The 144,179-nt window shown below is 44.0% G+C and overlaps 3 protein-coding genes across 4 annotated transcripts; 2 read left to right on the top strand and 1 right to left on the bottom strand.

The window, feature by feature from the left end:
- Positions 1 to 29,623: 29,623 nt before the first annotated feature.
- nckap1 (NCK-associated protein 1) lies at positions 29,624 to 114,411 on the bottom strand. Of its 2 annotated transcripts, none has more exons than XM_084446697.1 (31): positions 114,161 to 114,411; positions 67,256 to 67,366; positions 65,295 to 65,387; positions 64,697 to 64,753; positions 64,461 to 64,603; positions 64,215 to 64,305; positions 53,136 to 53,273; positions 52,969 to 53,017; positions 50,957 to 51,113; positions 50,753 to 50,809; positions 50,512 to 50,608; positions 50,319 to 50,425; positions 46,875 to 47,007; positions 46,627 to 46,708; positions 45,458 to 45,516; positions 45,205 to 45,350; positions 41,457 to 41,589; positions 40,800 to 40,919; positions 38,800 to 38,939; positions 38,518 to 38,649; positions 38,214 to 38,432; positions 37,691 to 37,821; positions 37,398 to 37,495; positions 35,022 to 35,115; positions 34,673 to 34,755; positions 34,449 to 34,529; positions 33,472 to 33,565; positions 33,266 to 33,382; positions 32,973 to 33,082; positions 32,337 to 32,426; positions 29,624 to 30,633 (listed from the first exon to the last, which is right to left on the bottom strand). In XM_084446697.1, the coding sequence occupies exons 1-31, from the start codon at positions 114,266 to 114,268 to the stop codon at positions 30,517 to 30,519; spliced, it is 3,387 nt and encodes a 1,128-aa protein (XP_084302823.1). In that variant the 5' UTR covers positions 114,269 to 114,411; the 3' UTR covers positions 29,624 to 30,516. The 2 variants fall into 2 exon arrangements, with proteins under 2 accessions (XP_084302823.1, XP_084302824.1); XM_084446698.1 differs by having other exon boundaries at positions 65,295 to 65,381.
- LOC311315968 (E3 SUMO-protein ligase ZBED1-like) lies at positions 106,226 to 109,430 on the top strand. Its single transcript, XM_084446699.1, has 2 exons — positions 106,226 to 106,640; positions 107,544 to 109,430. Exons 1-2 carry the CDS (start codon positions 106,407 to 106,409, stop codon positions 109,212 to 109,214), a joined length of 1,905 nt encoding a protein of 634 aa, XP_084302825.1. The 5' UTR covers positions 106,226 to 106,406; the 3' UTR covers positions 109,215 to 109,430.
- A 514-nt stretch (positions 114,412 to 114,925) lies between the features above and the next one.
- Positions 114,926 to 116,833, top strand: LOC311315769 (dual specificity protein phosphatase 19-like; the record flags this gene model as incomplete). The annotated part of the gene is made up of 4 exons (XM_084446469.1): positions 114,926 to 115,154; positions 115,666 to 115,712; positions 116,064 to 116,216; positions 116,633 to 116,833. The coding sequence occupies 4 exons, from the start codon at positions 114,926 to 114,928 to the stop codon at positions 116,831 to 116,833; spliced, it is 630 nt and encodes a 209-aa protein (XP_084302595.1).
- Between the last annotated feature and the right edge of the window lie 27,346 nt (positions 116,834 to 144,179).

The raw sequence follows: 144,179 nt of genomic DNA, 5'->3' as shown, positions 1-144,179 counted from the left end.
TCTCTTTAGAAAAGAGAGGATGTCTCTTGTCTGCAATGTCTTGAGAATTGGAATTTCAGAAAATGTATCAGTTATGGCTCTTTGATCATAAGTTCCAGTTGTTTTATTTCTTCTATTGTCAAATATAACGCCAAGAACTTTCTCAACTGGTTGAACTGTTCCCCATTTTTGTCTGAAATAAGCATGTTGTTTTGATACTGAACTCAACAATGTGAGCACCTGCAGCGTGCAGTTGTGCAATAGCAGACGCACACATTTCAAGTACATTCATCTTGTAAAATTCCAAAAGGTTTGTGTTGCCATTCTTATACATAGATAGGTCGTGCTGCTGCCGTTATTATGAACTAATGATGGTCTTCATGTTTGTCATCTTCAGGCAGGAACCAGTATCCAGCAGCACCTTGATGCGATTGACCAGAGCCAACAACCATATCTTCTAGCAGTGGGGACCAGGAGGAGCATCATCCATGCGTACTTCATCATCCTGGACAAGCGAGCCTTGCCGTGCAAGTCAACGAGTGCTCTTGGTGCCTTCGATGAGCTGTTCAAGACTCACTTCGTTTTTGGTACTGCTTACAATACATCTCTGCGCAGCATGTACACCTTTATCCAGACAACTGTGTACAACATAGACATAGGGAAGGTGAAGGAAACTCCAAGGGTTGCTGAGCTTAGAGCCAAATTCCTGCACTAATGCCTTAGAGGTAAACTGCACTGATGCCTGTTATATGTTTTGTTTGCCATGCTACTCATGGAAGTACCAACTTGCTTGTGAGGCATCTCAAGTTGGTACATGGAATGTGCCCTGGTAGAACTCTTAGACTAAAATGTGGTCAAGCAGATTGTTGTCGTGTATTTGGTACCTTTTCAGGCTTTAGGAAGCACTTGAACAAGACACATGCAGAAGACTGTCCAATTTTGTTAAACGCTAACTTGGATGCTAATGCAGATAATCCAGCTATTGATAATCAGCCAAGTAATGTTGATTTGCCTTCCAATTCTAGTTGTAGCCATGTTGTAACAATATGTAACAAGAATGTACGTGAAATGTGTGCATCTGCTATTGCACAACTGCAGGCTGCAGGTGTAGGTCAAAACACTGTAAATAGTTTTGTATCTTCAATGGAAGAAGTTGTTGAAGAGATACAGGGTCAAGTTAAAGAGGCAGCTACATTATCTTCAAACGACCCAGAAACTGTAAGAAAAATCAAACAGTCTTTTCAGAATATTAAAAATCCTTTCACATCGTTGAATTCAGTATCAAAACGAAGTGCTTATTTTAGACAAAAATGGGGAACAGTTCAACCAGTTGAGAAAGTTCTTGGCGTTAGATTTGACAATAGAAGAAATAAAACAACTGGAACTTATGATCAAAGAGTCATAACTGATAAATTTACTTACGTTCCAATTCTCGAGACATTGCAGTCAATTTTGAAGAACCCAAACACAAGTGGCATGTTTCACTCAGAGCACGATTCTAAAGATGGAGTTTACTATGATTTGGAAGATGGACTATATATGAAGAGACATCCTCTCTTTTCTAAAGAGAAAAAGTCAGTACAAATTCAGCTTTTTTACGATGACTTTGAGATAGCTAATCCATTGGGATCAAAGAAGGGTATTCACAAGTTGGGGGGTATATATTTTACTTTGAGAAATTTCCCCCCAAAGTTTAATTCAATGTTGGTAAATATACACTTATGTGCACTCTTTTATACCCAGGACCTTAAAACTTATGGATTTGATTCCATTCTTGAGCCAATAGTAAGCGATTTGAAAGTGCTTGAGACTGAGGGTATTGAAGTTCCGTTCTTCAGTGGTCATATACATGGCAGTATTGTCCAAGTAACTGGAGATAATCTCGGTATACATTGCCTGTTTGGTTTTGTGGAATCATTTAGTGCTCGTTATTGTTGCCGTTTTTGTCTCACTGAGAAAGGGGATTTTCAAACTGTGTTCTCTGAGGATGACCCAAGAGTGACTTTACGGACAAAACACATGCACTCAGACCATTGTCAAACTATGCAGTCAAACCCAACAACACCTCATGTGTACGGTGTGAAGGCTGCTTGCTTACTGAACTCTCTGCAGTATTTCAATACTACTGAAAATTTTTCGGTTGATATAATGCATGACATTTTAGAAGGAGTTGCGCAATTTGAGATAAAACTTGTGTTACAGTATATACAAGCCAACTTTGTAACTGCAAAAGAGGTGTACAGTAGAATTCATTCATTTAACTATGGGTACACAGAGAGGAGGAATCGTCCACCTGCAGTCAAATTGGATGATGGGAGAAATGATTTGGGCCTAAATGCTACTCAGACTTGGTGTCTTCTCCGTAATTTGCCATTGATATTTGGGGATCTGGTAAAGGAAGGTGATAAATATTGGCAGCTGCTTCTCTTACTACTACAGATAGTAAATATTGTGTTTTCTCCTGTTCTAACAGAGGGTATGACTATCTATCTTAAACACTTAATAGCTGAACATCATAGGCTTTTCAAGTATTTGTTTCCTGATAGAAATCTCTTACCGAAACACCACTTCATGATACATTATCCTCGTTGTATACGGAATATTGGCCCATTCTTCACTCATGGTGTATGCGCTATGAGGCTAAACACTATTTCTTTAAAAAGCAACTGAAGAGTTTTAAGAATGTCACTATGACCTTAGCCAACAAACACCAAAATTACATGGCATATAATTGGGAAACATTCAGCCAGGATAGATTAACTATAGGTCCAGGAAAGATGTCAAGGGTCAATGACCCGATTGCTGTCAAGTTGAATGTCTCAGTGCACACACATGTTTTGTCAGTTAAATGGGTGAAGTACCATGGTACAGAATATCGTCTTGATTTGGTCATATGTGGTGAATTTGTCAGTGAAATGCCAGTATTTTACAAAATTAAGGATATTGTTGTGAAAGAGGAGACTGTTTTTTTGGTTGGGTCAGCTCTTGAAACCATATGTTTTGATGATCATATGCATGCATTTAAAGTTTTTTTGAAGCAAAGTCCACCATGCAAGGTATTTCATGTGAGTGACATCATGTACCACAAACCTTTTGATCTGCTCATGTCATATGGAGCAAGGGATTCTTTTGACTACATTGTCCCCTACTGTCAGTTGATAACAGTTTAAGTAAAAGGTGGACATCCTGAGTTTCAGCCCTGGCTAAAAGCTGTAGGTCTACTATGGACAAATTCTTTCTTTTTCTTTTTTTTTTGTCTGTCCATAGAAACCAAAAATATCAAATTGGTCGGTGCGATTTGTATAGGCCTATAGGTCAAATGTTATGTTTGAATTGTTTGTTCTTAAATAAACATATTTTAAGAACATATTTTAATGTTTTAAACATTTTTCTTGAATGTATTGTGAATTCCAAGTGCTTTGATTTCCATTTACAAGGGAGATAGTAATTACATTGTAATTTACAACACCGGACAGAGTTAAAACACATGTTTACACTAATAAGAGTCACCCCAGATCAACACTAGTGACTAATTACATTAACACTGGACAGAGTTAAAAAACAATTTTTACACTAATAAGAGTCGCCCCAGATCAGCACTAGTGAGTAATTACATTAACAGTGGACAGAGTTAAAACCCATTTTTACACTAGTAAGAGTCACCTCAGATCAGCACTAGTGAGTGTCAATATAACACTCTAAAGTGTTGATTACCCCTTAGTGTTAAATGTGATCAACACTGGCCAGTGTAGTGCAGTGTTAATATTTATCACTATTTGGTGTTAAATCAACACTAGAAATTTAACACTTTGATCAGTGTACTTTTTACACTGTGTAGGGTGGGACCATATGTACTCGCTGTCAGTGTTAAATTTAACACTTAAAGTGTTGATTTAACACTTTCAAATTTACTGTGTACTGCACAATGCAGCTCTTTAGAATGTCATCGACTCCACAAACTGGTTTAAGAACAGAGCTCCCTCACACAGGTATTCCGTTGTTGTCAACAGCCAGCGTGTGTGCTGCTGATGTCAACAACCTGTGTGTGTGTGTGCGTGTATCTGTGCATGTGTGCATGTTTTTGTGTGTCTGTGCATGTGTGTGTGTATGTCTTTGTGCATGTGTGTCTGTGCATGTGTGTGTGTGTGTGCGCGTGTGTGTGTGCGCGTGTGTGTGTGCGCGTGTGTGTGTGCGTGTGTGTATGTCTATGAGGGGCCGTATAGGCCATAATTCATACTTACCTCGCACACACATATATTGGCTCTCACATACACAAAGTTGCCTCTCACACACACACAATTGACTCTCACACACACATATATTGGCTCTCACATACACAAAGTTGCCTCTCACACACACACAATTGCCTCTCACACACACACAGTTGAGTCTCACACACACATATATTGGCTCTCACATACACAAAGTTGCCTCTCACACACACATATATTGGCTCTCACATACACAAAGTTGCCTCTCACACACAAACAATTGCCTCTCACACACACACAGTTGCCTCTCACATACACAAAGTTGCCTCTCACATACACACAATTGGCTCTCACATACACAGTTGCCCCTCACACACACACACAGTTGCCTCTTACATACATATATAAAAGCTATTAAATTCTATGTAAATGCTCACACGCACAAAAACCTTTCTTTTACATAACACATAAATGTTCACACACACACATAAACCATTTTCTTATTCACTAATAATGAAATATTTCTTGTGTATGTGTGCGGATGGCAGTGATGTGTGTGAGGTGATACATTGTGTGTGCGAACAAAAATACTGTGTGTGTGAGGTGATACATTATGTGTGTGCGCAAAAATATTATGTGTGTGATCTGATACATTATGTGTGCGCGCAAAAATATTGTGTGAGCTGATACATTATGTGTGCGCGCAAAAATTTTGTGTGTGAGAGATTTCAGTTGGAAAACGGAAGGCATTTCAGTTGAACAGGAAGGCAGCGGAAATCCTGAATCCTGATTGGTTCAGGGGGAAACATCTCCCGCCCACTCTACTGCCGCACAGTCTGTTCTCATTTGAACAATGGCGCAAGGCGGAGAAATACTTAGCTAGTGAAGCCATTGTAAACAACAACGTCCATCGATATTATCAATATATGTGACAGCCGCTGGGGATTTGGTCCGGGCAGATAGATTAGCATCGATTATCATGTTTGTTTTCATCGGCTATTGCTTCCGGATTCTCCACCACCCACACCTCCTCCAAGCCCCCAGGATCAGCTTGGCGCATTGAAGCCACCATGGGCTTTCAGGCCAAGCTCGGTATTGCAAGTCACGTGACGGCATGCGGCCCAAGACCCTTATTTCCCATGGTTTGTGGATTATGATAGATAGGGCTAGAAAAGGAAAACTAAATTTTTCTCGGTATCATTCAGCATCAGAGACCAATCTAATCAATATAAACTTTTAATTCAATGGGGTTTTGTTTGTTTTTGAAGCCACCAATACCTGTATCGAGCCATTTGAAACATGTGCTGTGCACGAGCCTCGGGGACGCTGGTCGCGCGTTCAAGAGTCCTGCGAACTCGGGAAAGCACGTCACCATAGGAAGACCCGCCCTACTCTGCCTCTGATTGGATAGGAAGTCATGCAATGACGTCTGCTAGCATTTGCTATGCTTTTAGCAATGAAGCTGCTATGATCATGCTAATCATAGATATGAATGTATGTCTATGATGCAAATGATCATGACATGTGGTGACTTTAGGACATCGTTGGAAAAGATCTAGAGGGTAAGTGGGTCAAGCTTGAATAACTTAGCTAACATTATCTAATGTTACATTTCTTTATATTAACATCAACTATATTGATAGGCTAGGGAGCTATGCTAACGGTAGCTAACGGCTTAGGGTTAACGTTAGTTAATGCTAACGTTACGTTCGGAGGTCTCAGATGTATTTCAATTTTAACATAATGTTGAGCATGATCAATGTGACATTGTTCATACATTGATTACAGTCTGTAATCTTGTCTGGCATTATTTAGCTATAGTGGGCTGATGCTACTATAGCATTTGCCACATTATACATCAAATTAATCAAGCATAGTTAGTGTTATTACCTGAAGGCATTATTACCATTGCAAGTAAGCATGCCATGTATATGCCATGCCTGGAAATCAAATTAATAGTGTAATTCCTCCCCATCATAGCTCATTGTACACTGATATAATCATTCTCCTTGCCTTTGCTAATACTCATCTCTTTTATCAAACTTTGTGCTAGGAAAGAAATCTGGCTGTGATTCGTCGCTAGTGCTCATCCAGGCTGTTGTCATCTCCCGCCTGGACTCCTGCAACTCCCTACTTGCTGACATCCTGCAGCGTTGGCCATCAGACTCCTGGAGAAAGCTGCTGCTGACCTGGTGTTCAACGACCCCATGCTCTTCCACAAAACTTCCCTACTCCGTTCTCTGCACTGGCTCCCTGCGCTGTCCCATCCAGTTTAGGACTGTGGTGCAAGCCTACAGGGCAAATGAACAGCTCCCTCCGACCTCCAGGCTGGGGTCAAGCTCTGCTGCCTTGAGGTGATTGGTTCCCCAGTTGCTCCAAGCCCCCCTATGGCAGATTGTAACGGCCATGGCTCTTTTCTGTCCTGGCCTCACAGTGGTGGAATGAACTGTGCACTGATGTCAGAACAGAGCCAATAATACACACTGTTCATAGTGAGCCTAGTTATTATTGATTAACTTGTACTGTTTCCTCTCTCCTTGTCAGTCATTAAAATATGTTCAGTGTTTCACAATACTGATGTATAACATTTCATTATTTTGTCTCAGACCATTTCTGAAACAATCATCAGTGTCAGTATACATTTCCCTCCAATGGGTTTGCTTGCCCATTTTTAACCATTTAACTACCAGACTGTACAAACGAATTGCACACCTATAGTATTTTCTAGGTATAGCCTACTTCTCCACTTTCTCTTAATGTTGGTATGAAATGGCAGTCAAACTATGCAATGATGTTCAACACTATTTCCACCCAAATTCCCAACAAATGTGGCCACCACTGTTCAGGACATTCACAGGTCTTGCTCTCAGGGATCGGTAAAAGAAAGGGACATGGTTCCTCCATAATGTGCTAAGGCTCTGCTTAGATCAAAGGCTTGGTCATCAGAAAATATCACAAAGACAGTGATCACAAAACAATTAAAAACATGTCACCAGTGTATGCCTTAACCCTAGTCAAATTTCTAGTATGTGTGAACCATATACATGGCAGTAAACAGATCTTGAGTCATACAAACTGGAGGATGCTTGACCCATACAAACTACTTTAACTCAATTTCAATAAACAACTTAAAATATGGCAGACAGAAGAGCTGAGCAGACTTGGTAGATGACTGGATGATCTTACAGAGAACCAAGGGAAATTGACTGGTATTAATGCTAAGAGTAATGAGGGATGAGGTGCAGCTGGGCAGAGCGGAGACAGGTGGCAGGTGATGCAGGAGATGGGAAGGTGAGTAGGCAACAACCAAGCATGAACAGGAACTGGACCACTGGCTCCCCTTGACTGTCCAACCCATCCATCAGCGCCAGCAGAGTGGACACGATAGAGCCAGAGAGAGAAAGACAAATGCAACGCAAGGTTAGTTTAGTTCCAATCGCCCATGTGCAACATCAATCAAGTACGCAGCCAAGCTGAAGAACCGAGTTACACCAGAGGCGGAGCGAGGCGGTGGCTCCGTGACAGACAGGCCTCACCTGTGTATCTGGTCCTGTCTGCTGGAGCGTACTGGGGCCAGCCGGTCTATCTTGTGGAAGAAGATGAAGGAGGGTCTCATTAGGTTGACCTGGGGAGATACCCCATTAGTCTTTCATTAGTGACACTGCAGCTTCACTACAGTACCACTGCTCGCTAGAACTCATAAGTGCATCTCCTTTCTAAACAAGCGTCTAAGAGCTTAACCTGTTGCTAAAGACAAAGTACAAGAACAAATAAAATAGGTGTTAAAAGGAAGGGTCCAGGGCACATCTTGAACAGGTGAATTTTCAGCATGCGGCGAAAGATGGGCAGCGACTCTGCTGTACTGACATCAGTGGACAGTTCCCACCACTGTGAGGCCAGGACAGAAAAAAGCCATGGCCACACCAATCCGCCGTAGGGGGGCTTGGAGCAACTGGGGAACCAATCACCTCAAGGCAGCAGAGCTTGACCACAGCCTGGAGGTCGGAGGGAGCTGTTCATTTGCCCTGTAGGCTTGCACCACAGTCCTAAACTGGATGGGACAGCGCAGGGAGCCAGTACAGAGAACGGAGTAGGGAAGTTTTGTGGAAGAGCATGGGGCCGTTGAACACCAGGTCAGCAGCAGCTTTCTCCAGGAGTCTGATGGCCAACGCTGCAGGATGTCAGCAAGTAGGGAGTTGCAGGAGTCCAGGCGGGAGATGACAACAGCCTGGATGAGCACTAGCGACGAATCACAGCCAGATTTCTTTCCTAGCACAAAGTTTGATAAAAGAGATGAGTATTAGCAAAGGCAAGGAGAATGATTATATCAGTGTACAATGAGCTATGATGGGGAGGAATTACACTATTAATTTGATTTCCAGGCATGGCATATACATGGCATGCTTAATTGCAATGGTAATAATGCCTTCAGGTAATAACACTAACTATGCTTGATTAATTTGATGTATAATGTGGCAAATGCTATAGTAGCATCAGCCCACTATAGCTAAATAATGCCAGACAAGATTACAGACTGTAATCAATGTATGAACAATGTCACATTGATCATGCTCAACATTATGTTAAAATTGAAATACATCTGAGACCTCCGAACGTAACGTTAGCATTAACTAACGTTAACCCTAAGCCGTTAGCATTAGCTACCGTTAGCATAGCTCCCTAGCCTATCAATATAGTTGATGTTAATATAAAGAAATGTAACATTAGATAATGTTAGCTAAGTTATTCAAGCTTGACCCACTTACCCTCTAGATCTTTTCCAACGATGTCCTAAAGTCACCACATGTCATGATCATTTGCATCATAGACATACGTTCATATCTATGATTAGCATGATCATAGCAGCTTCATTGCTAAAAGCATAGCAAATGCTAGCAGACGTCATTGCATGACTTCCTATCCAATCAGAGGCAGAGTAGGGCGGGTCTTCCTATGGTGACGTGCTTTCCCGAGTTCGCAGGACTCTTGAACGATCGACCAGCGTCCCCGAGGCTCGTGCACAGCACATGTTTCAAATGGCTCGATACAGGTATTGGTGGCTTCAAAAACAAACAAAACCCCATTGAATTAAAAGTTTATATTGATTAGATTGGTCTCTGATGCTGAATGATACCGAGAAAAAAATTGTTTTCCTTTTCTAGCCCTATCTATCATAATCCACAAACCATGGGAAATAAGGGTCTTGGGCCGCATGCCGTCACGTGACTTGCAATACCGGGCTTTGGCCACTACGTCAAATGGCTTCATGCGCCGGTGAGCAACTTTCATTGAAATGAATAGGCAGCCATTTTCAATGCCGTCTCCAGTTATATTATACCTCCATGACCTCCTCGCACAAGAACACCGGCTTTGTTTACATTCACTTCAAAGTTAAACCATGGATGCTGCAACAAAGATCTGGTCAACACCGCTCGACAAACCAACAATGGAGAACGTATAGATTTGGGGTAAGCTAACGTTATGCTATATGTCCTGTTTACATTACGTTAATGCTAGCGCCTTTGTTAGCCAGCTATCGTCAGCCGGCGCTAGCGTTGGCTAACGTTAGCTAGCTCTGTTCTCTTATCCTGAACTAACGCTAGCTAGGAGGAGATGATTAACAGAGCTAGCTAACATTAACTTTAACTAGAATATTCCTTTGTTCCTATACTAGCCATCAATGCAGGAACACGCTAGTTAGCCTTTGTTAGTGCCTTTGTTAGCCAGCTGCCTTGCTTGCTAGTTCAGGATAAAGAGACAGGGCTAGTTAACGTTAGTTAGCTCTTTCCCTATGATCCATTATTAGACAGCAAGACCAGGATCATGCTAGTTAGCAGGGCTAGCCTTTGTTAGACAGCGAGCCAACTGCCTAGCAAAGGGACAGAGCTAGTGAGCTGTCCCTTTGTTTCTAAATTAGCCAGCAAGGCAGCTAATGTCCAGCTAGATCGCTCATAGAGAGAAACAGAAACATAGCTACCTATAGAAACATAGAGAGAAACAGAATGGGTATGGTAAGTTAGTCGGACACCCTTGTTTTTTGTTTTGGTTGCAGGGTCAGCAAAATTTAAGCTAATTTAAGCTAATTTAGAAACAAAGGGACAGCTCACTAGCTCCGTCCCTTTGCTATGCAGTTGGCTCGCTGGCTAACAAAGGCTAGCCCTGCTAACTAGCATGATCCTGGTCTTGCTGTCTAATAATGGATCATAGGGAAAGAGCTAACTAACGTTAACTAGCCCTGTCTCTTTATCCTGAACTAGCAAGCAAGGCAGCTGGCTAACAAAGGCACTAACAAAGGCTAACTAGCGTGTTCCTGCATTGATGGCTAGTATAGGAACAAAGGAATATAGCTAGTTAAAGTTAATGTTAGCTAGCTCTGTTGATCATCTCCTCCTAGCTAGCGTTAGTTCAGGATAAGAGAACAGAGCTAGCTAACGTTAGCCAACGCTAGCGCCGGCTGACGCTAGCTGGCTAACAAAGGCGCTAGCATTAACGTAATATAAACAGGACATATAGCATAACGTTAGCTTACCCCAAATCTATAAGTTCTCCATTGTTGGTTTGTCGAGCGGCGTTGACCAGATCTTTGTTGCAGCATCCATGGTTTAACTTGGAAGTGAATGTAAACAAAGCCGGTGTTCTTGTGCGAGGAGGTGTGGGTGGTGGAGAATCCGGAAGCAATAGCCGATGAAAACAAACATGATAATCGATGCTAATCTATCTGCCCGGACCAAATCCCCAGCGGCTGTCACATATATTGATAATATCGATGGATGTTGTTGTTTACAATGGCTTCACTAGCTAAGTATTTCTCCGCCTTGCGCCATTGTTCAAATGAGAACAGACTGCGCGGCAGTAGAGTGGGCGGGAGATGTTTCCTCCTGAACCAATCAGGATTTCAGCTGCCTTCCTGTTCAACTGAAATGCCTTCCGTTTTCCAACTGAAATCTCTCACACACAATATTTTTGCGTGCACACATAATGTATCAGCTCACACACATAATATTTTTGCGCGCACACATAATGTATCAGCTCACACACAATATTTTTGCGCGCACACATAATGTATTAGCTCACACACATAATATTTTTGCGCGCACACATAATGTATCAGCTCACACACATAATATTTTTGCGCACACACATAATGTATCACCTCACACACACAGTATTTTTGTTCGCACACATAATGTATCACCTCACACACATCACTGCCATCTGCACACATACACAATAAATATTTCATTATTAGTGAATATGAAAATGGTTTATGTGTGTGTGTGAACATTTATGTGTTATGTAAAAGAAAGGTTTTTGTGCGTGTGAGCATTTACATAGAATGTAAGAGCTTTTATATATGTATGTAAGAGGCAACTGTGTGTGTGTGTGTGTGTGTGAGGGGCAACTGTGTATGTGAGAGCCAATATATGTGTGTGTGAGAGGAAACTTTGTGTATGTGAGAGGCAACTGTGTGTGTGTGACAGGCAACTGTGTGTGTGTGAGAGGCAATTGTTTGTGTGTCAGAGGCAACTTTGTGTATGTGAGAGCCAATATATGTGTGAGAGGCAACTTTGTGTATGTGAGAGCCAATATATGTGTGTGTGAGAGTCAACTGTGTGTGTGTGAGAGGCAATTGTGTGTGTGTGAGAGGCAACTTTGTGTATGTGAGAGCCAATATATATGTGTGTGCGAGGTAAGTATGAATTATTGACTATACGGCCCCTCATATATGTCTGCTGTTTTTAACTAACAGACTTTCACTGTTCTCACAGTGAGTAAGGGCTGGCCCACACAGTATGTAAAACAATTTGTGCCTGTCTGAAAACCTCTGAAAAACATTCCAGACAGAATCAATGATTCTTTCATGTCATTTAGAACCACAATAAATAGAACTTTGCCTTTTTATAGAACACTGTTAAATGCAGTTTTGAACCCAAAAGTTCTGCCTGACCCGTCTGTGTGTGTGTGTGCGTGTGTGTGTGAGAGAGAGAGAGAGAGAGAAAGAGAGTGAGTGGAGAGGCCAATGAGACTAATAGCTTCTGATGTAGTAACTCAGCCCAGATATCAGCTCAGAGACGAAGCATTTCCACTCCTACTGCCAACAGGAACTCTCTCTCATTCTCTCTCTCTTTCTCTCTCACACACAAGTTGCCTGTGTAAATTCACTGCTCTTTGAATGTATTTATGAAACTGAATCTCATCAGGGGCACCCTTGATAAAGAGACCATGGTATCTCTCTAAGGGATGAATACAGGACAAATCCAAAAACCTGCACACACACACACACACACACACACACTCCAAGACTGTTATCTGAGGAGGCGAACAAACACTGGCTAGTCCATACCCTGACCCCTGATACACCCGCCCTGCAGACACCTAACATGCAGACAACACTCAAGTACACACACAGAGCCATGGTGTCTGCACTGAGTTATTGTGTGGTCCCCTCTATGGTCAGGATGTGGTACTGCTGGTATACATACCAGAGCTGCCCTGGTCAGTGTCCTGGATGGATCACCTCAGACTGAGAGAAGACATAACTGACAGAGAGAATGAAGAAGTTCTGTGCACCTCTGTGCTCTCTCCGTGGCGCTGGCGTTCTCGGCAGCGGTATGGCACCTGGTTCGGCCATGCTCCACACCTGTCTCCCATTCACAGTCACCACACCTGTCCTCAACGAGAAAACAGCACCAGCTCTAAAATAGAGCTGGCGCTGTTTTCTCATTGTTACAATGGGTAATGAGCTCTAGGGCGCTATAGAGACGAGAGCTGTGTTCCAAGCGCTTTTTAGCGCTATAGCGACATGAGCTCTAAGGGTGTTTGTCCACCGGCAAGCTGTATAGCTGAACAGCGCCAAGCTTACAGCAGTGTAGAGCGCACTAAAGCTAGAGTTTAGAGCTCGATAGGCTACCAATGTTTCACACATTAGTAACGAGTGTCGTATTTTTGCTGACTGTAGATTAACTAACGTTGGCCATGTTAAGATATCTAGTGCTAACCTTTGCTGTCTCTGCAGTTTGGACAAAAACTGACCGTTGTCCTTAATTGTCACAATAGCCTTTTAAAACCTGCGCTCTAGACAAAAAAGTTTCTGATTTATAAAACGCTGCGTATCACAACCCATGTTCACTTAGGCCACGGCAAAGCCAACTGCCCTTTATAAATCACAATCAACACTTTACTTGGCGCACGTGAACGCGCGTTCTGATCACACCCCAATTAACGCCTACAAGTGCCTATAAATGGTCAATGATACGCCTATACATATGCAACGACAATGGAGCCGAGTGCAAAAGGCAGAAAGAGAGAAGCTGAATCCCAATCTGAGTGCGCAAACCACCCTTGCGGCCCATCGCACTTGCGGTGTAGTATATTTTTATACTGTACTATACTGTACCATACTGTATAACATCAATACATTTGTATTACTCTCATGTAGTAATCATTTTATTAAGAATAATGAATAAACTTCACTTCAGTAGGAACTGTGTTAACTTAAGTAGTTTAACATGTACTGTAGATGACAACAGATGCCCTGTTCTGAGTAAACATTCCTTTGTCCCTGAGTCAATAAAGATAACACCTCTGAAGTCTACAGTTGTAACGTGATCTTAGGAGGACACAGGAAGAACCCAAAATTGCCCCATGTCCGAAGGGGGGCAGAGCTCAGTGACCTGTTGACCAATTACAAGACTAGTTGATCAGATCTGTGTTAATGAACATCCCTTGTATGCAAATTTGTTTGTCATGTGAAACCTGGCCTGAAGCCAGGACATAAACTCGGATACCACCTTATGAACTTTAGTATTGCCGAAGATTTGACCCTGTGTGAAAGGCTTGCTCAATAAATTGTTGATTTGACCGCATTTTTCTCCTGAAGTACTTTTTTACCCAAAAGTGTACAACTGAAATATACGACATTTCTGACGACGGGGGACGGGATGGTGATAATAGCATTTTTTGTCAAGACCTTCGAGAGACGCAGGACCGCGGCTTCTCCTGTGAACCTACCGGCCGGAGGACGACAACAGACAAAAGGACACTGCATTGTCTTTTCGAAGTAAAATTGTCTTGCCAAAAAATGTGATTGCTATTGCCATAAAGAACTTCCAATAAATAAGGAGAATAGATTAAAATTGTGTAGGCTAATTAAGACACATAGTTTGCGCTGACTTGTAAGTTCAGGTCAAGAAACTGATAAAAAGACACATAAGTTTGTGCGAGATCTGTTCAAAAGCCAACGCACATTTGATGGTGCTTGGTTTGTTATGGGCAGGTTTGAAAAGACGCATAAGTTTGCGCAAGTTTGGTCATGTGAAACCTGGCCTGAAGCAAGGACATATAAACTCGGATACCACCTTGTGAACTTTAGTATTGCCGAAGATTTGACCCCGTGTGAAAGGCTTGCTCAATAAATTGTTGATTTGACCGCATTTTTCTCCTGAAGTACTTTTTTACCCAAAAGTGTACAACTGAAATATACGACAGCGGCCTGAGCACTTAAATGACGTCAGCTGGAAGGGCCAGAGGGTGCAGGGCAAGCCCCCAGGATCAATCAATTAATCAATCAAAGCTTTATTTGTATAGCGCATTTCATACCCAGAGGCAACACAATGCGCTTTACAGAGAACAAGGGAGGTGGGCAGACATCCCACCCCTACATATTCCAGAGGGAAGCAAAAAAACAGTAATCACCCGGGGGCCAGATAAGTGAGCTTTAAAAATCCTTCCCTGACCCCTCTCAACTAGGCGATCGAGCAAGCTCCTGGAGTATGTTTGTCTACCGGCTAAGAACATTTATAGAGCAATAAATAACATTAAATTACATTTTCAGAGTAAGAGAGGCTAATAACATCATAGGAGAGACATGGCAAACAGGAGAGACATGGCAAACACTGGTGTATGTCTGTGTGTGCGTGAATGTGCCTGGGCCCAGATAGAGGCAGGGGTCAGGGGTAGGATCGGGGTAGGAAAAGGATACGGACCCGGGTTAGGGTGAGGGGAAGGGGATCTGAGCCCAGGACTGGTGTATGTCTGTGTGTGTGTGAGTGTGCCTGGGTCCAGGTAGAGGCAGGGGTCAGGGGTAGGAAGAGGATACGGACCCGGGTTAGGGTGAGGGGGTACTGGGCCCAGGCCTTATGCCGGAAGTGGACTGTTGTATGTCTGTGTGTACGTGTGTGTGTGTTAACTAATTTGCTACGACATCTGCAGCAGACACAGGGGTATCTATCGGACTCAGGGTGGTCTGCTGGTGACAGTGGGGCATCCACTGGACCTGGTTAGAAGATAGGAGCGAGAGAGAGAGGCACTAGGGAGAGGGGAGGCAGAACAGGGTTAGTAGCACACAGAGCCATATATAGAGCAATGCATTACGTCAAACTACATTTTCAGAGCAAGAAAGGCTAAGAGCATCATGAGAGAGGTGTGGCAAACACGGATGTGTGTCTGTGTGTGTGTGCGTGCCTGGGCCCAGATAGAGGCAGGGGTTGGGGTAGGGTGGGAGTAGGAAAAGGATACGGACCCGGGTTAGGGTGAGGGGGAGGGGATCTGAGCCCAGGACTGGTGTATGTCGGTGTGTGTGTGAGCGTGAGTGTGCCTGGGTCCAGGTAGAGGCAGGGTTCAGGGGTCGGGTGGGATAGGAAAAGGATACGGACCCGGGTTAGGGTGGGGGGGAGGGGATCCGAGCCCAGGACTGGTGTATGTCTGTGTGTGTGTGAGCGTGAGTGTGCCTGGGTCCAGTTAGAGGCAGGGGTCGGGGGTAGGGTGGGGGTGGGAAAAGGATACGGACCCCGGTTAGGGTGAGGGGAAAGGGAACTGGGCCCAGGTCCAGGCCTAAGCTGGATGTGGACTGGTGTGTGTCTGTGTGTACGTGTGTGTGTGTTAACTAATTTGCTACGACATCTGCAGCAGACACAGGGGTATCTATCGGACTCAGGGTGGTCTGCTGGTGACAGTGGGGCATCCACTGGACCTGGTTAGAAGATAGGAGGGAGAGAGAGAGGCACTAGGGAGAGGGGAGGCAGAACAGGATTAGTAGCACACAGAGCCATATATAGGGCAATACATTACGTCAAACTACATTTTCAGAGCAAGAAAGGCTAAGAGCATCATGGGAGAGGTGTGGCAAACACTGATGTGTGTCTGTGTGTGTGTGCGTGCCTGGGCCCAGATAGAGGCAGGGGTTGGGGTAGGGTGGGGGTAGGAAAAGGATACGGACCCGGGTTAGGGTGAGGGGATCTGAGCCCAGGACTGGTGTATGTCGGTGTGTGTGTGAGCGTGAGTGTGAGTGTGCCTGGGTCCAGGTAGAGGCAGGGGTCAGGGGTAGGGTGGGATAGGAAAAGGATACGGACTCGGGTTAGGGTGAGGGGATCCGAGCCCAGGACTGGTGTATGTCTGTGTGTGTGTGAGCGTGAGTGTAGGTGTGCCTGGGTCCAGTTAGAGGCAGGGGTCGGGGGTAGGGTGGGGGTGGGAAAAGGATACGGACCCGGGTTAGGGTGAGGGGAAAGGGAACTGGGGCCAGGTCCAGGCCTAAGCTGGATGTGGACTGGTGTGTGTCTGTGTGTACGTGTGTGTGTTAACTAAGTACTACAACATCCACAGCTAACACAGGGGTATCTATTTGTCTGCGGGCGACAGTGGGGCATCTACTGGACCAATGTATACAGAGGATTCACAGGTAGGTTTGAGGCTGCCTTTCTGTGTCTCAAGTTCCTAGCTAGTGATTGTAGGCTAGGTCGAAAAGGTACGTCTTGAGGTCTCGCTTGAAGACCTCCGTTGTTTCGGCCCTTCTTAGGCACTCCGGTAGGGTGTTCCAGAGGTTGGGGGCATAGAAACTAAAAGCTGCCTCTCCGTGTTTCTTGGTCCTGGCTTTTGGAACTGTGAAAAGTTCAGTACCTGAGGATCTGAGTGGTCTGTTGGGCATGTACTTAACAAGCATGTTTGAAATATATTCTGGTGAGTGATTGTGGAGAGATTTATAGACTAGTAATAGTATTTTAAAGTCTATTCTAGAGTTGACTGGTAACCAGTGTAGTGATTTTAAGGCTGGTGTGATGTGTGCCCTTCGTCTAGTCTTAATGAGGACTCGTGCTGCAGCATTCTGTATCATTTGTAGCTTAGAGATTGCTTTCTTTGGTAGGCCTGATAGTAGAGCATTGCAGTAGTCCAGCCTGCTTGTGATGAAAGCATGCATTAATCTTTCGGTGTCAGCCTGAGAGAGAAAGGGTTGCACCGTGGCAATGTTCCTTAGGTGGTAAAAAGATGTCTTTGTAATATTCTTGATGTGGTTTTCGAAATTAAGATCTGAGTCAAGTATGACACCTAGGTTTTTAGCCTGGCAATTGGTGTCAATTTCCAGAGTTTTTAAGTGTGCAGCTAGTTTCTCTCTTTCAGCTTTTTCTCCAATGATCAGTACTTCTGTTTTGTCCTGGTTTAGTTGGAGGAAATTATGTGACATCCATACATTTATATCTGTAATACACTTGACAAGGCAGTCAACCAAGCTGTAGTTACTGGGTGTTACGGAAATATAGAGTTGGGTATCATCTGCGTAGCTATGGTAGCTAATGTTGTGCCTTCTGATGACACTGCCAAGGGGCAGCATGTACAGGCTGAAGAGTAGAGGTCCTAGGATCGATCCTTGGGGCACCCCACAGGTCATAGGGATCTTTCCTGAGCTATAATCACCGAGGGCGATGAAGAAATCACGACCGGTTAGATAGGTCTTAAGCCAATTTAGGACTGGACCAGAGAGGCCAACCCACTTTTCCAGTCTTTCGAAGAGGATTGCATGATCTATAGTATCAAAGGCTGCACTCAGGTCCAGGAGGACGAGAACAGAAAGCTCTTTGGAGTCAGCATTAATTCTGACGTCATTTACAACTTTGACTAATGCCGTCTCTGTGCTATGGTGGGCACGAAAGCCGGACTGAAAAAGGTCAAGGGTACAACTTGTAGCTAGGAAATCATTAATCTGTTTGAAAACAATTTTTTTCCAGAATGTACTCAAAAAGGGAAGGTTGGAGATTGGTCTAAAATTGCTAAAAACTGAAGTGTCTAAGTTGTTTTTCTTCAGTACGGGTCTCACCAGAGCAGTTTTAAGTATTGGTGGGAAGACACCTGTAGATAGGGAGTCATTAACAATGGATAAAATGTCATAGGATACAGAGTCAAAAATTCTTTTGAAAAAATCGGTGGGGGGATGGGATGGGAATGGGATCCCTCAGGCATGTGGAGGTTTTGAGTTTGAATACTACTTTTCTCAGCATTTCTGTGTCAATCAGTGTAAACAGGCTCATATGTCCATTGCATGGAGGGAGAGGATCTGTGAACGGGATGCATGGCCTTTCCTGAGTGATATTCCTCCTAATATTCATAATCTTATCTCTGAAGTAAGCTGCAAATTCCTCACATTTGGAGGTAGAGAGCAGGTTATCAGGGGTTTTTACGGCAGGGTTTATTAGGCTATCAATTGTTGAGAAGAGCACTCTTGAATTATTTCGGTTGATAGATATCAATTTTGAGAAGTGGTCTTTCCTTGCATTTCTTATTGCTTTATTAAAAGCAGAGAGATGTTCTTTGAGAATATTATGGTGGACCTGTAGCTTGGTTTTTCGCCATATACGCTCAGAACTTCTGCAGGTTCTCTTTAGTTGATATGTTTCCTCATTTCGCCATGGAGCTTTATTATTGGTTGTGATCCTTTTCAGTTTAATAGGTGCTACAGAATCCAAGGCTGCCCTTACTCTGGTGTTAAAGGTGGTTGCAAAGTCTTCAATATTTCCTAAGGGCCCCACTTCTGGAGTTGATAAATTGTTTGTGGTCATTATTTCTCTAAAACTATCGGCTACTGCGGAGGTAAGATAACGTTTCTTGATAAAGTGCTCAGTACTACTTTTGACTTTAGGAACCAATGCAGTGAAGAAGATACAGAAATGGTCAGAGAGGGCGAGGTCACTAATAGAGGAAACAGTGATAGTCAGGCCCTTAGTAATAACTAGATCAAGGGTGTGGCCGCGGTTGTGGGTTGGCTCAGAGATATGTTGGGTAAAATCCATGGAGTTTAGGAGGTTGATAAAGTCCCTAGCTTTCGAGTCCGCCTCAGTGTCTACGTGTATGTTGAAATCTTCAATGATGATAATCTTATCATAATTTGTATGGATGATGGACAGGAGTTCTGAAAATTCTGTAGAGAAGGCAGAGCATTGTTTGGGAGGCCTATACACGGTTACTGCCAGAACTGGGGGCTGGCATTTTAAGACAATAGCGTGGTATTCAAAAGAGGCGAAATCATCAAAGGAGATGGTTCTGCAGCTGAGGGCATCTGTAGCTATGGTGGCTGTTCCTCCACCTTTTTTTCCCACTTCTGATAGATTGAAAAAAGCTATAGTTAGGAGGAGAGGCTTCAATGAGGGCTGCTGGTCCATTTATATTTAGCCAGGTTTCAGTTAGGAACATACAGTCTAATTTATGTTCACATATAAGATCATTAATGAGAAAAGTTTTGCTTGGTAGGGACCTGACATTTAGAATCGCCATTGAAATAGCTTCCGGAGAAAAGGGCTGGCTCGCCTGTCTAGTAGGCCTGGATAGTATATTCACTGGAACGGATATCAGGTTTTTTATATTAGATCCACCTGACTGTTTCATTATGGTAATAGGGGTGCGGTGGGAGATAATTCGCTGAATGGCATATTCAGGTGGGCAGAATTTGTTTATAGAAATATAAACGTCGCTATGCTAGGTCTCAGTGAGGGGCAGGGAATCAAGGTCTATGGTGATGGGGCGCTGGTGAGATGGAGCTGGTGTAGCCCAACCCGCGGGTACAGGAGGTTTATGTTTGGCAGTAGGGTGGTTGAGACGGGTTGGGCTAACCCCACATCAGACGCTGGAAGATCTCAGCGTCAGGTCCATATTCATACTGAGCAGATGGGCACCTGACCTACTAGGATGGAGGCCGTCCCTGGCGAAGAGGTCCGAGCGGTTCAAAAAAGTGGTGAAATTATCTATGAAGCGAAGCTTCAACTGGCAGCAGTAGCCTTTCAGCCAGATGTGGAGCTGACGGATCCTACTATATTTGGCATCACCATACCGGGGGGAGGAGAAAGGGCCAGAGATGATGCAGGTCTTTCCTGACGCCTGAGCAGTGGAGATCAGGGCCTTGAAATCCTCCTTCAGCCACTCAGACTGCTGAAGCTTGATGTCATTTGTTCCGACATGGATGATAATGGATGAGGCCAGGGGATAATCTGCGAGGAGTGATGGGACAACAGTCCTGATGTCCGAGACCTTAGCTCCTGGGAAGCAGCAGGTCCGGGCTTTCGGGACCACTACATGGCGCACCATGGATGATCCGATGACGAGCACAGATGGGGGGGCGGGATCAGTGGCGGGCCCACTGGGCTTAGGGGACTTCCTTTGCTGCCTCACACCTGAAGGCCAAGTGGTAGAGGGTGGGGGCCGGGGGTCCCCTCGGTGGACTGGGCTATGCTTAGGCCGGGGAGCAGGCTTATAAGCCTGGTGATTATGCCGCTTACTAACTAGGGAGGTGTGGGTGGGCTGCGGAGTATGGGTATGGTACTGAGTAGGGCAGGGTGTGAAATGAGCCTCAGTAGCAGGGAGCCAGGACGAGGAGCTGATGCTAGTATCCTTGGACCTCTTGGATACAGGCTCGGCCAGTAGAGCAAAGCTATTCCTCAGTTGGAGGGTGTCGTCGTCGGAGGGTTGGGAGGGGACCCTGGAGGTTTCCCTTCCTCGTTTCCTCCTAACAGTGGTCCAAGGGGTGGATCTTAAATGCTTGGGTCCGGCTCCGAGTCTGGGCCAGGATTTCTTACTCAGGGGGAAATCAAAATCCACATTCCACCCCCGGATGCCGCCGACGGTGGAGCAGTGGGAGGCTGGACGTCGACATCTGGGTTCGGTAGCAGTGAGTCCAGGAGATGTTCGACTTGATGTATAGAGTGTAGAGTAGAGATCCTACCTTCCAACTCTGAGATTTTTTGGCTACGCTGGAGGCAACCCGAGCAGTTTGGGGCGGTAGGGTGTAGAGCCATCGCAAGACTCGTTAAAATAATTTCGGAATTAAAATAAGAGGATAAAACCGCCAATCTATTTGCTAAAAGCGATGCTAGCGGAGAGAGGGAGTGCTATTTACGTAGTAATGCTAACGGGGAGGTAGGGCTACTTACTTAGCCGTGTTAGCAGGGGGAGTGGGGGCTGCTAGCTAGCAGTGCTAGCCGGGAGAGTGGGGCTACTTACCTAGTAGTGCTGGTAATACTCACGCGATTTACTGGGAGCAAGGCACGGCCTCCGGTGTGTTGGGTTGGTACTGGAAAGGCAGGGGACGGCTGTCCCCTGTTGGCTAATGGGCTATCCCAGTCAGGAGCTGGTTAGGGATGGCTAGCCGTGGCTAGCTGCGGCAGCGTAGCTGTTGTGATCTAGACTTGGGGCTCGATGTCCAAGCGTCGGATCCAAAAAATCGAATTATTGTGTACCGCCAATGTTAGTGCGCGGTTTTTAAACGCGGAGATATGGTATACAAGTGAAGAAAATTGGATAAAACAAAAAAAGTTTGCTGGCGAGCGCAGCAAACTTAGACTACTTCCGCATTCCGAAAAAGAAAGAGGATCAGCTTGGCGCATTGAAGCCACCATGGGCTTTCAGGCCAAGCTCGGTATTGCAAGTCACGTGACGGCATGCGGCCCAAGACCCTTATTTCCCATGGTTTGTGGATTATGATAGATAGGGCTAGAAAAGGAAAACAAAATTTTTCTGGGTATCATTCAGCATCAGAGACCAATCTAATCAATATAAACTTTTAATTCAATTGTTTTTTTTTGGTTTTGAAGCCACCAATACCTGTATCGAGCCCATTTGAAACATGTGCTGTGAACGAGCCTCAGGGACGCTTGGCGCGCATTCATGAGTCCTGCGAACTCGGCGGAAAACACGTCACCATAGGAAGACCCGCCTGATTGGATAGGAAGTCATATGTAATGACGTCGGCTAACATTTGCTATGCTTTTAGCAATGAAGCTGCTATGATCATGCTAATCATAGATATGAACGTATGTCTATGATGCAAATGATCATGACATGTGGTTACTTTAGGACATCGTTGGAAAAGATCTAGCGAGTAAGTGGGTCAATGTTGAATAACTTAGCTAACATTATCTAATGTTACATTTCTTTATATCAACGTCAACTATATTGATAGGCTAGGTAGCTATGATAATGGTAGCTAATGCTAACGGCTTAGGGTTAACTTTAGTTAACGTTAGTTAATGCTAACGTTACGTTCGGAGGTTTCAGATGTATTTCAATTTTAACAATGTTGAGCATGCTCAATGTGACATTGTTCATACATTGATTACAGTCTGTAATCTTGCCTGGCGTTATTTAGCTATAGTGGGCTGATGCTTGCTGCTGCTACTATAGCATTTGCCACATTATACATCAAATTAATCAAGCATGGTTATTGTTATTACCTGAAGGCATTATTACCATTGCAAGTAAGCATGCCATGTATATGCCATGCCTGAAAATCAAATTAATATTGTGATCTTCCCCATCATAGCTCATTGTACACTGATATAATCATTCTCCTTGCTTTTGCTATTACTCATCTCTTTTATTAAACTTTGTTCTAGGAAAGAAATCTGGGTGTGATTCGGCACTAGTGCTCATCCAGGCTGTTGTCATCTCCCGCCTGGACTCCTGCAACTCCCTACTTGCTGCCATCCTGCAGCGTTGGCCATCACTCCTGGAGAAAGCTGCTGCTGACCTGGTGTTCAACAGCCCCATGCTCTTCCACACAACTTCCCTACTCCGTTCTCAGCACTGGCTCCCTGCGCTGTCCCATCCAGTTTAGGACTGTGGTGCAAGCCTACAGGGCAAATGAACAGCTCCCTCCTACCTCCAGGCTGTGGTCAAGCTCTGCTGCCTTGAGGTGATTGGTTCCCCAGTTGCTCCAAGCCCCCCTACGGCAGATTGGCGTGGCCATGGCTTTTTTCTGTCCTGGCCTCACAGTGGTGGAATGAACTGTGCTCAGAACAGAGCCAATAATACACACTGTTCAAAGTGAGCCTAGTTATTATTGATTAACTTGGACTGTTTCCTCTTTTCTTGTCAGTCATTAAAATATGTTCAGTGTTTCACAATACTTATAACATTTCATTATTTTGTCTCACACCATTTCTGAAACAATCATCGGTGTCAGTATACATTTCCCTCCAATGTTATTTCTTGCCCATTTTTAACCATTTAACTACCAGACTGTACAAAAGAATTGCACACCTATAGTATTTTCTATTGGTGATTTTTATTTTATTTTACAAGGTATAGCCTACTTCTTCACTTTCTCACAATGTTGGTATGAAATGGCAGTCAAACTATGCAATGATTTTCCACACTGTTTCCACCCAAATTCCCCAAAAATGTGGCCACCACACTGTTCAGGACATTTACAGGTCTTGCTCACAGGGATCGGTAAAATAAATGGACATGGTTCCTCCATAATGTGCTAAGGCTCTGCTTAGATCAAAGGCTTGGTCATCAGAAAATATCACAAAGATAGTGATCACAAAACGACAATTAAAAACATGTCACCAACTGACCAACTTGACATGCAAGAAAACTGTCATGTCTTTGCACTGTCCTGTCCTGCTCCCAGTCCTGTGTCTACAACAGGATATGCCTTAACCCTAGTCAAATTTCTAGTATGTGTGAACCATATACATGGCAGTAAACAGATCTTGAGTCATACAAACTGGAGGATGCTTGACTCATACAAACTACTTTAACTCAATTTCAATAAACAACTCCAAAATATGGCAGACAGAAGAGCTGAGCAGACTAGGTAGATGACTGGATGATCTTACAGAGAACCTTTGGAAATTGACTGGTATTAATGCTAAGGGTAATGAGGGATGATGTGCAGCTGGGCAGGGCGGAGACAGGTGGCAGGTGATGCAGGAGATGGGAAGGTGAGTAGGCAACAACCAAGCATGAACTGGAACTGGACCACTGGCTGGCTCCCCTTGACTGTCCAACCCATCCATCAGCGCCAGCAGAGTGGACACGATAGAGCCAGAGAGAGAGAGAGACAAATGCAACGCAAGGTTAGTTTAGTTCCAATCGCCCATGTGCAACATCAATCAAGTACGCAGCCAAGCTGAAGAACCGAGTTACACCGGAGGCGGGGCTCCGTGACAGACAAGCCTCACCTTTGTATCTGGTTCTGTCGGCTGGAGCGTACTGGGGCCAGCCGGTCTATCTTGTGGAAGAAGATGAAGGAGGGTCTCATTAGGTTGACCTGGGGAGAGACCAACAAACAGCCATCACAAGCTCTCAGTCAACACTTAGGATGATGGTCGGGTGTCCTGTCCAATAATTATACTCCCCTTCCCCAACCGCCACAGTTGCCCCATTGGCTAACCTGGTCAAAGAGAAGGCAGAGCTGATTATGTGTTCTGATTCACCAACCCACTTGCTAAGGCAGTCAGCTCCTTTCCTTATAGACACCTTTGTGTTTCCCTGCCTACACTCGTTAGTCTGCATAAAATCCTCTAAGTCAGTGGACAGTTCATTCCACCACTGTGAGGCCAGGACAGAAAAAAGCCATGGCCACGCCAATCTGCCGTAGGGGGGCTTGGAGCAACTGGGGAACCAATCACCTCAAGGCAGTAGAGCTTGACCACAGCCTGGAGGTAGGAGGGAGCTGTTCATTTGCCCTGTAGGCTTGCACCACAGTCCTAAACTGGATGGGACAGCGCAGGGAGCCAGTGCTGAGGAAAGTTGTGTGGAAGAGCATGGGGCTGTTGAACACCAGGTCAGCAGCAGCTTTCTCCAGGAGTCTGATGGCCAACGCTGCAGGATGGCAGCAGGTAGGGAGTTGCAGGAGTCCAGGCGGGAGATGACAACAGCCTGGATGAGCACTAGCGCCGAATCACACCCAGATTTCTTTCCTAGCACAAAGTTTGGTAAAAGAGATGAGTATTAGCAAAAGCAAGGAGAATGATTAAATCAGTGTACAATGAGCCATGATGGGGAAGAATCACAATATTAATTTGATTTTCAGGCATGGCATATACATGGCATGCTTACTTGCAATGGTAATAATGCCTTCAGGTAATAACAATAACCATGCTTGATTAATTTGATGTATAATGTGGCAAATGCTATAGTAGCAGCAGCAAGCATCAGCCCACTATAGCTAAATAACGCCAGACAAGATTACAGACTGTAATCAATGTATGAACAATGTCACATTGAGCATGCTCAACATTATGTTAAAATTGAAATACATCTGAAACCTCCGAACATAACGTTAGCATTAACTAACGTTAACTTAAGTTAACCCTAAGCCGTTAGCATTAGCTACCGTTAGCATAGCTACCTAGCCTATCAATATAGTTGACGTTAATATAAAGAAATGTAACATTAGATAATGTTAGCTAAGTTATTCAACATTGACCCACTTACCCTCTAGATCTTTTCCAACGATGTCCTAAAGTAACCACATGTCATGATAATTTGCATCATAGACATACGTTCATATCTATGATTAGCATGATCATAGGAGCTTCATTGCTAAAAGCTTAGCAAATGTTAGCCGATGTCAATAAGGGTCTTGGGCCGCATGCCGTCACATAACAATACAGAGCTTTGGCCACTACGTCAAATGGCTTCATGCGCCGGTGAGCAACTTTCATTGAAATGAATAGGCAGCCATTTTCAATGCCGTCTCTAGTTTATATCATACCTCCATGGTGCAGGGCCGTGAATTAAATGGGACAGCACTTCCAGCTGCGCGCCAACGATTCCCAAGCCAGTTTAGCTCAATGCCCCTCCCACTTTGTTTTCATTGGCTGCTGCGTCCCTCCGAGGCAGAGGCTGCTCTGACGCGCTCCTCAGCTCTCCGCTCTGCAAATTGACCGACTGACGTCTGTTTTAATTTAATAATAATTAAAAAATTATGTTGGGTGGGATATGTTTGCAGCATGTGGATTTCAAGATCAATGTTGTGTTATCGGCAAATGTCATAATTTATGTGTGATGCACTCGGATCATGACTCGGATGCACTCAAGCACTGTGTCACATGAGACGCGGTGGACTGTGGGTATTTTCTGCTCCTAAGTCCGCGAAATTGCGGACTTTCGGTAAGTGCGGTTAAAAGGCGCAAAATGGCGGCAGTGGCGGCCTTGTGGACCTAGCAATTCCGTTTTGGGACTACCCTGAGCCCTTGTGGATTTAGTGGGAACGCGCATGTAAGGCCACAAGGCCGCGAGTGCTCTGCACTTTCGCCTAAATGTGCGATTTGGGATTCAGCTAAAGAGTCATTTTACTGATGCAAGGTGGAGGTATTTGTCAACGAGGTAGAGACACCGCAAAAGGATCTTTTCAGAACGATGATTTCACATGTGCACGACTGATAAGAGCACCTGTTAGGCCTGAGTGGTCCCATTTAGATTATAATGAATTATCTATCATGCAGGCTATATTGGCATTCCTTTAGTGCAGTAGGCCTTATTAGGTGGCTGCTTATATCCAAACTGATAATCATTATAAGCCTATAGTGTTGTTGCATGGGTAATGGGGTTTGGATCTATATTGCACGTAACCTAATGCTTCAGGGTGGCCCATGAATAAAAGGCCTAACTCATCAACGTATAAACGGGTCAAATTACAATGACATCCATAACAATGCAAACATGTCGGCCTATAGTGACTACTTAAGGCAAGTACCCCCAATTTAACTGTACGACAGATCTGAGGGTTCTTTGCAGCAGCCAATTTGTGTATTTTCCGGGATATCATACATTTCACATACTTTCTCAAAACATTCTGTAGGCATATAGAAGCTACGTGTTCTAATGGATGTTGCGGGATAGCCAAGCACATATTAGAACATCTGTGTCAAGTCCCGGCATATCCAAGCCGTGCGTCATGGCCTACTATAATCCAGCTATATCAGTGCCTGTATCGAGGTCTTGTAAATATATGGGGTCCATGGATGAGTTTCATGTGATTCTATAAAGCGTAATTATAGCTACACAAATGACGATTCGGCAAATTAATAATCTAACTTGCTCCCTTGTGTTCTTACAACTTGGAGACGCATCAGCTCCATGCGCTGTTTTGCGCAAAGCTAATTCTACCAAAGCGGCATGTGAGCATTGGGATGACATGCGTTTTTAGGCCCACATTCCTCGCATGCCTGCTACATGACAATCATAAGACAATATGAGGATATATGATGATGTACAATATAGCCTAATGTAGCCTACAGTTGCCTCAAGTAGGACATTTCCATTCACCGCTCAACATCATTGTAATTGCGGCTTGCCTCAGTGGTCATTCGGGTTTACATAAAAGCCTAAACAAATATAGGCTATAAATACATAAATACATTAATGAATAGGTGGATACTTAAACATACGAATAATTAACTAAATTAACTGAATAAATATACTTCAACGCCGAATGCAACATTTGTTTGGTGCGGTATAGGCGCTATAGGCTTGTGTCGTGTTGTGTTATCAAAGTAATGTGGCTTTTATTCATAGGCTGCCCGTGATGTTTCTCGGGATAGCCTATAAATGAATAGGCCTACAACATAACATTATATTATGACACAAATGGGTCAATTCACAGACACATCCAAAGCAATGCCGACATTATTTCGTGATTAGGCTACGGTGGCGATTGATTCAGTTTAAACTGTGTGACACATTGGAGGTTAGCACCTTGCATGGCAGCTACCGCCATTGGTGTGTGAATGTGTGTGTGAATGGGTGAATGAGAGGCCATTGTAAAGCGCTTTGAGTGCCGCTAAGGTGGAAAAGCGCTATATAAGTGCAGTCCATTTACCATTGTTCATAGCCTGTGCATACCTGTAGCAATAGACATTCATGTAGACACATATATACACATATATTTTATACCTTGCACTCTGTACATACTGTGCCATATGTTTAATCACTGCTTAAACGCTTCTGGTTAGACTCGATCTGCATTTCGTTGCTTTGCACTTGTGACATGTGCAATGACAATAAAGTTGAATATAATCTAAATGTGTGGGTACAAGGAGTTCATTTCAGATAATGAGCCATTCATGTACATTCTAAACCAAATGATATAGGTTTTCGGGATTAAGGTGAACTGTACTGTAACTGGTGTATGTCTAGTTTACTGGGGTCCAGTTTTTAGCCTTCTCAGTTCACAAATAATATTTTGTGACCCTTGTTTGTTGCTAGATTTAGCTATCTTGTTATTGATCTCAAATATTGGACGTTTCTAATGTATTTGTAATAAAATATGAAAATAAATCCTCGGACTAGCACTAGCTAACGTTTTATTTAGCTAGCTAGTTTGAATATAACTGAATTTAAATTATAATTAGTTAATTAATAATAATATATATTACTACACTTATAAAGATAAAATAAGCTTGTTTGTTCAATCATTTTTTAACTAAGATATCTCTGAGAAAAATATTTTTTACAAGGACATATTTATTTATAGTCAACAGCGACCGCAGGAGCTCCATTAGCAACTGGGGAATGCGAGGAATGCGATCGCGTCATGCGTTTCCACAGCAATTACGTCACCCGGACACATTTTGGCCCCCGGACAGATTTTGGCCTGACAGTACCTTGACGAAGCGTGAGAAATGTTGAGTAAATCGAACAATGTATGTAGGAGTTATAATGACTTTCTGCTTGACCTGTAGGCGGCGCTATAAGTATGACTCAATTCTGACCTACAGATGTGTTCAGGACGCGACCTTCATCAACCCTGAGCAATTTGGAGTAAATCGGATAACGTATGTAGGAGTTATGAGGACGTCCTGTTTCACCAGTAGGTGGCGCTGTAAGTGTGACTCAATACCGACGCATAGATGTGTTCAGAATGCGACCTTTATGAATCGTCAGCAATTTTGTGCAAATCGGATAATGTATGTAGTACCTCCACCGAGTCTCGACTGCTTCACACAGACGCCCCCGGACTCACTACCCCCCGAACTCCGCCCCCGGTCTCTTCTCTTCAAACTCCTCCTCGGCCTCTCCTCACTCCACTCCATTTGTGTCCTGTACCCACCACTACCACCACCCGAACTAGTAGACATGTTGATACAGTCAGAGTACAGTTTATGCAATCTCACCAGAACCAAACACTTCTACCGCCCGACACAGACCAAGTCCGATCGAGACGCCACTCGTTCTAGTAGCCTTTTAACTTCGTCCCAAGAGACCAGCTTTTATTGCTTATACAAAGGAAAGAGAAAAACATCACCTCATGTGAATGGCGCCCTCAGTGGCTCAAAGTATATCACTGCATGCGAGCACAACACCCCTCATACATCAACACCCCTCAAGCTACTGTAATGTATCGGTCCGCACCACAGACCACACAGACCACAGCAGTGATAGTACAACGGTACTTTATTCATGTTATGGAAGTTACAGTGGAATTCTCAAAAATTGAAAACATATAAAAAGTGGTTAAGGAACAAGAATTTATAAACATCCAATAAGTATGTCTGAATGTTTATGCCACATCAGAGGATGAGAGGAAGGAGGGAGGGAGGGAAGGAGGTTATGAATTAGTTATAAAATTATACTATGTTTTATACAAACACCAGCAGCTGTTGCAGTAGCGGGCTGGACAGCCAGCAGGCCTCCCTCTCTCCAGCAGCCATGCTGATGCTCCTCTCCAGAGGTTTGGCAAATCATTCAGATCAAAACAAAACTGTAAAAAACACAAATGTTCACACTGAAGAAGAATGCACACTAGATACCCCACAAAATCTAAACAACCACCTAAAGAAAAGAAATCACGGTTTGTCATTGAAGCTGCAGCCCAACAAGCAACATGATGACTGCAGGATAAAGAGATTTAAACCCCCCCCCCCCCCCCCACATATCCCATCTTCATAACATTTTATTTTTTTAATCTCTACAATATGCTTTATGTTGAAACACTGAAGCTTTGTCATAAATGGTTTTAGTGTTTAGTGTCACTAGTTTTTTTAAATATTTTTTATCAACCAAATGTGTAGTACAGATGACTTAAGACCTTTAGAAACCACTGTGCGTTAAGATGGTGTCATCATGATGGAGGCTGTAGTGTTGTGGGTCATCAGCAGAGGGCAGTGGGCCGCAGGGCTCCACACAGGGCTGCGTCCCAACGCTCTAGAGTGGCGTCCTTGCAGGAGGAGCAGGAATACTCTGGTCTGCTCTGAGAGGAGGAATAAGGGGGCAGGAGGTCACCGCGGACTATTGGGACGCGGCCAAGGCCAAGGCGCAGACACCTGGGTTCTGGGTTCTAGGCAGAGGCGCTGATGCTCTGCTTATAGACAGCGTGGTAGGCGTTTCTGAGGAGAACATAGGGGAAGCAGGACTCCAGCAGGTCCATGGTGAGGAATGGAGACTCCTGCACGATCTGGAACACAGGTCACATGACAGGTCACGTCGATACACGTCACATACATCGATCATGGGATTCAAATATCTGAGCTTTTTACCGAGATTTAAACTACATTTGAACACTATAATGGGAACAGAAAGCACCATCCCCTAAACACCTGATACATTTGCTAAGCCTGTGTGTGGAGGTCATAGTCAAGATCAAGGTAGTCTGGAGTCAAGGGTGGAGCCAGTGCATTAGCCTACTTTTCAAATCCAGCTGCATTTGAACATTATTTCATTGGGAGCGTATAGTTAGGACTAAATGAAAAACTAATTTAGGTAATACAGTAGGACCCCACTTATCCGAAGCCAACGGGACCGAAGGTCGTTCGTATCTCTGAAATGTCCGGATGACTGAAACTTATGTTAAAATGCACCAAATTCAATAAGTGGTATGCTTGTTTCATATAGACTCATAATAGACCGATAAATACCCTTAATACTTGTGAAAATGCATCAAAATTGCAATCAAATAGCCAACTAAACTCATATAGCCTAGCCTATAATAGGCCTACAATAGCCTATAATAAAATAAACTAATTTCCACTTGAGTGCGTGCTTTGATCAAATACAGTACTTTATTCTCAAATGAGGCCTACGCTGCATCGATAGGCTACTGTAGCCTATTCACAGAACAAAATGGTATAGCCTAAAAACAACACAACATTAGAACAATTAGAGCAAATGATAATCAAGAACTAAATAAATGAAATGACAGACAAGTTGTCGTGTCTTAGGCTATTGTAGCCTAAAAGAAAGTCTCTAAAACAACCGATGTAGGCTAACGTGGCCTAGGCTGTAGGCTATTATTTAACAAATACAGTAGGCCTAGTAGGCTAATCTACATGCTCACAACACGTATGTGTTCCTGAAGTCCATTAACTGGGAACGAAAAATGACTCTATGCTCCTCTGCTTCAGGTTGCTGACACGCTTTCTGGCTGCCAAGGAATGCAGCTCTCGCAGCAGACTCGTTTGTGTTTTGCGCTTGACATTAGAGTAACAAAGAAATGAAACGTGACAGTAGGCTACAGCCTACAGGCAACATGTAGGTCTACATACAGGCTGTTTTTATTCACAGTAGGATACAGTACATGTTTATTGTGACAGATTTAAATGCAGGCCTACAGTAGCCTACCGTAATGAAAATCCCACCAGTAACCAGATAGCAGGCTAAAAAAAAATACGTTTTTTAAGCCTGTCCGGTAGACCGGGAGGTTCGGATCTCTGAAGTTCGGATGAGTGGGGTCCTACTGTACACTTTGCCGTTAATGTAATACAAATATCTGATTCAGACCGAATGCAGCATTTGTGTGTATATGTGAGAGTTAACGTGGAAGAAAGTCCAAGTAAATCACACCTTGCCAGATATCCGACCGACAGCTCGCTAGAGTGTATGACTCGTTAGCAATACTTGAAAAGTGGAAATCTAAGGTCAGTGACCAATTAGAGGCCAAATCAGCCTCTCTGCACAGCCCACTATCTGTGCGGGCCAATCAGCATCCGTTTCAAAATCCTATTAGATTCTCATTGGTGACCACGAATATCATAGCTTGTTCATAGAAGTTCTTTCCGTAGCAAGAGCTTCTGGGTACTCAGAATAGGGTCGAGGTCAGAATTACGGTCAGGCTGCGGGTCGGGCTGAGGGTTAGGGTCAAGGTCAGGGGGAGGTACTGACCATGTCCAGCAGCAGGTACACAGACTCTCGGTTGCGGGTCGTCATCTTATCAGTCTCCTGGCCAATCTTCAATAAGCTGGAGGAGGCCAGCTTCACAAACAAACACACCACAAACACACGAACGCGCACACACACACACACACACACACACACACACACACACACACACACACACACACACACACACACACACACACACACACACACACACACACACACACACACACACACACACACACACACAGTGTTAACACTGCTGGTTAGGTCAACAGCATAATATTCTCTTATGTTTTGTGTGTATTGATGAATGTGTGTATGAATGTGATGTATATGTGTGTGTGTCTATATTGTGTGTATTGATGTATGTGTTATTGATGTATGTGTGTATATGTGTGTTTGATGTACGTATATACAAATTAATTCAGAAATCTAGTTTATTTGTGTGCATATCTAAATGATATGGGTTACTTTATTGAACCTTTATTTTACCTGGCAACTTAGTTAAGAAAATATTCTTATTTACAATAATGGGTGCCATGTACAAGGACGTGTGTGTGTGTGAGAGAGAGAGAGAGTTGTGTGTGTGAGCGTGAGTGTGTGAGCGTGAGTGTATGCGTGTTTGTCTGGGTAACGTACAGCCAGGAACTCTTTGAGGCGGTCTTCGATGCTGCCCTTGTGGATGGTGAAGAGAGCAGCAGCGATCTGGTTGATGGCCTTGGCCAGGCAATGGATGTTATTACAGTGACCTGGGACACGCACAGCACACACAGAACCTTAGAACACACAGAACCTTAGAACACACTGAACCTTAGAACACACAGAGCCTTAGAACACACTGAACCTGGGCACACAGCTCTGGAAGATTCTATTCTGATAGATGACAGACTTAAGAATCATGAGATGGCGTTGCAGGCTGTTGCCAAGGCTACCTTCGATGGCGGGGCTGTACTGGGACATGACGTTGCTGGCCAGCGTTGGCATGGAGACAGCCACAAACACCATCAGCAAACAGGCGATTTTATACTCTTCCTCCGGACTGATGTTTTCTGCACGCACACACACACACACTCTCTCTTAATGACTGGCCCAGTGTTATGGGTATGTCTGGGTAACAGAGCGTGCATGTGTGTCTCACCAGACTTCTGAGAGGACAGCGCCACCACCAGGGCCGGGTCAATCTCGCAGGGCAGCCCTGCCGCAGACGACAGCTCGTACACGTTCATGGCCACCTGAACAGTGAAAACACACACACACACACACACACACACACACACACACACACACACACACACACACACAAACACACAAACACAAAAACACACACACACAGGAAATGATGTCCTCTGGTGAACCGTGCTTGTGTGTATGTGTATGCACAGATGTCTGTTTTACCAGAAGTGTAGTGTATTAGCAGTGTGAGGTGTGTACTCCTTGCTATAATAGTCTATAGTTAATATATATGTCTCATATGTGCTATTCATGATATCTGTATGTGTGGGTGTGCGCCTACAATATAGCCACCAGTCGATGTAACATCTAGGTACTGTACAAGCCCATTCATGCAGGTAAGTATTTAAAGTACAAGTTAAATGTTTGGACAAACCTTCTCATTCAATTCAATGACAAGGTGTGTCCAAACTTTTGACTGGTACTGTAGGCCCGTCACTGTAGTTCAACATTTTCCAGGAGCTTGCCGTTAAATGTTTAATGTGTTTTATAATGTTTTATGTGTTATGCATGCTGGGTGTACGTGTTTTAGAATGTGTTACTATGATATACTGTAGCTAACATAATAGGCAACAATCTCCAGGAGCTTGCTTGATCGTCTTGTTGAGAGACACCAGGGAAGATTTTTTACAGTTCTCCCATATTGGCTCAAATGGACAGACTGGATTTTTGTTTCCCTCTGGAAAATGAGTGTCAGGATTAGTATGTGTATATAATCCCTCCCCCCCTTTCCCGTGAAGCACATTGTGTTGCCTCTGTGCATGAAATGTGCTATATGATAAACCTTGATTTGATTTACAGATGTGTGTGTGTGTGTGTGTGTGTGTGTGTGTGTGTGTGTGTGTGTGTGCGTGTGTCTCTGTGTGCGCGAGCATGCGTGTGTACCTTCATGTCGGTCTCTCGGGGGATGTGGTCCTTGAAGTCCTCGACAGAGCTGACCAGGAAGGGGATGTGACAGGAGAGCACCTGGGCGGCACAGAACTGGTTAGAGAGGGCTGGAAATACTGCACAATGACAAGGTGTGAGGCAGTATTGTGATTGGTGGAGAAGTGTGAGGGAGCTTTGTGAGTGGTTGGTAGCGTTGAGGGAGTGTTGTGATAGGAGCTTACGTCGCGGAGTGCTTCCTGTGCAAGGGATCGGAAGGACAGGATGACACCGATGATGGTCATCCTCTTCAGAACGCTGTCAACAGCTACACAACAACAACAACAACAACAAAAAAGTTAGACGGGGAGATGGACATAGATAGAGAGAAATGTAGAGAGAGATGTAGAGAGAAAGAGGTAGAGAAAGAGAGGTAGAGTCAAAGTGAGAGAGGTAAGCGAGAGGGTGTGTGTGTATGTCCGAGAGAGAGAGAGAGAGAGACAGAGAGAGAGAGAGAGAGAGAGAGAGAGAGAGAGAGAGAGAGAGAGAGAGAGAGAGAGAGAGAGAGAGAGGGAGAGGGAGAGGGAGACGTACAGGAGAGCTTCTTGAAGAGTGCAGCCATCTGTTCAGGTTTGTCAAAGCTGGTCCTCATATGAGTCAGGACCTCCACGTTGTCCACCACCAGTTTCTACAGGGGATGATTGACATGGACAATATTTTAACATGTTTCTGTACTGTATGTTTATACACGGGCGCTTGTGTTTATCTGTGGATAACAGTGTCTGCTACTGTAAATAACTGTAATGGTAATAATGGGGGTTGGAAATTGAGAAGGTTGGCTTCTTCCATCCCCTTTTGAAACCGTCTGAGTTTGTTGTTGTATTTCATTACCTCCGCCCCAGGGGTAAAGTGCCACAGGGCGGAAGATAATGTTTTCGCCCCTGTCTGTCTGTGTGTGTGTGTGTGTGTGTCTGTCTGCAGGACAGAATTAAACAAAAACTACCAGCCCAATATGCATGAAACTCGGCGGAGGGGTGCAGCATGGGCCAAGGAACTCACCATTAAATTTTGACCATGATTCATTCATAGGTGGCTCTACAGTACCCATATTACTGTAACTTCAGTGTAGTGGGGGATTTAGGTTTCAGTTTCCTCATAGGTTTCAGGTCCTTGGCGCCACTTGCAATACCGAGCTTGGCCACTACGCCAAAAACTGGCTGTTCCTGGCCAAGGGGGCTTGCGTCATGCGCCACTGAGCAACTTTCATTGGATTGAATGGGCCGCCGTCTTTGCATGCCTTATCCACTTCTTATAATACATCCATGATCCAGCCATGATGAGTTATGCTCGCATCAACAGTCTGGTGTCTATTTACTTTTTCAGCTTGATCCGGGAAGGTAGAACGCTAGAGCCCGCCTACCATAATTTTTTCCGTCCGGCGGATGGAAGATGATGCTGCAGCAGTGTTATTATTTAAATCAGCAATATTTAAATTTCGCCTTGCGCCTGATGAGACTACTGGCTGCAGTGTAGAGAGCGACAAACAAGCTGCTAAAGCTATTGCTGATTATGGTGTTTTGTGCGCACAATACCACTTAGTGCATTGTTATCAACTTGTTTGCTAACAAAGGCTAGAGCTACTAGTTAGCTGTTGATAACGAGATCAGCTGTTGCAACTGGAACACTCACCTCGGGAGTGATCATTGCCAGTTCCCACTCGCACCTCCCGAGACAAATGGAATGCACCATAACGTTATATTTCTCATTCGTGTGGATAGTGTGGAAGCGATGCATTCTGTAGGCTACCTCAATAGAGTCCGCTAAATTAGCATGTTTAATGCTTTATGTGTACTATTTGTTAGTGTGAAGTGTGAAGATTTCTGTAGGCTACAGCCATGATCGAACCCAGCATGGGTGAGCGTAAAGGCAATACTGCCAAGCAACACAGTGACACCTGTTATATAGACTAGTGTTTCAACTTGCATTTAAACGATAATGTAAACTTCAAGCATTCAAAGTAAACTGCAGACACTTTCAGGTGGATGAAAATGAAGTGTCTGCACATTAAAATGATTGACTTCATAGACAACTATATCTCCCCTATAGACTATAGATTTAACATGTCATTGGCTGTATAACTCCCATCTCAAATGTACATCTTGTACATGTACATCACAAACTACTGTCTGCAGACTCTGAACCAGCCCACTCTTCCCTCCACTACTGCTCTGCTTGGCTGTTAAAGAATGTGAATGGGAAGTCTTCAGAAAACTAGCAAAGTTTTGGAAATTGGAGAGGAAAGATGTCAAGCAGAAAGAGGAAACTACAGGTGGTGCTACAGTAACCAATTCAAAAAGCCAGTAGGAGAGCACAGCACGAGAGGTGGTGGTGGAAGGTGGGAGGAAAGGTAGAGGGGGGGGGAGGCAGGGGCGGAGGTCTGCACTCTCTGAGTGCAAGCCCCTCTAGTTGTTTATGTTATTTGTTTTCTTCTGTGGTGATGTGGTGCATGCGTGATGTCGTTTGGTGTGGTTTGAAATAAATTCCTGAATTGAAATGACTGCACTTACATAGTGCTTTTATCCAAAGCGCTTTACAATGGCCTGTCATTCACTCATTCTCTCTCTCACACACACACACACACACACACACACACACACACACACACACACACACACACACACACACACACACACACACACACACACACACACACACACACACACACACACACACACACACACACACACACACACACACACAATGGCGGTAGCTGCCATGCAAGGTCATTGGGAGCAATTTGGGGACACTTCCGACATATGGACAGGAGGAGCCGGGATTCGAAACGCTGACCCTACGATCATTGGACGACCCACTCAACCTCCTGAGCCACAGCTGCCCTAGATGTAATATAATAATGTAATATAATCTGTGTGTTTTTGAGAGAGTGTGTGTGTGTGTGTGTGTCCTCACCTTCAGCTCGGCCACCTGGGAGGAGATGTGCCACATCAGACTCTCACTCAGGAACTTCATCCCATAAGGCCCCAGCAGCTCCGACAGGGAACGCATCTCTGCAACACACACAAACACACACACACAAACATCTAGGATTAATATGCGTGGTAGTGTGTGTGTGTGTGGTGTGTGTGTGTTATAGAGTATAGGTATATACACCTCTTGAACGGAGGTGCCATGGATGCAAAACAAATTTCAGCTTGCTGACAATAAAGTATTATCGTATCGTATGTGTGTGCGCGTGTCCTCACCAGAGATGTCAGAGTATTCCTCAGCGTTGAAGGTGAGCTCGTTCTCAGTGGGCAGGTTGACAAAGGCCTTCATGGCGGGGAAGTAGGCAATGTGGCCGTTACTGACCTGACGCAGCAGGGTCTCCAGGTACCTACACACGCACATGCACACACAAACACGTCAAGGACAAAGCTGACTCAGTTTACCATGAGCTACTGCTCTCCAGACTAAATAAGGTCTCAGAGAGGGCAGATCTATCAAGACTAAATAAGACTCGTCTTAGTGTGAGGGCAGCCACAGACAGACAGATAAAGGTTTGTTTCAGAAACCGCATTTTGAATACAGATCCCAATGTGTTTATGTAAAGAAAACCATAAGTCTAACTTCATTGTGATTATAAACGACCTGGGAAAGAAAATGCACCCAGACAGATTATGTCTTTATGCAGATGACACAATCACACACACACACAAACTCACACAACATACATGCTCCTTCCCAGTTTATAGGGTGTGTGTGTGTGCGTGTGTGTCCGGCGCTCACCAGTTGGTGTAGAGGCTGGTGATGGTGGGTTCCCCGTGGCTGTCCAGGTGCTGCGTCTGCTGCAGTAGCACATTGTTGAACACCCGGGTGATGTCGATCTGGACGTAGTTCTCGATGGACTGAAGCACGGTCATGTAGGCGCGCACGCTGGTCAGCAGCTCCGACGGTTTGGCGATCTCCTGGGTGGCCTGGTTGTACATGGTCATCCCCACTATAGACCTGCCAGGGAAAAGGGGGGGGGGGGGGCAGGGTTAGCCTAAGGCCTTGTGTGTGTGTCTCGCCAGGTGTGTGTGTGTGTACGTACTTGGTGAAGCGGATCTCCAGGTGAGAGGTGAGGTACTCGCGGGGAGTGAAGGTGTGCTCCCAGACCACCATGTTGGGAACATAGTTGATGGAGAAGCACAGCTCTGACAGGGCGGTGTGCAGCTTGTCCAAGCTGGAACGCACACGCACGTACGGACACAAACTATCAACAACTGGTACATGGCTTTTATACCCAGCATAGAGACATAAACACAACACCCACACCCTCTCTCCATCTCTCTCTCTCTCTCTCTCTCTCTCTCTCCCTCTCTCTCCATCTTACTTGGTGACCAGCAGTCTGTTCTTCCTCATGCTCTCCACTCCAGGCTTCTCTCTCTCCGGCTCGCCCTTCTTCCCCGTCTGCTTCTTAGACTTCTTATTCACTGCCTGGCTGATGGTCTTGGCACAGTGCTTGGGCAGCAGCTACACACGCACGCACACACACACAGGAGAAGCTCTAAGTTAGTGACTGCAGGAGCACTATCAGATTGTATGACAGTGTATATTGTGTGTGTGTGTGTGTGTGTGTGTGTGTGTGTGTGTGTGTGTGTTGTGTGTGTCCAGGATCCTCCCTCTTAAGCACCCATTATATTTTTATTTTGCTACTCATGCACTTTGGCTTTAGCACAGATTATGCTCTTAGTCACTTGTTTAAAAAGAGATACACTTATGAGTTCTGGTAAGTAGTAGTATACTGACTTCCTACATTAAATGCAATTATTGTAAGTCGCTTTGGAGAAAAGCGGAAGCTAAATGGCTGTAATGTAATGTACAGTAATGTGATGTGATGTGTGTGTGTCTGACCTGGTCGCTCAGAGTGCATTGCTCGGTGCAGATGTGTGTGTGTTTCTGACCTGGTTGCTCAGAGTGCACTGCTCGGTGCAGATGTACTGTAGTGTGTGTGCAGGGCTGAAAATTAACTTTTTGGCTCACCTGCCAAGGGGACTGGTAGATGAAATAATCCACCGGCCAAGTATATTTTTTACTGGCCAAAATAATAAATTTCCTTTTTTGTCACATTATACATCTGTTTCAGTACTTTTCATTCAGATAATAGTATTATGTTGAATACATGCTTAAGGAAGAGGCCAAAGTAAAATTCCAAATAAATTAGTTTAATTCGATGCCTGATTAGTTTAATTCGATTCATAGAAATTCAATTATTAATTTCCATTCACTTCCACGGTGTAGAATTATCCATAACTACCTAACCTTACACAAATATGAGATATAAATGATCCAAGCCTTAACCTTAACCAACTTCCATCTTTAGGCCTGGGCCATAGCAAACACACAACAGTATTTGCCATGTCTCTCCTATGATGCTTTTTTAGCCTCTCTTACTCTGAAATGTAATTTAATGTCATGTATTGCTTTATAAATGTTCTTAGCCGGTAGACAAACATACTCCTGGAGCTTGCTCTATCGCCTTGTTGAGAGGGGTCAGGGAATAATTTTTACAGCTCACTTATCTGGCCCCCGGGTGATTACTGTTTTTTTTGCTTCCCTCTGGAATATGTAGAGGTGTGCCATATGACCTCCCTTGTTCTCTGTAAAGCGCATTGTGTTGCCTCTGGGTATGAAATGCGCTATACAAATAAAGCTTTGATTGATTGATTGATTGATTGAACCTCATGGTCTTTATGTGTTTATGAACAAAATACATATACTGTAACATATTCACTACCTGTCATCATGTAAAGTTAAACCTGAGCTGGATGACCAGTGAAGTCAGTCAAGGAGGAACCAGTACCGTCTTCAGAGCTTATAAGCTACAGTACATGTCAAGCGATCAAAGACACCCTTCTGAGAAACAGTGGCTTGGTATGCTATGGAAGCCCAGAGACAGGATGGTACACACTGTAGGTGTCGACTGTAGTAACGCGCGTCCTCTGAGGTAAATGGGAACAATTTTCTGTGTGCGAGTAGCCTGCGTGAGGCTCCGCAACAGTCATGTGACTGAAAACTTTATTTGGTGCAGCGGGGGAGCTATTTAAGTGCAACACACAACCAACAGAACGACGGTCTATTGCATGAATGTGGCGACATTGCATGCATAATTTATTACATGACTCTATTGGTACAAACATTTACCCGCCAGCGTGGCGGATAGCCTCCGAAATTTAGTCGCCAAATGGAAATGTTACCCGCCATTGGCGGGTGGCGGGTGTTAATTTTCAGCCCTATGTGTGTGTGTGTGTCTGACCTGGTTGCTCAGAGTGCACTGATCGGTGCAGATGTAGTGTGTGTGTGTGTGTGTGTGTGTGTGTGTGTGTGTCTGACCTGGTCACTCAGAGTGCACTGCTCGGTGCAGATGTCGGTGATGAGGTTGCGAGCTTGTTTCGCCATCTCGTCCAGGAACATGTTGCATAGCGACAGGCTGCGGTCTCCGATGTGATGCCGCTGAGGGCAAGCGCACATACATACACAGACACAAGAACGCGTGCGCACGCACGCGCGCACACACACACACATGCACACACACACACACACACACACAGGAACACACACACACAGGTAGTTAACTACTCAGGACCAGAGCATGAGGGGGGGTGGAGTTCTCTCTCTCTCTCTCTCTCTCACACACACACCCACACACAAACATACACACGCACACGCACACACACACACAGAAGGATAGGGGGAGGATGAGGATGAGGATGAAGGGGGAGATGTGGTGGGTGTGTTCTTGCGTGTGTGTGTGTGTATGTCTAGAGTCTATGTGTGTGCCTCTGCGTGTGTGTGTCTGTGTGTATGTCTAGAGTCTGTGTGTGTGCCTGTGCGTGTGTGTGTGTGTGTAGATGTGTGCGTGTGTGTGTGTGCATGTCTGTGTATGTCTGGGGTCTGTGTGTGCCTGTGTGTGTGCCTGTGTGTGTGTGTGTGTGTGTGTGTGTGTGTGTGTGTGTGTGTGTGTGTGTGTGTGCAGGCTGCAGGCCTTACCTCCTCTGGGCAGAGCTCGTGGGTGCAGCTCATGAAGTGTGTGCAGAGCAGCGGGAAGCAGATGGAGTGGCGGGACTGTGAGGGCAGCTCCAGACACTGCTGGAACATCTTCTCAAACGCCCGGCTGTAGAAACTACACACCAGGGCAGAGGTTAACCACACATCTACACACCATGGCAGAGGTTAACCACATATCTACACACCAGGGGAGAGGTTTAACCACACATCTACACACCAGAGCAGAGGTTAACCACACATCTAGAAAACTACACACCAGGGCAGAGGTTAACCACACATCTACACACCAGGGGAGAGGTTAACCACACATCTACACACCAGGGCAGAGGTTAACCACACATCTAGCAAACTACACACCAGGGCAGAGGTTAACCACACATCTACACACCAGGGTAGAGATAAACCACACATCTAGAAAACTACACACCAGGGCAGAGGTTAACCACACATCTACACACCAGGGGAGAGATAAACCACACATCTAGAAAACTACACACCAGGGCAGAGGTTAACCACACATCTACACAACACGGGAGAGGTAAACCACAAATCTACCTGTAGAAGCTACACACCAGTAGGGCTAGCCCGAGTAATTTGAGTATTCCACTATTCATTCGGTAGGTTTGTATTCAAGCTTTGTTTTTTGCTCTTTTTTTTTGCAACAGAACTTTGCAAAAGTAGGTCAAACTACAGTACATTTGTCTGCGAATTACTTGTAAGATATAGCAGTTAATAGAAATTGTGTAAATATAAATTAAAAGCTCATGTAATCAATCCCATAGCCTCGCCTCAGAGCGCAGCGCACCCATGTCAAAAAAGAAGAAATGGAACACTATTTGAAGGTCAGAAAGTCAAAGCTCGAGTCAGGCGCACTTGCATGGGTGGAAGAAAAGACTGCTTGCTATCCGAGACTGGCATTGGCAGCAAAACATTGCAAGCATTCTGTTCCTGTCTCACAACTTGAAGTGCAGAAAATCTGAGTAGGTTATAGCATAAGACCTAATGTGAGTAACTTTATCTGTGTTGCCTACATACAAAGTGTACAGAACGTGAAAAATACAACTACGCTACTCTTTGCTAGCCAGGTAGACTAAGAAGCTTTGACTCCGACTAGTGTCACCTCACGTTATGAGCAAACTTTAGTTATTATAGGGCAGGGGTAATCAAGTAAAGTTCTAAGAGGTCCAGTTTGACAAAACAGCCTCAAGCCAGGGTCCGGTGGAGATGCATGTGTTTTTTATGCCCTCAACGCAGATTTGTTTCCTTGCATATTCCTATCAAATTGTTGCATAGCAGCAGGTATATTACTGTGAAATACGCATGGAAGTTAAAATATTGTTGACTTCAGTTATATGGTATCCAACTTACTTTAAAATCAAATAAAGGCTACATTTCTCAGAACATATGAGACACAGGTTTAGAGCTACCCGCGGGGAGAATGAATATACAACTCGGTCCACTTGATGGAACGCCCTATTCTGGACAAGGTTATCAACATCAGGGGGAATATTCCAACATCCACACGCGACCTGAGTGTGGATCTGAGATGCTCCTCCTCCCTGTCCAGCTTCCAGCCTATTTCACTGTCAGTCCTCTCTAAAATCTCATCTGCTCTGAACTCCACCACTGCCCACCAGGATGCTATTCCCACCCCATTATTTAAGGAGGTATTTGACATCACAGCCCCTGCCATCTTATGCATTATCAATGGCTCCCTGACCTCTGGTATCGTTCCACCTAGCCTTAAGCATGCAGTGGGGCAGCCCATTCTAAAGAAACCTCACCTAGACCCCTCCATCCTCAGTAATTTCAGGCCTATTTCAAACCTCCCATTCCTCTCCAAACTACTGGAGAAAGCCGTCCTGAGCTAGCTGTTGCCCTACCTGTTCCAGAACAACATCCTGGATAAGTTCCAGTCTGGCTTCAGGGCAGGGCACAGGACAGAGTCCGCCCTCCTTCGGGTCACCAACGACCTCCTCCTCCACACAGACGCCAGGAGGTGTGTTGCGTTAATGCTCCTGGACCCGAGCGCTGCCTTTGATACAATCGATCATGGCATCCTCATTGACCGCCTCAAACAGGGGGCCAGTATCTCTAGTACAGCCTTGACCTTGTTCAGGAGTTACATCAGCAACAGGACTTTCGCTGTGAACATCTGCGAGGCTCTCTCCAGTACCGCTGACTTGTCCTTCGGGGTCCCTCAGGGATCAATATTAGGCCCCATCCTTTTCTCACTATACATGCTCCCCCTCGGCCATATCATCCAACGCCATAACCTCGCCTATCACTGCTACGCAGATGATACCCAACTCTACATCCCACTCGACACAGCTGATCTAGACGGACCGACCAGACTCACTGACTGTCTGACTGACATCAAAGACTGGATGGCTCAGAACTTTCTCCAACTGAATGAGAGCAAGGGGGAGCTCAGTCTGTTCGGCCCCACCACTGCCGTTTACCAGACAACAGGCCGCCTGGGCGCCCTAGCCACCCTGGTCCGGCCTAAGGTCAGAAACCTGGGTGTTATCTTCGACTCTAACCTCAGGTTTGACGCCGAGGTGAACGCAGTGGTGGGGTCGTGCTTCTACCAACTCCGCCTCATCGCAAGCATTAAACCATTCCTCTCCATCCGGGACCTACATCAGGTTATCATCACACTCATCTTCTCCAGACTGGACTATTGCAACTCCCTATACATTGGACTCTCAGATGAACTCACCAACCGTCTCCAGCTGATCATGAACTCTGCAGTCAGACTGTTGACAGGCACCAGGATGAGGGATCACATCTCTCCTGTCCTGGCCTCCCTCTACTGGCACCCAGTGCGAAAGAGAGCACAGTTCAAAACCCTCATGTTCACCTTCAAAGCACTAAATGGACTTGCCCCCGATTACATCTCAGAACTCCTGGAGTATACATCAACACAAACATCAAGAACCCTTAGATCAGGTGACCAGAGAATGCTATACGTCCCCCGGTCTAACCTGGTCTCAAGAGGTGATCGAGCCTTTACAGTAACAGCACCACGGCTGTGGAATGCACTGCCACTGGACATTAGAACTGCCCCTCATTTGACTACATTCAAGAGAGAGCTCAAGACATATTTCTGCCGCAAACTGATTTACTGAGATGTGCTCCATATCTAATTTTGTATTTTTCCTTATTATCTGACTATTCTTGTTGCTCACTACCCTTAGTGGAGGTCTGTTTCCTTCCTCTGCTCAGTTGTTGTCTTCATGTTTTCACCTGATGGAACCCACGCTTTGGGCAACCTGACCAGTTGTAAATAATATGCGTGTAACACATGAAGATGACTATGACTATGACTTTACCACACTACTAAATTTAGAAGCTACGTTTAGAAGCTACACACCAGGGGAGAGGATAACCACACATCTACGCACCAGGGGAGAGGTTAACCACACATCTACGCACCAGGGAGAGGTTAACCACACATCTAGAAACCTACACACCAGAGCAGAGGTTAACCACATATCTACACACCAGGGGAGAGGTTAACCACACATCTACGCACCGGGGGAGAGGTTAACCAGGCATCTAGGGAGAGGTTAACCACACTACTACATCTAGAAACTACACACAAGGGCAGAGGTTAACCAGACTACTCTCTCATCTAGAAGTATATTCAGGTGGGGAGGAGGAAGAGGAGGAGGGATAGTGAGGGAGGGGTGAGAGGGCTGGGGTAACTGAGTAGGGTGAGTCATACCAGAAGATGGAGAGGTCAGAGGTCTCCACCAGCATCTCCACCAGAGAGTCCACCATCTTTGTGTGGAAGATGATGGTGTTCATCATCTTGCCCAGCTCGCGGTGGTCCGCAATGCCCAGAGACGCTTTCGACACACTGGTGTAGGCCTGGGTACACACGCAAACACATTATATAATTTGGATATGGGATAACTGATAAAATCTAGAGCTCTTTTAGTCTTGTTAGTGTTATTAGTTTTGTGGCGTTTGCTTACCTGCAGGCGGAACCAATCCAGCCTCATGCCCCGGAAGTCAAACACATCTCCATCCTCCACTGCAACATTAACACACCCACAAAATAACATTAGCACAATGATACTATAACATTAGCAAAACCATACTATATTATTTACACAACCATACTATAACATTAACACAATCATACTATAACATTAACACAGCCATACAATAACATAAGCACAACCATACTATAACATTAACACAACCATACTATACATTATCACAGCCATACAATAACATTAGCAGTCATACTATAACATTAAAGGTATAATATGTTATATGTGGATTAAAATAAACATTTAAAAAAAAAAAACATCCATAGGGCTTTGCGAAGGCTGCAGAGTAAAAGTATTGCTTTTCCATAAAAATGATATTTTGTCTGAAATTATGACATTATGAAATTTTGACAGCCCGACAATGACACGCTGTAGATATCATACCAGCCAATAGTATTACAGAGTTGGTACTGCGCGCTGGGTTGCCAGGTATTATTCTAGCTTCACCACTGTGAGATTAACAGTAGCCAGCAAACGTTATACTTCCATGAATTAGCAGCAATATAGATGTCGGTTAGCATCAAGTGTGAGTGCGACTATAAAACGGCAGCTTTTCCGTCCACACTCTTTTCAGCTAAACGTTTGGTAAAATGGTCGAGTTTTGTCGTCCTGCTTCTCCGCCTGAGCCCCGGCGAACCATGCGATACAAATCTCAAAAGCTCAGTGACCGAAGAAAGAGCAAAAGTCGGATAAATATCGGGCCAGCCTTTGCTCGTTGGACGGAGTTTATGGAGTTTCATGGGATAAAGTCGCATGGTGACATGGCTACTTTTCTACTAGACCGGTAAGCTAACTAACTAGCTATCGTTATCTTTCTTGGAATCTACATAGCCAGACCTAACTTTATCTCCACACTACAGCATCTAACGTAACTTATTACATAGCACTCTGAAATACTTGATTGCGATTACTGATTAATGTAACGTTATGTTCCTCTCAGAGTGAAGGGACCAATACGTTGTGTTGTTGCAGTTCTTATCTTTAGACACTAGATGGGGGAAATAATCCACATACTACATATTATACCTTTAACCCAACAATACTGCAACATTAACCCAGTATTATTGAACGTGTTCAGGGTGTCTGACCTTGCTTGACGCTGAGGGAGGTCATGGTGTTGACAAAGGACGACATGATGATGGACTCATCCTCCGGACACACCGACAGGTTCTATACAAAACACACACACACACACCACTACACCAGACTCTGTGTGTGTGTGTGTGTGTGTGTGTGTGTGTGTGTGTGTGTGTGTGTGTGTGTGTGTGTGTGTGTGTGTGTGTGTGTGTGTGTGTGTGTGTGTGTGTGTATGTGTATGTGTGTGATGTGTACTAACCTGAACCAGTTCGTTGAGCACCACGGCATCGAAGCCAGATAGGTACTGGACGTAGTAGCGCTGCATGACTGGACCGTACTTCCTCACATGAGCTCTCAACTCCTCCATGTAGAAGATCAACTCTGCTATGTGTCTGCAAGGAGAGGAGGACGTTGGATAATAGACTGTCTGGGAAACACAGTCTATCTGTCTGATTAGTCTACCAGTCTCACTAGCCTACCAGTCTAACTAGGGAGCCCACTATTTAGGGCCCGAGCACTGGTGGTGCGAGGCCCTATTGAAACTCGAAGGATTATTATTATTCTCCTACCTTCTTCTTCCAAAACAAATGACTTTGGCGGCTTAAACATCGATGAAAACGGATGAAACTTTGCAGATACGTCAGTCCCGGTGAAAAATGTGATAATTCATGGGTGACGGAAATGGGCGTGGCAAAACGGCTCAAGAGCGCCCTCTGTAAAATTTTAAATGGCGAGCCCCACCTTTCAGTTTGATGTAGGCAAACAAAATTCGGAGGGCATATGTATTTCATTGAGACACACTAAAATGTCTCTTGGAGCTATACCCAACATGCAACAGGAAGTCCGCCATTTTGCTCTTAATGTGCCATTTTCCCCTTGTTTTTACCATTTCCATGCCTCGTACTTTAACTCCTCCTCCTACAGATTTCATCCGATCAACTTCATATTCGGTCAGCTTCATCTTAAGACCTTTGTGATCAAAAAAATTGAGTTTTCACCAAACACTCTTGCCGTGGCGCCCCGCCAAAGTTTGACATTTCGCCATAAAACACGAAGTCCTCATAACTCCTCCATACATTATCCAATTTGTCTGATACATCTCACGCTTCATGACGGTTCTGTCCTGAACACATCTATGTGTCAGTATTGCGTCACACTTATAGCGCCACCTATTGGTGAAACAGGAAGTCCTCATAACTCCTGCATACATCATCCGATTTGCACCAAATTGCTGACCCTTCATGAAGATCACCTTCTGAACACATCTATGCGTCGGTATTGAGTCACACTTACAGCGCCACCTAGTGGTGAAACAGGAAGTACTCATAACTACTACATACGTTATCCGATTTACTCCAAATTGCTCATGCTTGATGAAGGTCGTATCTTGAACACATCTGTAAGTCAGTATTGCGTCATACCTACAGCACCACCTACTGGTGAAACAGGAAGTCCTCATAACTCCTACATACGTTATCCGATTTACTCAACATTTCTCACGCTTCATCAAGGTACCGTCCTGAACACATCTATGCTTCGGTATTGAGTCACGCTTAGAGCGCCACCTACTGGTGACAGGAAGTTTCTCTCAGTACTGCACACCGAAATAGCACACCCTTTAACGGCGTCATACCCCGACACGCGTGGGGTGCGAGGGCCGGTTCACTGCTGCTCGCAGCCCTAGCCTGTATTTGCCCTGTATTTGTATTTGACAGCTAATTATTCGTATTCGTATTCGAATGGGCTGGGCTTAAACCGGAAGTCGGTTCAAAACGGTTTAAACTGAGGGGAAATGTCATTTCTTTAGCCTAATATTAATAATTGGCATTGCAATTGCTGTGCTTTCAACGCATCAGAATTGCTGTTTATATATATTATTATTATTATTATCATTAATTATGAAGTATAATTCCTCATCATCATCATCCTGTATGTTTTTATTTTAACAAACTATGAAGTGTCAGAACCCCACCAACACCCTTAACTGGGGGACATTCTACATTTAGTTAGAAACTGAAAAACCTTTTTCTAAAGCAAAATATAAGTCCTCATAGCAACTTTGCTAGAACAGCTATAGTAGCTCTATTTCTCCCGTGTCATAATATCTAATATATTATCTGCAACCATGTGACACAGGCAGCGTGGTGTAGCCTACTAGTAATGGTTTTCACAAACCCAGCAATAAACTGTATTACTATAAATATAATTGAAATATAATTTAAATTAATTATAAAATTAAATGTAGCCTAGGCTATAGGCCAATAAGCCGAGGAAAATGACTATAGGCCTAATTGTTGGCCTATAGCCTACTCAAGTTTCAACAGTGCTTAAACCATGGGTAAGTCGGGTATTGTAGTGAAATTATTCTCATTATTTTTTTAATCTGTTTAAATAGCCTAGTTTATTATTGTTATATCAGAGATAAGGACTTTGATTATAGCCTATCTTAGGCCTACACTAGACTACTCTGTTGTGCTGATAACTGAACGGCATGGATCAAACATTTGATCAGTTGTGTTTCAGTTGTTAAAATATACTTTAATAATTATTTCATATTTTGAAATAGCCGGATATTATATAGGCTAGTGAGAGGCTGAGCATGCGTAGCTGAAATAGCTAGCATTAGCTAGATATACTACACTGAGCTAAGCTAGCTAGCTACCGGTCCTCCTCTGCTCAAACAAACGCTACAGTTCACATAGGCTATTGCAGCAGGTAGGCTACGACAAGAAAACAAAATCCAATAACTGTCTCAATAAAACAGTTAACTAGGGACAAATTCCCTCGGTGTTGCTTACGTTCGTTGCCTGCCTACTATCTGGCTCATCAGCGCGCTCCAAACTTTCTCTCCCTCTCCGTGTTGTCTAGACATCTAGACAGATAGCAGGTGCGCGACTGAAAGCGCGTGCGCCTCTGTCTCTCTCTCCCTCGTCGTGTCATATCAAAAAGCAGACAGAACGTGCGCGTATCGCTCGCTCATACAGTATTTGACTGTTCTCCCCCCTCCCGAATATTTTTTACAATATTCGTACGAATTTACTATTCGGGAAAAAGCTACTATTTGTGCTCATCCGAATACCGTATTCGTGCACATCCCTACTGACTAGTCTATGAGTCTCACTAATCTACTAGTCTACCAGTCTCACTAGTTTACTAGTCTACCAGTCTGACTAGTCTACCAGTCTCACTAGTCTACCACTCTACCAGTCTCACTAGTCTACTACTCTACCAGTCTGACTAGTCTACCAGACTGACTAGTCTACCAGTCTCACTAGTCTACCTATCCACTAGTCTACCAGATGACTAATCTACCAGTCTGACTAGTCTACCAGTCTACTAGTCTATTAGTCTACCAGTCTAACTAGTCTACCAGTCTCACTAGTCAACTAGTCTACCAGTCTCACTAGTCTACCAGTCTCACTAAGTCTACCAGTCTCACTAGTCTACTAGTCTCACTAGTCTACCAGTCTGACTAGTCTCACTAGTCTACCATTCTCACTAGTCTACTAGCCTGACTAGTCAACCAGTCTAACTAATCTACTAGTCTGAATAGTCTACCAGTCTGAATAGTCTACTAGTCTGACTAATCTACCAGTCTAACTAGTCTACCAGTGTGATTAGTCTACCAGTCTGACTAGTCTAGCAGTCTCATTAGTCTACCAGTCTGACTAGTCTAGCAGTCTCATTAGTCTACCAGTCTTACTTGTCGATGAAGTCGTCTGTGCTCTTCTTCTGGATGTTGTCTGCATGGCGGAGCAGCCAAATGATCTCATCGCGGGCGAATGACAGAGCCATGAACACAAACAGAGCCTGGAGGGAGGGAGAGTACACTGGTTAGGCTGTTAGACAGACAGGTGTGTGTGTGTGTGTGTGTGTGTGTGTGTGCGTGTGTGTACCTTAGGGCCCAGTAGACCAGGCTGGTCAGCCAGGACAGTAGCCAGCTCCTTCAGGGCTGACCTCAGGAACTTACGCCTCTCTCTGTGCATCGATCCCCTGGAATACAAACATGCACGCGTGCACACACACACACAGTATAACACACACACACAGTATAACACAAACACACACACAGTTCATATTAAAACATCCTAGTTACACATGGGGTTTGAGGAGGGAAGAGGAGAAAGGTGTACTTACGCGTGAGAGAGAGCTTGCTCCTTGCATTCTCTGATGTCGTTGATGCGTTTGTTGTAGCTGAAACACAGACGACCTGATTAACAACCTGACAACTGATGTGTGTGTGTGTGTGTGTGTGTTTTTGTGTGTGTGTGTGTGTGTGTGTGTGTGTGTGTGTGTGTGTGTGTGTGTGTGTGTGTATGCATGTGTGTCCTGTCCACCCACCCGCGGATGTTGACAAACAGGTCCTCCGCAGCCTTGTGGATGTGGAACACCTCGTCCCGGAAGAGGCAGAGGCAGGTGCTGCTCTGGAGCGCCAGCTTCCACAGGCTGAGGGCGGCCGCGTCGCTGTTCAGCACCGCGTGGCACAGGATGAACCCGACTGCACCGCAGGGACACGACAGCAGGAATGTGCACGAATTACCAAAATCATTGTAAAATATTTGACTGCTCTTAAGACCGAATATTAAATTATTCGAAAGGCATTCAGCTATGTTTTGGTATTTAAAATATATCTTAACATAACATGACATGAAAATCGATGGCATGACTATTCTAAAATTCCTAACTCATCCCTAAACGTTAGCACGACTCACTCACACGCGGAAATGTCAGCAGCACGTTTAAGTGTCCCATAATAAACCAGGCTAGCTAAATACTAGCGGCTTTAATAAACCAGGCTAGCTGAATACTATAAATACTAGTGGCTTTAATAAGCCAGGCTAGCTAAATACTATAAATACTAGCGGTTTCAATAAACCAGGCTAGCTAAATACTATAAATACTAGCGGCTTTATTATTCAACAGCTAGTTCCGACCGCGTGTTGTGATTGGCTGAAGACACATTCCAAGCCGTGCTATAACCACAGTATACCAACGGGCAAATCACCGGTAAACGTATCACTACGCTTTGATACATTGTATCATGACGTGATGACCTGTGACATTTGCATGTCTTTCTAAAGCGTTGTCTTTAATATATATATTGTGAGTAATAAACTTATTGAAACTGGAAAGGTTGTTTTTCTTAGTTGAAAGCGAGTAGACACTTTGGGACACACTTTTATAAAGTTCAAATTAGCCGCTAGCTTGCTTGCTCTGTTTACGTTGTGGACCAGTCCAGCTGTAAGTTGCCTATAGCAACAGTAAACAATTGGGAACTATTTCGGATTGCGGAGGGCCGAAAGCAACACAATTTTGCTAAAATTTTTTTTTTTTTTAAGATATTTAATGACAGTGCAGTGTTGTTGTATAAAAGCAATAAGACACTCAAGGTTGTGCTTTACTGTGGTTATTGGCACAGCTGTGGTGCCTATGGCACTCCACTTCGTGTCGTGCCTGCGGCCGCACCACAGCCGTGCCAATATACCACAGTAAAGCACTCCCTCTCATGTCTTATTGCTTAAATAAACAAGGCAAGCTGAATACTATAAATACAAGCAGCTTTAATAAACCAGGCTAGGTAAATACTATAAATACTAGTGGCTTTAAAGGATAAGGACACTGAATTTCATGTTTAGCCCTATTCCTGGCTTCCCTGGCATGTATCTGACTAGTACAGGTTAAAATAGTTTTGTGCAGTACAGAGTTCTGTGTCAATAGGGCGCGTGCACCCTGGCTCGTTGCTAGCTATGGGCACAATCGAAAAACTCTAACAAGTACGATATACGTGGATTTCAAGTTCAGGAATTACATGGTTTATGCTTGCCAAGCTCTGAAGTCGTCCTGTAAACACCATAGATCCTTTCGCCTTTGCATTTCGAAACAACAGTAACTTGTAAACAGTACTAATTTCACCGAGCATACAACAGCCATCCCTTCACGCTGTAAACCTCTGCGAAATTCGGATTCGGATGAATTTCGCGGAGGTTTATACAGTAGTGTGAAGGATAAGGACATATGGTCTTATTGATGGCTGTTGTATGTTTGTATGAGCCAGGGTGCGCGCACCGACGTTATTGACACAGAACTCTGTACTGCACAAAACAGAAATATTTTAACCTGTACTAGTCAGATACATGCCAGGGAAGCCAGGAATAGGGCTAAACATGAAATTCAGTGTCCTTATCCTGCAGGCTAGCTAAATACTATAAATGCTAGCTGCTTTAATAAACCAGGCTAGCTGAATACTATAAATACTATTGGCTTTAATAAACCAGGCTAGGTAAATACTAGCGGCTTTAATAAACCAGGCTCTCTCAATACTATAAATGGCTGCTTTAATGAAGTTAACTTACAGACGATCCATTTCTCCATGGTGTCCAGAGACAGGTATTCACACGGCATCTGCAACACAAGACAATGCTGCTCAGACACACACACGGGACATACGCCACATCCTAACAGTCTGATTGGATTAGGCTGAGTACTGAGCGTGTCTGATTGGATGAGGTTGGGTACTGACCGTGTCTGATTGGGCGGGGTTGAGCATGGTGCTGGGTGCACTGATGAGGCTGAGAAGCTGGGCGTTCCTCCACTGGTCAGCTGACAGGTTCCTCCTGGGGTACACCATCTGCAGGGAGATCAGAGCGTCCGACAGCGACTGGAGAGGAGGAGAGGAGGAGGAGAAAGATGTTAGCCGGTGTCAGTTCCCCTCAGGATGTGCTGCTGACAGTGGATATGCATGTCCACCCTGAACCATGGCCACCCTGAACCATGTCCACCCTGAACCATGACCACACTGAACCATTATCACCCTGAACCATGACCACCCTGAACCATATCCACCCTGAACCATGTCAACCCTGAACCATGAGAGTTTGGCTTGCAGACAGAACCATGAACATGCATAACCCCTTTGCACTCATATCCCTCAGCGCTCAATTTGTACAAGATTTGTAACCTTGGTACCGCTTCAAAAAGCCCTAAACATCACCACAAATATGTGGCATTAAGACACTTCATTTAACTTTGTTGATGGCGACATGCTTGTTTAATTAGATGTTTTTATGGTCATTTTAAGTGCGTTTCACTAAAAATGACAATTCTTCAGTCTTCACGCTTCCACAACATGACAAAATAATGAGCATGAATTCCAGTGCTGAAACACGTTGAATAGCTTTTGGTGTTCTGGAACAGAAATATACCATGAACAGTTACAGCTCATCATATAATGTACTAGGGTAGAAATACAACATGCACAGTAACAGCTCATATATAATATACTAGGGGCAGAATTATGGCTACAGCTGAATCCTTATACAGGCCTACAGCCATCTTCAAAAGCATCCTTTCCTGTGTGATGTGTAACCCACGTTCACAAACATTCACAATCTATTCAAGGGAGGGAGATGAATGAATGTGCATCATTCAATAAAGGACCAACACGCATGCTACTGTACATTCTTTCGATTACCGCTTTGCTATTAACGGCATTTCAATGAATATCGCTTCGGCAAGTTATCATTGTGTGTTAGGGCTGCACAATTAATCGTGAATTAATGGAAATCGCGATTATGACCTCCGCAATTAACTAATCGCAAAAGGCCGCAATTAATGTGATTAATAATTTTGTGTGCTAATTGAGTGTGCTAGGACTACACGGACGAATCACAGGTGCTTATGCTGTCTGACCAATCACATGCGTTCCGGCTGAGTGCGCTGTGCGCAGCAATTTCACTGAGAATACAGATAGCAGTAGGTCAAGACAAGTGTCACAAGAGTACCTGCAGCCATGAGTAGTTAAAAAATGAGCGAAAACGAGGTCAGTGAGTTAGTAGCAAGAAAGGGATCAGCGTCTTTGATTTGGGAGAATTTTGGTTACGAAAAAGATGTCACTCAAGCCCAGCAGGTCATATGCAAACTGTGCAGAGCTAAAGCTATTACTTTGAAATATTAATCGCAATTATTAATCACAATTACAACTTTGAAGCAAATAATCGCAATTATCTTTTGTCATGATCGTGCAACCCTAATGTGTGTCAATCAATAAAGCACCAACGCCCCTGCTCCATTCTTTTTCATAGGCTATTTCCTTGCTTGCTGACTGCTTCCATTGCTTGCCGACTGCTGAAGGGGAAGGACGTATTGTCTGCTGCTGCTTAGCGCTTAGAAACACCTTTTCATTGTGAACATTTAATTTGCTTACAATTCTCAGTGTTTTATTTGCTTATTTTATGAGTTTTCTGCTTATATTTCACTACGACTTCACTGGTGATTAGCCCCTGATGAATATGGCTGTTTTTCAGAGAAATGTTGGTTTAATCTGATCCTGTTAGCCGTTTCTAATTATGATGATTGACCCCTGAGTATGGCTGTCGACCGGAGTTTTCTGTAAGAAACGGTGTCTCCCTTCCATAGACTTATGAGATAAAGATGACATTCTTAGGGCTGGTACATTCTGTGCCAAACAGCAATTGTTGTGGTTAGAGAGAGAGACCTGGGCGCCGAGGCTATCGGCGTAGGCTTGGCTGCAAGGCCATAAACAACGAACAGTCTTATCGGTGAAGACTCAAACCATAAGAACGTTGCAACGAGACCAATGCTTTGATTTGGGACAGACAGCCATTACAGACGGGTCAGCTGAACATTAGACTAGATTCCATCGTCTTCTGTATGCTAAAAACCTTCTGTAATAAACAGCTTTTGATTGTCGCTCAAATCCGGTGTTGGAGTGATTCATTTGGAATACACCTGGAAAAGGGACACTGGACTGTGTGGTATTGTGTGAGATTGGGGGCCGTCTTTTATTGAAATAAAAACAACGCAGAGCTGAATAAGGACAATAATAAAAGACAACGAAAGTCAACACCCCCCAAGTTGGGCTGGAACAGAGTACTGGAGCTGGTGTTTTCAAACAACAATATGTCTCTGCAAAAGCAATGTCTCCAAACCCAGGACATTTGGTGAGCTGCACAGAATGTGAGCAACTGCGTGAGATGATATCACAGCTTGAGAAGATTGAAACGCTGCTCCAAATACGGGAGGATAAGAAATTCATTGACACAGCTGCAGCTGCTATCGCACAAGGTGCTGAGCCACCAAATGCTGACGGACAGAGATTTTTATAATAATAATAATAATAATAACAATAATATGTTTATTTGTATAGCAACTTTCACAGATAGGGATCACAAAGTGCTTCACACACACAGCAACACAGTAAAATACAGTAAAAGTGACAGTGCAAGAGAATAGTAGAACAACACCGCCAAAATAAACCTATACACAGGACTGGGCCAAATGTAAAGCATCTCAACACCGCCAATTTGGCTGAGACGCATCCCTGGATGTGTGTGACCCTAGATAAAGACACTGGTCTAGCTACGGGGGCTCCCAAAACAGCCGTTCCTAATGATGTGTCTTACTGGCACAGCTACGGCTCAATACCGAAAGAAACATAAACTCCAGCCAAGACCTGGGTTGACATTGTCCGCCATAGAGGCAAATCCAGCAAGAAACTAAATAAGAGGGCACAAACACCCGCTCCAACACCTCAGCTCTGAATAACGAAATGTGTGACAATATTAACCACGCTGAACCAGGGTTAATCACACCACCGCTAGCATTGAGCCTAACCAAAACCCAAGAAATAGAAGAAACAGTGCTAACCCCACACCAGATAAGCCAGTCACTATTCAGATTGGGGACTCTATTACCAGGCAGGTAAGGATGGCAGACACTGAAAATCTATCCATGGCTGACATCTGTCAGGGAACTAACAGAACTGCTATCAGTTATCCTTTCTACACATCCAAGTGATGTGAGAATCATCATCCACGCTGGGTCTTATGACATTGTGATCAGGAAAACTGGCTCTGAGATCCTGAAAGGAGACTTCTCCCTGCTACTGGAGAAATTGAGTCCGTCAATTAGAAAATATATTATTTTCAATGTCAATTAGAAAATATTCATCTCAGGCCCCATTCCAACTCTTGGGAGAGGAAGCAAATATTTCAGCAGGCTCCTCGACCTGAATACATGGCTGGCATCGGCCACTTACATCACCCAGGCCATGAGGATGTCTCTGTCCAAGGGATCCCAACGACCCTCTTCCCCAAGGCACATGGAAGATACCACTCAGAGGATGTCTCCGTCCCAACCAGTAACCCAATGATGCCCCTCCACTCCTCCACCACACTCACCAATCAAGGAGAGAAGAAGCGCAGTCAAATTGATGAACTACTGCACACCAATAACCACAGACACCATCGTTCACTTGTCCACCAGAAATTAGAAAGATCCTATGCTACCCCTTTAAACATACCGGCGATCTTAAGCAGCCAGTGGCATGGTCAAACACACTGTAGATATCACAGACCATCTGGTGCCTGTCTCAGTAATCTTAAATGTGTTCAGCCAGTCTCCTGTCCTGTCACAGAAACGTTACAGCTGAAATTAGCTCCTTTAATGCCAGATCATTGTCTAACAAATCTTTTTTGGTTAATGATCTGATAACATAAAAACAAATTGTATTGTATGCATTGCATGTTTTTAGTCGAGACCTGGCTAAACAACTTTACAGGCGCAGCAACACTGATAGAGGCTTGTCCTCCAAACTTGACTTTTTATCAGTCAGTTAGACAAAACAAGAAAGGAGGAGGGATTGCAGCCGTTTTCTCTGGTCAGTTTGTTTGTAAGGACATTGACCTGGGTGAACTTACATACGTTTAAATATCCTGTTCTTGATCTCAAAACAGAATTATCAGTGCACATCATTATATTATATCGGCCACCAAGATATTCATCAATATTTCTACAGGAATTCTTAGAGCTGATTTCAATTGGTATCACTAGATATGATAGATTAATCTTGAATGGAGACCTAAAAAGTCATATTAATAAGAAGAATGGACCTCATTCCTGAACATTTTCTTAAGTGTCTTCTTAAATGTCTTCTTACGAACTTCATAAGACCAACCCTAAGAAAAATGCCTGCCGGAAAACCAATACAAATAACAATAGAAAAAAACAAGACAGTATATGGACTTTTAATACAAAATGAAAAATATATAGTCTACATGAAAGGGATGGGATGTGCTGAGAGCAGATGATTAAATTGTACAGTTAAGTTAAATGCATGAGTAGGCTACTTGTGGATCTTGATATGCCCTATCTATATTATGTAGGCCCATATGATATATTTTAGTTATGGATATTCACGTTTATTTACAGAATGTAGATGTGTCCATTCTGACAACTATGGAATATAAAGTGCTGTTGTGCTGAGTCTGAGTAAAGCGACTGAGTTTACTGCTTATTTATTCATTCACTGCCATTTGCAGTCTTTGTGTAGTGCTTTTATTTATTTTAGAACACCACGATGCCTCGTAGAATCATGGCTATTTTAGGGGCCAAGCACCGAATGTGCGAGGCACCTATTGTAATTGGTGGTAGTATTATTATTCTTTTTCCGCCATGGGAGTCTATGGCAGGCCCTATAGCCGATTGGTAACTTTTTACAAAACTTTGCAGAGTGGTAGAGGCTTATGGGTTTACAAAGAGGCTTACGAAGCCATGGAGCAAGTCTCACATTGAATGGCCAAAAGGGGGCGCTATAGCAGCCGACTGAAGTTGCAAACTTTGAACAAGCATATCTCAGGCCCCATTTGACCTACAGACATGAATCTTTGCACACATATATCTCTCCTCATGATGAACAAATTTGCCTCAAGGACCCATAACTTCCGGTTATATAGATTTTCCACCATTTAGAATTTTTTGAAAAACGCTTAAAATCGATCTCCTCCTAGGTAGTTTTGTCAATCTACATGAATCTCGGTACATATAATCTAGCAATGAATATCTAAAATCCCATCTCGGCAAAAGTTGAAAAATTTGAATTTAACAGCCACTATGAGCCAATGGAAATCGCAGAGGGCGTGGCTTTTCACATAAAGGGATATAATTTCTGAAGGGTTGGACAGAACACCATATAAATTTGTAGGCAGGTCCCTATACAGAACCAGAGGTTTGGCCTGCATTATTGGCCTGATCAAACCAACGAGAGGCGCTAGAGAGCTCATTTCCTGTTTAGGCCTAACCGCCAAGCCGATTTTTCCAAAACCTAGTAGAGTGGTACCAGAGCATATCTAAAGGTAATTGAAGCAATATGAAGCATATTTGCCACAGGGTGGTGCTATAACAGGCCAAAATGCTTTAAAATGGCTGAAATGCAATCGATTGCTGTAGTGCCCCTTGTGGCCAGATGGGGTTCATATTGCTTGTGTGGGTAGCTGATGGCATTCTCTACAACTTTGTCATTGGACGCAAAATCATCAGATTCCATTTTGATGTCGTTATAAGCGTTAAACCAATGTGTGTTGCCTCTTCTTATATTAAAAAAGAGCTAATTCATTCTGAAATAAACAAGATCACTACAACTGAATGCACATGAATTCCATTTTAGTTTGACAGTAATCATTCAGGTTAATTGGATGAAAATTACCATATTTTAACTTTGAGACTTCTTAAACATTCCACAAAAGTCATTAGTAGCCTAGTAGGCTAGGCCTATTTCAACACCTCAAATGTAAATCATTGTTAATTGATACAATTGCAACCCCCCATAACTTATCAGCTACAAGGAGGCAGGGGGCCTTCCAGGAGCCACAGTCCACCTAATGACCCCACCTCTGCTTTGCAGCATTCTCTATGCACCTGTTCTGCTAAGTGCTTGCTGTGCTTTGTTATATAATTCAATTAAATTTCATATTAGAGACTACATGGATAGCTAACACATAATGGCCTACCATGCAGGCAACTTCTCTGTAACTATTTGTGAACTCTGCTGTTAGTCATGTCTTTCTTATGAAGTATTGAGCCCAAGTTTACTGCTCTGTATACTGTATGTTCTTAGCCAATAGACACACATTTTCCAGGACCTTGCTCGATTGTCTCGTTGAGAGAAGTCAGGGAAGACTTTTACAGCTCACTTTTCTGGCCCCCAGGTTTTTTTTTTTTTTTCTTCCCTCAGGAACTTGTAGGGGTAGGACCTATGCCCACCCTCCCATTGCTCCCTGTAAAGCATATCGTGTTGAATCTGTGTATGAAATGTGCAATAAAAATAAAGCTTGATTTGATTTGAGCTATAGCCTACATACATATTCACCCAGGAAAAGGGGTAGTAGCCTATTAGCCTACACACTTTTAACCATGTAGAGGGTAGTAGCCTACATTCTACCCACTTCATCCAGGGAGAGGATAACCTTTCGCTTTGTGAGAGGGGATTCGTCTATAGCTTACACACTTCAACCAGGGAGAGGCCTTTAGCCTAAACATTTCATCCTGGGAGAGCGCAGTAGCCCACAGAGCTTACACCAAGTGTAGTGGGGGTGGGCATAGATTGAAATAGACTGAATTATCAAGAAATCACCGCACTGAGACTTGCAGAGAAATAGGTCCTAAAAGATATGTACCAAAATAGAATAAATGTAATGAGATGCTAAAAATGACCTGACTCTCACTTGACACCGTCAGATTAATTGAATGTGATTGCAGTTGTATGATGATGATGATCATGGTGATGATGCTGCTGTTGTATGAATTTAACCTGATTCACCTGGTCAGGTGACACACTCACATGCAGAGCTCAAATATGGCTATGACGTGTTTCGCTTGTTGGCTTTGATGCGTTCGTTGCGCTTGGCCCCATTATTGCTGCCAGCAGCTATATTTATTATTATTATTTCAAGCCTAGGATGTCTGTAGAATTGATGTGAAGGCAATCACCCCGGATTTCTCATAAATTCAGCCCTTGCGAACATGGGCGCACTCCAATCTGGCCTAACTACGACTGCATTTCTGCGTTCTCAAATCCTGTTCTTAGATAAGAACAAATCCCAGATAAGAAAACATTCAGGAATCCTAGAATTGTCCCGGGAACTTCGTAAGTGGAGTTAAGAGGAAATTTCTTCCTAACTTTTTCTTAAAGGATATGTAAAATGTGGTTTGAAATAAACATTTTTTCAAAAAGAATACATCCATAGGGCTTTGCGAAGGCTGCAGAGTAAAAGTATTGCTTTTCCATAAAAATATATATTTTGTCTGAAATTATTACATTATGAAATTTTGACGGCCCGACAATGACACTCTGTTGATATCATACCAGCCAATAGTATTACAGCGTTGATAGCACGCTGGATTGCCAGGTACTATTTTAGCTTCACCACTGTGAGATTAGCAGTAGCCAGCTAACGTTATACTTCGATGAATTAGCAGCATTATAGATGTTGGTTAGTGTGTGTGCGACTATAAAACGGCAGCTTTTCCGTCCACTTCCGCTCACTCTTTTCAGCTAAACGTTTGGTAAAGTTTCGTTGTCCTGCTTCTCCGCCTGAGCCTCAGCGAACCGTGTGATACGAATCTCAAAAGCTCAGTGACCGAAGAAGGAGCAAAAGTCGGATAGATATCGGGCCAGACTTTGCTCGTTGGACGGAGTTCATGGAGTTTCATGGGATAAAGTCGCATGGTGACATGGCTACTTTTCTACTAGACTGGTAAGGTAGCTAACTAGCTATCGTTATCTTTCTTGGAATCTGCATAGCCAGTTATCTAACTTATTACATGGCACTGTCCCATTTTGGTTCACATAATTGGTCATAGTGTTCACCTATTCAACAATGTATGCCAAAAAAATTACAAAATTCTACTTTTGTTGTAATCTTATATCAAAGTATATAATCTCTTATTCCTGGAAAACGGTAGGTCACATGCAATGACGACAACAGGTACCTTAGATTTTAGGCCAATAATCTCACGACATCCACCCATCAATCAACGCTATCCTTCTATCGAATCTGTCTAAAGTTCTTAAAACCCGTCCACTTGTCAATGTTCCAATCAAATTCCTCTAAACATATGTCCCACCCTCATAGCTTGTTTGCGTCAGAAATATGTCAAACTACGGAAGTTAGATGACCTCAAACGTCCGTTTCTGTGCGACTTTAACAAAGACCAAAAGAGAAACCTTAGGTCAAAAGAGATTCCCAGACTGCAAGGCTGAAGCACAGTTTGCCAATATAATGAGCCCATTTGAGCTATGCAGCTATGAATGTTCTTTAAATTAGATGGTCCAAAACTTCCACAGTACCTTGTCAACTGCTTTAGATACCGTTGCTCCACTAAAGGTTAAAAAAAAAACAGGTCAGCTGACAGAATCTCCCCATGGTCGATTAATGGCAGTGCTGAAGCTCTCAGCACCAAAATGTGAAGAACTCGCACTGTTCTTCGATAACAAAATAACATAAATTAGAGGCAGTATTACCTCTAGTAAGATACGTGAAAATAGTCTCAGTACAAATAAACTTTGACTTTCTCAAAGAAAATAACATCCTGGAGGAACTTAATCAAGCTTTAGGACACACCATAGCATAGCCCTTTTCAGTCCTGTTGTCGCATGCTCGCTCATGCCAGACAACAGTCCTTTCACCCTCCATTCACTTCGCCGTCAAAATAAATCGGTGTCGGCCTATTTAGGAGAGGCGCTCAAATTTACAAGTGTCAGATAAACATGAAACTTCACTTACCTAAGCAAAAGATTCTATTTAAACAAATGCTGGGTTTTGTAGCCTCAGCGCTACCATTAAATAACTTATTTAGACGCGTTCTGTCTGAGTGAAATTATTTTTCTGAGGTAGTCTTCTTCTGTGGTGGTGGCGGTCTCTTTGAAGCTTCAAAACACCGCCACCACCACAGAAGAAGACTACCTCGGAAAAATAATTTCACTCGGACAGAACGCGTTAGTTTAAATAGACCCTTTTGCTTAGGTAAGTGAAGTTTCATGTTTATCTAACATTACAGTTTACATAGGCATTTCCTATCCAGCCTGGCTTATGTGCGTGGCTGGCTTGTTTCTGTTCAGGACTGGTAGCTACTGGAAGCTAGTCATGCCACTGAAATAGCTGTGAATTTAAATGACATGAAATAATGTCTGATACATTAAGATAGATCTTGTTGCCTGGACACATCAGTTTCAATGTTTCCAATGCTAAACCAGCACAATAAGAGTGAGCCTTTACTCTGATTGGCCGTGGTAACACGCCAGACTTTTGCACCAAAGTGTCAAAGTTGGAGGTGCGTTTGTGCACGCAACTTTTGACCTGTAAGGCAGATTTTCAAAAACGAGGTACCGTTGGATTCCTTGGCTCAAGCCAAGGTCAACGCACCCTATGCCATGATTTTCCACCGTATTGGATTTCCCGCCATTTTGGATTTTGTGAAAAACACTTAAAATCTATCTCCTCCTAGGAATTTCGACCAATCTGCACCAAACTCGGTGAGCACATTCTCTAGACCAATGTCCACAAAAGGGATTTTCGATTCTCGAAAGCATTCGCCCGCTACAGCCAATCAAATTTGGCGTCCAAGCCGCCAAACAGGATATGGGGTCATATCTCAGTAAATTATGAATGTATCAAAGCCACATTTGGGACACTCATCGGGGACAGTCCCATGACCCCTGTCAGCAAGTGTCATCGTGACAGCTCGAACCCGCTAGTGCCACCACCATGTCAAAGTTGGAAGTGCGTTTAGGCACACAACTTTTGACCCGTGTGACTGATTTTAAGTACCGTTGGAATCCCTGGCTCGTGCCGAGTTCATCGCACCCCATGTCATTTTCCACCAATTGGATTTCCCGCCATTTTGTATTTTAAAATGTATCTCCTCCTAGGGATTTTCACCAATCTACATGAAACTGGCTGTACACATTCTCTAGACCAATTTCCACAAAAGTCTTACAGGGATTTTCGATTGTCAAAGGCATTCGCCCGCTACAGCCAATCGAATTTGGCGTCCAAGCCGCCAAACAGGAAGTGTGGTCATATCTCAGTAACATTTTAATGTATCATAACCACATTTAGCACACTCATTGGGGACAGTCCCGTGACCCCTGTCACCAAGTCTATGTCGACAACTCGAACTCTCTAGCGCCACCAACCTGTCAAAGTTAGAAGTGTGTTTATTCTGAACTGTATGCCTGATTTTCAAAACTGCAGTAGGGATTCGAATGCGGCTATGGCATGTTTCACTTGTTGTCTTTGATGCGCTGGTCGCGCGTCCTGCTTGGCCCTCACATTGCTGCTTGCAGCTATATTTATATTATTATTATTATTGTTATTATTATTATTACTAGTGTCAAATATGTTGTACTTATAACTGGCCTTTTTCGTGGAGTACATTGATTGATTCACTGATTTAAAACAATTGATAACGATCACAAACAAGTATCATTTCAGTTTCTATAAAATCCTTCCTACGTCAAAAATGTGGCATGCAACAAGGCCTGTGCAACGAAGCTGGCGAAGCTGTGGGCAAATCTAAATGGTATGCTTCAGGGCGGGAACCGTGGAGGCATGTTCTGTAGCTCCACCTCCTGACTGTGCCCCGAGCTGTGTATTCGGGCTAATCCAGAGCTGCGTTGTAGTGTTTGTGCCCAAATGCCTGTGTAATGGCAGATCATTTTCGTGGTTCGAATACGTAGCCATGCAAACAGGTATTAGTGTAATCCAGGCCTTAGTGTACTCTAGCTCCATCTGCTGCTCACCTTGCCGTGGGGAACAAACTCCTCCATCATCTTCTTCAGGGGGTTCTCATAATCCACGATCATCTGGCCCAACCGGGGGTACTCCCGGTCGCTACCGCAACACAGCACACCGTCACAACACACCCCATAATAACGCTTTCAGCTGTGGTGACATCAACATAGACTGGAACTAGCATTAGTGGGCTAGCATTGCCTAGCACCAGTTTATGCTAAAGACCCTTGTTAGCATTAACGAGCTAGAAGTACCTAGCGCCGTGGGTCATCTCGTGGGCGTAGTTGTAGAGGCCGATGATGGCCTTTCTCTCCTCAATCCTGGAGAGCAGCATCATCAGGGTCGTGTAGGTCACCACCAGGTCCAGGTAGTTCTTGGTCAAGTCGAAGTTCACCGTCTGCAAATGGAGGAGGAGGAAGATTCAGCTCCCGAGACAACGCTGTATAACAGTCTGCTATGGAAATTGCTGAATGGAGAGATGAAGACCTACTATGTCGAAGAAGACCTGGCAGGCATCAATAGTGTTGAGCAGTTCACAGACATGGTCCTGTGGGAGGGATGAGAGGCAACACAACCATGTACATATACTAGTCACTCGTCGGTTCTCTCATACACCTATGGTAAATGATAAATGGACTGCACTTATACAGCACTTTTATCCAAAGCGCTTTACAATGCCCTCTCATTCACCCATTCACACACATATTCACATCAATGGCAGCAGCTGCCATGCAATGTGCTAGCCTGCTCATTGGGAACAAATTGGGGTTCAATATCTTGCCCAAGGACAATTCGACATGTGGAGAGAGGAGGAGCTGGGATTCGAACCGCCGACCCTGTGGTCATTGCGAAACCCGCTCTACCTCCTGAGTCACAGCCACCCTAACACAGAGAGAGAGGGTGCACCATTCCTGGAGGCACTGCAATACCGGGTCAACACAAATCACAGCAGTCTTTCCTATGATGGTATCCCCAATCCACAACAATGCTCAAACAACATCTACATTACTTTCACTCAATTTTCAAAACAACGTTCAAAGCAACATTGCCATGTTGTGTTCCCTCCATGACGGTGGGCGGAGCCTGACCTTGAATTCCATGACGTCAACGAAGGTGAAGTAGTAGAGTGCCAGGTTCTTCAGGATTTCAGACTTCTCTTTCTGCAGCTGGGCCAACTGTTGCTGTAGACAGAGACACATCAGGACTAGAGCCAGGTAGAATCTTCCTACAGTCATGTCACTTAGCCATGACCTGGTAACATGTCCAGTCACCATGTCACAGGACCTCATAACATGTTGAATGTAGCATGACCGCATGATATGTTGATATCATCATGCTAGAGCCATGTCCAGCTGGCATGTCTAGTGTAACTAGTCACCACAGCCTGCAAGGTCCATGTCTCTAGAGTCTGGGCAGAAGGGAGAATGAACGCCCTCTCTGGTGGCTGGGAGGTGTTAGCACTGTTGATGAAATTATCATCAGTAAGGATCAGCAGGATACGAGTCAACAAGAGCTGATAGGCTACAGGATATAGCATAGCAGACTGATAGGATACTGGACATGAACCTTGCAGTCTGATTTTGGTACACTAATAGTGTTTTAGTAGTACAACATTAAGTTGATATAAGTTAATGACCTCAGAGCAGACATGGAGTGGCCAGTAACATACAGTAGAATGTATTATGTTAAGCTAGCAAGAGGACTCTTATACAGCTACAAGCTAAACTAGATGGGAACCGGTGTTGGCTAAGCTGCTACATGCTAAGCTAGCTGGAGCACAGGTGTTGTCTTAGCAGCTACAAGCTTAGCTAGCTAACGGATAGGTTGTCTTAGCAGCTAAATGCTAAGCTAGCTAGAAGATAGGTTGTGTGTAGGCAGCTACATGCCAAGATAGCTAGCAGGTATGTGTTTGTCTTAGCAACAACACTCTAAGCTAACTAACAGATAGGTTGTCTAAGCAGCTACACACTAAGATAGCTAGTGAGCATGTTGGCTGAGCAGCTACATGTGTGCTCATTGGCCAGGTTAGTTAGGAAGTCACTTCAGGAGGGTCATCTTGAACAGAGAACACCCAGGAAGCCCCATATTAGGCTATTATTGTGAGGGTCAAAAACATGCAGGCAGCTCCAGACAACTGGGAGCCTTGACCAACATGTTTGTGATCCTTGCAAACACAGCTTTACACTCATACAGTGTATAGCCCACACAGTCACCAGGTTACTGCTTCACTCTAATCTAGGTTGTATCTAAGGAGCTACTGTAACGCTGCAGTTACAGCAGGTCTACAGGCCAACCATCCTACACCAAGCAATCCAGCACCTGAAACAGAATGACACTGATGCTTACTTTAACCAATAAAAGATGGGGAGGGGGAGAGTTTGACCAATAGGAGACGGGGAGGCAGATAGTTTGACCAATAAGAGACGGGGAGGGGGGACATGGGTTGCAGGTCGTGTGTTGCTTGGTCTAGGTGGGATTCAGCAGATCAGATAAACTAAAGCTGTTCCACTACACAAACCGATAGGAAGCGAAGCTTAGCGAAGCAAAATAGGACAAATCGTACAAACTTACCAAAAAGAACAATCCAGAAAAAGCCAAGTTAAGCATGCAAAACAAAACATAGAAAAAAGACAAACAAACAAAGAAAACAACGTAAGGGACCGTTTGACAGTTAAATATGATGAAGCTGTACATTGTACTGAGCCAGTTAGCAACATGATCAAACACAGCAAAGCTAGTCTGAGTAGCATCTCAACACAATATGGCATCAGGTCTCACATATATGACACAGTACACACAAATATAAGAACCACGTCTCAATCAAACGTATTACTATGTGATCATAATTTTCCTTTACACACACACACACACACACACACACACACACACACACACACACACACACACACACACACACACACACACACACACACACACACACACACACACACACTCACACACACACCAAACAAAAACACTAATATGATGACAATGGTACAAGACAGCTTCTTGCTTCCTGTGTGGCAGGAAATTAGTGGGCGGGACTCACATTGTTATTCCTGGTCTCCACAGCAGGGAACTTCCTAACAATGAACTTGACGGCTGACTCCAGGTTCTTGTCCACCAGGTATGAGGGTTTGGCCTTGGGATCGCCGCATGCCTGCACAGGGAAGAGGGGGGGGAGGGGAGCAGAGGAGAGATCAACATGGTACAGCCACAGCAGACATACAGCATGTGTGTGTGTTAGTGTGATGGAGGACTAGGTGTTACACAGGCATGACTACCAAGATGATGATCACAGCTGGAGGATGGAGGGAGGGAGAGAGAGAGAGAGATAATGAGGACAAGCACGTGCAGGAGAGAGAAAGAAATTGAGACAGAGAGGAAGAACAAGAGGGGGTTGGTAGAGAGAGAGCCCTTGCTAAGAATCTTCCCTGTGTGTATATCTCTCTTAACTTCTAGCTCTCTTTATAAACCATGCAAGTCCCAATGGAGTCAGAGGCATCTGCAGATTGGTTTGCCCTGTCTTCCTACCCCTTCTCCACTGGGGGGTGCTCTCGATGTGACTGCTCTAGCACTAGTAGGGTGAGGAAGCAGACATGCATTGTGGGAGATGTAGTGTTATGCAATGAGGAGGATGCTGTATGCAGGCATGAGAACAGAGGTTGCAGTGAGTGTCTGCATGTAGGCTGATATAAAGCACCATCTGCTGCTAAAATCTGCTTTTTAGCTGTTATAAGACATATTATCACACTGACAGGGAAGCTACACATGGAGGCTGGCCACAACAGCAACAACAACAACAACAACAAAAAACAACAACAACAAATGCACAGCCTTGAGGAGACTATATCAACACCAACAACACCTCTCTATGGACGCTTGAAGCTTTGTAATAGGTCGTAAAAGCAGGACAACGTAACATTACAGCACGACGGCAACGCGGCAGCTTTTCATTTTGCATGTTGTTGACAACTTTGCCAAGACACAAAATGAAAATTAAAGGACAGAATGACACAGGCAAGCTAACCAGCACCTATCCCCTTACTGCAGCTGTAAGTTAGCCTAGGTGTGTCCTGAGCCGGCGTGAGCCTGTTAGTAGTTCTAACACTAACTATATCATTGCTCCACATAGCCCTGCCTATCCCAACTCACACACCTCTTATTAAACAGTCCAGCTCTTTGCTCCTACTGAGGGTAGAAGGGTTTGATGTGATTTGGTGTGGAGTCAGAATGATCAGTTTGAGGTAGCCTAAACATGCTAGTGTCTGAACTACACATACACATAGTTAGCATTAGCTTGTGCCTGGGCTACACATAGAGATAATTAGCATTAGCTTGTCTGGGCTACAGATAGTTAGCATTAGCTTGTGTCTGGGCTATGGGATACACATACATAGTATTAGCTTGCGGCTCAGCTACACATACAGGTGGTTAGCAACAGACTTCTGAGGGACAAGGCCTACTCAGACTGGGAGAGAGAGAGACAACACAGAGAATCCACCCTATATCTCACACAAAGACACTAGAGCTAACAAGAGGCCACGTTAGCTAGCCTAGTTTCATCAAAGTCATAAGTAGGCTGACCTGTAGGCTACTGCCTAGGCTTATCATAACATTGGCTAGCCTTACAGCTAGTCGTACAGGCTACCAATAATTGGTTGATATCAATTAGTAACCTTGTAGTTAAAGCAAATGTTCTCCATTGAGTCCATCAGACAGAGGCCATCGTACACACCTCCTGGGCCTGGACATGCTGTCTTAAAGCTACCACTACAGCTGTGTTGCATTTTGGGTGGACCACCTCTTTAAGCTGTGCTACTGTAGGGTACAGCATTAACACAGAGGGGTGAGGGTGGGGGGGCATGGAACATGGGACTAGGCAGAGAGCGAGAGGAGGAGGGGGGGGGGGGGGGGGGTGGAGGAGGGTTGAGATTCAGGGAAGGTGAGAAAGCTGTGCAAACCTTCCAAACTTGTCCTTGCTGGGGGGGAAGCGTTGTAACAGAAAGAGAGAGAGGTAGACATCAAAACAGGCTCCAAAGCAACTAACATGCAGAGCTATCTCAACAAGGGCTGAGATAAACAGAACAGGTGTTAGGCTACATGGTTCCACACGGGGGCAGTAGAGAGTCCACAGCCCTCCCTATGCCTACCTTAACCTACTGAAGCCCTGTTGCATCCTGGCTCTGTGTGCTACACTACCTGACACTGATTGGCTGCATCTCACTAGATCAGAGGTCTAGACCTCCTGTTCCTGTGAACCCCTGACCTCCAGGATGGGGTGCTGGGACGGGGGGGACGGTGGGGGATTGGTGGGGAGGGTCATTAGGAGGAGTTGGAGGATCCACATGCAGGAGTACCACGGCAGGTCACCTGTAACACCTATAAGACATCAATAACTACACTGTTTTAGAGAGAAGCCGAGGGCTGGGTGTTCTGCTCCACCATAGCCAGGGCTGAAAATTAACACCTGCCAGCGGCCAAATGCAGATAAAATGTCCAATTGGCGACTAGATTTCGGAAGGCTATCTGAAAAATATATATACTTGGCCCGTAGATTTTTTCATCTACAGTCCCCTTGGCAGGTGACTCACCGTGAGCCAAAAGGTTAATTTTCACCCCTGGTTGTAACGGAGATGTTGCAGGTAACGGATGAATAGCCTAGACTCAACCCTTAAAACTAACCCGCTCCTATGGCTCCAACTATGCAGGCTACCAAGCATGTCACTTACTGCTACAAGGCATCACTGATGAACTTGAGCGGAGGGAATCAATTATTTGCCTGTAACGTTGTCATGGTAACACTGATCTGACATAGCTGGTATGTGGTGGGAGGCTCGGCCCTCTCTGCTGCTCTGACTACATTTCCAGAGACTGTTGCCAGGCAACAAGATGTACAGTTATATTTCTGTAGTCTAGTAGTGAGTGAGAAAAAATCATTGACAAACTGACATCTCCATCACCTAACATGACCAGGCTAGTAGTAGCATGACCAAGCTAGGCTAACTGCCATAACATGACCAAGCTAGGCTAACTGCCATAACATGACCAAGCTAGGCTAACTGACATAACATGAACATGCTAGGCTAACTGACATAACATGACCAGGCTAGTAGTACTAACATGACCCGGCTAGGCTAACTAACATAGCATGGCCAGGCTAGTAGTACTAACATGACCAAGCTAAGCTAACTGACATAACATGACCAAGCTAGGCTAACTGACATACCATGACAAAGCTAGGCTAACTGACATATCATGACCAAGATACTTGACTATTATAACCCAGCTAGGCTAACTGACATAACATGACCAAGCTAGGCGAACTGACATAACATGACCAGGCTCGGCTAACTGACATAACATGGCCAGGCTAGTGCTGATGTAATATGACCAAGGAAGGCTTATTCTGACGAGAAAGCCCATCCAATATCACTAGATCTGGTCCTAGACCTGAACTACTGTACACTATCTGAACAAAGGGTAGGGTTAGACTGAGAAAAGTCAGTATGACATAGTATGAGAGACAGAACCAGAGTAGGAACTTTGTCTGCATAGTAGTTGGACGATAGAACGATGGTATCATCCATCGACAATGATTGACAACCATCAAGGATGGATGAGGACATTGTGATGTGACATACGATATCTAGGATGAGCGCGATTAACCGACTCGTCAATGATGGAAGACCTGCTAGTTGGCAAAGAAAATACTAACCGGTTAACCTTAATCTTACATACAAAATATTGGCAACAAACACAATTATTTTTTGCGGGTAGACATCTGACTGCAGCTCTGGGTGCGAGAATGAATCATGATCATGTGATATAGCCGTAGTGTAGGCTACAATATACAGTGCTTTTCTGACTGAAATGTATTTTGATCTTGAAGACGATGGGAATCGGGTTGCATGTCAGTAGCATTGTCTATTTTTTAGACTAGCCAGTTTTGATCAGATTAGTAGTTGACCTTGACCATAAAATTACTTGTCATTCCTGTGAGCGCAAAACACGCAAAATCGAGACATGCTAGGGATGCCCCAATCACATTTTTTGTGGCCGATACCGATCACCAATTGTCTATGAGCCATGTCTGCCGATTAGGGTTGCAAAGGGGCGGAAAGTTTCCGGTAAATTTCCAGAAACTTTCCGGTTATGCTCGGGAATTTTGGAAATTTTGACCTTTTTTTGTAGCCTATAACAGCTTTTTTCAACAAATTTTTATTTTATTTTCTATATTATTTTCTGATTTTATGCTGTTTGGTAGCCAATTGACCCGGACCTAGTGTCTAATTACCCCCTACTAACTGTTGAGGATTCGTCACACAGCCCGGCCGGTCGGCAATAAGAAGGGGAGGGACAACTCCTTGACTCTCTCAGCTCACAACCATAATTCCAACACCAGACAGGATTGCTGTTGTGTGACGAACTCTCAAGCCGAGATTAAACTGAACACCCTCGGGGAGTGGCGGCCCAATAGGCCGCTCCCTCTAGGATCTGGCCATACTCGGATCTGGCGAGGCCCCGATTCCCGGAAAAAACAACAGCATGATCTTGGTTAAAATAACCTGATTTAATGCAAATTCAGTTGAATTTCAACCCTCTACTGTGCATTCATCCATCACATGTGCAGTGCATTCTTGCATGACATGCACAGCTAATTCCTAGCATCCTGCACACTAAGAGGGCTGTAGAATCCATTAAAGTTCTACTCTTTAAGTAGTAGACTCTTCTACTAGTAGACTACTGCTCATTTTGGGCTATTATGCAAGATGATTGGTTTCAGCTGATTATCCTGAGGGGTAATTAGAATTTGATACTGGTCGATGTGTTTTAAGTACATACATCTTTAAATTGTTTTCTCTTACTAACAGTGCAGAATGCAACGTTTCTGATGCAGAGCACTGAAGCTGTGTAAAACACGCGTATGATATCCAGCTTTTTTCTCTGGCTCTGAAGTCGGACATGAGCCTTTTGTAACACACTTTAGTACGATGCTGTCATGTATCACATGTGTACATCTACAAAAGATGGAGCAATAAAGGCATGTGAATCTCTAACACTAGGAATGTGAATGCAGAGCTCCAGATTGTGCATATGCGACGCAAAATTGAATCTGCGCGACCTCAAAATATAATTGGGAGCATTGGTGAGTGGAAAAAAAAATTGTGGAAATGTTTGTTTTTCCCCCAAAGTCGAATGTCCCATTCACAAGTTAGTAGGCTACATTGATCTGAGTTTCCAGTAAGCTCACAGGCTACACTCGAGCTGACCTTGTGACCAATCAAACATTAGCGTGACCTTTGACGCTGATTAGCGATTGGTTAGCTTGTGCGACACTACACTATCCTCTCAGCGTTACCTAGCTTGCTAGGCCTAAAAAAAATTGTTTGTTTCTAGTTGGTTGTCAGTTAAAGGGCAATGCTCGTTTTTGACAACCTGGACCTTATTTACGACATATTATAAGAAGTTTGACTCACCAAGATCACTTTGGTGTAGTTCGGAGGCCTGTAGAAGAAATTTAAAATCCAGCGCGAGCCAGTATATCCATGTAATGACGGTGATCGGGGCAGCGAGAATGCAGTTTCTCAAAATCTATTTTCGGCCGCTAAACGGTTGTTTTCATCAATCAGATTGGATGAATCGACAGTTGAGATTCCTCAACGCGAGGCATTGTTGTCGTTTTCAAATACGGGGTCTTTAGCCTCTGTAATATGATCTTTACACGCCTTTCCCCACTTGCTCCAGCACGCATGCGCACAGGCCAGCGCGCAGACTGGCTATTCTCCGGCTCACATTCTCTGCGCTACGATCGGATTGTTGCTGACGAATGACGATGACAATATTCTCGGCACCAACAACGATCGTAGCGCAGAGAATGTGAGCCGGAGAATAGCCAGTCTGCGCGCTGGCCTGTGCGCATGCGTGCTGGAGCAAGTGGGGAAAGGCGTGTAAAGATCATATTACAGAGGCTAAAGACCCCGTATTTGAAAACGACAACAATGCCTCGCGTTGAGGAATCTCAACTGTCGATTCATCCAATCTGATTGATGAAAACAACCGTTTAGCGGCCGAAAATAGATTTTGAGAAACTGCATTCTCGCTGCCCCGATCACCGTCATTACATGGATATACTGGCTCGCGCTGGATTTTAAATTTCTTCTACAGGCCTCCGAACTACACCAAAGTGATCTCGGTGAGTCAAACTTCTTATAATATGTCGTAAATAAGGTCCAGGTTGTCAAAAACGAGCATTGCCCTTTAAGGTCATGGGTAGGTAGGGAATAATTTTTATTCCCATGGCAGCGATGGATAGGTAGAGTGGTTTTACACTCTACACCAGGGGTGTCAAACTCATTTTGCTTCAGGGGCCACATAGAGCCCAATCTGATCTCAAGTGGGCCGGGCCAGTAAAATAATAGCAAAATAACCTAGAAATAACGTCAACTCCAAATCTTTACCTTTGTTTTTCAATATTTCAATATTATGCCTTAATTTATCATTTAGCCTATATATGTGCATTATAACTCACAGATCACAGTGGATCTACAAAGGCACAAAACATTTATTCACAGATAGGCCTATGGAACTGAAAAAATGGCATTTCACTTTGATTAAAACAACTTGTTTATTTTAATGTACAGTAGATACATTTTCACATCTGACCACCTGAACTGACTCACCACACTATGCACAAACTAAAGTGGGAGCTATGAAGAACGTTATCACCCTGCCTTGTAAATGTATTAAATTTGTACATTTCAAAAACCCATAAAAGTGATAGCAGTGCATGAGCAATAGAGTTACACCAGACCAAACTATTTTGTGCTGAAGCTGCTGACTGATATTATACTGCACAATGTTCATGGTCTTTAAATATTACATTACCACAGTAAATGTTATTTTTAACAGAACTGTATTCTTCAGAGTGCTCTCATCAATTGCAACCGAAAATGCAACAAATGACTTGACTTTGTGATTCATTTGGCTGTCCAAGTCTGCCGAGAGATCTGAAATTCTATCTGCGACAGTGTTCCTCGTTAGGCTAATGTTGGCAAAGGCCTGTCGCTTTTCAGGGCACACGATTTCTGCAGCCTTCAGCATGCATGTTTTCACGAACTCGCCCTCAGAAAATGGCTTGGATCCTAACATTAACTCGTTAGCAATAAGGTAGCTAGCTTTCACCGCTGCATCACTGACCTCTCGGCTACGGGTAAAAACAGACTGCTGTTTCTTCAGACCCACTAACAATTCATTTATCTTCTCTATTCTCAGTTGTCCTCGCAAATGGTTGTATTTTTCACCATGATGAGTCTCATAGTGGCGTCGAATATTATATTCCTTGAGCACTGAAACTTACTGATTACACACCAAGCACACAGGTTTCCCTTTCACTTCTGTGAATAAATAAGAATCAGTCCATTTTTCTTGGAAAACTCTGCACTCTGTGTCAACTTTTCTCCGTTTTGACAGACATTTTGGTAATGACGGTGCAACCGTGGGTAATTTTGACAACAAGAGCTTAATAACGATAAGGCAAGATTGCCAGATGATTCTGGGCGCGTTGCTGTCACGTGCTGTTTATTTCCGGATCTCTCGTTATGTCAGTGCGACCTCTGCTGGACAAATTTGGAATATCTGTTCCTTTTTATTAATTTTGGACGTCGTCTCGTGGGCCGGTTTGAACCATCTGGCGGGCCGGTTTTGGCCCGCGGGCCGTATGTTTGACACCCCTGCTCTACACTGTTTTACACTCTACCAGCATGTTTATAGCCTTCTATTCCTATGAAACCGGTACCTGACATGAGATGTGGCATTTAGTTCTGTACCATTGGCATTGGGAGGTTTATATAGACTAAGACATTAGGTCAAACATCCCCGTTAACTTTGTGTTGGCCGTAATTTTATTGCAGATGGCATAGCGCCATTTAGGGCTATAGGCAGTGCTTAATTTGTAAATCTGGAGGTGCCGGAGCAAAAAGTGCTGCCGTGACGGAGGCAACCAAAGCCTCTGAGAGGTCCCGGAGCGTAAAAAAACGTATACAAAAAAAGTCACCAGTGTCGTGTTAAGGTGGTAAATAACCCATTAGATCTAGGTGGCATCAACGCTTTGCCCAAGCCCACATGGACATTAGCTACATTTCAAATACGCCTATCCTAGTCACACAAAGCGCGCTGATCATCACGCAACACGCAAATGCCCCCACTGCACAGCAGTGGGGCTTACAGGCCTGACATCACACATTAGTAATAGGCTATATAATTCAAATCAGGAACTCACTGCACGATTAACTAAAGGCTATAATGTCAGTGGTGTAGTGGGGATTTTTTTTGTTAAGAAACGCTATTTTAATTAGGTAATCACAAAGAATGACGCCTGTGCGCACGCGCACAGTGCACACACAAAAGTAGGCTATGGGCAGATAGTCCTACAGACTCACACATACAGACTCAAAATCATGAACACTTGGGCCCAGAAGTTACAGAAACAACTTGCAACTTATGCTTTAGCGTCAGTATTGCAAAACAGCAGACGGCGCACACACACACACCTGGTACTTCAGTTGACGAGGAGTCACTATGGCCATCTTTTTCACTGCTAGGTCTGGTGCTCGCGTGCCCGCCATGACCTTCTCCCCCACATCCCTGTTCTCCCCCCAAATCCGACTGCTGCTCTCGATCCACCACCATGGTATCTTAGCAAACTGGCGATGCTAAACTTCCACTACTATGTTCACAGTGTTTTTTCGGATTGGCTTGTTCTGTAGCTCTGAAAAACTCTGTTAATTAGGGCACGATATGGCATCACATTTATGTCAAAAGTCAAGAGCGCGTAAAACACACTCATGGGCAGATTATGTTATTTCACACGCGCAGATATTAACTGCGCACTCGCACGATGTAAGTCCTCGCGAACAAATTTAACAACCGAGAGTGATACAGGCTGCCGCGGGCATATGGAGACACCACGCGCGAGAGTATCTGCTAGTCAAACACTTTATCCTCGTGCTCAGTTCTACTCTGCTCGCATGCACTTGATTTCTGCGCGCTCGCAGTGTAGCTCTGCGCGTGCGAACCGGCCTCTCTTGCTCGACGTTCAATTCTACGAGCTCGATGAAAATCTGATTGACAATTTTGGGCGGATACCAAGGGAGGGACTGCCCTCTTGTGATTGGTCAGCCTAGGCTACATGAAAAATAATGGGTTAGCTGGGAAGAGCTCTCAACATGGTTTCATTCATCATTCATTGATTCTATATGCAAATCATATAGCTGAGCTGTGTAACTTAGTTACACGATTAATGTTAGTCAACCAAAATCAGAGACAGGGCCATCAGAGACTGAAACGTATGTGAATAAGCACAAACGTTTTCATAATAACCTTTAAAATATGTATTTTAGCAGTGAGTTGGACCAAACAACAATACCAACAATTAGGGATGCACCGATTGCAAAATTCTGGGCCGATGTTTAAAATAACAATACGGCCGATGTTCATTTTATTTTATTTTTATTCCCCCTTTTGTGCCAGGGAAACAAAGAAATGAAGTGACCAATTTTCAAATTTGCATAATAGGTACCTTTATCTAGGTGTGAACTATTTCTGGCATCATATTTTTAAATTAGGCTATACATTTTTGTGCAAAGCAAAACGAAGTATCCACAGTGTAGCTGGAATGGAACTTTCTGCGGCAAGCGTGCACTGCATCTCCATCTAGCCGGCTGAGACGGATAGCCAACTTACTGTTTACAGCTCACAGCGTAGGCTAGATAAAGAAAATACACCGAATAACTATAATAAATAAAAGGATTAACGAAATATGAAGTAATCTAATGATCCAAAAAAGTTTAGGTCTACAGATATACTGGATTATGAAGATGATCGGAGCCCGTCATTCCTACTGCCATAGGGCGAAAAAGGAATCAGGCAAGGCACCAGGCAGCCCATGTCACTTGAACTTCAAGTTTTACAAGTTGCATAGCGCATATCTTTGTCTGAGATGTTTAAATATTACCACATGGCCGACATTTTTATTCCACTTTAATTTGAAAGCAAACTACATGTGCGTTTGCGACGTTACGTCATGGATCTTCTCCGAATCTGCAGCTGGGTAGGCTACGTTTTTCAACAAAAAAGCCATAATTGTTGCGACATAACATCGGCCACTACCATCGGTGAATGTCATTTTACTTGCCGATGGGCCGATGGCAGTCAACAAGGCCAACATCGGCCGATGCCCATGTTCGGCTGATGCATCGGTGCATCCCTACCAACAATATTTGAAATGATTATTTGTCACACATAACAGAGACATATCACTAATAACTAGGGATGTGCACGTTTAACCGAGTACTCGAGTACCCGAGTAGGCGATCAGCTAGTCGGAAAATAAACACTACTCGGTTAATCTAAAGGCTATACAATATGGCATGTTTGGCCGTGAAAGCGCGCATTTCTGAGCGCCTGTGCCCTTCTTCAATTGTTACCAATGAGGATAGAGCGTTGGCGGCTGCCTGGAGAAAAGCGCTGTATACAGAGTCTTTTTTCGAGCGCTCCGGCTTTTTGAAAACATTGCCATCTCAACTTTTCAGAAAGGCGCTGCCAACGTCACTGCGGCTCTTTCAGGCAACCAATGATCAGATATTATAGGGCATGACTCGTCAGCTGTCTGGGGATCCCGGGGGACCCCCCTGCCTGGCTATTAAACGGAATATCTGAAAGTGCACCGATCGTAAAAATAATAAATGCAGCCAGCTGTCAGGGGCAGTGATGACTGATTACTAGTTGACTTCTGTCTAGCCAACTAACTGGTTACGTTTTAAAAGCTATATTTATTTACTTGGACACAGTTCTTGGGTGCAAAGTTAAGTGGTCACGAAAACTAGCAATAATTAGCCCATGGGCTTGCTGTCCATGGTTCGGTTTTCCATACTGTTAAGCATTTTCGGATCAAACTACACCGTGGTTTTGCATAGCGTTAAAGCATTTTATGGATCGAGCCTCGGACTTTCAAACCTGTTACAGCGTAGGAGAGAACTAGTGAGTATAGCCTTAAGCCTATATATATGCCACTTCATTTGTTTTGTTTTGACAATTAAACGCTGGTACCGGGTCTCTGATTTTGTTTATCTGCATACTGTGCAGGCAGTGGTGTGAGTGGACTTTGTACTCTGGCTCCACGCAGCACTCCCATCATTTTGCGGTAGGCTATCATGTTGGTAATGAGGTGGTGCTGAAAAAGACAGCGAGTAGCCTACCAGCACAGGTCCATGCGCGTATAGTCTACTCCTATAGTTTTCCAGCCTGCCATAAATAAATATTGAATGAATAGGCCTAATCTATTTAGTTTTGCATGGACATTTCTCTAATGAAGGCTTGACGCCGAAACATCCATTATTGTCCAATAAATTGGAAATAGGCAGTGAGTGCCGCGGTGCTTTTTAGATAACGCTAAAAATTAATTCACTTGTTATCCGGCATTGGCAGTAAAGGCTTGGTTTAATACCAATTAGCTATTAGTAAATTAGAGGTCTGGTTGCATATTGTAGGCTTAGAGTTTTCAGAGTAGCCTAATGATAGGCTTAATAGGCTATGAGCTGGGCAGTGCATCCACATTAAAAGGCTGTGTTTTTCGATTCCGATAGCTTCATGAAAACCTGTGGGTTATTCAATCTGATGATAAGTAATGCATCCAACCACACATCGGCTTTTAAATATGTTTATTTGCAAGGGCATGGTCGAGACATGAAAGCACTGCTACGGTAATAACGGCGGAAAAAAACATATTCCCCTCCGAGGGGGCCGGGGTTAAATGCGCTTTTTTTGAGTAATCTTTTTTTTGAGTAGGCCTAATCGGTTACTCGAGTAGGCCTAATCGGTTACTCGAGTAGGATCAGGTTAGGTTACTCGGTTTTAAAATTAGTCGAAATTCCCATCCCTACTAATAACTGATAACAGTGGTGATACTGATATTGAACTGTAGTGTATCTGTAGGGTATTGTAACTGCAGTGAACTGTAGTGAACTGGTGAATGTGACCAAATAAAAGATGAAACTAAAATAAAATGACATGGTTAGGCCACAGCGCAAATTGCCCTCTAAGTGCTTACTGTACATGCTTCACAAATATCATTAAGACAACTACATGTTTGTACTTCTTGCACAGGCCTGGTGCACCGGGAACATATAGGCCTAGTGACTCTGTAATATGTATACCACCAATGTCAGCTACAGCTACAATGTAGGCTATATCTAACAGTATTATTATGACAAGTAGCCTACTTAAAATCAATCATGTTAATATAACAATTATACAATAATAATAACTACAACAATAATAATAATCAGAATCAGAATCATAATAAGCCAAAGGAGAATTGGCAAACAACGCTATGCGCATTACCGCCACCGTCTGGCCAAACGACTGTCAATCAAGATACAAGGAGAATCGTGTGGGTGTGACCACGTTGAAATTGACAAATCACAAGAGGGCAGTTCCTCCCTTGGTATCGTCCGAAATTGTCAATCAGATTTTCATCAAGCTCACAGAATTTAACTTTGAGCAAGAGAGGCCGAGTCCCACGCGCAGACCTGCACTGCAAGCGCGCAGAAATCAAGTGCATGTGAGCAGAACTGAACTGAGCGCGAGGAGAAAGTGCTCGACTAGCAGATACTCTCGCGTGTGGTGGCTCCATACGCCTGCGGCAGCCTGTATCGCTCTCGGTTGTCGAATTTGTGCACGAGGACTTATATCGTGCGAGTGCGCAGTTAATATCTGCGCGTGTGAAATAACATAATCTGCCCGTGAGTGTGTTTTACGCGCTCTTGACTTTTGACATAAATGTGACGCCATAGGCCCGAGCACTGGCGGTGCGAGGCCCTAATGAAATTGTAAGGACTATTATTCTCCTCCTACCTTCTACCTTCTTCTCCCCAAACAAATGCCTTTTTGGTGGCCTAAACATCAACTTTGCAGATACGTCAGTCCCGCAAAAATGTCTCTTGGAGCTATACCCAACATCCAACAGGAAGTCAGCCATTTTGCTCTTAATGTGCCATTTTTTCCTTGTTTTTACCATTTCCATGCCTCGTACTTTAACGCACTCCTCCTATAGATTTAATCCGATCAACTTCATATTCAGTCAGCTTCATCTTAACCCTCTTGGCGCCAGGTTTTTTTTTTTTAAAACAATATTTTTACATCTAAATTTCAAAAGAGTGTGGCTTCAAAGTGGTTAGAGATAGAGACTCACTGTAAATAAGACAAATGTTGAGAATGATCCAAAGTTTATGTTGGGTCTAAATTTATCCAACTAATTTGCATATTATGATGTCATAGGGTGGCGGCCAACTTGAATTATGCCATTTTTCAAGGAAATATGGGATATTTTGAATCAATTTGAACTTATTTCAACAAATTTCCCCACCTCTGTCCATTTGTTATGTTATCCAAATATCAAATGAACAAGAAAACAGTAAATGGTAAGCCAACAGTAGTAAACAAACTAATTACTAGGCCACATAGTAGCATCACTCACGTAACCAGAAGGCGTCTCTTAGCCGCAGAGGCCTGTGTACCTATCTATCCAGTGTACCTATCTATCCAAGTGACACTGTTTAGTTTTTCAGAGTGTGGTACCTCTCATTGCAAGGCACAGCACACAGAGCCACCCCACACTGGCCCTGCTGTCCCCTCTCAACATAGGCCTACTCATCATTGTTTACAAAATGCCGAAATGACGGGATGATTTCAAATCTGTTCCTAGATCACTTTGCCAAATCCAGGTGTAAAAGTTGGTCAAAACTGTGCCCAGTAGTCCTCAATCTCTGATTTCTCTACCAGCCCCATGGACAAATATCATCCAAAACTTGCTCACAATTGAACCTTATGGCAGCCATTTGGCGTTTTTCCAACGCAATAATCTACTCAATTCTGCTGACTCGCTCTCTCAATAACTCTGCTCCGCTCCGCTCAACCCACAACTGAATGAACAGTCATCGTGTGTATTTATAGTAAACGTGAGAGGACAAAAACATATCTGTAAATATACTGTGCTTACTCTAACTGTACAAAATCATTGTTGTGATTGGTCATAAATTGTGCGCGCGTGATTCATTTGCAGGCTGCTCTTCCTCAGAGCGGCCAGTGTCTGAGCTGGAAATATGACTATCTAGTCAGACTGGCTGAGTGTCATGGAGAGGATGAGACTTACCCTCAGCTCTGGTGAAATCTGTTGTAACGTGAACCACGGAATGCGCAGGGCTTTGTCATCTCAATCATTCCCAAATGACCAGGAAAAGTCGCTAGATTTGTCGAGATTATTTTGTTGTACGTGGGATGTCTTATTTGTACAAACACGACGCAAAAACTCAACTTTAGATGGTAGGCTATCTTGCAATCGAACTCTCCATCCTGGTATTTTCGAGTAGTTGTAGATCCCCATCCACAGGGATAGACAAAGTAGGCTACTGCACCAGGCAAAACAACCTATCCCCATAGTTTACAACTTTGTGGTTGGACGTAAATACGGAAGTCGGCTACACAAATGGATAAACCAAAGCTTGCCAGACAGCGCAATTTGTCTACTTTTACAGGTAAAAAACCGCTTGTCTCTAGGTCAAACTATTTCAGAAATATGCCGTCCTAAAGAACATATGGTATTGAGGAGCGCTAGCGCGCCCCGTGTATAAAATAGGGAACTCGTAATGAGATTTTCTCAAATATATTGCATTGGAAGATGGTGTCATACTGAATCGAGAGCAAAGTTATACATGTCTGCCATCTAGTGGTGGCGGGAAAATCGAGGTTTCAGCGTGTAAATATCATAAAATCACTGTTTTACTCAGTAACGCAGCTTGTCGCAGAAATGCGACTTTGGCGCTAAGAGGGTTAAGACCTTTGTGATCAAAAAGAGTTTTCACCAAATACCCTTGCCGTGGCGCCCCGCCAAATTTTGACATTTCGCCATAAAACACGAAGTCCTCATAACTCCTCCATACATCATCCAATTTGTCCGATATTTCTCACGCTTCATGAAGGTTCTGTCCTGAACACATCTATGTGTTAGTATTGCGTCATACTTATAGCGCCACCTATTGGTGAAACAGGAAGTCCTCAAAACTCCTACATACATTATCCGATTTACTCCAAATTGCTCATGCTTGATGAATGTCACATGTTAAACACATCTGTAAGTCAGTATTGCATCATACCTACAGCGCAACCTACTGGTGAAAAAGGAAGTCCTCATAACTCCTACATATGTTATCCGATTTACTCTAAATTGCTCAGGGTTGATGAAGGTCGCATCCTGAACACATCTGTGCGTCAGCATTGACTCATACTTATAGCGCCACCTACTGCTTACAGGAAGTCCTCATAACTCTTACATACATTATCCGATTTACACCAAACTGCTCACGCTTGATGAAGGTCGCATCTTGAACACATCTGTGCATCAGCATTGAGTCATACTTATAGCGTTACCTACTGCTTACAGGAAGTCCTCTCAACTCCTACATACATTATCCAATTTACCCCAAATTGCTCATGCTTAATGAAGGTCGCGTCCTGAACACATCTGTAGGTCAGTATTGAGTCATACTTATAGCGCTGCCTACAGGTCAAGCAGGAAGTCATCATAACTCCTACATACATTGTCCAATTTACACAACATTTCTCATGCTTCATCAAGGTACCGTCCTGAACACATCTATGTGTCGGTATTGAGTCACGCTTAGAGCGCCACCTACTGATGACAGGAAGTTTTTCTCAGTACTGGACACCGAAATAGCACACCCTTTAACAGTGCTGCACCCCAACACGCGTGGGGTGCGAGTGCCCGCTCACTGCTGCTTGCAGCCCTAGTTTTTTTTTGTTGTCTCTTAGCCATTTCTTTTTCCTCGGAATTTCGATATGCAGCGACAGCCCGCTTCTGGAATGCTGAATGTAGGCTAGTGAACTGGACAATTGAGAGTGTTGGTCTTGACTGAATTTGTTGATGTGATTGGATATTATCGCATGGGAATAGTAGGGACAACTTTTCTTTTTTATCGATACGAGAGGTGCCGGAGTGCCGTACTGAGAGGTCCCGGAGCTAGCTCTGGCTTGCTCCGGCACAAATTAAGCACTGGCTATAGGCCTACATTTTGCAATTTCAGAGAAAATTAATTGCGGAGCACATTCGCCATGCCATCGTTATCATTTGTAGGGCTGTAGGATTGTATCGATACAACGATGCATCGCGGTACGTAGTCTCGCGATACTGTATCGATCTTTCAGCCCGGAGTATCGGTACAGCCGGGCGCTGTAAAATTTTTTTTTTTTTTAAATAAATATATTTTTATTTTTTTATTTTTTATTTAAATTTTTAAATCCAGTTTAAAAAGCATATTCTACAATATTAAGTTAAAAAAGCATACATATAAATAATTTTGAAAAACCATAAATACTACAATGTTGACAGTTTAAAAAGCATGGATATCAAATGTAAAATATTTATTAGCTAGCTCTCTGTCCAGTCATTGAGTTTGAGTTATCTATATAGTGCATTTGAGCCATTCAGTTTTCAGTCTTGAACACTTAAAATCTTTCAGTAAATGATGTGTGTATCGCAATACGTATCGTATCGTATTGTATCGTGACCTCTGTATCGTGATACGTATCGAATCGTGACCTGTGTATCGTGATGCGTATCGTATCGCGAAATCCAAGATGATATACAGCCCTAATCATTTGTGTTATTTTAAGAATAGAAGGATCTCGCCGCGCGTCATGACCTGATGAAGATGTATTGACATCGAGACATTCTGCACCTCCAATAAAAGGCTTAATTGCCGAGTGCTCCAGCAACTCCTCTCTGTTATTTTAGAGGATTAGGATTTGGATTAGGCTATTACCTATTGGCCCACAATAAAGATGATTATGATACAATTAAATTATGTAATGGCAGTGCATGCAATTTAATTTAAATCTTTTGGAAGGATGTATACCCTGACTTCATGTCCACAAAAATGTAAACCAATCAGAAACCGCTTCGGAAACTTTTTTTTTCTTTTTTCCCCAAGCTCATAAAATAAATATGGGTCGCACATAAATCAGCAGAGTCAGTTGGCAACCAGAAAAAAACAATATATTTTTTTAGGCCTAACCGTCTGAGAGAAGCTGAACTGAAAATGAAGTGAATGCTTAATGATTTCTTTACAAAGCCAACAGAAGAGAACATCTAAGTGTAGTAGTCACTGAAACAATAAATTATGTTGATGATAACACAATCTGTTTCACAATGGGCTTGTATCGTGTACACAGAACAAAACAAACGAATTGTCCCAGAATGGGCTTGTATGCAGCTGCTAGACTAGTTCAGCTCCTTAGCGCACCCGTAGTTGAAGTGTGATAAATATGTAATGTTATCTAAAAAAGTACAGAAAAGAAACACGACGTGGAGCTACACATGCACCCAGTAGCCTAGCCTATGTTTAAGCCAAAGCGGAGCCTCCATCTACGTAGCTTACACGCTGCTGTCTGTCAGTCAGCAAGCATAATTTGTCAATGAGACGGCCCACACCACAAGCGTGAGTACAACATGCGAATCAGAGGTGCTGCCCTAACTGACTGATTGACTGACTGTCTTTTTGGCTGGCTGAACCTAAAGTTTAACGACGCTAGCTTGCGTTAATGTTTCTCCACCCACCTAAAAAGTGCCAGTCAAAGCAACAGCAAATGCAACAAAATATCAGTTAAGCGTAGCCTAATCTAGTCTATTATTTATGTAAGCTATGTAAAAAGGGCAGTGATTGTGGTAGGAGAGGACAGGACCAGCACAGAGTTGAGGGACAGGTGAGAGAGGAGAGGATAGAGGTTGTTGAGAGGAGAGCAGGAGAAGAGAGAGGAGAAGGAAGTAGACAGGAGAGAGTGAAGATGAGAGATTAGAAAGAGTCTGATGATTTAGACGGAAGGTGTATGCAGTTAAGCATCAATGGGTATCAAACACTTTTTTATTAAATGAAACATTATATAACTCAAAATTAAATAAAGCATATTTCATTTAGGCTAAACATGCTGTTTTAGTATACTTTTCAGTATGTTTCACGATTTTTATTTTTATTTTTATGATGAATATTTTATTGGTATCAACAAAGGTAGACAGACATCTGGCAACAATTCAATCACTATACATGTAACTAAGTAGCCATAGCAAGAAATCTGCAGTTGGTGCACATAGGCTACAGTCCCATAGAAAATATACTGGGTACAGCCATGTAGAAACATTGATACAATAATACAATGGTGTACGGTGCATAACGAACATACAGTAGGTAGTCAAATTATTCAATAAATGCTATTCAGTTACATCAAGTCAAATAGGGCCCTAAAGTGAGACACATGCCGTGTCAGAAATGCCTGCTACCTGCTATATAGCAGGCAAGAAGAAGCATGCTACTTCAAAAATGTGCCTGCTACCTCTCGCCTGCTATTCTCACCTGCTACCTCGCCTGCTATATTGTCTAAAAAAACGTAGAAAAACTTAGCAAAGCCCAGAGCATGCTATTCCGGATGCTATGTCACTGTTCAGCAAAATTTTCAGGACAACTGTCATGGCCGACGCCAGTAAGCAGTGCATTAGCATTGTTAAGTACCTGCCATCAAATCACGATTCTGTGAAATATATCGTTTCGAAAAATTATTTCTTTATCCAGGCATCTTAGTTTTAACAGTTGCATTATAGCTGAGCAGGTTATATTTGCTCGTATGTGGTATTTATTCTGTTCACAACTTCGCGATCGTACAGCCAGGCTACAGAGCTCCAGAAACCGTAGCCATAGCAGAGGAGCGGCCGGAACAGAATTCTCCTGTTGCTGTACCGGAACGCGGTGTTGAGGAATTTACATCCAAACACCTTAAACCTTTGTCCTCTCTCTCCTTTTGTAATTCATCACCTCCCCCAAATATTCACATAGCTGTGCTAACATACAAAATGGCTTCCAGGAGGCCATCTGTCTACAACAGAATAACCATCCTTTGTCATCCTTTGTCCCCAATTGCCGCCTTTTTTCTCATGTCACATGTCTGTACTCTTGGCCACGCCTGACATTTCATATGACGTAGGGTTGTCACGATACCAAATTTCTGTTTCGATACCGATACCAATATGTATTTCGATACTTTTCGATACTTTTCGATACTTTTTGTAAAAAGGTGGAACACTCTCAAATGTCAACATTTTCCTTTATTTTAAACCAGACTTTGGGAACAATAACAACGATGAATAAAATAAATAATTGGCATGGGATATTAAAATTTTCAAACCTTTAAAACAGTGAGAACAAGTAAAATAAAGCAATGCCATTCAAATTAAAGTCACCATGTAAAATAAAATACTGTAGCAGCAAAAACTCCTCCTAGGGTGGCTGGCGGGCTATCACTGTTTTTCTTTTTTCAGGTTCCTAGCCAAGAAAACAAGAATGTCTACATTTTCCTCGGTCAGTCTAGAACGCCTTGGACTGCAGATATTCCCAGATGTGCTGAAGACACGTTCAGATGCACAGCTTGATGCTGGAATACACAGATACTGTCTTGCAAACTGAGCTAAGATGGGCAGCTCTACCTGGTGTTGCTTCCACCATACCAGGGGGTCCTCTGCAGGGCTGATTTCTCTTAATTGTCTATAATCAGTCATCTCTCCTTCTAGTTTATCACTGGGTGTTGTCATGGGTGTGGCAGAATCCTGTCTAGTATCTGCCCCCTTCTTTTCTGAGGTGATACTGCAGAGCAAACTCTTTAGGTCACTTCTCTTCTTCTTTGATGTAGATGCTCCTGCTGCGTCATCCACTGACTCGTCTTGTTTCTGGCTGGGCTCCCTAGGAAGATGAACTGTGTCAACTTTTAGGAGAAGTTCTCTCTTAACTTCTTCTTCCATAGTAACAAACATATTTTTAAATCTTGGATCTAGGAATGTGGCGATGTTTAGTGTCATCTTCAGATTGTACTCATCATATCTCTTTTCAAAGTCTTCTTTACTATTGTGCTTCATTTCCCGCGTCAGTGGACTGTCACCTTCCTCATCTTCCAGGCAGGCTCTTATCTTCCATATGAGTGGCAGGACTGATGAGAGAGTTGCTTCTTTCTCTCCACTTAGGGCATCTGTGAATTCACTGAGTGGAGCCAAGACATCCCTTACCGTTTCCAGAGTTGTCATGTCTGAGTCTTTGGGCATCAGGTGCCACTTCTTTCTATCATCCGCCAGAACTGCAGAGACGGCTTGTTGCTGCTCACAGAATCGTTCCACCATGTCATAGGTGGAACCCCAGCGGGTGGGCTCATCATGAATTAGTTTATGCTGTGGTAGCTTTAAAGAGGCCTGTTTCTCTTTCAGCATTCTTGTCATCTTATTGGACCTGGAGAAGGCAGAGATGGTCTTCCGGAGTCGGGACAGAGAGCTAGCCATGCGATCTGTCGCTATGGCTTTCTTGACAGGCAAATCCAGGTTGTGGCCAAAGCAGGGTATCCAGCTGAAGTCAGCAAACGCCTTGCGGTTATTAGAAGCATTATCTGTTGTGATACCAGACATTTTGGTCATATCCAACCCCCATGACTCTGTTACAATATCTTCCAGGGCTTCCTTCAGACTTTCAGCTGTGTGGTCAGACTGCAATGCAGAGCATCCTAGGCACCAGGACTCCATTTTCCAGGCTTCTGTAATATACTGGAGTGTTACAGCCATGTATGCACTTGCAGTTCTGCTCGTCCAGAGGTCTGTAGTGCAGGCAAAGAAAGGCTTTGCTGCTAGCTGTGCACTGATCATAGACCTTGTCTCGTCATATATCTTGGGAATTTCATTATACATGAAAAAATTCCTTGACGGGAGGTCATACTTTTTGTCCAAATTATGTACAAGGTTTCTGAACCCAGCTTTCTCTACTGAATATATTGGCACTTGATCCATACAGATATACTCTGCAACTGCCCTGTTGAGCCTTTTAGCATCTTTGCTGTCCTTTGGGTACTTAATATGCTGTTGAAAGACATCTTGGAGAGTAGGTTGCTTCTGAGTGGGTGGTGTCACCCTCTCTGAGCCGGCAGCACTAGACTTCTGTAATTGGGGGAGGGAGGGGGTACAGTATTTTAATTAACATGGTCATTTTAATTTGTATGCCATTGCTTCATTTTACTTGTTTCATTGTTCAAAAGGTTTGTGTTTTGAAACTATAGGCCACATTAAACGGAAAAGAAAGACATTAAATGGAATAGAAAAATAAATTGAGGCTCATTCTATCATCTACAGGACTGTCTCAGAAAATTAGAATATTGTGATTTTCTGTAATGCAATTACAAAAACAAAAATGTCATACATTCTGGATTCATTACAAATCAACTGAAATATTGCAAGCCTTTTATTATTTTAATATTGCTGATCATGGCTTACAGCTTAAGAAAACTCAAATATCCTATCTCAGAAAATTAGAATATTCTGGGAATCTTAATCTTAAACTGTAAGCTATAATCAGCAATATTAAAATAATAAAAGGCTTGCAATATTTCAGTTGATTTGTAATGAATCCAGAATATATGACATTTCTGTTTTTTTTAAATTGCATTACAGAAAATAAAGAACTTTATCACAATATTCTAATTTTCTGAGACAGTCCTGTAGGATAGGATTAGATATTGTAGGCTAATGGAATGTTTTACAAAAGTGTGTTTCAATATAATAATAATTGTTTCATATAATTAATTGCCTTAATGCTTTATAATATATATGAAACATTAAATAATATTAAAATACATAAAAATATATTAAAGTTATATTCTAGTCTGTGGAATTTATTTAAATATTTTAAGAATTTTTGTATTTTTTTTTAAATTGCATTGATTAACCATGGACATGTTTTAACTCTGTATGTAGGCTGCATTAGGTTTACTACGGGGCTGGGAGAGGCTCTGTACTTCTTTCATTGACATGACAGTGCAGTGAACTGGTGAACAAAGTTATCACCTGTCTTTCTTTATTGAAGTCGCGGAACAAGTCCGCGTGGTTGTCCTTCAAATGTTTCGATAAGTTCGAAGTGTTGCCTCCTTTAGCGAGGCACACTTTGTAGCAGCGCTTGCACTGCGGTGCATCTGGGTTCAGTGGCTCGCCCTTATCGTTGGGTTTGAACCCGAAATACTTCCATACCGTACTTCGGGCCCCCATTTTCTCCAAGAGTACGGGCTTTTCTTCAGTTGCCATCTCTCTGTATTGTCTTTTCAACCCGCTCTGTCTGTGTAATACGCGACTTCTCCTTTCTGTCTCTCCTCCTCCGCATGCGAGTGGGAGGGGGAGGCGGCTCTGCCTCTGCAACTACGTCACACTCGCTGAGCTCGCCGTGCTTAAAGAGACAGGCTCCAATTTACCAATTTGTCTGCATAGAAAAAATATATAAAAGTACCGTTTGTTTTTAAATGCTGGTATAGTACCGTTTTCAAAACTCTAGTACCGTGGTACTATACTGGTACCGGTATACCGTGCAACCCTAATATGACGTACAATGGAGTAGCCAATCACATCCTGGAAGCACCGTACCTGTGTTTGACTGCATATAAGGCACAGCAAAAGACAGAGCCGGCACTTCGCTGAATAAACCACTCTGTTGGGTTGTTCAGGAAGTCCTTGCGCTCGTATGTTTTTCACAATAAACCAGACTTAACCTTTTGAGCGAATCTTGGTAAATCCTTTTTACTAGAACAGTAATTTCCATTACAGCGGCTAATAGCGGAGTTTGTCATGGCCGAGTACCTGCCATCAAATCACCATTCTGTCAAATATATCGTTTCGAAAAATTATTTATTTATCCAGGCATCTTAGTTTTAACAGTTTCATTATAGCGGAGCAGGTTATATTTGCTCGTATGTTGTATTTATTCTGTTCACAACTTCGCGATCGTACAGCCAGGCTACAGAGCTCCAGGAACCCCTATGCCAAGCCGAGCTGCATCACATTGTGGTCCTCTGCTATGGCTACGGTTTCTGGAGCTCTGTAGCCTGGCTGTACGATCGCAAACTTGTGAACAAAATAAATACCACATACGAGCAAATATGACCTGCTCCGCTATAATGAAACTGTTAAAACTAAGATGCCTGTATAAAGAAATAATTTTTCGAAACGATATATTTCACAGAATATAACCAGAATATAAACTAACCACCGGTTCGAGGTCTGGGTAACTGAGCGCCTTTTCGCCTCAGCGTAACGACGTAACCCATGCATTCCTGTCACCTGACTCGAGTAGCATGCTACATTTTTCTCGCCTGCTATATAGCAGGTAGCAGGCATTTCGGACACGGCCATAATTTCTATTCGCCCTCACCTAAGTGAGCGTGATATCGCTCCCACTTCTGGAGATACAGTTCCACACCATTGATTAACCGGAATGAGAGCTTTTCTAGTGCAGATAGTTTACCCAACTGGATATACCACTGAGCAGCAGTAGGTGCAGAGGAGTCTGGGTCTTTTGCGCTCCACAAAAATGTGTTGTATAGTCTGTCAAATTGTTCAAAATATGTCTGGGGAATTTTGATCGGGAGAGCTTATAATAAATCATTAAATTTGGAGGGCAAGTCATTTTAATTACGTTGGCCTTACCCCACAGAGAAAGAAAAAGCAGAGCCCACCGCTCAATGTCGGCTTTGAAGTTAAACAAGTCTTACTCCAAAGGGCAAGCTAAAATAGTAATTAATGGATCTGAAATAATACAAGTACAGTACATCAAATTCCTAGGAGTCATTGTCGATGAAAGATTAAAATGGTCAAATCACATCGACCTGGTTTGCAAAAGATCTATGAAAATGCTAGGTATAATGAGAAAGCTCTGTCCCTTGATCCATCCTTCAGCTCATTTAACTTTATATTATAGTTTTTTGTTTCCTTTTATTAATTCCTGCAATATAGTCTGGGCAGCCACATACTTCAACAAACTACTCATTATCCAGAAGAGGTTCTTAAAGGACAATGCTCGTTTTTGACAACCTGGACCTTATTTACGACATATTATAAGACGTTTGACTCACCGAGATCACTTTGGTGTAGTTCGGAGGCATGTAGAAGAAATGTAAAATCCAGCTCGAGCCAGTATATGCATGTAATGGCGGTGGTGGGGGCACCGAGAATGCAGTTTCTAAAAATCTATTTTCTGCCGCGAAACGGTTGTTTTCATCAATCTGTCTTTATGAATCGCTAGTTGTGCTTACATAGAGCGTAGGCCTGTTGTGGTTTTTCACATGCCTCTGTAATATGATCTTTTGAAACATCTTTAGACACGAAATAGCTTCCTCACTTGCTCCAGCACGCATGCGCACAGCGTGCTCAAGCAACGATTGCGCGCTGTGCGCATGCGTGCTGGAGCAAGTGAGGAAGCTATTTCGTGTCTAAAGATGTTTCTAAAGATCATATTACAGAGGCATGTGAAAAACAAGATAAGTTAGGCCATCTTTATAGACCTACTCTTCAGTTATTTTATTTTTTTAGGCAGAGGCAGGGATTGTGGAAGGAGAGGACAGGACTGTGGCACAGGCACAGAGTGGAGGCACAGGTGAGAGAGAAGAGGAGAGAGAGGTTGTTGAGAGGAGCGCAAGAGAGGAGAGAGGAGAAGGAAGGGGACAGGAGAGAGGAACAAGGAGAAAGAAGGGTGGTCTCCAATCCCACGCTTTTTCCGTTTCGAAATCAGACTCTTTTTCTCACACCACCACACCAAGAGATCAGTTCCACAGGAAACACTGCTATATGACTACCTATAGAGAAAAGCACCATTAGCAAAAAGACATTGACAGAGACAAAAACGAAAACAGACACACAACATAACCTAAACCTCAGATGACCTACTGTCATCAACGGGCACCTACCTAACAGGGCGCCAAGAACATAAAACATTAATTGGACCATGACTCCTTAACTCTAAGCATGTAACAAAAACTCACAGTATGGTAATATCACGGTATCAAGGTCCACGGTACGGTATATCACGGTATTAAACACAGTTTTAAAACACAAAATTTAAAGAGGAAGAAGATTTGTACTTTGGAAAAAACACCATAGCATTTATTAAACACATTTCTGATGTGTACAGTTTTTTTCTTTTAATTTAAAGTGCTTCTGCTTTCCTTACAATCACGGATCAACGATGATCCGTTGCACCACTATTCAGTAGTGATAGAGGAGGTCTGTGGGTATAGACAGTGTGTTGAGCAGTGATAGAGGAGGTCTGTGGGTATAGATGGTGTGTTGAGCAGTGATAGAGGAGGTCTGTGGGTAGGCTATAGATGAGAAGAAGAGGGAAAGAGGCTGAGCAGAGAGCCCAGGTCTGATCTCTGATGCTGCGCTTCTACGGCAGGAGACTGGATGAAAGAAGTTATAGGTCTAAAAAATAATAATAATAATGAAAAAAAAAACGACAGAAGAGGAAGAGAAAGAAGAGATGAGGAAGGAGAGAATGGAAACGATGGGAGGACAAGAGGGGGGGGTGCAGATCTAGGCTAGATGGTTCTGACATCTAGTTACAGAAAATCTCTCTACGGTTCGCACGTGGTCCGCGGATAGGTTTATAAAAAATAATAAAACAAAAAAGGATGTAGGCGACGTAGTCACGTAGGGCGCATGTTCAATTCACACTAGTCAGGCGCTGCCAGCGGTAGACATGGCTAGCGGAGGAGCTCAACAACCGCTCATCACCACGGCATTTAAGCAGCCCTTAGCTAAAGAATCCGACCGGGCTAAAGCTATTACAAAAGGTATTATTGGGGTGTTTATAGCTGCAGACATGAGGCCATATTTCGTTGTGCAAAACGAGGGGTTTAAACATATGCTGGATGTGCTTGAGCCACGCTACGAGATCCCGTCGCGCACCCACTTTGCTGAGAAGATCGTGCCAAATCTTTATGAGCAGGAAAAGGCAAAAGTTGTCAGTGAATTATCCCAGGCATCCTCTGTTGCGCTCACAGACGGGTGGACCTCCAGGGCAACGGAAAGCTACGTGACTAGTGTGGATTGAACATGCGCACTACGTGACAAGTTGCTGGTTAGCTGTGAGAGGCAGGATCCTAGCCGACCGTTGCATCCCTCAACCTGCAACGGAGGGTTATCAGCTGGGCTGGGACTCCGCCTCTCATCGCTAACCAGCAACTGAGCCGATTGAGCTAAAGGTGGTTAGCTAGCTCGATTGTAAATTACTCAAACTGAATAAATATGACACCGATAAGCACACCATTGCCAATAGTTAGCTTGATATAACTAAGACATCTGACCAGTCCAGAACAGTTTTAGAACAGAGTTTAGCCTACGGTTTTACCGAGCCAGTCCCAAGGTTGCCGCGTAACCAAAAAATACTGTGGTTACCGTAATACCGCAGTTACTGTTACATGCCTACTCTGAAGCTGCTTTCCAGACAGTCGCCCCATATCATCACATCACCTTGCGTAAAGAGAGGCAACTGCGCAACTCTGCCACTCTCGCGCAGGGATAATGAAAGTGAGAGTAGGCCTATACAGAAAAAAGTAATAAAACGTAGGTTAATAATTGCAACGTATTATGAAAACAAAATCCTTGCAAACGTACTCCTTGCAAATTTAAAACAAATCCAATTAGAAAGTTCCATGCACATAGCATCACTACTCACAGCCTACACATCAATAGCCTACTCAGGTTCCCCAGCGGAGAATATAGCCTCGGTCTGAGACCACATACATAACCCCCAGAAGAAAATAAACAACCAACCCAGCAGGTCCGTATCTAAAAGAATTTTGCTCCTGGCCAAATCTCTCAACTATGACAGAACTAGGGTTCTAACATTTTTCTTACTTTTTTTTTTTTTTCTCCTCCCCTTCCCTGTCTCCCCTCATACTGTCATTAGCTGCGAATGCAGTAATCAAATCCTTAAATCAACCAATTTGTTTACCTTATGTCCAGTTCAATTGGGATAGAGAGATAAAATAAAAATTTAAAGAAAAAATGACAGACGGGGGAGGGAGTCAAGTTCCATCAGCTATCTATTAAACCGGCCATGTCGGTAGGCCTATGTAGTCTTGAGATAATAAAATAATCCCAGAGTGTAGCCAGAAATAAATGTCTGAACAAGACAGTTTAGCTGAGCAGACGACATGGGCTATTTGCTGCGGGATGGTGTAGGCGAGCAGCCAACTGGCCTCCGCCTGTGTGGAATCTGTGAATGCATGGATAAGGCGAACGAGTCACATAAGGACCCTAGCTCTGGGAACGAATGTAGGCCAGTGCCTTCTTCGGATCGTCAAACTCCCGGCGACCATTCGGTGTGCGGAGGACGAGCAGAGTGGGGAATACCAGGGCAAACTTCATCCGTCGATCATGGAGCAGCTTCTTGCATTCATTAAAGCGCAGCCGTTTGTCTGTGACGATCTTGGAGTAGTCGGGAAACACCATCACAGTGTGCCCGTCTAATCCTAACCCTAACCCAGGTGGCCTTTTGGATTCTTTTTGGGGTTTTCTTGGGACATCTTGTCTTATTCTGATATTTTATAACAAAATAAGCCAGCAAAAATAAACTTTTCGCAAGGTTATTTAAAGTTTTGCTGCAGGGGCGGACAGAGCAAATCTTTCAAGCAGCCATCTTCGTTGCCCACGTCACGTGTCTCCACGATTTTGTTATTTGTTATGTTAAATCCCAAATAATTTGTTGAAATTCTAATGATGTGCAAGTGTGGTTTTGTCAACTATGGTGCTGTCTGCTAATAGCAAGCTGTAAAGTTGCAAGACCGTGATAGCCAGTTAGCTCACGACAGCAGCTTCCATAACATTAATGGTAACTGTCGATGGCTAAAGCAGTTGGCTAACATTACAACGATACCTGTAATTATTTTGATGCTGTTGGTTCAACTTCTGTTTCTCGGACATAAACAGAGGTGAACTCAAACTCGCATTAGCAGCAACAAAGCTACAGGAATCATTGTAATGTTAGCTAACTGCTTAAGCCACCGATAGCTGCCATTTTCTTCACTTCTTCTCCTTCGGTAAAACAGGACATTGCATTGTGGTATACGGGAGAAATTGTAGGGTGCATCTTCTGTTCACTAGAAATCAATGTGAATTGTGGTTATATAGAGAAATATTGCAGTGGCCTATATAGAGAAAAAAATTAACTGTTGAGAATCCGAACACTACAAAAAAATGGCACACTATACAGGGAATAGGGAACGGTTTCAAACAGATCCAAAATACCAAAAAATAGCAGATTTTTAGATCGCTAACATATTTGCATAAGTCAATAGAGTTTAACATCGCGACAATTAGCATCGCTGCTAGCAGACATTTTCTGACAGTGAGAGATGATTAAATTAAAATATTTTCTGTTGCTGTAGCTAGCTACATAAGTAATGTAACCACCGTTTAGTCTGTCTATGTATGGCATACATTGTAGGCTAACATTAGCTATGTGTGGACTAAATGGGTTAGTTCTCATTTTTCCACATTTAGGCTATGCATTTTCAGCAATTCTTTTGCAATTTCCTTTCAGGGGTTCAGCATTCACACATTCTCTGCAGGAAATTTAATTTTTTCTATGTTTTAATCACGGGCAGTGGCTAGTTTTCTGTGCAAAACTAGAATGGAGAAGTAAGACGCCTCCTTCCCTTCACTACCATACCATACCATACCATTTTATTTATAGAGCACATTTAAAAACAACAAAGTTGACCAAAGTGCTGTACAAGTCAAACAATAATAACACACAAAGAGCACATAGTAAAACATACGCAGTATGTCACATGAAAAAAGGACAAGTCTCTTAGGCCATGTCAGGAAAACGCAAAAGAATATAAGTGTGTTTTGAGGCGTGATTTAAACACCTGCAGAGTGGGGGCCTGTCTAACATGCAGGGGTATCTCGTTCCAGAGCTTAGGGGCTGCCACTGCGAAAGCTAGTCTAGTCTGGGGGTCCACCTTGGGCAAGTGGTAGTACCCCCTAGCCCCCCTACCTGGGGTTACAGGTAAAAACCCCCTGATGACAGAACAACCCGGCCCGGAGGAAGCCCGGGGACCTCGTCTGGAGCCAGGCCCAGACGGAGGGCCCACCTGCGAGCGCCTGGTGGCCGGGTTTACCACGGAGCCCGGCCGGGCCCAGCCCGAACAAGCAACGTGGCAACACCATCTAATCCTCCATCGTCCCGTGGACCTACCACCCGCGGGAGGAATTGTCAGGGTCGGGTGCGCTGCCAACTAGGTGGCGGTGAAGGCGGGGGGCACCGACGGACCGGAACCGGGCGGCAAAGGCTGGCTCTGGGGACATGGAACGTGACCTCGCTGGGGGGGAAGGAGCCGGAACTTGTGAGGGAGGTGGAGCGATACCAAATACACCTGGTGGGGCTAACCTCCACGCACAGCACCGGCGCCGGAACCAAACTCCTGGATAGAGGTTGGACCCTGTTCTTCTCCGGAGTTGCTCACGGTATGAGGCGTAAGGCAGGTGTGGCTATACTAGCTAGCCCCCAGCTGAGCGCCTCTGTGTTGGAGTTCACCCCAGTGGACGAGAGGGTCGCCTCCCTGCGCCTTAGGACTGTGGGCGGGGGGGACTCTGACTGTGGTTTGTGCTTATGCACCGAACAGCAGTTCGGAGTACTCGGCCTTCCTAAGACCCTAAGTTGAGTCCTATTTGGGGCTCCTGCAGGGGACTCCACTGTCCTATTGGGGGACTTTAATGCACACATAGGCAATGATGGAGAAACTTGGAGGGCCGTGATTGGGAGGCATGGCCCTCAACGATCTGAACCCGAGTGGTGTTTTGTTGTTGGACTTCTGTGCTAGTCACGGTTTGTCCATAACAAACACCATGTTCGAACACAAGAATGCCCACAAGTACACCTGGCATCAGAACACCATAGGCCGAAGGTCGATGATCGATTTCGTTATCGTATCATCTGATCTGAGGCCATGTGTTTTGGACACTCGGGTAAAGAGAGGGGCAGAGCTGTCCACTGATCACCATCTGGTGGTGAGCTGGTTTAGATGGCGGGGTAAGCTTCTGGACAGACCTGGAAAACCCAAGCGTGTAGTGAGGGTGAACTGGGAACGTCTGGAGGAGGAGCCTGTCCGGAGAGATTTCAATTGCCACCTCCGACGGTGCTACTCAGGCATCCCTGTGGAGGTTGGGGACATCGAGCATGAGTGGTCGGTGTTCAAAGTCTCCATTGCTGAAGCTGCGTCTGGGAGCTGTGGCCTGAGGGCCATAGGTACATCAAGGGGCGGTAACCCTCGGACACCATGGTGGACAGCGGTGGTCAGGGAAGCCGTCCGACTGAAGAAGGAGGCCTTCCGGGATGTTAGCCCGGGAGACCCCAGAAGCAGTTTCAGGGTATCGACTGGCCCGGAGGGCTGCGGCTTCGGCCGTGACAAAGGCAAAGCAGAGTTTTCTGGAAGACCATCAGACACCTCAGGAAGGGAAAGCGGGGGACCATCCAAGCTGTATACAGCAAGAAGGGGACACTGCTGACCTCAACTGAGGAGGTTGTTGAGCGTTGGAAGGAGCACTTTGAGGAACTCCTGAACCCGACTAATCCACCCTCTACGATCGAGGCAGAGCCGGAAGATGATGGGGGGTCGTCAATTTCCTTGGAGGAGGTCACTGAGATAGTCAAACAACTCCACAGTGGCAAAGCCCCAGGGACTGATGAGATCCGTTCAAAAATGCTGAAGGCGCTGGGTGCTGAGGGGCTGTCTTGGTTGACACGCCTTTTTAACACTGCGTGGAAGTCTGGGTCAGTGCCAAGAAGCGTTGTGGACCAGAGGGTGTATGCCAATTATAGAGGCATCACATTACTCAGCCTCCCAGGGAAAGTGTACTCCAAGGTGCTGGAAAGGAGGGTCCGGCCGATAGTCGAACCTCAGATCGAAGAGGAACAATGCGGATTTCGTCCTGGTAATGGAACCACCGACCAGCTCTTCACTCTCGCGAGGATCTTGGAGGGGGCTTGGGAGTTTGCCCAACCTGTCTACATGTGTTTTGTGGACTTGGAGAAGGCTTACGACCGGGTCCCTCGAGAGGTCTTGTGGAGGGTTATGCGGGAGTATGGGGTGATGGGGGCCCTACTTAGGGCCATCCAATCCCTGTACACCCAGAGCGAGAGCTGTGTCCGGGTCCTCGGCAGTAAGTCATCTTCCTTTCCGGTGGGGGTTGGCCTCCGCCAGGGCTGCGCTTTATCACCAATCCTGTTTGTGGACAGGATATCGAGGCGTAGCCGTGGGGAGGTGGGTTTGCAGTTCAGTGAGCTGGGGATCGCGTCGCTGCTATTTGCAGATGATGTGGTCCTGATGGCATCATCTGCCTGCGACCTCCAGCACTCTCTGGATAGGTTCGCAACTGAGTGTGAAGCGGCTGGGATGAGAATCAGCACTAAATCTGAGGCCATGGTTCTCAGCAGGAAACCGGTGGCCTGTCCGCTCCGAGTAGGAAATGAGTCCTTACCCCAAGTGAAGGAGTTCAAGTATCTGGGGGTCTTGTTCACGAGTGAGGGAACCATGGAGAGGGAGTTTGGCCGGAGAATCGGAGCAGCTGGTGCGGTTCTGCAGTCGCTTTACCACACTGTTGTGACGAAAAGAGAGCTGAGCCAAAAGGCAAAGCTCTCGATCTACCAGGCTATCTTCGTCCCCACCCTCACCTATGGTCATGAAGGATGGGTCATGACCGAAAGAACAAGATCACGGATACAAGCGGCCGAAATGAGTTTTCTCCGGAGGGTGGCTGGGGTCTCCCTGAGAGATCGGGTGAGAAGTTCAGTCATCCGGGAGAGACTCGGAGTAGAGCCACTGCTCCTTTGCGTCAAAAGGAGCCAGTTGAGGTGGTTCGGGCATCTAGTGAGGATGCCTCCTGGGCGCCTCCCTAGGGAGGTGTTCCAGGCGTGTCCGGTTGGGAGGAGGCCGTGGGGTAGACCCAGGACTAGGTGGCGGGACTACATCTCCGCACTGGCCTGTGAGCGGCTAAAGATTACCCAGGCAGAGCTGGTTGATGCTGCTAGGGAAAGGGATGTCTGGGGCCCCCTGCTGGAGCTGCTGCCTCTGCGACCCGACCCCAGATAAGCGGATGAAGATGGATGGATGTTTTAATCTTGTATGAATTTTGTTATATATGTAATAAATATTGTTAATATTGTTATTTATATACCTAAATTATGTGCACTACTTTACTTTGTGTAAAGAAATGCACCAATAAACACCTTACTGTGCACGTCTATGACGCCACTGGTGACACCATGTATCCATGACATGCCCGCCCTGCAACAACACTAGTTTTGGGGGAGCCTACCACCCCCCCTGAAAAAAAATCCTAGGGGAAACACTGATCACAGTATACTGAAATACTGCGCTATACTAGATAGGGCTGGCACGATTTGTCGACTAGTCGTGATGACGTTGATTATGAAAATTGTCGCCGACATATTTGGTAATCGCCGTAATCGCATGTTTTTTGAGGAGCTGCCGCTTCGCCTTTCCCCCCCGAAGCTGCCGGTGTGAACACAGCCTGATTCCTGTCATTCATGCACATGCGCAGTATTGGTCATCCTGCCAAAACGTGACATCACAGGAAAAACAAGAAGCTTGCTCTACAGCAGGAATAAATGTCTAGCCGTCCCATGAGCCGTCCTCGTCCAAAGTGTGGGAACATTTCACCCACAATGTTGAAAATGCAAAATCTGCAAATCCGAACTCTGATCATGGCAGCACGACTGATGCGCGAGCATCTGAAAAGGAAGCATGTTGTGGTCTTGGTAAGCTAAAATAGCTTGTTAGCTGCTAACCATAACGTTAACATTGGCGTTAGTCAGTCAGTCAGCTAACTAGCTAGCTAGCTTATCTGCTAACATAACTTTAGTTATTGGCTTTATATTGACAAATGACAGATTAGGTTACATATCGACTGATGACGACATTTTTGCGGTTTTGTATGTGTGGGCTAATTTGATTGGTTGATTTTTCACTTGGTCTTGATTTCCGTAAGTCAGAATCCTTTTACCTGGCCTGTTAAGTGAATGACGAGCTAGTAAGACAGCTGTCAACAGACCGTAATGTGGACTGTATTTTCACGAGGCCTGTAGAGGGTGACGGAGCACTACCAAAACACGGATGAAAATTAAGCATTATGGCAGAATACAAGACGCATAAGTCAAAAACTGTCTGAAAGTCGATTTCCGTGCCTTCTTTCACTGACAGAAGGCGCCAAAATCAAGTTTTATTCGGGTTTGTATGGGTAACCCTGGCTTATAGGAGCAATCGGCATGGATCGATATTGACGTGAAAAGTCTTTCTCCGTTACGTTGTGTAACGTTATCATAGCGACGTTTGGAGAATGTGTTGCTGACGGGAATGCAATGCAGTGATAATATGATACTTTCCAAATAGCGAAAAATGTCTTATACGTTACAGTGCTAAGAAGAACCGTTCTTCTATGGACAGCTATCTTTGCAAGACGCCAACGTGCACACCCTGCAAGCCAAAGCCCAGATCGGATCCATCCTTAACATGTTGGTTAAGGATATGAGGCCCTTATCCATGGTTGATGATGAAGGGTTTAAAGAAATGATCAAGCAGTTCAACCCTGAATATCACAACGAATACCTTCCAGGCCGATCCCATTTCACTAAATTGATGGAAAAGAAATATGACACAACCTTTCAGAATGCAAGTCTCTTCCTCTCTCTCTCCACACACACACACACACACACACACACACATACCCCCACACCTATCCACACTCACACACACACCCACACAGTCACACACAATAGCAATTTGTATTTATGATTGAACACATTTAACTTCAAAATGTAACTAAAATCATAGTTACTGTTCAATACATTTAAAATGTATGTTTGATACCAGAGATGAGTGAAACAAAGCAAAACTTAGGCTATTTATTTTTGTTTTCTTTGGGTTGCCTAGTCCCTAGCCTACCTCTTTTTACTCAGCAGTTTGCACTCTCTACATTTAAAAATGAAACAGAACTTGCATAGGCTAAAAGTATTTATTTTTTGTTATTTTGCACTATTGAAAAATGCTGTTACATCCAACGTTCAATAAAGATGAATTTTTTAGTGAATTATCATCTTCCTTGTCTTTATTTTAGTTTAGCAGCACATGCCTAAAACAACTTCAAGCTAAATGTAAAAGCTGATAATAGTTAGAGTGATTGAGTAATTGTGCAATAAGCTGTAATTTATGATCTGATTAGTCGACTAATCGTTAAAATAATTGTTGACTAATCGATTATCAAAATAATCGTTTGTGGCAGCCCTAATACTAGGCCTAGACTAGAGTTCATGAACGTTGTTCGTGCACGTTGCAGCACTCATGAAATGTCAATACACAACATAGCACAAGGCATCACAGTGTTCTAAGATAGTACAATACTATCTGGCGGCGCGCCATGGATGAATTTGTCCCGCCATAGCTGCAAAATGTAGGTTATCAAAAGTTTTGACTTCTCATAAATACATTTAAAAAACTCGAACGCTGTTGTGTTTTGCGCTGTACTCATGGTGCTACTCTGCTGGGCTTCTCCCCCCCCCCCCCTCCCCCGCAAATCGCGTGGATTGAAATAGGTCACGCTTGTGAATTGCACACAGCTGCATTGATTCACGCTGGAATTCCACACGGAGTTGAGACACGGTTGTTTGAGGTAAGTTAACGTTAGCTACTTACAATATATCAGTCGTGGCTGGTGAGGACGACAGGAGGAAGAGAGGCAAACCGCCGATGGGCACCAGGGGGCACTTTCCCTCAGTCAAACTGATTACTTTAACTACATGCAGCATTTATTTATCATATTCTTGATATAATATTACAAAACAACAATAAAACATTGTAAGCAATAGTTGTTGTAATGGATTGTATTCTTCTCTAAAGAGAGAAAAGAATTGATATTGGTGAGGTGCTGGAGAGGTTAGGTGATATATGAAAAATGTTTTTGATTAGGGGACACTGAGGTGTGTTGGCTCTCAAAAATAGATTTGACAACTAGACAATGGAATACGTTGCACAGCAAATGCAGTATCCAACAGTTCGCTCATGGCTAGCTAGCAATGGTACAGCTATGGAATTATCTTAACATTCAGTTGAAAGTTTTCCATCCACCCATCTATCACTGGATGAGGAATAAGCACCGCCAAGCGATCAATTCTCACGCAAGCAGGAGCCAGGCTGTTCAGTGCATTTCTCTGATCCGGTGTTGCGACCCATAGTGTTGAAGAAGTTTTGATCTTAAGTCAAAAATAAAGGATTTGCCCAGGTTCACACAAAAAGGTTCAGTCAGATTTATTAAGAGAACGATTGCAAAAGGACCTCAAGATAAAACACAGAGTGGTTCATCAGAAAAGAAGTGAGCCAAAGCTCGTCTGGTGCAGCCTTATATGTGCTCAATACAAGGATGTGACGCTAGCAGACATTTGGTTGGCTGACCCATCTATACACGTCATAGTAAGGTGACGGACATCAAACAGTGGTCGAGGGATGCAAAGAAAAGCGCGGTACACTTTGAATATAGACAAAGGAACAAAAGGCCTGAGCCAGGACGGGAAGGTTGAAGTGTGAGGCCTTCCTGTCCTGGAGAGGATACAACAACAGGGGTCTCTGTCTTAAAAGAGAAGTGGGGAAGACAGAGGTTCAGGAGGTGTTTGGAATTACAAAAGAGAGAGGGAACAAAGGTTTAAAGTGTTTACTATAGCAAAAGGCAGGGGACTGGATCAATAGGTTTTTAAGAACAGAAAGCTATCTGAATAGTCTTGAGGCTAGTTGTAAAATTCTATGACAATAGATATCTATGGGTCCTCCAGCTGCATGTTATTTATGTCACTGTTGGAGCTTTAGAATTGCAATAATGGGTTTTTATCCATAGGGAAAACCTGATGTATGAACAAAACTGAGATAATATTAAATATTAATTATAAATAAATAAATGCATATATTTATAATTTAATCCCTCTCTTCTCTCCAAAAACAGAGGAGGACTGTCCTCCTCTACCTCAACGGATGAGCCTCCTCTGCAATATATACAATACAATCCATATTGAATATCCACTGTAGTTGTCTACTTGTCCAAACATAATTTGGGCTGTGCTGTAACGTTCATTTTCCAATCTATGTAACGCAAGTTTTCCAGGTTAGCAAGCTAGACTGTTAATTAGCTACCAGCAACGTTACCTAGCTAAAGTTAGGCTAGCACTAGCTAACGTTAGCTAGATAGGTTTGCATGTAACGTTAGTCAAGCCAATGTCATTGAAAAATGGGACTGTCTTAAGTTTATGTTTGTACTTTTGACGTTCAGGTCATTAGTACCAGACCAATATACATTCTTCAAGAAGAAAGTGAGAGTAGAAGCATGAAGAAACTGCTGCGGAGCCTGAGGTAACGTAAAAATAAAAAAAAACCTGCGGTAACGTTGGCTTGCTATCTAGGATAATGTAGCAATAGATGCCAAGTCAATAGCCAAAGACATTGCCTATGAATAATTATTATTCATAAGCTTTTGTCAAAAAATAAAGTGGATTAACTAACAGTGAAATGTTTATTTACAACAGGAGAGATGGCTTCTCCAGGCAGGAGAGCCTCCTCTCCAGCCAGCAGCCTCAACCAGCAGCCAGCAGAGCCAGTGGCGGGAGAGGGACAGAGAGAGAGAGGGACTGACTCTGACTCTCAGGCAGGAGAGCCTCCTCTCCAGCCAGCAGCCTCAACCAGCAGCCAGCAGAGCCAGTAGCGGGAGAGGGAGAGAGAGAGAGAGATAGGGACTGACTCTGACTCTCAGGCACAGGGCTCTAAGGTGCGACCATTTTACTTGCATTTGCGACTAAAAATAGTTTTGTGCGATCAGAAAAAATAATTTAGGAGCACACTGTGCGAGTACTGTTTTCAACTATTTCACTCTCACTCACCTAAAATAAATCCATGCAAATTGGTTCAAACTAGAGTCAAAGTTTCACGCACCCGTATACAAAACTACAAGTCCCACAACTTTTTAATTTTATTTTTTATTACACAGACCTGCAAACTCTGGAGTAGTGAAAAAGGTGATGACATACAAAACTAAAACCCTCTAGATTCACTTAAAGTACCATGGTTAACATAAAAAAGATGACTGTAGCCAAAAGGTGACAAGTTTGCAGATCTGATTACAAGTCCCATGACTGCAACCTGCAACGCGCAGAACTCTCGTGATGACAGCTCAGCTGCCCTCACTCAAAAACGACTGTGCAGACGCCGAATGCCCCTGCCAGTAACGTTAACAAAATGAAGAAAATGAAGCCCATTCAATCGTATTTTGCCCGGCAAAGTGGAACCAAGGTGAGAGAGGAATTCGCTGAGGCCCGGGGGGAGTCGAATCAACTGTCACTCAAAAATGGTTGTTTACACAAAGTTCAATTGATTTGATTAGATTCAACATTGCACCATAGCCTACCAGTAACTTACTGGATCCACATCAAAATGCAATGAAATGCCGTTGACATCGTAAAAAGCGTTTTTTTTCTCCCTGAAATGTGTGTCATAACGATCCAATGACATGTTCCTTTGCATCTACATTAAAACAATACATCGCGATATTTGGACCTTTACAAACACGTCTGGTGCTAATTCCCCAATTAGATTTACTAAAAGTAAGCTGAATCATCCAACCAGTCTATTCAGAAAGATAATACATTGACATTTATTACCTTTTAAAACTCGCACCCCCGGGACGCAGCATTCAGTCGAAGTGCGCATGCGCAACGTTGTGCTTAAACAACACAGTAATAGCTCACTATTCCGGCGTCTATGGAGATCATGCGTTTTTTAGCTAAATTATATCATGGCGGAGGTGAGAAAACCGAAGCAAAACATCACGGAGGAAGCCAGAAAAATAAAAAGACAATCTGATAACTTTACGACAGTACGACAGTGCACTTACTCGCAGAGCCTGTGGGGGCGCAGTTCCGATAAAACTGGAAAAAACGCTATGTATTGCTTGAAACTAAGTTTTTCCACAGATTTTATTTTAATCATTCAAAATTTTTATTTTTGAATGATTATTTGCGAAGATATTGGGCTTACTTCCCATGTTTTTTCACGGCACCGGCAGCTGTTTCATATCCCTGCCTAAGTTCGCAAAGCATTCTGTGAATTTTCATCTACCCCTCGGTTTCAAGACAGCATCTGAAAACCCTCGTTTTGGAGGGCTGTTTGAACATTCACTAGCCCTCAATATGCTCCCTAGACCTAGAAGCTAAAAGGAATGGGACACACTACCCTACGCGTGAACGTGCAAACTGTAGGGGTAGGGCCCAGGGCTAGGGCTAAGGGGGGTATTGGAATTGGGCCATAGTCTTCATTAGGACCAATGCACATGATGAAGTGTGTGGGAATAGTAGGCTATAGTCTTCATTAGGACCAAGGCATATGATGAAGTGTGTGGGAATAGTATAGTCTTCATTAGGACCGATGCACATGATGAAGTGTGTGGGAATAGTATAGTCTTCATTAGGACCATTGCACCTGATGAAGTGTGTGGGAATAGTATAGTAGGAGAGGATGAGAGCTCCTATGGTGAGCAGGTTATTATTGTTTATTGTTGTTGGCAGTAGGCCTAATGTGTGTGTTGCTAATAAAAATGTGTTATTTCAATTTCAATTATTTCAAATAATTTTTTTCATTTGTGCTCCTAGTGAATATGTTAGCTTAGAGCCCTGAGGCAGGAGAGCTTCCTCTCCAGCCAGCAGCCTCAACCAGCAGCCAGCAGTCTCTCAGAGGGACAAAGAGAGAGGGACTGACTCTGACTCTCAGATGGCAGGAGGGCAGGTAGAGGCAGCAGGGCAGGTAGCTGCCTCACTCATCATTCTCTCTCACACACACACACTCACACACACTCTCTCTCTCTCTCTCACACACACACACACACACACACTAGGGTTGCACGGTATACCGGTACCAGTATAGTACCACGGTACTAGAGTTTTGAAAACGGTACTATACCAGCATTTAAAAACAAACGGTACTTTTATATATTTTTTCTATGCAGACAAATTGGTAAATTGGAGCCTGTCTCTTTAAGCACGGCGAGCTCAGCGAGTGTGACGTAGTTGCAGAGGCAGAGCCGCCTCCCCCTCCCACTCGCATGCGGAGGAGGAGAGACAGAAAGGAGAAGTCGCGTATTACACAGACAGAGCGGGTTGAAAAGACAATACAGAGAGATGGCAACTGAAGAAAAGCCCGTACTCTTGGAGAAAATGGGGGCCCGAAGTACGGTATGGAAGTATTTCGGGTTCAAACCCAACGATAAGGGCGAGCCACTGAACCCAGATGCACCGCAGTGCAAGCGCTGCTACAAAGTGTGCCTCGCTAAAGGAGGCAACACTTCGAACTTATCGAAACATTTGAAGGACAACCACGCGGACTTGTTCCGCGACTTCAATAAAGAAAGACAGGTGATAACTTTGTTCACCAGTTCACTGCACTGTCATGTCAATGAAAGAAGTACAGAGCCTCTCCCAGCCCCGTAGTAAACCTAATGCAGCCTACATACAGAGTTAAAACATGTCCATGGTTAATCAATGCAATTTAAAAAAAAAAAATAAAATTCTTAAAATATTTAAATAAATTCCACAGACTAGAATATAACTTTAATATATTTTTATGTATTTTAATATTATTTAATGTTTCATATATATTATAAAGCATTAAGGCAATTAATTATATGAAACAATTATTATTATATTGAAACACACTTTTGTAAAACATTCCATTAGCCTACAATATCTAATCCTATCCTACAGGACTGTCTCAGAAAATTAGAATATTGTGATAAAGTTCTTTATTTTCTGTAATGCAATTTAAAAAAAACAAAAATGTCATATATTCTGGATTCATTACAAATCAACTGAAATATTGCAAGCCTTTTATTATTTTAATATTGCTGATTATAGCTTACAGTTTAAGATTAAGATTCCCAGAATATTCTTATTTTCTGAGATAGGATATTTGAGTTTTCTTAAGCTGTAAGCCATGATCAGCAATATTAAAATAATAAAAGGCTTGCAATATTTCAGTTGATTTGTAATGAATCCAGAATGTATGACATTTTTGTTTTTGTAATTGCATTACAGAAAATCACAATATTCTAATTTTCTGAGACAGTCCTGTAGATGATAGAATGAGCCTCAATTTATTTTTCTATTCCATTTAATGTCTTTCTTTTCCGTTTAATGTGGCCTATAGTTTCAAAACACAAACCTTTTGAACAATGAAACAAGTAAAATGAAGCAATGGCATACAAATTAAAATGACCATGTTAATTAAAATACTGTACCCCCTCCCTCCCCCAATTACAGAAGTCTAGTGCTGCCGGCTCAGAGAGGGTGACACCACCCACTCAGAAGCAACCTACTCTCCAAGATGTCTTTCAACAGCATATTAAGTACCCAAAGGACAGCAAAGATGCTAAAAGGCTCAACAGGGCAGTTGCAGAGTATATCTGTATGGATCAAGTGCCAATATATTCAGTAGAGAAAGCTGGGTTCAGAAACCTTGTACATAATTTGGACAAAAAGTATGACCTCCCGTCAAGGAATTTTTTCATGTATAATGAAATTCCCAAGATATATGACGAGACAAGGTCTATGATCAGTGCACAGCTAGCAGCAAAGCCTTTCTTTGCCTGCACTACAGACCTCTGGACGAGCAGAACTGCAAGTGCATACATGGCTGTAACACTCCAGTATATTACAGAAGCCTGGAAAATGGAGTCCTGGTGCCTAGGATGCTCTGCATTGCAGTCTGACCACACAGCTGAAAGTCTGAAGGAAGCCCTGGAAGATATTGTAACAGAGTCATGGGGGTTGGATATGACCAAAATGTCTGGTATCACAACAGATAATGCTTCTAATAACCGCAAGGCGTTTGCTGACTTCAGCTGGATACCCTGCTTTGGCCACAACCTGGATTTGGCTGTCAAGAAAGCCATAGCGACAGATCGCGTGGCTAGCTCTCTGTCCCGACTCCGGAAGACCATCTCTGCCTTCTCCAGGTCCAATAAGATGACAAGAATGCTGAAAGAGAAACAGGCCTCTTTAAAGCTACCACAGCATAAACTAATTCATGATGAGCCCACCCGCTGGGGTTCCACCTATGACATGGTGGAACGATTCTGTGAGCAGCAACAAGCCGTCTCTGCAGTTCTGGCGGATGATAGAAAGAAGTGGCACCTGATGCCCAAAGACTCAGACATGACAACTCTGGAAACGGTAAGGGATGTCTTGGCTCCACTCAGTGAATTCACAGATGCCCTAAGTGGAGAGAAAGAAGCAACTCTCTCATCAGTCCTGCCACTCATATGGAAGATAAGAGCCTGCCTGGAAGATGAGGAAGGTGACAGTCCACTGACGCGGGAAATGAAGCACAATAGTAAAGAAGACTTTGAAAAGAGATATGATGAGTACAATCTGAAGATGACACTAAACATCGCCACATTCCTAGATCCAAGATTTAAAAATATGTTTGTTACTATGGAAGAAGAAGTTAAGAGAGAACTTCTCCTAAAAGTTGACACAGTTCATCTTCCTAGGGAGCCCAGCCAGAAACAAGACGAGTCAGTGGATGACGCAGCAGGAGCATCTACATCAAAGAAGAAGAGAAGTGACCTAAAGAGTTTGCTCTGCAGTATCACCTCAGAAAAGAAGGGGGCAGATACTAGACAGGATTCTGCCACACCCATGACAACACCCAGTGATAAACTAGAAGGAGAGATGACTGATTATAGACAATTAAGAGAAATCAGCCCTGCAGAGGACCCCCTGGTATGGTGGAAGCAACACCAGGTAGAGCTGCCCATCTTAGCTCAGTTTGCAAGACAGTATCTGTGTATTCCAGCATCAAGCTGTGCATCTGAACGTGTCTTCAGCACATCTGGGAATATCTGCAGTCCAAGGCGTTCTAGACTGACCGAGGAAAATGTAGACATTCTTGTTTTCTTGGCTAGGAACCTGAAAAAAGAAAAACAGTGATAGCCCGCCAGCCACCCTAGGAGGAGTTTTTGCTGCTACAGTATTTTATTTTACATGGTGACTTTAATTTGAATGGCATTGCTTTATTTTACTTGTTCTCACTGTTTTAAAGGTTTGAAAATTTTAATATCCCATGCCAATTATTTATTTTATTCATCGTTGTTATTGTTCCCAAAGTCTGGTTTAAAATAAAGGAAAATGTTGACATTTGAGAGTGTTCCACCTTTTTACAAAAAGTATCGAAAAGTATCGAAAAGTATCGAAATACATATTGGTATCGGTATCGAAACAGAAATTTGGTATCGTGACAACCCTAACACACACACACACATACACTCACTCACACTGTTAGTGTCAGAGGCTCATTAGATAGTAGGAGGGAGGGAGAGAGGGTGGGAGATATTAGACCAGTGAGATGTCCAGGCCCTCTGCCCTGGTGTGTGGCAGCTGTTAGTGTCAGAGGGGAAGCCTCGTTCAGACTGCATGATTGCCATCTCTAAGGGATCTCTATTAGATGATGGTCAGCTGGCTCTTTTTAGCTACTGCAGTCATTTCAGCTTCCACTGGCACATTTTTCAGCCAGATTTTTCTTTTTCAGAACTGATATTTTTTAAGGGCTCATGTCCCACAGTATGTTGCATTAAATAGTCTTTTGTACACTAGATGGAAATGTGGTCTTTGGCACATTGAGTTGTTTGTCAGGGTGTTACCTGTATTTACATTAAAAAAAAAGACTGGCCACGACACTGGATGTTATTTAATATTGATTTAGTTATTAAAGTCCCGTCTCGTTTACCATGATTTGTGTATGACTACTTCTTTGCCATCCCCTTTCATAACCAAATGTGGTCTGATGATTAAATTGCTATGGCTCCTTGATCTTGCTCTCAAAGTGCGTCAAATTGATGCATTTAAATTAACAATGTTAACAATTTTCTCACGGGGGGGCATGCCCCCGGACCCCCCTAGAGGGCCGGAGGACCACCCCCATAGCTGCCCAAAATCCTGTGGGAAACACTGTACTACTACATACAACACTAACCGTAGAAGTGACAGCAATAGAAAGAAGTGATTTACTAACTCTGGATCTTGTTGAGGGTCGAAAGAATATAATCGTTTAAACTATAGGCAGTTATAGCCTAGACTGATAGCCTACTGTAGATAGATATCCTCATAATTAAATTACAACCAGATGGAGAAAAAGAATGCATTTGAGAACAAGGCAATAATAATAATAATAAAAAATTTGATTTGTATAGCACCTTTCATACATATAAATGTAGTTCAAACTGCTTTACAAAAGAGAATTTACATGCAGTGCTCCACATAAATAGATGTAAGATACTGATCTAATGTTGTGCTGTGCAAGACCTTCATAGAATGTGACATTTAATGATGCAATGATCAGGCTTGTCTTCATTCGTAGACTATAGGAGAAATACACTGTGAGCCAGGCCTGCTAAATCTGCTCAAAGACGCCACCTTGCGGTGGTATGTCATTGAAACGACATAATGCTCGGCTGAAATCCCACGGGATTTCCCTGTGAAATACCGCAATGGTGAAATGCTGCAGCTCTGATATGTGCTAGAAGCTCCCCACTGTATACTAGTAGTTTGTTATTTAGCAATGGGTTGGCTACTTGACTGCAGATCGATATTTTCAGTGTGGGACAGGACTACAACCCCACCTGTACTATGGTGCTGTGGCACCAGGAATATGCTCTAACCAGGGCTGAAAATTTACTTTTTGGCTCACCTGCCAAGGGGACTGGTAGATTAAAAAATCCACCAGCCAAGTATATTTTTTACCGGCCAAAATAATAAATTGCCTTTTTTTGTCACATTATACATCTGTTTCAGTACTTTTCATTCAGATAGTATTATGTTGAATACATGCTTAAGGAAGAGGCCAAAGTAAAATTTCAAATAAATTAGTTTAATTCGATGCCTAGCAATACATTGCAATTCATAGAAATTCAATTATTCATTTCCATTCACTTCAACGCTGTAGAATTATCCATAACTACCTAACCCTACACAAATATGAGATATAAATGATCCAAGCCTTAACCTCATGGTCTTTATGCATTTATGAACAAAATACATATACTGTAATTATTCACAGCCTGTCATCATGTAAAGTTAAACCTGAGCTGGATGACCAGTGAAGTCAGTCAAGGAGGAACCAGTACCGTCTTCAGAGCTTAGCTACATGACAAGCGATCAAAGACATCCCTTCTGAGAAACAGTGGCTTGGTATGCTATGGAAGCCCAGAGACAGGATGGTACACATTTACTGTAGTAGCGCGCGTCCTCTGAGGTAAATGGGAACGATTTTCTGTGCGCGAGTAACCTCGCGTCACCAGTCTCTCCTAGTGCACGAGGCTCTGCAACAGTCATGTGACTGAAAACTTTATTTGGTGCAGCGGGGGAGCTATTTAAGTGCAACACACAACAAACAGATGGCATGGATGTGGCGACATCGCACACATAATTTATTACATGACTCTATTGGTACAAACATTTACCCGCCAGCGTGGCGGATAGCCTCCGAAATTTAGTCGCCAAATGGAAATTTTACCTGCCATTGGTGGGTGGCGGGTGTTAATTTTCAGCCCTGGCTCTAACCACTGTCTTTATTCACCACCATAATGTGTTATTCAATCCAGTCATTGTCATCCATGATTGGATGGAATAAGTAGATGAGTCTATCGACTTGATAAACTGCTAGACTACAGATAGGAAATTTCCAGATTGGGAAGCTTATAATTTCTAGTTGTGTAATTACAAATGGGAATGAGAAATTAATTTGTGCTGATAATACATTGTAAGGACAAGTGATAATAAGAATTCCAATATACCTATACTTGTACTGGTTATATATGGCGAATAAACGTGTCAATTCCATTCATTATACAGATTAAATGAACTGTATGTCTATGCGACACCAAAAGGGTTCATATCAATTTTATTTTTGGGCTGGTAAAAAAAAGAAAAAAGGTTTGGCAGGTAGAATTTTTCATCTACCAGACATTTGGCTAGTGGGCTAAAAAGTTAATTTCGACCCCTGGCTGCTAGAATAGGCGAGAGAATAGGCTGCTAGAATAAGCTATCTTATGGCAACACCCACTACTCGGTGGCTAGACTAGCTGTAAATGTTAGTTATAGCCTCTCCTCTCCCTACTCTCTTCAGTGAATTGAAACTGAAATGTGATTCTTTCTAGACTCCGTTCCGTACTGCATGGCACGCAGAGGAGCAGATCACAGACACTTGTTTGAGTTTGATGAGTGGGCGCTGATACGCGAAAATTTAATAAATAGGTTAAACAATGGTTTGGGCAGAAAACAACGGTGTGGCGGTGTTAAGATGTGACTCGGTGAATACACGTTGTATGCCCAAACACTGACTACCACCAGTAACAACAACCAACAACCGCAGCAAGCCTAGTCCCAGCTGACCAATCACAACATGATCTAGTTGGCCAGGCTCCTTCCAATCAAAGACCACTGCCCAAATGTGTCCCTGCCACCTCTATACTCTACAAATTGCTCCCTTATTTCCTATTCACCCCAGGAGACACTGTGCTGATCCGATATGACCCGATTGGTCAGAACTATGTGGTGTGATCTGATTGGTCGGACGTATGCAGTGTTCATCATCAATAAATGAAGACAAGTAACAACATGGCTGTGCTGCTGTCCATCTGACGGTTTCTGGACAAGGCAGAGTTGGGATGCGGGCTGCCTGCCTTTTTTAAACTGGTGGTGGTGGACATTCAGACCTGCGTCTCTTCTCAAGCTGGTGCTGGTGGACATTCTGAGCTGTGTAGCAGAGCACCTGCCTTGTGCATGGCAATCTACTCTTAGACCTCCAGACCTCTCCCACTGACACCACTACTTCTGCTCAAAGATGCTATGTGAATACAGGCCCGAACCAGACCAGGTCACACTAGGGTAGACCCAGACCCAACCAGGCCAGGCCACATTAGAACCAGACCCAGCCGCATTAGACCCAAACCAGGCCAGGCAAGAACAACAGACTGTCGACGGATCTGCTTGCATGCCTGACTGCTTGCCTGTCTGTGAGTAATCTGGCAGTCTTTAGGCTAGGGAGTGTCAATGGCCAAACACAGATTAACAAATAGGTCATTACATGAGTTTTAGTGATCCCTTCCGTCTCCGCCTCTCCCCATTTCATTATCTCTCCATCACTTTTCTTTCTCTCTCTCCCTCTCTCAAACACGCAAGCACGCGCTAGTGTTACGATAACCCTTCCAAATACAATGATCTAAATCACAAGAAATTGTAATATCTTATTCATGTACTTTGGCACAGTAGCTTGCAAACGTTGACTCGGTTCGTCTGGATATTGAGCTACCGCCCATAGCTGTGATTTCTGCTCCTAGCCGTGATTTGCGGTCAGCGCGAAATCACCCATCACACCCCGACGACCGTCAACACCCCAGGGCTCGACGAGCTATGATAGCTGTGGCTAGCTAGCTAACCGGCTAACTAGCTATTGGCTAAATAACTTTGCTATCAATAGAAATGGTAGCCAACAGTTTGATTGCCTGGATCGATTCTTATGTCATAGAGTAGATCGAACTCAATCCCAGCCAGATAGATAAAATCGACGTCCACCCTCCTCGCACACTTCATGGTCTGCCTACCATTGCAAGCTGGGTAGCTAGCTAACGTTAGCATAGCTAGGAAAGCTAACTAGCAGCTAGCCTGCCGAAATCTAGCTGCTGTTAGGCCTCGACAGCATTCCTCATCTCTTCCCGATCTTTCGCAGTCATAGAAAGCCATCACAGCCGCTAGCTAGAGGCATGATTCCTAACGATATCTAGCTTAGATACACCAGAGGAATTTATGGGGGGCATTCTCAACTAAGGCGTGGTTAATATTACATATTTAAATGGCTATGAAGCAGGGATATCAGCTACCTTTTTGATGTTGTAGATGCGGGTGAGCATCCCGACGCCCCGGTCGTTGAGGATGGTGAGTTTCTCGGCCAGCTTCTGCTGGCTGGGCTGCAGGACTCCCCGCGACATGGCGCTCGATCAAAATCAACCAAAACGCGTCTGGAGCCTTCGCAATGTAGTGTTGCTACAATAAATACAAAAAAAAATCGTGTTTTGGTGTTAGAATTCGCCCATATTCGAGGAAAACAGCCAGGCTATCTCCCCGCACTCCACCCCACTGCCTCCCTGTTTTTTTTCTCCGGGTAGGTGTTGCCCTCTTTCTCCCAGAACGAGGCTGTTTCCTGCAACACGACGCACATCCCGGGCGCGTTCCATTCCTGAGGCTGCCCCCTCCTACCGTGCACTTTATCACGGATCTATAGTTGACATGGGTCGGTGTAAGCACAGTACAGACGTATAGGCTATCTATATGGGTGGAAGAAGCACGAATCTGTAGATCTGTGAAGGGATGTATAACCATGATAGGGACGACTGGAGCGGAACACAACAAGAGCGTATCTACAGTCCAATTCATATTCCGAGGTGGATGACAGTTGACTGGTTGTGAACCACTTTGCTGTAAAGATACAGTAGAAAGAGTGTTCTGGTTGTATCTGTTCTTATTTAGGCGTTTGTCTACTTAGCAGCGCTTAAATTCGTTGGATTAAATGGATTTAACAAACATATAGTGTGGGACATCCTCGTACAAGCCCAAGCAAAACGCTAGTGTTACTGGACTCCAGGGCGATGCAGTCCCTGTCCCAAGAGATCCAGGGTTTCTCCAAAACTAGACTGAAGAAACAGAGCACGCGGGTGACCACCGTAACCGGGAGGCGGCTCGTGGAGACCCGGGGCGAGGACGGTAACTCCGTGTTGCTGCAGGTTGAGGAGCCGTCAGGAGGCGTGGCCTGCGGGTTTGTTCAAGACCTCAACTTGGACCTGCAAGTCGGCGTGGTCCGCCCTTTCCTGCTGCTCTGTGAGTGGGAGCCATCAGCATGGCGTGGGTGTGAGAGGCCCCTCTCCTGAGTTGGCTGGTCTACGAAGGCTTCGTGTCTTGTTGTAATACAGGAATAGCTAACACATAATGGCCTGCCATGTAGTAGGCAACATATATGTAACTACTTATACACTCTACTGACAGGCATGTCTCTCCTGAAGTAGGTAGCCCATGTTTATTGCTCTGTAAATGTTCCTAGCCATATTTCAAGGAGCTTGCTCGATCCTCTCGTTGAGAGAGGTCAGGGAATATTTTTTACAGCCCTCTCTTCTGCTCCCCGGGTGAAGTGCTTCCCTCTGGAAGTTGAAGGACAGATGCCCCCCCAGGCCCCCACCCCCGCCCATTGCTCTCTGTAAAGCGCATTGTGCTGCCTCTGAGTATGAAATGTGCAATACAAATACAGTTTGATTTCATTGGATTTAATAGGCTAAAGCAATTACTGTACGTAAATGCAATACAACTGCAATATTTTTGCTTCCATGTTGCTCAGCTTCTCAGGATGCAGCCCAGGATATGGACACTCTGAGGAAGTTTAAGGTAATATTATTTGTAGTACTGTCTACAGGAAGTAGTAGCCTAGTACTGTCTACAGGAATGGATATTATCTGCTGTACTGCTATAGGAATGTAGTATCCGTAATACTGTCTAGGATGGTAGTACTCTATCTGTTGTAATGTGTAGGGACCTACATGGAGGTAGTATTATCTGTAGTACTGTAAAGCAAATTATTTGTATTATTTGTAGTACTGTGTATAGGAAGTTTATCTTTATCGTATTATTTTGTTATTAAACACAGTCCATGGGCTGTCCGGGATTTCTCACACAGAGAAATTAATCCAATAAATGCTATCACCCAGTGAGTAAATTATTTTTACCTCTACCCCCCAGGTCTCCCATGTCCTGAACCTGGCGTGGGGCGTGGCCAACCCCTTCCCCAACCTCCTCCTTTACAGAAACATCTCCATCCTAGACCTCCCAGACACTGACATCACTTCCTACTTCCCAGAATGCTGTGCATTCATTGAGCAGGCCAGGACAGAGGTAGGGACCACCTGGGCCTCACGCGCACCCTCTGGAAATGCCTCCTTCCTTCCTTCCTTCCTTCCTTCCTGATGGAGACAACATTAGACAGGGTGCAAAGACTAGATGGGACGGTGCAAAGACTAGATGGGACAGTGCAAAGACAGGACACTGTTCATTTGCACCATCCTTCCTTCTTTGCACTGTCCCTTCTAGCCCTTGCACCCTGTCTAATGTTGTCTCCATCAGTGTTATGCACCAGCTGACCAGAGCAAATTCCTAGTATTTGTAAAAACTACCTGGCAAAAAAACTGATTCTGATTCCTTCTTTCCCTTCTTTATGACAGAGGAGAGATCTCTAGATAGGAGGGATGACATAGCGCAGCAGAGCTAATTTTATCTCTAATATGTCTGTATCCCTCCCTGCCCCCCCCCAGGTTGGCGTTGTCTTGGTCCACTGTAACGCTGGAGTGTCCCGCTCCTCCTCTGTGGTGATTGGCTATCTCATGGACAGGGAGGGGCTTGGTTTTGATGATGCGTTTGCCCAGGTGAAGGCGGCTAGGCCCGCCATGCAGCCCAACCCAGGCTTCTTCCAGCAGCTGAGGAACTACAAACCCCTGGGTTCCTCCACCAGCTGAATAGCTACAAACCACAGGGTCTTCCAGCAGCTAACTACCCACAAATCCCAGGCTTCATTCAGCAACTAAAGTTTGTAAGACGATTTTTGAAAAGTGCCATAACAAATAAAGTGATAATGTATAATTATTGAACCGTAACGTTGCCCGTGAATTAAATTTCTCTCCTGTGTGGAAGCTGTGTGGACAGCTAAAGTGACACAGTTTGGCCAATGGAGGGCGCCCTCGCCATGCCTCAGCTCTCTAGGGTCAAGTAACAAAACCAGGCCAGGTCCAGCCTGGCTTCTGTGTGTGGCTAGCTTGTTTCTGTTCAGGACTGGTAGGACGGAAGCTAGTCATGACACTGAAATAGCTGTGAATTGAAATGACATGAAATAATGTCTGATAAATTAAGATGGTCTTGTCGCCTGGACACATCAGTTCCAATGCTTCAAATGCTAATCCAGCACAATAAGAGCGGGATAGCCAGTTAGCTCATGAGCTCACAACAACTAGCAGCAGCTTCCATAACATTAAAGGTAGCGGTCAGTGGCTAAAGCAGTTACACTGATGATTCCTGTAGCGTTAGCTATTTTGCTGCAATTGGTTCAACTTCTGTTTATGGACAAAGGTAAACCCAGATGACACAAGGCTAGCGGACCTACAGCGGGTTCCTGATGGACGAGTTGGTGGACCTCCGGCGGAATATAACGCAAGGCTAGCGGACCTACAGCGGGTCCCCAATGGACAAGCTGGCGGACCTCCGGCTGAATCCGCTGGCGGACCTCCTACCAGTCATTATTTAGATTTATAAATTGTCTCCCTGTTCAACAAAAAAAAAACACATTACAAAAACACGAGTAGGCCTACATTACTTAGACATGTGTTGTCTACTAATCGGCGCATTTCATGTCTGCTTTAACAAACTCTCAAAAGAAAATAAAAACAACCAGTGCTCTAATCAGTGACAGAGATGGCATTTCTTAGACTTGGCAAGTGCTGCAAAGTCAGGCTCATATGGAGTGAGGGCAATACGCAGACACTGGTGTAGGTGGGCACTTGTAAGGGAGACACGTGTGTTTGTTTTTATTGAATTCAATTGTGAGAAGCTTGACTCGAAGGTATACGTTGTACCAAACATAGTAAGTAGAAAAAGGGCCACCAACCTTCTGGTGTTTGGGAACTGGACCTGGTTACGTGTCAACTACAACTGCTCACATGACAAAGATCTAAACTCCTGCTTTAAATCAGATGATGCTTGGATGTCTATCAGTTCTAACTGCAGGGAGCCCTCATCCAGTGACGGGAGCACCTGTTTGGCTTCAGCTGCAAACTCTCCCCCAGCATCAATAGTAAAGGGGTCCTTCATAAATCGCATCACCTCTGCGGGTATATTGAAGTTTTAGTTTATTAAAGGATCCCCATCAGAAGCACACTAGTGTACATCTGATCTTCCTGGGGTCCTACACAAAACATAAAATCCAAAACATTCAAGTACAGACGAAAACAACAAAAGCACAATAATAAAAATAAAAACTGTTAATTCAAGCACAATATTTTCAAGCATAATCATATCATGGATCTTAAAGCCTACATTCAATTGGAAACAACTTGCATTAAGCTACTCACTCATTATTGGTGCACAGTAGATATTGTCTAGAAAGCCTCCTGAACATTTTTTTTAATTATTGACAGTAGATGTAATTTATTGAGGCATGACATTCCAAAGCACAATGGATCTATATACAACAGTAAGTTTCTTGTAATTTGTTTTTGGAGCTGGCAGCTTTATATGACCTAATGCAGCCCCTCTTGTACTATAGCCGTGCGTGGCAGTCAGCTGTAACTGGTGGGCCAAGCTGAACGGGTTGTTGGTATTGATGACACTCCTTAGTAACATCAAAAGATGCAATGACCCTTTCTGCTCTACTGTAAGCCAGTTAAGTTGTTTATGCTGGTATGCTGTATTTGTTCTAAAAGAACAACCAAGCATTAGACGGGCCGTTTTGTTTTGAGCAACCTGTAACTTTTTAATCCGATTTTAATGCAGAGGACCAGATTACAGAACAGTATTCAAGATGAGATAAAGCCAATGAGTGAATAACTGATTTGATAATTGCAGGAGTGACAAATGTAGAACATTTTCTGGTCATACTGATTCCCTTTCCTATTTTGCTCACCATATTCTTTATGTGATTAGACCAAGATAATGACTTGTCGATGGTTAATCCCAAGAGTTTAATACTATTCACTTGTTCGATGTTAATATTGTTAATGGACAAATTTAGTACTGGGTTGTTAGCAAGCCTGTATCTAAATCCAAACACAATGGACACACACAAGGGCAAATCATTTGTGAATATAGTATATAATAATGGCCCAAGACAGCTCCCCTGTGGGACACCACAATCTATGCTAATCTGGTTGGAGTAGCTACCATTAAAAAACACACACTGCTTCCTATCTGTGAGGTAATGCTTGAACCATGAGGTCGCACTGCAAGAGAAGCCATAACACTGTAACTTACTAATAAGCAGGCTATGATTAATAATATTGAATGCAGCGCTAAAATCTAACATAACCGCTCCCACCAATTTCCTCTCATCCATACCTGTAAATCAATCATTGGTCATTTGTGCAAGTGTGGTGCTGGTTGAATGGCCCTCTCTGTAAGCGTGTTGACAGCTAGATAAGAGATTATTTCCAGAAAAGTAGTCCATCACTTGTTTGAATAAAATTTTTTCAACCACCTTACTCAACAGTGGCAAGATGCTGATTGGGCGGCTGTTTGGACCATTAAATGCTTTGTTTTTATCCTTTGGGAGAGGAATGATTTTTGCTTCCTTCCATATGGTTGGATGAACCCCATGGCTCAAGCATTGATTGAAAATATGGCATATTGGAGAGGTGACAAACTTGACAACCAGCTTTATCATTTTACTATCTAGGTTGTCCATACCAGGGGAGGCAGTCGGCCTGCGCAAGAAGTAGGTTCTTTACAGTTATGCTGTCAATAGGACTGAATTTAAAAAGACAATTATTGTTCTTCATGATCCTTTTTTTATTTTTATTAATGTCTGTGATAAAGAACCATCGCTGTTTGAAAAGCAGTTTCTAAGGTTGTTGACTTTACTGTTGAAAAAAATATTCAAATGGTTAGCTATGTCAAGAGGCTTTGTTATGAACGCCCTATCTCCAAACTGTATGAGCGAAATAGCCGTCTTAGATTTCCTGACCATAACTTCATTCAGTGTTGATCATAATTTCTTCACATTATTCTTCACATCACTAATCCTCTGTATGTAGTGGTCTTTCTTTTTCTGTCTGTTTAATTTAGTCACCAGATTCCTAAGTTTACAGTAGATTGTGATCTGATTTCAATCCTGATTTGTTTGCCGTTTTCTTGGTTGTATCCCTAGAGGTCATGAGGTCTCTGAGTTTCTCATCAATCCATGGTGCACTCCTTGACCTAACAGAAAACTTTTTCAGTGGTGCATGCTTTTTAGCTATCTCTGTGAACTGATACATGAAAAAGCTAAGAGCTTTTTCAGGATCATTCTCCTGACAAACTACTGACCAGTCAACCTGTTCGACTTCATTCACAAATGCCTCCTTATTGAAATGTTTATAAGACGTTTTGTGAACAATCATGTTACTGCCTCTAGGACGCTTGGTCTTCCTAGAGAGGATAATGAGATTGTGGTCACTAAATCCTACTTCTAAAGAAACAGCATTGGAACAGTGTTCTGGAGAGTTGGTAAAAACCAGATCAATCAATCAATCAATCAAAGCTTTATTTGTATAGCGCATTTCATACCCAGAGGCAACACAAAGCGCTTTACAGAGAACAAGGGAGGTGGGCAGACGTTTCACCCCTACATATTCCAGAGGGAAGCAAAAAAAACAGTATCACCCGGGGGCCAGATAAGTGAGCTGTAAAAAATTCTTCCCTGACCCCTCTCAACAAGGCGATCGAGCAAGCTCCTGGAGTATGTTTGTCTACCGGCTAAGAACATTTATAAAGCAATAAATAACATTAAATTACATTTTCAGAGTAAGAGAGGCTAATAACATCATAGGAGAGACATGGCAAACACTGGTGTATGTCTGTGTGTGTGTGAGTGTGCCTGGGTCCAGGTAGAGGCAGGGGTCAGGGGTAGGGTGGGGGTAGGAAAAGGATACGGACCCGGGTTAGGGTGAGGGGAAGGGGGTACTGGGCCCAGGCCTAAAGCCGGAAGTGGACTGGTGTATGTCTGTGTGTATGTGTGTGTGTGTTAACTAATTGCTACAACATCCACAGCAGACACAGGGGTATCCAGACTCAGGGTGGTCTGCTGGTGACAGTGGGGCATACACTGGACCTGGTTAGAAGATAGGAGGGAGAGAGAGAGGCACTAGGGAGAGGGGAGGCAGAACAGGGTACGTAGCACACAGAGCCATATATAGAGCAATAAATTACGTCAAATTACATTTTCAGAGCAAGAAAGGCTGAGAGCATCATGGGAGAGGTATGGCAAACACTGGTGTGTGTGTGTGTGTGTGTGTGTGCGTGCCTGGGCCCAGAAAGAGGCAGGGGTTGGGGTAGGGTGGGGGTAGGAAAAGGATATGGACCCGGGTTAGGGTGAGGGGATCTGAGCCCAGGACTGGTGTATGTCTGTGTGTGTGTGAGCGTGAGTGTGCCTGGGTCCAGGTAGAGGCAGGGGTCAGGGGTAGGGTGGGGTAGGAAAAGGATACGGACCCGGGTTAGGGTGAGGGGATCCGAGCCCAGGACTGGTGTATGTCTGTGTGTGTTTGAGCGTGAGTGTAAGTGTGCCTGGGTCCAGTTAGAGGCAGGGGTCGGGGTAGGGTGGGGGTGGGAAAAGGATACGGACCCGGGTTAGGGTGAGGGGAAGGGGAAGGTTTGAGGCTGCCTTTCTGTGTCTCAAGGTCCTAGCTAGTGATTGTAGGCTAGGCCGAAAAGATACGTCTTGAGATCTCGCTTGAAGACCTCCATTGTTTCAGCCCTTCTTAGGCACTCTGGCAGCGTGTTCCAGAGGTTGGGGGCATAGAAACTAAAAGCTGCCTCTCCGTGTTTCTTGGTCCTGGCTTTTGGAACTGTTAAGAGTTCAGTACCTAAGGATGTGAGTGGTCTGTTGGGCATGTACCTGACAAGCATGTCTGAAATGTATTCTGGTGCGTGACTGGAGAGATTTATAGACTAGTAATAGTATTTTAAAGTCTATTCTAGAGTTGACAGGTAACCAGTGTAGTGATTTTAAGGCTGGTGTGATTTGTGCCCTTCGTCTAGTCTTGGTGAGGACTCGTGCTGCAGCATTCTGTATCATTTGTAGCTTAGAGATTGCTTCCTTGGGTAGGCCTGATAGTAGAGCATTGCAGTAGTCCAGCCTGCTTGTGATGAAAGCATGCATTAGTCTTTCTGTGTCAGCCTGAGAGAGAAAGGGTTGCACCTTGGCAATGTTCCTTAAGTGGTAAAAAGATGTCTTTGTAATATTCTTGATGTGGTTTTCGAAATTAAGATCTGAGTCAAGTATGACACCTAGGTTTTAAGCCTGGCATTTGGTGTCGATTTCCAGAGTTTTTAAGTGTGCAGATAGTTTCTCTCTTTCAGCTTTTTCTCCAATGATCAGTACTTCTGTTTTGTCCTGGTTTAATTGGAGGAAATTATGTGACATCCATACATTTATATCCGTAATACACTTGACAAGGCAGTCAATCAAGCAGTAGTCACTGGGTGTTACAGAAATATAGAGTTGTGTATCATCTGCGTAGCTATGGTAGCTAATGTTGTGCCTCCTGATGACACTGCCAAGGGGCAGCATGTACAGGCTGAAAAGTAGAGGTCCTAGGATCGATCCTTGGGGCACCCCACAGGTCATAGGGATCTTTCCTGAGCTATGGTCCCCGAGGGCAACGAAAAAATCACGACCGGTTAGATAGGTCCTAAGCCAATTAAGGACTGGACCGGAGAGGCCAACCCACTTCTCCAGTCTTTTGATGAGGATTGCATGATCTATAGTATCAAAGGCTGCACTCAGGTCCAGGAGGACGAGAACAGAGAGCTCTTTGGAGTCAGCATTAATTCTGAGGTCATTTACAACTTTGACTAATGCCGTCTCTGTGCTATGATGGGTGCGAAAGCCGGATTGGAAAAGGTCAAGGGTAGAACTTGTAGCTAGGAAATCATTAATCTGTTTGAAAACAATCTTTTCCAGAATTTTACTCAAAAAGGGGAGGTTGGAGATTGGTCTAAAATTGCTAAGAACTGAAGTGTCTAAGTTGTTTTTTTTCAGCACGGGTCTCACCAAAGCAGTTTTAAGTATTGGTGGGAAGACACCTGTAGATAGGGAGTCATTGACAATGGCTAAAATGTCATGGGATACAGAGTCAAAAATAGTTTTGAAAAAATCGGTGGGGATGGGATCCAGCAGGCATGTGGAGGATTTGAGTTTGGATACTACTTTTCTCAACATTTCTGTGTCCACCAGTGTAAACAAGCTCATATATCCATTACATGAAGGAAGGGGATCTGTGAACGGAATGCATGGCCTTTCCTGGGTGATATTCCTTCTAATATTCATAATCTTATCTCTGAAGTAAGCTGCAAATTCCTCACATTTGGAGGTAGAGAGCCAGGTTATCTGGTGTTTTTACGGCAGGGTTTATTAGGCTATCAATTGTTGAGAAGAGCACTCTTGAATTATTTCGGTTGATAGATATCAATTTTGAGAAGTGGTCTTTCCTTGCATTTCTTATTGCTTTATTAAAGGCAGAGAGATGTTCTTTGAGAATATTATGGTGGACCTGTAGCTTGGTTTTTCGCCATATACACTCAGATCTTCTACAGGTTCTCTTTAGTTGATTTGTTTCCTCATTTCACCATGGAGCTTCCTGATTGGCTGTGATCCTTTTCAGTTTAATAGGTGCTACAGAATCCAAGGCTGCCCTTACTCTGGTGTTAAAGGTGGTTGCTAAGTCTTCAATAGTTCCTGACGGCCCCACTTCTGGAGTTGATAAATTGTTTGTGATCATTATTTCTCTAAAACTATCGGCTACTGTGGAGGTAAGATACTGTTTCTTGACAAAGTGCTCAGTGCTACTTTTGACTTTAGGAACCAATGCAGTGAAGAAGATACAGAAATGGTCGAAGAGAGCGAGGTCACTAATAGAGGAGACAGTGATAGACAGGCCCTTAGTAATAACTAGATCAAGGGTGTGGCCGCGGTTGTGGGTTGGCTCTGTGATATGTTGGGTAAAATCCATGGAGTTTAGGAGGTTGATAAAGTCCCTGGCTTTCGAGTCCGCCTCAGTATCCACGTGTATGTTGAAATCTCCAGTGATGATAATCTTATCATAATTTGAATGGATGGTGGACAGGAGTTCTGAAAATTCTGTAGAGAAGGCAGGACATTGTTTGGGAGGCCTATATACAGTTACTGTCAGAACTGGGGGCTGGCATTTTAAGACAATAGTGTGGTATTCAAAAGAGGTAAAATCATCAAAGGAGATGGTCCTGCAGCTGAGGGCATCTGTAGCTATGGTGGCTGTTCCTCCACCTTTTTTCCCGCTTCTGATAGATTGAAAAAAGCTGTAGTTAGGAGGAGAGGCTTCGATGAGGGCTGCTGGTCCATTTATATTTAGCCAGGTTTCAGTTAGGAACATACAGTCTAATTTACGTTCACATATAGGATCATTAATGAGAAAAGTTTTGCTTGGTAGGGACCTGACATTCAGGATCGCCATTGAAATAGCTTCTGGAGAAAAGGGCTGGCTCGCCTGACTAGTAGGCCTGGGTGGTATATTCACTGGAACGGATATCATGTTTTTCATATTAGATATTAGATCAATACATGTTGAAGAAATAGTGCCATGCTTATTTGTGGAGATTCGTGTGGGGTGAGAAACCATTTGTGTGAGATGGCATGTCTGGGCCATGGATAGTAGCTTACATTTCATATGGCAGTTGGTGGACAACCAGTCAATGTTAATTTCTCCAAATAAATAGTTCTCTACTTCCATCAGAGGCCTTATCTACCATACTACACATCTTATTTAGATAGTTAACATCTGCTGATGGAGGCCTGTAGCAGCACCCAATAAGAATAGGATTGATATGAGGCAAGTGCACCACGACCCATAGAGCTTCAATGTCATCAATTATTAAATCATTTTTGAGTTCAACAGGAATATGACTTTGGACATAAGCCGCCACACCACCACCAAATGTATTTCTATCTTTCCTGATTATATTGTAACCTTGAATTGAGACCTCATCATTGCCAAATGAGGGGTCAAGGTGGGTTTCGGATACAGTCAAAATATGGATGTTGTAAAGCTGAGCCAATCTTTCAATCTCATGGATTTTGTTTCTGAGACTGCAAATATTTAGATGATCCATTATCAGGCCTTTAGTTGGTAACTTAGCCATAGCCAAGTGAGTTCATATTGTAGAATCAATACAAGGTCCCAGATTACTATCTAAACACACTCAACAAAGTAGATAAAAGTAATCATGACACATTGTCATGGTCTGCCTGGACGAGTGATGAGCTTGTCATATCTCAGAACGGCATAGAGTCCATTTTTCCTAGCTTCCATCATCTTTGGCAGCAGCTCTTTCCTTCTCTGTCTGACGGCCTCTGGAAAGTCTTCATTGATGTATTTGTGTCTGTGAGTTTGTTGGCCTTGCGTAGCACAGTTACTTTGTCCTTGAACCGAAGGAGCTTGACCACTATGGGCTGATGTCGGTCAGATCTTGTATGTGGACTTTGTTCTTTGCTAGGGGACCTAGGAACAGATGATTTGCCTGTGCGATGGGCCCTTTCAATCACTATCTGTGTGGGGACAATGTCCCTGAACATGTCCAGCACCTTTCTCTCAGTGTCAGTCCATTTTTCACCTTCAGCTTCAGGGATGCCATCAATGATTAGATTATTGCGCCTAGACTGACCCTCAAGATATTCAGATTTCGACTCCACAGAAACAAGAGATTCAGAAAACTTCCTTAGATCTTTCTTAGCTGATTTACAATCAGATGAGAGCCTATTGCATGACTCTTTGAGCTGATCCACATCTTTCTGTGTGTATTGCTGACTGCTTTTAAGGTCCTCCACATCCTTCAAAATGCTGTCCAATCTGGAGCTTGTATTGTTCATGATGGTTTGGACAACGTTTTTGTAACTGCTCTCAAGTTGCAACAGGGATTCTTTGAAGGTTTTCTGCTGTTCTAACAGTTAATTTACTTGAGCAATTGGCATGTTTTTAGCCATGGTGAACTCACTCAGATACTGCAGCAGAAGCCTGGTGGTAGTGGCTGTTGACTAGGTTTAGTCCAGTTTCTGTCTTTGCTGACACTTTTGATAACCGATTTCACTTTTGTTATTAAAAGAAAGACTTTAACCTACAACGGTAGCAATTTGATAAAGAAAATACTAAGGATTGTTGTGATATTTGATAGATTCAAACAGTGGATTCTCCAGCTCAGATCAGTGCCGTTCCAAAGTTTTCAATCAGTTTATCGATTAATGCTGTCATTGCAGGGGTAATCTGTGCCGATGACGAGTTGTTGATCAAATCGTGCAGTGTTGGGAAGTGCAGCATTTTCGTGGGAGTCAGATAGGTGGAAAACAACTCAAGTTTCCTTTCAAACCCATTCAGTTTGTCCACTACATCACTCACAGTTTTGTCCCTCTCTTGCAACTGCAGGTTAGGTCTGTTCAAGTGCTGGAAAATGTCACTTAAAAAACAGACATCTGTCATGAACTCCTGGTCTTGCATTTGGTATAGAAAAGGGGCGGAGCGCCTAAGGCGGAACACCACCACACCGAATAAAATGTTTTATCTATGTGTAATTTATTTATATTTAACTCTGAAGCTTTCTGTTTGTGATGTTCGTAGAGCAGGGTAGAGAGCAGAAGTGAACCCCCATCTATAATAGCCTTCCTTCTTCCTCTTGAGGTAAAGTCTGATTTAACATGATGACTAATGGAATGAACTAGGCACTCCTCTCCCCCTTCTAGTTCTAGTAGTTGTGGTAATTGTAGTTCTGCAGACTCTAGTGTCTGAAGGCTGCTTTTTGTGTGTTGGCTGTAAGCCGACACCAAGGAGAGGGAGCAATTACGTCACCCGGACACATTTTGGCCCCCGGACACATTTTGGCCTGAACATCAAAACCAAAAGACTCCACAGAATCCCAGGTCAGCGGTGGCCGAGTGGATAGTGCGCTGCCTATCACCGCGAAGGTTGTGAGTTCGATCCTTGGTGTGGACATACCAAGGTACCATGACATATTTTGTCACTGGATGTTGTAGAAGTTATGTAACGAGCGTGGGTCATATTTGTTAATTATAGACCCTTTTACAGCCTAGTCAGCACAAGTAGCCTATGCGCGCGCATTCTTGAAACCGTAGCAGAGGAAGACAGACGAAATCGCCATTATTAAGCGTACGGACTGGACTGAGGAAATGCCTCCGTTTGCGGTGCCCATTTTATATCAGGTTAGTTATTAAGTTATTTTGACTACCTGGTTTCACTGGAATGTCTGGTTGAAATGTAGCGCGCTCATGCCAGACAACAGTCCTTTGCTGGTGCATTCACTTTTCCGTCAAAATAAATCGGTGTCGGCCTAGTTAGGAGAGGCGCTCATATGTAGCCTACAAGTGTCAGATAAACATGAAACTTCACTTACCTAAGCAAAAGGGTCTATTTTAACAAATGCTGGGTTGACGCTTCAAAGCATTGCCACCACCACAGAAGAAGACTACCTCAGAAAAATAATTTCACTCGGACAGAACGCGTCTAAATAAGTTATTTATTGGTAGCGCCAAGGCTTCAAAACCCAGCATTTGTTAAAATAGACCATTTTGCTGAGGTAAGTGAAGTTTCATGTTTATCTGACACTTGTAAATATGAGCGCCTCTCCTAACCAGGCCAGACTGTTGTCTGGCATGAGTGAGCGGAATGCGACAACAGGACTGAGAAGGGCTAGTTGAAATGTAGAGTAATATCTGAAATAAACAGTAACCCATAACCTGGCTGCACGCTAAGCTTAAGCTAAGTTCAGGAAATGAAGCCCAATGATAGCTAGCTAACGTTAGCTAGTGCTAGCTAACACTCTAGCTAGTGTTAGCTACCTAACTCAAGGCCCGAGGAGTTGGAGATACTGTGCATGTTCTCTCAAAGTGCTTTGGCTAAGGTTAGCTACTACAAGCTAGCTAGTCCTTGTCACCAACACTTGCCTCACAACGGGGAGCAACGTCAGCTGACTGGGACTGTCTCGTGAGTAGAATAACCAGTGTTGTGAAATACATTTAACAACTGGTCAGTTGATATGTTGCACAGCAATCGAGCAGAGCAATATCATTAGGGCTAGGTTAGGTAGCTAGCAAAGTCAACTTGCCCAGCTGGTATGGTTTTAGGCTCATTTCTATGGGATAGCTTAGTAGGGGAGGACCGGGACGAATGAAACAGGGGGACGAATGAAACACGCGTTTTTTATCCACAATAGGGAGACCTGCAATCACGTACTTATACGTGCTCGTGCAAGTTACCGTGGACGAGCTTCATTCGAAATTTGAGTGCCATCGGACAGTTTTTGACGGAGCTAGCAACAGAAAACATATTTTGAGCCACGTAAGTAAAATTGTGATCCTACATGTATTTTTCAATTGTAGAATTGTGCTTACTGTACTTCTCAATGTTTGTAGACACGTCATTTTATTAGCACATCTAGTGACTGCATGATAGCCTAGGTTTCAAGTTTCTTGCAAGCAAGTGTTTGGAGCTAGCCACGCATATGTGACAGAAGTGCCGGGCGGGACGAGTGAAACAGAGGGGGAGAGCTGTGCATAAATGGCTCGTGCCCTTAGAGCGAGAGGGGCGTTTGACATTTTGGCGCAAATTAGCCTACCATATGAAATTTAAGAGATTTGATCTTTCTAATACCCACATGACCGGCATTTCATGCAAATATGGATGCATGTTTAATGTGGAAGACGAATCTTAATCACAGTCAATGGTTTTCTTATTGCCGTGCGTAAAGTCAACCCCCCCTCTGGTTTTAAGCACTCGGTTTTTATTCGTTCTGCAATTATGTATGACACAACGCATATTGACATTGACAGCATGCCAAGGGTCAGGGTGAAGGTGTCAAAAAAAGGTCAGTTTAGGCCAGAGGATATGGAGAGTGCAGCCAACGACGTGCTGGAGGGCCTTTCAGTGCGCGCCAGCGCTGCGAAGAATGGAGTGAGCCATGTCACCCTCTCCCGCTATATAAAGCGGATCAAAGCCGCAGATGGTGACCAGGAGAGCGTCAGGAAGCCAGGCTTCCACAGACCACATGGCCGTGTGTTTACCCGTGAGCAGGAGGAGATCTTGGCAGGGTATTTAGTGAGGGCAGCAGACATCTTCTGTGGGCTCAGTCCCAAAGAGGTAGGCTTGCAATAGAAATGAACATTTACCCAAGCCCAATAAAGATAACCTTCCTGATGTAGGCTACACACGTTATTGCAGAAAATATGTCTAGGCCTATAGCCTAAATCAACAGACTAATTGCTTCATAATTTACATGTATTTGCACAACACATTTTGCTCAAACAAGTCTTCTTCAGGTGCAGAAAGAAGGAACAGATTCAGTTTTCACATTGAGGACAAAACAAGGCTTTCTGGGAAGGTGTTTACCAGGTGTGTGATTGGGAGGCAATAAAAACACACCTGCCAAACACCTTCCCAGAAAGCTTTTTTTTGCCCTCCAGGTGACATAAGGTGAACACTGAATAGCCTACAGAATAGGCCTATAGATACCAAAGGCTATACAAATAAAACACTTGAAATAGTCTACATGAATTGTTTAATTTCTGACTTTTACAGGTCTGCCGGTTGGCCTATCAGCTTGCTATCAAGCACCACTGCCAGTTTCCTGAATCATGGACCAAGAAGGAGCTGGCTGGGAAGGACTGGTTTTCCAACTTCATGGATAGACACCCTGCTCTCTCCATCCGCAAACCCCAGCGCACCACCCTCACCCGGACATCCTCCTTCAACCGCTACAATGTGTCAGACTTCTTCCTAAACCTGGAGTCCATCTTTGCCCGCCACAAGCTGGAAGCCCACCAGGTGTGGAACATGGATGAAACTGGCAGCCTCACGGTCCAGGTGCCCGATAAGATGTGTGAATAAAATGTAATATTTAATATAAATAAATAAATATATTAAGCAATCATTTCATAAAAAGATTTAAAACTAGGCTATATACACAAAAGTTAAAACTATATACAATATATACAAAAATATATACAATATATACAAAAAATATATACAATATATACATTATTGACAAAATGTTTTGTCTTTGCCCGGCAAGGTGATTGCCACAAAGGGGAGGAAGCAAGTGGGGGCCCTCACGTCAGCCGAGAGGGGGACTCTGGTTACCTTGGCGATGGCTATTAATGCACAAGGGAACAGCATCCCCCCTCAATTCATATTCCCACGGAAGAAGTTTCAAGACCACTTTATCCGTGATGGGCCGAGGGGCTGTGTGGGAACAGCAAACGGATCGGGACGGATGCACGATCTGGACTTCCTGGTGTTCCTCCAGCACTTCTTGAAGCACTCGAGGGCATCCCCGGAGTTCCCCCAACTCCTCATCCTGGACAACCACTTCTCCCATCTGTCGCTGGAGGGCATTGACCTCTGCCGGGCCAACGGGGTGATCCTCCTCACCTTGCCGCCCCACTGCTCCCACAGGCTCCAGCCCCTCGACTGCACTGTCTTTGGTCCGCTGACGCACCACATCAACTCCACCATGGATTGGTGGATGAAGTCGAACCCTGGGAAAACGGTGTCAATATATGACCTTCCAGGCAAGATGGCCTTGTAATTTTGCCACAACGGCAATGATATAGCAGGTCAACTGAAACATACACAAGATATACAAGATGTTGACATATATTATGTTCATCCGTTTTTATGCAGGCATCGTCGCCACAGCCCTACCGTTAGCTGCGACGCCATCAAATGTCATGGCTGGATTCCGCTGCACGGGCATATGGCCATACAACCTGGCCATTTTCACTGATGTCGATTTTGCCCCCGCATATCTGACCGATCGCCCTACACCTCCTGTCCCAGAGCCAGCTGTGGGATCATCACCATCACCGCCATCTTCCCCAGAGCCAGTAGCAGACGCCTGGATCCCTCCTCCTGCCCGAGAGCCAGCAGCATCAGGAGGCAGCCTTGGTGGCTCTTCCCAGGTGGAGGAGATGGAGGTCTTCAGCCCTTTGCTGGTCAGGCCTCTCCCTAAGGCTGGCGCCAGGAAGGTCCAGGCCAAAGGGAGGAAAAGGAGGAAAACGGCCATACTGACCGATACGCCAATGAAGCAAGCCCTAGAAGCGGAAAAAGCAGCAACACTCAGCAAGGCCAAGGAGCATAAAGGCCTGTTTAAGAGTAGCTGCAAGGAGCAGGCCATGTCTCGGGAGGCGGAGGCGATGAAGAAGCAGCTGGCTGAGCTCCAGAAGCAGCTAGTACAGCACAATAGAGAGGCTGCTGAGCAGCAGGTGTGTATGCTATACATATGTAGTGTGGTGTGTATATGCTATACATATGTGACCGCCGCTGGTAATTTGGTCCTCAACTAGGCATTTTCATTTTTCAGTTTATTACAGATTATGAAAGCGCACACTGTAAGCTTTCAAATGAGGTCTCATACATTGAAATCTGAACATAATTGATATGCTTATTTGAATGCTAGTACTGCCAAATCAACTTAGCTGAGAAATCTCCCTCCAAAGTTCTCCAACATTTTCACACCTCTGACTGCCAGGTAATGGGCGTGAACAATAGCCTGGTAACCGCACCCCCAGCCACTCCCCCACTGGACGATCTGTCATTATCTGTCAGAGTGGTTGTCAACTTGGGGTATTAACTGAGAGTGGCAGCCAAGTGGGGTGCTCTCTCACTGATGACCCCACACTCTTTGAGTCAGTATTAATCTTGTGTTGTGAATGCAGTTAAGAACAATATAAGATGAAGTTCAAATTTAACGTTCTTTATTGTCACATACATGATATAAAGTACAAGCATAAGTAGTTAAGTGTACAAAAAAAGGCAACAGTCTAAGTGTTAAAGTGTACAGTCAGTTGTCTGTTTTATAGACAAGGTGCATAGTGTTCATTGTGATCAAGTGTACAACAAAGTAATAACAGTCCCCAGCTCAATACTCAAGGTAATAACAACAGTACTCAGCTCAGTATTCAATATTCTAACAATGCAGTCTGTGCAAGTGTGGGCAAGTCTGTGCAAGAGAACAAGCAACGCTTCAGTATACAAACAGGAAAAGGCTGTGGCCTTTCTCCTGCAGTGCTGTCCGTCCTGATGATCTGCAGTGAATCTACAAGCGGACAGTCTTGTTCTGAGCTGCTGTGGAGTTTGGCGGGGGACATGTGACGTCTCGTTCCTCATCAGAACAGAACTCTCTGATCTTGTCAAAGAGATACGTCTGTCTGGCCATGTCCAGTCCGGGTGGGGCTTGCACAAGAAGACCTTCTCTGGGGGGCTGGACATCAGGCTTGCGCAGCAGCTGAAACTCGACTGCCGGTGCATCACGGTGTTCTCTGGCCACAACCATGCCAGGTCTCTCAGCATCAAAACTGCAATAGAATAGAAGGAAGAAAGTACATTCAACTATTGCCCACAGTACTGGCACTCCATATAGATAAAATAGTACCAGAATGTGTTGATTAAATAGACTAGCTGGCTAGTTTAGGAACAAAGGGCTAGCTCAGCTAACTAGCATGTTAGCTAACGTTAGCTAGCTAGCCTTTGTTAGTTAGTGCTAGTGCCTTTGTTATGCTAGCTAGACTTAGTCACTTGTTTAGAAAGGAGCTTCTGCTAAACGACTAACGTTAATGTAATGTAAACAGCACAGATAGTATAAAGATCAGCTTACCCCAAAGCAAAGCAGAATGCTTGGCGGTGGTGTGAATCTGGTACCTTGTTCGACGCAACTCTGCGCTCGGTAGCAACATGCTTTGCTGATACAGTCATCTCTGTATCACAGGTCATCAAGAATAAAACTCTGTGTACGAACGAGTCCTGCTCTGCTGGAGTTTTAGCTGCTCTTAAAACTCTTTCCATGTCCTGGATGCCATCCCCATCTTCTCTTTAGCAAAAGCTGTAGCATCCATGATTAAACTTGGGACTGAATGTAAACAAAGCCGGCGTGTTGTTTGGGAAGGGTGGGGGGCGGAGAACCCGGAAGCAATAGCCAATGAAACCAAATCATGCTAATCGATCTGCCCGCCCCCAAGCCCGGCTCGAAATCAGCTAAAAACGAGCTTAGTTTGCAGACTAATTATACATATTTCGTGAACCTAAAACTGTTGTCTGTTATAGTAAGTGGGTTCTTCACAACTTCAACTTTGGTAATACACAAAAAAACAAAAAACAAAAAAAAACGTTTTTTGATTTATTTTGCCCTCTAGCGCATTTCGGGGTTTGCCGAGTTGCGGACCAAATCACCAGCCGCTGTCACATATGTAGTGTGGTGTGTGTATGCTATACATATGTAGTGTGGTGTGTATATGCTATACATATGTAGTGTGGTGTAAGCGTTCCAACACATAGCCTACCCTCATGGTCCAGGTGCCCGATAAGGTTTGTGAATAAATAAATAAATACATACATTCATAAATAAATACATGCATGAATATATTAATCAATCAATCATAAATAGATTAATAAATTAATCCATTAACATTTAAAACTATATACAATATATACATTATTAACATAAAATGTTTTGTTTTTACCCAGCAAGGTGATTGCTGGAAAGCTGGAGGCGATGAAGAAGAAGCTGACATTGACAGCACGCCATGGAAACAGGGAGTGTCTGTGTAGGCCTACATGACACATGTTGGTTTATGGTTAATCTTGTGTGTGTGTGTGTGTGTGTGTGTTTACTCTTTTTAGGTTGTGAGTGAGGAGATTGTGGTTGATGCTCTACCTTCTCTGGAAGAAGCCATGGAGGTATGTGTGTGCTGGTGCTGCTGACACTGTCGGTAGTGACGACCCGCTGTGCCTAGTCTGTGAGGAGCGTTTTTCCACGTCTAGGCCAGGCGAGATTTGGGTGAAGTGCCTCTTCTGCTATGGTTGGGAACATGAGCCGTGTACAGAAGGGGAAGAACATTATCTGTGCCATATCTGCACAGAGAGTGAATTAAATTGTTAGTCAATTAAGCTTTTTTTTTTAATTCTACACCTTAAGCCCACACACACACACACACACACACACAACGCACACCCATCCAATAACCCACTGCAACACTGATAAACTAACTTACCCCTCTGTGTTCAATAAATATACCAGTTATACAACAAAATTGAACCGTGTGTGGTCTCCATATTTATCATGGTGTTATAGAGTCAGGTTGTGAAGGTAACAATATTGTTTTCATATTTTACATGTAATTTTATGCTTTTTATGAACTAGGCTTGGCCTACAGCTTTTGAGAGGGCAAATTAAAATCCCCCCTGCCTATTTTACATAGGAAATGCTTATCCTATATTAAACGACCAACATGGTGTCGTCAGGATAAAAGATCTGCATTCACGTTTATGCAATCAGATTGGTTGGTTGTGAGGATAACGACGCAAATGGCATGTCAATTGGGCAAACCGACAAGGAAATTAATTCAACTAGCTATCCTACACCTACAAACTAATGCTTGTCTATTAGCCTAAACGAAGTTCACTCACCTGTTAGCCTACGTCGATCCGTTCTGAAGTCTTGAGGAGAAATGCCGTTTGAGGAGACACCAACGCCTAATTAATTAACCTCAATTGATGTCTAGACGGCTCGCGCTACGCAACTTGGACAAGTGCACTTGAGCGCATGCGTATTCCACAGCCGACTCCAGCGCTCGAGCTCTCCTGGGAGGAAAACTCTTCCAATTGAGCTGAGATGAGGAAACGAAGGCTAGTGCAGTCCCTAAAAATTAACTTAACGACTATACAAACCTTGTTGGCTAAATATCATAGTTTGCGTAACTGCGCAATCTACCCACGGTTATAACCATCACATTGCCCATGGTTTTCGAATACATAGCATCAATTGCATTAATGGAAACATTAAATTGTGTCTAATTATTCATGTGTTGAAAGTAAAGATAATTACAAACCCCAAATAGACCGTTACGAAACACAATAAGCAAAACAATCTCACTGTTTCACTCGTCCCACTCCTCTGTTTCACTCGCCCCGCACGGCAGGGACGAGCAACAATGCACATCTTCCGTTCTCGGCCGTCTTGAATTGAACTGTTACACCACAGAACGAAACTTACAACTAATAATGTACAAGTTGTTTGTCATCAAAAAAGGGAATCTCCATCTTTATTAATTTCTGTGTAAATCTGATCAAACCAAAAAGTGTTTCATTCGTCCCGGTCCTCCCCTAGTTTGTGATTTAGCAATGGGTTGACTAATCACTAGATCAATATTTTCAGTTGGTGATAGGACGACATCACTGTTATTTAGCAATGGGTTGACTAATCACTAGATCAATATTTTGAGTTGGGGATAGGACTACAACACCACCTGTGCTGTGGCACCAGGAATCTGCTCTGACAACTGTTTTTATTCACCACCATATCATGTTATTATGCAGCTTAAATGTACTGTATGTCTACGCGACACAAAACGGGCTTCATATAAATGTTATTTTGGGCTAGGGAAAAAAAGGTTTGGCGGGTACAATTTTTCATCTACCAGACATTTGGCTGGTGAGCTAAAAAGTTAATGTTGACCCCTGTATGTATGTAATTATGTCTTAAGTTTAAAGTGAACGGATTAAGAGAGGATGTTTTTCTCCAGTAGCCTAGGTATTAAGCAAATCGTAACCCATAACCTACAATTATGATGGGATCTGCAAGTTAGGAATTTCTTGTAATATGGCTTCTGATCAGTATTTCTGTTCATTAATTGAGCTTTTTTCTGTTTAGGTACCATAAAAGCAAGTGAACTACCTGATTGACAAAAGGATGGCGTCAAGAGCAGCAATGCAGTCATCAACTACGTTTCTTCAACAATTACTCCCAAGACAATGCCACTGATGACTATATAGTGAAAACTCAGCCAACTACCCCCTAAACACTTCATGCAGGAACAGGCCGCAAAAGGAGCCTTAGTTAGAGTAGTGTGCCATTCAAATGTCCTCGACAACGGATCAGTACAAAAGTGAACTTTTGACCTGCCAAACGTCCATTTACGATGGAATCGATCCAAATGCGGGTCAGTGGATCCAAAGACAGTGCCGGTGGACATTGTGCAGGAGGCATTCAGCTAGGTACCCCAGAAATACCCTCACCACCCACACTCCTTGCAAAAGAACTCTACAGTAGAGAGAAGACATTGTGGGCAACCACACACTCATCTTTCATGGGAATCTCACCAAATGCTGGTGACTTACTTGCAAGACCATGCCACTGATGATTATATAGTGAAATCTCAGACAACTACCCCCTAAACACCTCATGCAGGAACAGGCCGCAAAAGGAGCCTTAGCTAGAGTAGTGTGCCATTCAAATGTCCTCGACAACTGATCAGTACAAAAGTGACCTTTTGACCTGCCGAACGTCCATTTACGATGGAATCGATCCAAATGCGGGTCAGTGGATCCAAAGACAGTGCCGGTGGACATTGTACAGGAGGCATTCAGCTAGGTACCCCAGAAATACCCTCACCACCCACACTCCTTGCAAAAGAACTCTATAGTAGAGAGAAGACATTGTGGGCCACCACACACTCATCTTTCATGGGAATCTCACCAAATGCTGGTCACTTACTCCCAAGACCATGCCACTGATGATTATATAGTGAAATCTCAGCCAACTACCCCCTAAACATCTCTTGCAGGAACAGGCCGCAAAAGGAGCCTTAGCTAGAGTAGTGTGCCATTCAAATGCCCTCGACAACTGATCAGTACAAAAGTGACCTTTTGACCTGCCGAACGTCCATTTACGATGGAATCGATCCAAATGCGGGTCAGTGGATCCAAAGACAGTGCCGGTGGACATTGCACAGGGGACATTCAGCTAGGTACCCCAGAAATACCCTCACCACCCACACTCCTTGCAAAAGAACTCTACAGTAGTGAGAAGACATTGTGGGCCACTGCACAAACATCTTTCATGGGAATCTCACCAAATGCTGGTCACTTACTCCCAAGACCATGCCACTGATGATTATATAGTGAAATCTCAGCCAACTATCCCCTAAACACTTCATGCAGTGTGTATGTTATGCATGTGTATGTTGTGTCTACATGCATCTCACCAAATGCTGGTGACTTACTCCCAAGACCATGCCACTGATGACTATATAGTGAAATCTCAGCCAACTACCCCCTAAACACTTCATGACGGAACAGGCCGCAAAAGGAGCCTTAGTTAGAGTAGTGTGCCATTCAGATGTCCTCGTCAACGGACTAGTACAAAAGTGAACTTTTGACCTGCCAAACGTCCATTTACGATGGAATCGATCCAAATGCGGGTCAGTGGATCCAAAGACAGTGCCGGTGGACATTGTACAGGAGGCATTCAGCTAGGTACCCCAGAAATACCCTCACCACCCACACTCCTTGCAAAAGAACTCTACAGTAGAGAGAAGACATTGTGGGCCACCACACACTCATCTTTCATGGGAATCTCACCAAATGCTGGTCACTTACTCCCAAGACCATGCCACTGATGATTATATAGTGAAATCTCAGCCAACTATCCCCTAAACACTTCATGCAGTGTGTATGTTGTGCATGTGTATGTTGTGTCTACATGCATCTCACCAAATGCTGGTGACTTACTCCCAAGACCATGCCACTGATGACTATATAGTGAAATCTCAGCCAACTACTCCCTAAACACTTCATGACGGAACAGGCCGCAAAAGGAGCCTTAGTTAGAGTAGTGTGCCATTCAAATGTCCTCGTCAACGGACTAGTACAAAAGTGAACTTTTGACCTGCCAAACGTCCATTTACGATGGAATCGATCCAAATGCGGATCAGTGGATCCAAAGACAGTGCCGGTGGACATTGTACAGGAGGCATTCAGCTAGGTACCCCAGAAATACCCTCACCACCCACACTCCTTGCAAAAGAACTCTACAGTAGAGAGAAGACATTGTGGGCCACCACACACTCATCTTTCATGGGAATCTCACCAAATGCTGGTCACTTACTCCCAAGACCATGCCACTGATGATTATATAGTGAAATCTCAGCCAACTATCCCCTAAACACCGCATGCAGGAACAGGCCGCAAAAGGAGGCTTAGCTAGAGTAGTGTGCCATTCAAATGTCCTCGACAACTGATCAGTACAAAAGTGACCTTTTGACCTGCCGAACGTCCATTTACGATGGAATCAATCCAAATGCGGGTCAGTGGATCCAAAGACAGTGCCGGTGGACATTGCACAGGGGACATTCAGCTAGGTACCCCAGAAATACCCTCACCACCCACACTCCTTGCAAAATAACTCTACAGTAGTGAGAAGACATTGTGGGCCTTTCATTCCCATCTTTCATGGGAATCTCACCAAATGCTGGTCATTTACTCCCAAGACCATGCCACTGATGATTATATAGTGAAATCTCAGCCAACTATCCCCTAAACACTTCATGCAGTGTGTATGTTGTGCATGTGTATGTTGTGAATACATGCATCTCCCAAATGCTGGTGACTTACTCCCAAGACCATGCCACTGATGATTATATAGTGAAATCTCAGCCAACTACCCCCTAAACACCTCATGCAGGAACAGGCCGCAAAAGGAGCCTTAGCTAGAGTAGTGTGCCATTCAAATGTCCTCGACAACGGATCAGTACAAAAGTGAACTTTTGACCTGCCAAATGTCCATTTACGATGGAATCGATCCGAATGTGGGTCAGTGGATCCAAAGACAGTGCCGGTGGACATTGTACAGGAGGCATTCAGCTAGGTACCCCAGAAATACCCTCACCACCCAGACTCCTTGCAAAAGAACTCCACAGTAGAGAGAAGACATTGTGGGCCACCACAGTGGGCCACCACACACTCATCTTTCATGGGTCACTTACTCCCAAGTCCATGCCACTGATGATTATATAGTGAAATCTCAGCCAACTATCCACTAAACACTTCATGCAGTGTGTATGTTGTGCATGTGTATGTTTTGTCTACATGCATCTCACCAAATGCTGGTGACTTACTCCCAAGACCATGCCACTGATGACTTTATAGTGAAATCTCAGCCAACTACCCCCTAAACACTTCATGCAGGAACAGGCCGCAAAAGGAGCCTTAGTTAGAGTAGTGTGCCATTCAAATGTCCTCGACAACGGATCAGTACAAAAGTGAACTTTTGACCTTCCAAACGTCCATTTACGATGGAATCGATCCAAATGCGGGTCAGTGGATCCAAAGACAGTGCCGGTGGACATTGTACAGGAGGCATTCAGCTAGGTACACCAGAAATACCCTCACCACCCACACTCCTTGCAAAAGAACTCTACAGTAGAGAGAAGACATTGTGGGCCACCACACACTCATCTTTCATGGGAATCTCACCAAATGCTGGTCACTTACTCCCAAGACCATGCCACTGATGACTATATAGTGAAATCTCAGCCAACTATCCCCTAAACACTTCATGCAGTGTGTATGTTGTGCATGTGTATGTTGTGTCTACATGCATCTCACGAAATGCTGGTGACTTACTCCCAAGACCATGCCACTGATGACTTTATAGTAAAATCTCAGCCAACTACCCCCTAAACACTTCATGCAGGAACAGGCCGCAAAAGGAGCCTTAGTTAGAGTAGTGTGCCATTCAAATGTCCTCGACAACTGATCAGTACAAAAGTGACCTTTTGACCTGCCGAACGTCCATTTACGATGGAATCAATCCAAATGCGGGTCAGTGGATCCAAAGACAGTGCCGGTGGACATTGCACAGGGGACATTCAGCTAGGTACCCCAGAAATACCCTCACCACCCACACTCCTTGCAAAATAACTCTACAGTAGTGAGAAGACATTGTGGGCCTTTCATTCCCATCTTTCATGGGAATCTCACCAAATGCTGGTCATTTACTCCCAAGACCATGCCACTGATGATTATATAGTGAAATCTCAGCCAACTATCCCCTAAACACTTCATGCAGTGTGTATGTTGTGCATGTGTATGTTGTGAATACATGCATCTCCCAAATGCTGGTGACTTACTCCCAAGACCATGCCACTGATGATTATATAGTGAAATCTCAGCCAACTACCCCCTAAACACCTCATGCAGGAACAGGCCGCAAAAGGAGCCTTAGCTAGAGTAGTGTGCCATTCAAATGTCCTCGACAACGGATCAGTACAAAAGTGAACTTTTGACCTGCCAAATGTCCATTTACGATGGAATCGATCCGAATGTGGGTCAGTGGATCCAAAGACAGTGCCGGTGGACATTGTACAGGAGGCATTCAGCTAGGTACCCCAGAAATACCCTCACCACCCAGACTCCTTGCAAAAGAACTCCACAGTAGAGAGAAGACATTGTGGGCCACCACAGTGGGCCACCACACACTCATCTTTCATGGGTCACTTACTCCCAAGTCCATGCCACTGATGATTATATAGTGAAATCTCAGCCAACTATCCACTAAACACTTCATGCAGTGTGTATGTTGTGCATGTGTATGTTTTGTCTACATGCATCTCACCAAATGCTGGTGACTTACTCCCAAGACCATGCCACTGATGACTTTATAGTGAAATCTCAGCCAACTACCCCCTAAACACTTCATGCAGGAACAGGCCGCAAAAGGAGCCTTAGTTAGAGTAGTGTGCCATTCAAATGTCCTCGACAACGGATCAGTACAAAAGTGAACTTTTGACCTTCCAAACGTCCATTTACGATGGAATCGATCCAAATGCGGGTCAGTGGATCCAAAGACAGTGCCGGTGGACATTGTACAGGAGGCATTCAGCTAGGTACACCAGAAATACCCTCACCACCCACACTCCTTGCAAAAGAACTCTACAGTAGAGAGAAGACATTGTGGGCCACCACACACTCATCTTTCATGGGAATCTCACCAAATGCTGGTCACTTACTCCCAAGACCATGCCACTGATGACTATATAGTGAAATCTCAGCCAACTACCCCCTAAACACCTCATGCAGGAACAGGCCGCAAAAGGAGCCTTAGCTAGAGTAGTGTGCCATTCAAATGTCCTCGACAACGGATCAGTACAAAAGTGAACTTTTGACCTGCCAAATGTCCATTTACGATGGAATCGATCCGAATGTGGGTCAGTGGATCCAAAGACAGTGCCGGTGGACATTGTACAGGAAGCATTCAGCTAGGTACCCCAGAAATACCCTCACCACCCAGACTCCTTGCAAAAGAACTCCACAGTAGAGAGAAGACATTGTGGGCCACCACAGTGGGCCACCACACACTCATCTTTCATGGGTCACTTACTCCCAAGTCCATGCCACTGATGATTATATAGTGAAATCTCAGCCAACTATCCACTAAACACTTCATGCAGTGTGTATGTTGTGCATGTGTATGTTTTGTCTACATGCATCTCACCAAATGCTGGTGACTTACTCCCAAGACCATGCCACTGATGACTTTATAGTGAAATCTCAGCCAACTACCCCCTAAACACTTCATGCAGGAACAGGCCGCAAAAGGAGCCTTAGTTAGAGTAGTGTGCCATTCAAATGTCCTCGACAACGGATCAGTACAAAAGTGAACTTTTCACCTTCCAAACGTCCATTTACGATGGAATCGATCCAAATGCGGGTCAGTGGATCCAAAGACAGTGCCGGTGGACATTGTACAGGAGGCATTCAGCTAGGTACCCCAGAAATACCCTCACCACCCACACTCCTTGCAAAAGAACTCTACATTAGAGAGAAGACATTATGGGCCACCACACACTCATCTTTCATGGGAATCTCACCAAATGCTGGTCACTTACTCCCAAGACCATGCCACTGATGACTATATAGTGAAATCTCAGCCAACTACCCCCTAAACACTTCATGACGGAACAGGCCGCAAAAGGAGCCTTAGTTAGAGTAGTGTGCCATTCAAATGTCCTCGTCAACGGACTAGTACAAAAGTGAACTTTTGACCTGCCAAACGTCCATTTACGATGGAATCGATCCAAATGCGGGTCAGTGGATCCAAAGACAGTGCCGGTGGACATTGTACAGGAGGCATTCAGCTAGGTACCCCAGAAATACCCTCACCACCCACACTCCTTGCAAAAGAACTCTACAGTAGTGAGAAGACATTGTGGGCCACTGCACAAACATCTTTCATGGGAATCTCACCAAATGCTGGTCACTTACTCCCAAGACCATGCCACTGATGATTATATAGTGAAATCTCAGCCAACTATCCCCTAAACACTTCATGCAGTGTGTATGTTGTGCATGTGTATGTTGTGTCTACATGCATCTCACCAAATGCTGGTGACTTACTCCCAAGACCATGCCACTGATGACTATATAGTGAAATCTCAGCCAACTACCCCCTAAACACCTCATGCAGGAACAGGCCGCAAAAGGAGCCTTACCTAGAGTAGTGTGCCATTCAAATGTCCTCGACAACTGATCAGTACAAAAGTGACCTTTTGACCTGCCGAACGTCCATTTACGATGGAATCGATCCAAATGCCGGTCAGTGGATCCAAAGACAGTGCCGGTGGACATTGTACAGGAGGCATTCAGCTAGGTACCCCAGAAATACCCTCACCACCCACACTCCTTGCAAAAGAAATCTACAGTAGAGAGTAGACATTGTGGGCCACCACACACTCATCTTTCTTGGGTCACTTACTCCCAAGACCATGCCACTGATGATTATATAGTGAAATCTCAGCCAACTATCCCCTAAACACTTCATGCAGTGTGTATGTTGTGCATGTGTATGTTGTGTCTACATGCATCTCACCAAATGCTGGTGACTTACTCCCAAGACCATGCCACTGATGACTTTATAGTGAAATCTCAGCCAACTACCCCCTAAACACTTCATGCAGGAACAGGCCGCAAAAGGAGCCTTAGTTAGAGTAGTGTGCCATTCACATGTCCTCGTCAACGGACTAGTACAAAAGTGAACTTTTGACCTGCCAAACGTCCATTTACGATGGAATCGATCCAAATGCGGGTCAGTGGATCCAAAGACAGTGCCGGTGGACATTGTACAGGAGGCATTCAGCTAGGTACCCCAGAAATACCCTCACCACCCACACTCCTTGCAAAAGAACTCTACAGTAGTGAGAAGACATTGTGGGCCACTGCACAAACATCTTTCATGGGAATCTCACCAAATGCTGGTCACTTACTCCCAAGACCATGCCACTGATGATTATATAGTGAAATCTCAGCCAACTATCCCCTAAACACTTCATGCAGTGTGTATGTTGTGCATGTGTATGTTGTGTCTACATGCATCTTACCAAATGCTGGTGACTTACTCCCAAGACCATGCCACTGATGACTATATAGTGAAATCTCAGCCAACTACCCCCTAAACACCTCATGCAGGAACAGGCCGCAAAAGGAGCCTTAGCTAGAGTAGTGTGCCATTCAAATGTCCTCGACAACGGATCAGTACAAAAGTGAACTTTTGACCTGCCAAACGTCCATTTACGATGGAATCGATCCGAATGTGGGTCAGTGGATCCAAAGACAGTGCCTGTGGACATTGTACAGGAGGCATTCAGCTAGGTACCCCAGAAATACCCTCACCACCCACACTCCTTGCAAAAGAACTCTACAGTAGTGAGAAGACATTGTGGGCCACTGCACAAACATCTTTCATGGGAATCTCACCAAATGCTGGTCACTTACTCCCAAGACCATGCCACTGATGATTATATAGTGAAATCTCAGCCAACTATCCCCTAAACACTTCATGCAGTGTGTATGTTGTGCATGTGTATGTTGTGTCTACATGCATCTCCCAAATGCTGGTGACTTACTCCCAAGACCATGCCACTGATGACTATATAGTGAAATCTCAGCCAACTACCCCCTAAACACCTCATGCAGGAACAGGCCGCAAAAGGAGCCTTAGTTAGAGTAGTGTGCCATTCAAATGTCCTCGACAACGGATCAGTACAAAAGTGAACTTTTGACCTTCCAAACGTCCATTTACGATGGAATCGATCCAAATGCGGGTCAGTGGATCCAAAGACAGTGCCGGTGGACATTGTACAGGAGGCATTCAGCTAGGTACCCCAGAAATACCCTCACCACCCACACTCCTTGCAAAAGAACTCTACATTAGAGAGAAGACATTATGGGCCACCACACACTCATCTTTCATGGG

The sequence above is a fragment of the Borostomias antarcticus genome (assembly GCF_949987555.1).
Source record: "Borostomias antarcticus genome assembly, chromosome: 12".
NCBI lineage: Eukaryota > Metazoa > Chordata > Actinopteri > Stomiiformes > Stomiidae > Borostomias > Borostomias antarcticus.
The sequence above is the reverse complement of the archived record's forward strand: the minus strand, read 5'-3'. Positions and strand labels throughout refer to the sequence as shown.

Bases quoted from the DNA above. Each gene is read 5' to 3' on its own strand.
- LOC311315968 (XM_084446699.1), top strand. From the start codon at position 106,407: ATGGCAACTGAAGAAAAGCCCGTACTCTTGGAGAAAATGGGGGCCCGA. The intron at 106,641-107,543 runs GTGATAACTTTG...CCCCAATTACAG, and splicing joins ACTTCAATAAAGAAAGACAG to AAGTCTAGTGCTGCCGGCTC.
- nckap1 (XM_084446697.1), bottom strand. From the start codon at position 114,268: ATGTCGCGGGGAGTCCTGCAGCCCAGCCAGCAGAAGCTGGCCGAGAAA. The intron at 64,754-65,294 runs GTCAGGCTCCGC...TCCCTCCCACAG, and splicing joins TTGACGTCATGGAATTCAAG to GACCATGTCTGTGAACTGCT. The intron at 45,517-46,626 runs GTCAGACACCCT...TTAATGTTGCAG, and splicing joins CTCCCTCAGCGTCAAGCAAG to TGGAGGATGGAGATGTGTTT.